The sequence below is a fragment of the Miniopterus schreibersii genome (assembly GCF_964146895.1).
Source record: "Miniopterus schreibersii genome assembly, chromosome: 2".
Classification (NCBI taxonomy): domain Eukaryota; kingdom Metazoa; phylum Chordata; class Mammalia; order Chiroptera; family Miniopteridae; genus Miniopterus; species Miniopterus schreibersii.
In genome coordinates, this window is record NC_138102.1 from 158513421 (window position 1) to 158657599 (window position 144179).

The 144179-nt window shown below is 37.1% G+C and overlaps 1 protein-coding gene and 1 pseudogene across 6 annotated transcripts; one reads left to right on the forward strand and one right to left on the reverse strand.

Moving 5' to 3' along the window:
* Positions 1 to 32841: 32841 nt before the first annotated feature.
* On the forward strand, positions 32842 to 121327 carry C2CD5 (C2 calcium dependent domain containing 5). 5 transcript variants are annotated; one of them, XM_081127519.1, is made up of 28 exons: positions 32842 to 32920; positions 33065 to 33183; positions 45017 to 45103; positions 48908 to 49079; positions 51357 to 51452; positions 54167 to 54322; positions 55791 to 55989; positions 60954 to 61105; positions 64392 to 64580; positions 66140 to 66225; positions 71927 to 72035; positions 83747 to 83861; positions 86406 to 86501; positions 89659 to 89850; positions 93545 to 93731; positions 95844 to 96008; positions 99357 to 99497; positions 101431 to 101494; positions 102120 to 102181; positions 102394 to 102492; positions 102991 to 103080; positions 103556 to 103643; positions 106996 to 107082; positions 115660 to 115710; positions 116638 to 116739; positions 118042 to 118232; positions 119180 to 119326; positions 120007 to 121327. In XM_081127519.1, exons 2-28 carry the CDS (start codon positions 33094 to 33096, stop codon positions 120136 to 120138), a joined length of 3345 nt encoding a protein of 1114 aa, XP_080983645.1. In that variant the 5' UTR covers positions 32842 to 32920; positions 33065 to 33093; the 3' UTR covers positions 120139 to 121327. The 5 variants fall into 5 exon arrangements, with proteins under 5 accessions (XP_080983645.1, XP_080983643.1, XP_080983644.1 ...); XM_081127517.1 differs by lacking the exons at positions 64392 to 64580; positions 115660 to 115710 and having other exon boundaries at positions 120007 to 121320; XM_081127518.1 differs by lacking the exons at positions 64392 to 64580; positions 115660 to 115710; positions 116638 to 116739 and having other exon boundaries at positions 120007 to 121320.
* Positions 121328 to 141669: 20342 nt separating this feature from the next.
* LOC308552301 (mitochondrial fission factor pseudogene) lies at positions 141670 to 142316 on the reverse strand (annotated as a pseudogene). The gene has a single exon. The product of its transcript is annotated as a mitochondrial fission factor pseudogene (transcript).
* Between the last annotated feature and the right edge of the window lie 1863 nt (positions 142317 to 144179).

Below are 144179 nucleotides of genomic sequence, written 5' to 3' on the forward strand. Positions count from 1 at the left end.
CTTTTGAGTTTGCTATTTAGCTTCCTGGGTTTTACAGATGCTAATTGGGTTAATTAACAAGATAAATTTTTTTAAAAGACAGCAGGGATTTCCCAACAATGTGGAAATTTTTAAAAGGTTATTGAGATAAAATATTATGAGAATTGGTATATTTGAACAGGTTTTAAAGGATTTAATAAACTGATCAGAAATTTAGCAAAATTGGAAGCTGATTGTTCTGTCTGAAAGGAACATTTTGAAAGTCTCCATGGGTCTTCCTGCTAGATAATCAAAAATGTAAACGAGGCTGAGGTAATTGAAGGAAAAAAACTGGCCCTTTTTAAAAAACACAATCAGCTAAAGTTGCACATGCTGATACCTCCCCTCCCACTTTTCCAGCCTCCTTAAAAATTGTAAAGGGTAGATGTGTCTTCCCTACAATTATTAGTAATTCTGTTTATGCGTATGAGCTGCTTGTGATATCTGTGTTTGTGTTTGTACATGGTGTGTTTTCTGCCTCCGGATGGCATAACTAGATTGTAATATTGTGTTGGCTTAAAGAAATTAAATACTTATATAAATTAAGAAATAGAAACTATCCCAAGTGTTTTTCAGAATCATCAGATCTGGGAAAATATTTGATATTGAACCTGGTTTGATTAATTAGACATATCTGTTAGAGTTACTAATATTAAATATGGTATTTTGTTTTACCTGGCTTTAAAAAATAAGTTCACATGTTCACATGGCTCAGCGGTTGAGCATCAACCTATGATCCAGGAGATGGAGGTTCAATTTTGGATCAGGGCACATGCCCAGGTTGTGGGCTCGATCCCCAGTGGGGGCCTGCGGGAGGCAGACAATCAATGGCTCTCTCATCATTGATGTTTTTCTCTCTCTCTCCGTCTCCCTTCCTCTCTCTGAAATCAATAAAGATAGATTAAAAAAAAAAAGTTCATGTTATCTCTGTTACATAATTTGTCAAGAAAATGGCTTAGATAATAATTGACTTTGAAACCTCATAGAGTTACTAAGAACTAATAAATAGTTATAACTAAAATGGAGGGTTTTGATAAAACTTTTCAGTAATCATTATATTATGTGTCATATATATGTTTTCTAAAGTCTTTTGGTAACTTGAAATTTTAGAGTTTTGCTAAGTTAAATGATAAAAATTATTGAATATCTAGGTATTTTGAAATAACATGAAATACTGAAACATTGATTGCTAGATAAGCCTTAAGTTTACCTACTTTTGACTTCTTATTATAGAGAAACTAAAAGATAAATTTGGATCTGTTAATGAAAATGTCCTGTACTTTATTAAACAATTGTAAATATATTTGCCTATAAAAGAGCCTGTTTATACAAGTTACAAATTGTTTTCATAAATTTGCCAACTTAAATAATGTTAATTGCTTACTTTTTAGTTGTCACTAAAAATTCAGGTTTCTAAGGGTTAAGAATTCTAATTAAGTTGGAAAGACACTGTATTTTTTGGTAATAGAAGGTATAAGGTATGGAGATACATTTGGTCAGTTATTTTTAAATAAGAAGAGGTAAACCAAAAGGGACTGGGAAAGTTGTAAAATGCTTGTGAATAGAACTGTGAGGCAAAGTTTATATGGTTAAGCTGAATAACACTGGAATAAATTTAATTAAGTAAGTAAATTTAAATATCAAAAGTAAGATAATAGAGAATTAAAATTTCGTTCTTTTTCACTGTTAAATGGGCAATGTTTTTCCTGTATTTATTGTTTTTATTGTTCTATTTCCAATAAGATATTAGGAAAAATGTTCTACCTAGAAAGCAAAGATTCTATGTTTTATTAAACTAGTTATATTGTGCTAATCAGGTACTTGATTACTTAAGAAAACCATCTTCTCAATACTAAGAACTAAAGTTGTGCTAGTCTGTATTTATCTGTGCTACCTTTGTCACTTTGGGTAAATGAATAATTTAATATTGTTTCATGATGATGTATTTGATATTAAATGTAGGCAAGGGAGGGGATAGGATGGTCCTTGGCTTCTGATGCTGGTGGGGTGACTGCTGGTGCAGTTCATCCTCACCCCGCCTCTCTGGATAGTGATTTTTTTCTCTTTTTTGGTCCCCCAAAAACTGTCATGGAGGATGACATTTAATAAACAACTATGTTTGACACCCCTTACCAGGGTTTAAATTTTAAAAAATACTTTTTCTTAACCTAGAAATGGCTTTGGGTTATTCCAATGGCCCTGGAATACCTCAATTTGTTCTCTCCTTATAAAAGAGAAATTTAAAACTAATTAGTCCTATTTGATATGCTTAAATTACATGGGAAGCTTTGTCAAATAAAATAATAACTATGTTCTATTTGTATACATGTATTTTTATTATTAAAGTGGATGTTCTAGACATTATATGAAAATCTCCAAGAGTTTACAAAGTTCTGATATAATTTCATTTGCAGTTCTAATTGTTATCTTAAAATGTTATAGAGGCCCAGCCAGGTGTGGCTCAGCAGTTGAGCATCGACCTAGGATCCAGGCGATTGGGATTCGATTCTTGGTCAGGGCACATGCCCGGGTTACGGGCTTGATCCCTAGTCGGGGGCTGGCAGGAGGCAGCTGATCAATGACTCTCTCATCATTGATGTTTCTATCTATCTATCTATCTATCTATCTATCTATCTATCTATCTATCTATCATCTATCTATCTATCATCTATCTATATCATCTATCTATCTATCTATCTATCTCTCTCTCTCTCTCTCTCTCTCTCTCTCTCTCTCTCTCTCTCTCTCCCTCCCTCCCTTCCTTTCTCTGAAATCAATAAAGATATATTAAAAAAAAAAGTTACAGAAAAGCAAGTTTCTTTATCAAGTGCATTATAATCAGATCTATAACCATGTCATTTTAAGTTTGTCATTTATACACAGTCATTGTTTTACTCTGATGTTTTTGCAAATATGTTTCATCTTAGAGATCCATGGAAAGGACCCTTAAGTTATTATAAATGACAGATTTCTGAGAATATATTTTCAGATCATACTTCTAAAAATGGGTGAAGATTTATAGAACTCTGAGGAATAACTGAATTCATGGAAATACTGGCAAATAATCAGGAAAAACAAGAATTGTTTAAGTGACTGAATAAGTTAAGGATAATTATTATCTTTATGACTTTGTTCAAAATACTGCTGATTCTTAAAATTTTTTTATTTTCCAGATTAGGAAAAGTTGATTTTTCTTAGAGCAGTTTGGTAGATTATACCTTTATAAGCAATATTGAAACATTTACATTTTTCTCCTTACCTAATCCCTCCAAGTTTAAAAACTCTTAATGAGTATTATTATTTTCATGGTACTATGTTTGTTTACACAAAGTTAATACAAATGTTATTTTTATAACTGGACACACCTAGAAACTGGTTTTATTAACTAAGGCTTTGAAATGTCATGTTTGAAAGAGACGCATGTAGACTTTGATGTCATCAGGAAGCTTTAAGGAATTAAGATTGACTTTGGAGGTCAATAAAAGTCCCTTGGGAAAACATCCTGGTACCTTTGAAGCAGTAGAGTTGGAACAGGCAACAAAGCCTCAAGCTCTATCCCTCCCCTTTTCCATCATGGTTGGGACATTGCTGACAACCTGTTCCCTCGCTCCCCCCCCCCCAATTTCCTGTTGTTAAGACAAACAACCAGGCTCAACCAGATTTTGCTGCCATATTGACCTACAAGGGACCAACAGTGAAATTATAACATCATTATAATAAATTTACATGGCAGTTTTGGAACCACTCCAACCCCAGAATCTCCGTGATAGCTCTGGAAGGACCAAAAAAAGAAAAAAAAAATCACTATCCAGAGAGGAAGGACCAGGGCCAGCTGCATCAGCAGTCACCCCACCAGCATCAGAAGCCAAGGACCATCCTATCCCCTCCCTTGCCTACATTTACTATAAACCTTCTACCCAGCACTGCTTTCTTGAGCGCTTACTTTCACTTTAATAAATTCACTGAATCTTTCTGTCTCCACCTTGAATTCTTGTGCAGTGACAGGACCTGGAAGCCACTATTGGGTTGAGGCCTCCCTTGGCCTCCCTGGGTGCCCTCTGGCATCACCTTACTTACGTGGTTCACAGTAGTCTTTCCAGATAAGGAACAAAGGTTGCTTTCTTGGAGGATGGCAAAGAAAGCAGCTCAAGACATTTTAAGGGACCTCAAACCTGAGGAATTCACCCAAATCTATGGGTATTGCAAGGAAAAGTTAGATGGCTTCTTAGCCTGAGAGGCTAATTAAAGTTAAGTTTAGGGATTCGTTATGAAATTCTAGCAAAGCAGATTTAAAGGGGCCTATAAGATAATTACAATTTTTGTTCTATTTATGCAAATAATTTGGTCAAATTTATTGAAACTAGACTTATGCAGTAAATTGTCTTAATTTGACTATCTTTGAGAAAAATGGAGATGATTTCAGGGAGAGAAATTGCGTTTCATTAGAATTTATAACACACAGTTGTGGATATTAGATTCTAGCTCAGTTAATTGTCTTCAAAGTTATTTTTCACCTATAAACTGGACTGTATTCTGAATATTTCTAATTTTCTTACGTATTTGGCTATATGCCTTTGAACAAACGTTTCGTTTTTCTCTCTTGAAAAAATGTTTCATTTTTATTGAGAACTAAAACTTTTTTTGAGCCTTACAATTGCAAATTGCAGGTAAAGGATATGACATAAACTTGAGAAATTGTTACAACAGCTTAAACAATTTCAGTGACTAATGCTGTGTAAACCATGAAGAATTTATCTGAGCACCTGATGACATCACCAAAGACATTCAAGGTGCAGAAGAGGACAATCTATCAGATAGACACTGCCTGCTTTCATTCCAGCAAAGTAAACTTTGAGCCTTACATCTAGAAGTCTTCCTGACAGACAGCCTTATAGACTCAGAAACTGGCTCATAATTTGCTCTCATCATTAACTTTTGCTTCTTAAAAATGCCTTCTATTTTTATAGACATACCCCATGTTAAATACCTGATTGCTTACTTACACAATATAGGACTCACTCTGAGAGCCCATCAGCATCACTACCTCTTGAAATAAAACTCAACAATTTAACTGAAATGACTTATTCTCAGGACTGAATGATTGAATCAATGAAATATGAAGCAATTTACCAACTTAGCCTCAAAGGTGGAACTGAATGGACCAAAATTCTGTCACCCTGAAGCTCCTTTTTGGGATTTTGATTTTTAGCTGTTTATTAAGAAACAAAAGACTCAGAAAGAACCTTTGACCCTCCCCCTACTCCTGCCCAAGTGATTAAGACAGAGAAATCCACTTCACAAATACCTGAGGATTCTGCCTTAGCCTAACTTGAATTAAATATGGTAAACAAGAGGGCTTCAGACAGGGGCCTGTTAGATACTGTGTCCCATTGTTTCTGAGTTGCCTAGTAGGGATTTGCCTGCCGTGTTAGTTATCTGGACTGGTAGCTCTAACTTGAGTGAACAAATAATGCAGAAGTAGAGACATAAATATATTTATACTTTTAAACAAAGTATTAACTGGTACCTATATCCTTCTTCTGAACAAGACAAAACTTTTACTTCATGTTGTGTCTTCCCCTCCTTTACCTTCCACTGCATCGAAATGATCTGGAAATTTAGCTCTAAGTTAATTTGTTACACCATAACCATACCTCTACTTTCTTTGGAAAATTACGTACGTATAAAATACTGTTGCTTGTATTTTAAAATTAAAGGAAAATAATATAGAGCCAGCTGTTGTCGACTAAGCAAGAGGTGTTCAGATCCATCTTATCAGCTGCATGGCTATAGGTGTCCTCACCCTAAGCTTTAGCTCCCACCTTGCTTCCTTATCTGAACAGTCTTCATCCTTGATTTCCAACCTCAGGCCCCATTTTCACCTTGAATTCTTGCCAAGCATCTTACTTCACAGAAATGCTTTTCTGCTTTTGAATTCCTATCATAGTTACCATTCATTTTCACGCTCTTCTCTTGTTACATTTTAAGTGTATAAACTAAAATAGAACATATTTGAGAACAGTGACTGCCTTCTACTTATCTCTGGACTCTTCAGAGGCTTAATGTGGTGTTTTATATGTCAGTGAACATGAAAGTAAAACTCTCATTTGATCAGAACACATGAGTTCTTCCCCCACAACTCTTTGGTTCTTTTTAGCTTAGTAACCGTCAGGGACAACTGAATGTGAATCTTAGGGCTGTTATTGGTCTACCTAGCAACCAGGAGGGTTCCCAAGGACACACACTCTGAAGACATACCCTTTTGATATGATAATGAATGAAACTAAGGAGGTAGTCCTAAAAGAGTAAATTTCCATATAAACTAAAGTCATATGTCAATATTAGAACTACTGTAAAATAAACTGTGGCTTTACGTCTCAGGAGGAGCTATTGTTACACTCTCTATAATCAAACATTTTATTTTAGTCACATCAATCTCTAACTTTTAAAGAATGAAATAATGAGGACATACAGAGGAGTACCAAGGACACTATTACAACCAACCATGTACATGTAAGTATATTTAATATTTTTCCTAAGAAATAAAACATTATAGAGGTAGAAGTTAAGAGAATGGAAATTAAAGACTATTTAAAAGCTATTTTATAAAAGTTATTAACAGAAGATAATAAATAACTGGATTAGGTTTAAAAGAGAGGGATAAATCCAAGATTTTCTGTACAAGAGCCTATTTGACTTCTTGAATAGTACAATCAACAAAGGCAAGTAAGTTGTGAGGGGTGTGAGAAATAATTTCTGTGATATTGTGATTTATAATAAGAAATATATGTTTGGTCTTCATCCCATTCCTGGCACAGAGCTCCTATAACCCTTATAAGTTCCTCAGTGATAAAAGCACTAAGAGCATCTTTTGTTCTAATGTGGTGGCTCTGGGCTCCTGGATAGGGGTTAGTCACCAGAATGACCAAACTTGGGAATTTTGATTAGAAGCTTGGGAATTTTCAGCCCCACACTCCATACCTCAGAGGAGAGGGACTAGAAAGGGAGTTAATAACTGATCATGCCCATCTGAAAAAGCTTCCATAAAATCTCAATACTATGGGGTTCAAAGAGCTTCCAGGTTGGTGAGTATACCCATGTTCCAGGAGGGTGACCTACTACTCCACAGAGATAGAAGGTCCTGCATTCTGGACCCTTCTAGACTTTGCCCTATGCATATCTTTATCTAATTGTTCATCTATATCCTTCATACTCTTTTTTTTTTTTTTTTTTAATATATCTTTATTGATTTCAGAGAAAAGAAGGGAAAACAAGAGAGAGAAACATCAATGATGAAAAAGTCATTGATTGGGCTGCCTCCTGCACACTCCCTACTGGGGACCAAGCTTACAATCCAGGCATGTGCCCTAACTAGGAATCGAACTGCAATCTCCTGGGTCACAGGTCGATCAATCCTCAGCCGCCAACCATGCCAGCCGCGCCTTTAGATCCTTTTAATAAACTGGTAAATGTAAGTGTATTCCTGGGTTCTATGAGCCCCTCTAGCAAATTAATTAATTAAACCTGAGGGGAAGGTAATGGGAACCCCAGATTTATAGCTGATTGGTAAGAAGCACAGGTGACAAACTGGACTTGAGACTGACATCTGAAGTGAAGTGGGAACAATCCTGTGCAACTGAGCCCTTACGCTGTGGGATCTGATGCTCTATCCAGGTAGACAGTGTTAGAATTGAATTTGAGTTAAATTGTAGGACATCCAGCTAGTGTCAGAGACTTGTTTGATTTAGGGAAAAAACTCCCATACATTGGAATTGGGTGTACAATCTTAATCTCCAAAAATTACTGCCAGCAATTCCTTTTCATCCTGTACGACATATGCTGCCCCTCTTATCCAGATTGCCTTGTGACTTGTTTTGTCCAATGAAATATAGCAAAAACTAAATTATGCAGTCATATCGTGCAGTTATGAGTCTTTCCTTTAAGAAGTCATCTTGAATACTTTGGCCCTCGTTGAACTCCCAGCAGAATGCAGCTATATGAGTAACTAGTCAAACCATGTTGGCAGTCACCGTTCAACCGAGCCTAGCCAATTCAAAGAATCATGAGAAATTATAAACAGTTGTTTTATGTCATTAAAACAAACTATTGGGATAGTTTGGTACTCAGTAATAGATAACTCAGAAAGATATTGGTATTGGGCATGAAGTTCAGTCACAACAAAACCTTAAAATACACAGCACTGGCTTTAAAGAATTTTTTTTTTTTTTTTTTTTTTAAATTTCAGAGAGAGGAAGGGAGAGGGAGGGAAAGATAGAAGCATGAATGATGAGAGAGAGTCATTGATCAGCTGCCCTGAGTGGAATCGAACCATGATCTCCTGGTTCATAGTCATGACGCTGAGTCATGACGCCTGGGCCACAGCATTGGTTTTTGGACTGAGTGGTGGGCAGAGAGTGGAAGGATACAAGGAGACTGTTGAGGAAGGTGGAGAAGCAGCAAAATAACATTTAGTGGAAGACTGGAAATGCAATGAGGAAATTATTTTTGGAGACCAGGAAAGGGGAACCCAAGTATGTAGTGGCAAAACAATCAGCAAGCCTGCCATCTGGAGTAACTTGGAAGAGAAAAAGTACTCAGTGAACCTATAGATTTGTTTATGGAGATTTTCAGACAGAACATTTAAAATGTCAATTGGTTTCTTTTAGCAACAGCATATGATAAGGTACTGCAAGAGGAACGTGAGGTAAATAAAGGGATTGCTCAGTTTTCAAGTGGAATTAAGAGGACACACGGAGAGCCTAGGACGGTCTTTCCAGGAAGCAAAAAATTCTCAAATCAAGGAATGTCTTCAGGGCAAAGTTAAAATCGAGAGTTCTGCCAGAAGAACACAATCAAGATTTAGTCAAGGGTGCAGCTGTCAGGCCCTTTGTTAAAATCTCAGTACCATTTATGGAAGTGTCTTGTGGGTCCTAATAGAAGGGCTTCTAAGAATCATAAAAGCATTGTCCCACTGCAGTCTAATATGCTTCAAATAGAAAGAGGACTGTCTTGGAAATATTATCAATATGGCTTTTAGGGCATAGATTGAAGCCCAAAAAGATTTAGAAAAAACTTTCAAAGTTGTCAAGAGAATTGCTCTGGCAAAGCAACATACGTGTGGGGAGGGCACCTGTCATGGAGCTAGACTTCCTGCTTTTAGTAGGACAGAGGAGAGACAGAGCTGTTCTTCCTGCCCTTGCAGCTTCTCGGGTGATTTTAGTTCCAAATAATCAATATGCTATCTGGGCCCTGAAAAGATAACAAACCAAACCAAAATCATAGTATTAATCTTTTTATGGCAGGTTGGGGAATTAGCTATTTATCTTTGGTATATTTTAAAGTTTGTTTTAGTGCTTTAAGGAGTATGGCATATTTAATATTTTACAGATTGTCCTTATGATTCCAATATAAAAAGTTTCATTGATTTAAGTTTGCAACTTTAAAGCATAAGACATATTTAAAGGCATATGATGATGTTTTTATTTATTTTATTTTTTAAATATATCTACTGATTTCAGAGAGAGGAAGGGAGAGGGAGAGAGAGAATTGAAACATCATTGATGAGAGAGTCATCATTGATGGGCTGCCTCCTGCATGTCCCCACCTGGGGATCAAGTCCACAACCCGGGCACGTGCCCTGACTGGGAATCGAACTGCCATCTCTTGGATCCTAGGCCAACGCTCAACCGCTAAGCCATGTTTGGCTGGGCTATGATGATGTTTTTAGGTTTATAAATAGTATTATAACTCTTAAAATAACTTGAGATTCAATATAAATATATATACATGTTTAATTTTTTTAGATTTATGAGTTATTTAATACTTGGGAAGTTTTGCAAATCAGACAACTGAAATATTGAACTAAAAGTGCAAGTGGCACCAAATATTAATCAAAGGCCTCTTAAAAGTAATTGTTAAAGTTTTTCAGATTTATAAATTAGTAATATGATTTATAAGTAAAGTTAAAAGCTTAAAAAGAAATAGTTTTTACATTTTTAACTTTAATAAGTCAAACATTAACTTTAATAACCTCAACTAATCTTTTCTTGAGTCATTGTCAAGGACACAGAAATAGTCTCATTGATATAATATGGATTGAGAGTTAATGTCAGGTACTATAGCTCTCATTGAAAAAAAAGAAAATGCTACACTGCATGTGTTTGTATGTTCTTTTGTTTGTTTAATTTAATGGCTAAAAGTTACATTTCTAAAACTTAATTTCAATGTCTAAATATTTTATAAATAAAAAAATTGATTTTAGAGAGAGAGGAAGGGAGAGGGGGAGAGAGAGAGAAACATCAACTTGTTGTTCCACTTATCTATTCATTCAGTGATTGGTTCTTGTATGTGTCCTTACTGAGGATCAAACCCGCAACCTTGGCATATGTAGACAGTGCTCTAACCAAATGAGCTGCCTGGCCAGGACTATGAATGTTTACATTTTTAATAAAGTGCTAAAAGAGAGATATTTTCTTTTTGAGTACTGTTCTGTAAGGAGTAGAATTGTCCAAAAGTGGCCCAGAGAACTCATTGTAGGTTTCCCAGACAATAGGCAGCTCAGTCTCCCAGTGAACAGGGACTGCAATTGAACTTAACTTCCCACTAGCTGGTGCCTTCTACCTAGCCAGAGTGTTACAATTTCTCATGGGTCCTAAGATCTCTAGAGAGAAATGGATCTAGGTTTCATGGGCCTGAAGTTTATCCAGCTCCTTTTGTTGACCCTTTAATTTTATTTCCCAAATAAATCTTATTCCTTAACCATATCATGTGATACTGGAATTAACTTTTTCCCTCTTCATTTTAAGTTCTACTATTTGTGTGCTGACTCACTGCTATTAATTTGCATCCCTTTCACATATAGCTATGGAGGAAATTAATTTGAAATTTTATCCCAGAAATGCAAGATATAAACCTGCAGTGATGATTATGTGTAAATGGAATATAAGAAGCTTAGAAAGATAATTGAAATAATTAAAGTAGAAATTGTCATTCCTATCAGCAAATTATGACAGATCTGAAAAACGTTAGGAATAAAAATGGGTATTGCTGCAAATTGTGTTTTTGCACTACATAACCCTTTTGCAATTAAGTTGCCTTTATTAAAACACAAGGTTTTCAAGAGCAAACCTATCTTAAGATGGGAAAAAAACCCATCTAAGTTTGTGGACTTCAATTTCTACAAATGCCCCAAAGTAACAAGTAGTTTTAAAAAGAAGACTAAAGAGCAAGTGCTGGTCCTGGCTGTGCCTTTTACCTGCTATGAGACTTCCTCTAGCTCATCTGTAAAGTGGAGCTAATAATGCTTAGTCTGCCAACCTGACAAAGTTATTTGGTACTTTAGCTAACAAGTGGATGTGAATGTGAGTTATTAATAGGAAGGGAACAAAGGGGAAAGCCAGACATTATTAGGTATGTCATTTGGGCAACTTCACCAAGAAGCTGCAACTTTGCACTCCTCAGGGAATCACTGACCCATTCCCTGCAGAAACACTGGGGGAAGGGATCCAAGAAAGAAGAGATAAGACACATGCCCAGTAAAGTTGGGGTGACATAGGGAAGGTACTTGTTTGTCAGTACTGGGAACAGAACTCATTGGCCAGAATGGGTGTGGCCACTGCAGGCACAAAAACCTTTGGGAATATGTAGTCTCCTAAACAAAGGAGTTCTCTCTCTTGGCTCTTGGCTTGTGGGGCTCTCTTGTACCTGCTTCCTTGCATTTGCCTGTATGGCTTATGGCCACGTGGACCCCACATGCAATGGACTAATGGATTGCAATTGGGAACACAAACTAAGCTAGCCTGATGCTGGAATGGAGTGTGCAAATATGGAACGGAAATTCTGGACACTGGCTCTGATTTTAGCCCTGCTAAAGGCAAAATAAGACTTCTTCCTTGATGGGACTGAGGGAAATGAAACCTCGGAAACTCAGGGGTTTGATTCCACAGAAATAAACCTTTCTACACTATCTCATCCTCCCACGTGAACCTCAGAAAATTCTTTTTCTCGGGATATCGCAAGAATTCTACTCCCACTAGCAGCCGGCAGGGATGAGGACCTCTCCCCTCCTGTAACAAAAGGCTCTCTATTGTATTCATCACTTAGTCACTGTTTCATAATACTAAACTCACACACAACATCCCTGTGCCTGGAATACACTTCTCTCTCCTCTTTGCCTGTTGAAATTGCCCTTACCCTCCAAGCCCATGTTCTAACACTATCACCTAGAGCTTTCATTGAACATCCCATCTGAAGTCTTCTTTATTCTGAAAACATACATTTATTTACTTACTTACTTACTTACTTATTTATTTATTTATTAAAAAATATGTCTTTACTGATTTCAGAAAGAGGGAGGGAGAGGAAGAGAGAAAGATAGAAACATCAGTGATGAGAGTCATTAATCAGCTGTCTCCTGTACGCCCCTCACTGGGGATCAAACCTGCAACCTGGGCATGTGTCCTTACTGGGAATTGAACTGCAATCTCCCGGATCATAGGTTGATGCTCAACCACTGAGCCACACTGGATGGGCTGAAAGCATTTATTGATCATATAATTACTTAGCTCATACTTTTTGCTACCTGGTATATTATTCATATTTTATAATGGATCAGTTGTATTTTTTCATATAGTACAATGTCACATATTGAAGGTAGTAGTCAACTTCATGTGCTGAGCAGACACCTGTCTATCTTTTGGTAGGCAATGTAGAGATTCTAAGGTGAGCACTCTTCCTATTTCAAAAGTATCATAATGTAGTAGTAGAGATGAGGCATTTTGTTTATTGAGTATTCATAGTTATTATCATTAAACACTATAAAATCATTAGCATCTTGCCCTGGCCAGGTAGCTTGTTGGAGCATCAACCCCATGCACCAGGGTTGCAGGTTCCATCCCCAGTTAAGGGCACATACAGGGAGCAACCGATGAATGCACAAATATGTGGAATAAGAAATCGATGCTTCTCTCTCTCTCCCTTCTTCTCTCTCTCTAAAATCAATTTTTAAAAAATCATTAGCATCTAGGTGGTATCTGAAGCCCAGACAATGAAGGAGCTTGATCTGGAAAGACTAGAGAGATGAGGGCTTAGGGTCAGAGCCTCAGAAATTCAATATGGAAGGGACAGAAAGAGGATGCTGAGAGTCCAGGGAAGGCTGTGAGCCTAAAATTGCTCTAAAAAAAGGTCTATTTAAAAAAAATGAGCACTGAAAAAATGCTCAATGCCATAAGTCATCAGGGAAATGCAAATTGCAACAACAATAAGGTACCACTGCCCATCCATTAGAGTACTTAAAATTTAAAAGACTGACAAATCTCAGAGGGAAGGGGGTGCAGCAGGAAGAGATTAACCAAAGAACGTATGTGCATAACGCATGGACACAGACAATAGTGCAGTGAAGGCCTGGGGAGCGGTGGGAGGGATCAATGGAGGAAAAAAGGCGAACATCTGTAATACTTTCAACAATAAAGGCAAATTAAAAATAAAAGACTGAAGACATGAAGTATTGGGGAGAATGTAAATCAACTGGAACTCAAAGATTGCTGAAAAGAATGCAAATGTATGGCCATTTTGGAAAATAGTTTGGCAGTTTGTTATAAGGTTAAACATACTAGTAGTACAACCCAACAATTTCACTACTCTGTATTGATTCAAAGAAAATGAAAACGTGTATCTACGTGAAGACTTGGTCCTGGATAGTTATAGCAACTTTACTCCTGATAGCTCTAATGTCCATCATTAGGTGAATGAATAAGCAAGTATGTCCCCATTTGTTGCTAAGTAGTATTCCTAGTATGGATATACCATAATTTTTTTTCTATTCACAGATAGATACTTGATTTGTCTCCAGTCTGGGGCAATTATAAATAAAGCTACTATAAATATCCAAACTTTTGTATGGACATAAATTTTCATTCTCTTAGGTAAACAGCTAGGGGTGGGATTGCTGGGTTAGATGTTAAGGGTAAGTTTAACTTTCTAAGAAACTGCGCAACTAGTTTCTAATATGGCTGTACAATTTGCATTCCCACCAGCAATGTGTGAGGATCCCAGTTGCTCTGTATCCTAGCCAGCATTTAGTACTGTCATTTTCAAAAAAAACTTTTAACCTTTCTAATAGGTATTATTATAAACTGAATTGTGTACCTTCCCCTCCCAGTTTATATTTTGAAGGCCTAACCCCTAAAGTGGCTATTGAGAGCAGGGGTAGGGAACCCTTTTTTGCCAAGGGCCATTTGGATATTTATAACATCATTCGAGAGCCATACAAAATTATCAACTTAAAAACTGGCTATGAAAAAAGCTCCTAGATTTATTGAATTTTGATTCCCATCTGTGGTTGCCTTGGCAGGGCCAGACCAAATGATGTTCCCCACCCCTGATTTAGAGAGAGAGCCTTTAAGAAGGTAATTAAGGCTAATGAGGTTGTAAGGGTGGGGGCCTAATCCAATAGCACTGGTGTCCTCTTCAAAAGGAGGAAGAGACACCAGGAGTACTTATGCACAGAAGAAAAGTCAAGTGACACAGTGGTATGCAGCCATCCATCTGTAAGCCAGGAAGAGAGGTCTCACCAGAAATCAACCCTGGCAGCATTCAGAACTGTGAGAAAATAAATTTCTTTTGTTTAAGCCACCCATCTGTGGTATTCTGTCATAGAAGCTGGAACAGACTAATACAGGTGCATATTGGTATTTCATTATGGTTTTAACTTGCATTTGCTTAGTGATTAATGATATTGAAACTCTTTTCCTGTATTTATTTGACATCTCTAGCTCTTCTCGTTAAGTATTTGTATACATAAAAATGAGTATTAGCATACCAAAACCAATTTTTGCTCCAAAGATTTCTTAATTGGTTAAGATCACTGTTTTTACAATGATGCTCTGATTCACCAGCATTTGTATTTGAATAATCTTTGCAAAAATTCAATCCTGAGATTTTTAAACAGAATTTATAATAGTTTTCACAATGTTAGATATTTAGATATTTTACCTTCATTTTGATTACATGAATTGGATTTAAAAAACTATTGTTGAAATTAACTGATTTTCTATTTGAAGCATAAAACTGACATAAAAATAGGCATCATTTTACTGTTTGCAGAGTTCTTGTTCTGCTACGGGAGCCAACATACCAACAGCTATTGTTTCATAAGTGCGCAAGAAAACATTCAATACAAAAATAAAAGAAATTAGTTAAAACAGTCATTTGCTCTAACGGATCACAGAGAGATATATACAGGGGCTTTCCTCACCTGCACATGTTGAATTTTTATCTTTGGGCATAGTCTTTTTCTTTCTTTTTTTTTTAAATAAGGGCATAGTCTTTTTAAAATAAGTATTTATCCTCCAGTAAGGATTCAAATAAAATAATAAAATAAAATAAGTATTCGCTTTTGAAGTAGACACCAATGCTTCATCAACTGCCTTGTGTGTTCTGGATTTTCAGTAGTCAGTGCTGTCACTGTGGTCCCCTTGGAGGACCACAGTGGCAAACATGTTATGCAAATTACACTTCTATCATCAATGTTATTAAGAAATGGAAACAGTAGTTTTCAATAAGCATGTCATTAATTTATGGGTGGAATTGAGTTGCATTTCCCTCCAAAATTCATATATGTTTAAGTGCTGGCCCCCAATACTTCAGGATGTGACATTGTTTGGGAATAGGGTTGCTGAAGATGCACGTGGTCACACTGGAGTAGGGTGGGTCTCTAGTCCAGTATGGCTGGTGTCCTTATAAAAAGGGTACATTTGGATGCAGGCATGCACACTGGGGGAACACCACGCGAAGGTGAAAGTGGAGATTGAGGTGATCCTTCTTCAAGTCATAGAATGCCAAAGACTGCCAGCAAAGCACCAGAAAATAGGCAAAAGGCATGGAGAGTTAAAGTATATCAGATGATATAAGGAGGAAGTAGGGGAATTTAGGCTATTGGTGCAGAAGTGGCTGAAGTAATGCACTACCGCAGTGTAACCTGGATAGGAATGGAAGTGGAGGTGGAAAGGGGCTGACAGCCACCCAGTCCAGGAGGTCAAGGCCATTGAGTCTCGGTGAGCTCAAGGAACTGATAATAGGAGTGACAGAGGGAAGAGTTGGCAGGAAGGTTAAAGTCCTCGAGTGGTATGTTTGCACTTAAGGTTTTAGAGTAAAGGAGTTCCAGGTAATAACTGGATGTGTGTGGCTACTCCAGGGGTTAAAGTCTTTGATGAGAAAGAGGAAATGACCAAGTTGTCAATAGTGACAGTATCAGTAAAGGTTACAGGTTGATGCAGCTCATGGCATGAAGGGTAAAGGAAGAGTGCGAGTGAAGATATAATGACCTGAAAATGATCCGGACAAAGGGGAGGTCCATCGGTTGCTCTAACACGTGCCTGACACTCCCTGGTCCTCTCTTCCAAACTCCCAACTTTTTACTCCTATATCCCAAGAAGTTAGGCACTTCAAGATCCTCTTGTTTCCTCCTAAAAAACTGGTCTAACAGGGAGACAATAGGGAAAAAACTTAGAGGCTAACAGGCAAGGGAGCAGAAAAACTGGGGTAACAATTTTTACTGCATTATATTCATAAATTTCAATTGCCTACGGGAATCTCCCTCTGAATGTTTCACAGGATTCTTAGTGCAATATGTCCAAAACAGAACTGAATTTCCTCCTTGACGCATCCTACAATCTCCCCTATCTAAACTTTTGCCTTCCCTTGAGGGTACTCTCTTAGAAAAAGATACCACCAACCCTTTCACACAACTGCATTCATAGTTTTCCTTAATCCATTCAAATTGTCTTTATATCCAGTGCTACGCCTTTGCTTCAGGCTCTCATCATCTCTCACCTAGGTGATTATAACACCCTTTCAACGATCTCCCTAATAACACTGCCTTTATTTAAAAATTTCATAGTTGCTCATGAATTTTTTGCATTAATTTTGATTTTTTAAAAATATCATAGTGAAGTATAATCTATCTTATTTGCTGAGTCTTTTGGTGCCTCCTTAAATTGTGCATGCAGCCCTGGCTGGTTAGAGTGTCGACTGGGGACTGAAGGGTCCCGGATTCGATCCAGCCAAGGGCACGTACCTCGGTTGCAGGCTTGATCCCCAGCCCCCACCCGGCCTTGGCTGGGGCGAGTGTGGGAGGCAACCAATCGATGTGTCTCACATCAATGTTTCTCTCTCTCTCTCCCCCTTCTGCTGCCTGAAAAGCAACGGAAAAAATATCCTTGAGTGAGCATTAAAAAAAAAAAATTAAATTGTGCGTACAAGCCAAGTGCTTCATTCACTTCAACCTTGTCCCAGCCCTACTTGCTACCTCTAGTTTTATCTCCCACAATTTGTTTTCAATCAGCAAGATCAGTCAACTAAAATACACATATAATCATGCCACATTTCTGCTTAATTCTTCCACGGATTCCTCTCAGGTTAATTCACCTAGATCCAAAGAGGCTTATTATTTTAGCCTCTCTCCTGAATTTCCCCCTCCTTTACTCATCAGCACCATGGCTAACATTATATATAAGTACAGAATGAACACACTGTTCTTAGGACTTTACATGTATTACCTCATATTATTTAATGAGATGGAGTAAATACTATTATATTATGTTATTTATATATTATTTTATAGCCATGACACTGAGCTATCAAGTTTCACAACTCCCTTCCTCTAGGTCTCTTAGGCTTTTCCATGTTTGCACTGCCTGAAAGTCTCCAATCTCCTTCTGAGGTGACGTTTTCTGGTAGGCTGAATAATAACCTCTCCAAAACATCTACATTATAATCCCTGGAACTTGTTACTTTACCTAGTAAAAGATATTTTGCAGATGTGATTAGGTTTAGAATTTTGAGATGACTTATTCTGGATGAATTTGTCCTGGATGAATGAAATGGATGAATTTATCCTGAATTATATGGGTGGGTTAGGGTAGGGTTAGAGTGAGAGAGAAGATGTGACATGGAAGTAGAGGTCAAAGTGATGCCATTGCTGGAAGGGGGCCATGAGCCAAGGAATGTAAATGGCCCATAGAAGTAGGAAAGGGCAAGGAACAGATTCTCTCCTAGAGCATCCAAAAGAGTTATAGCCCTGCTGACACCTTAATTTTGGACCTCCAGTATCCAGAACTGCAAGATAATAAATTTGTGTTATTGTTTTTAACTGAGATATAATTGACATATAACATTATATTAGTTTCAGGTGTACAACATAATGATTTGATATTTGTATATATTGTGAAAGGATCGCCACGATAAGTCTAGTTAACATCCATCACCACACATAGTTACAATTCTTTTTCTGGTGATGAGAATGTTTAAGATCTACTCTCTTAACAACTTTCAAGTATACAATACAGTATCATTAATTATAGTCACCGTGCTGTACAAATGTGTGTTGTTTCAAGCCGCTAAGTTTGTGGCAATTTGTTGCAGCAGCAATAGGAAACACTTCCTCAGGGAAGCCTTTTTTTGGTCCCGCCCAAACTGAGTTAGCCGTTCCTCCCCCAATTCTCTCAATCCCCTGTCCTTGCCTCGCTCATAGAACTTGCCTTGCTGCATTGCTTTTCCTGGTTAGAAGCCCATCTCTGCTTCTAGACTGTAAGCTCCTCTGACAGGGATTGTGCTGTTTCTTTGTATCCCCAGAGCCTAACTTAAAGATGCACAGCTGCGGCTCAGATGATACTTGTTGAGTGAACAAATGAATGTGACATCTCAGTCACACAGGACTGAGATTATGTGTTTATATTAAAATCACATGCAGTGGCTATTAAGTTTAAAATGCAACTGAATTTGTCTCCTGGCAAAAATAAAAAGGTATAGAGTGGGCTCTTTCCTAAATGACCCAGGAACACAGATAACAGGGGATGGTTACCTTGACAACAGTGAGAAACCTGCTTTCCTCAGAGAAACAAATGAAGCAGCTGATCAAGACACGGTGAAACAGAGAAAGTTTGAGATTTAACAGGGGCTTCCAAGTTTTTTACATATAAGATACATACTTAGACATGATATATATGCTGGCTACCAGAAGTTCTTATTCATGACAATGGTGAATTGATTTGGCTGTGCTGGGCTTGCTACCATTAAATATGACTCCAAGGTGAGTCAGGGCAACATGACACTTTATTTATTCCTATTTCCCTGTTGTTGTAAATCTTTGTTAGGCTCTAATTTCATAATGAAATTTTAGTAGGTAGATTTTCAAAGGGAGAAGTCATGTCAGAATTGTGAGAGGTCATTACAGAGTCACTGGAGTTTCTCTCCCATCCTCTGCTTCGCCAGTTGTTCAAAAGTCTGGTAAGATGAAGCTGGGTTCTCTGTTTACAGTGCCAAAAGGCCGAGATCAAAGTGTCAGCTGGACTAAGTTTTTGTATGTAGGCTCTGGGAAAAAAATTAACTTCCAAGCTCATGGGTGTAGTTGGTAGAATTCAGCTCCTTGCAGTTGAAGGACTAAAGTCTTGTGTACGTTCTGGTCGTCAGCCAGGAGCTGCTCTCAGCAACTAATCACACTTTCATTCAGTGTGATTAATATGACTGATCCAATTTTTCCAGCATGACTCTTAACTTCTGTTGGTTACACAATTAGCCTGTGCAGGCTACCCCTGCAGGCCCATGATTTCAGGTGACTTAGCTAATCCATAAACAGCAGCAAAGCATTTTTCTGGAGAGCTAACAATGAATATCAGTTGTGTTATTCTGTCAGAACTCTGTAAGATGCTACCACTGGGGGAAACTGAGTAAAGGGTGTACAGGATTTCTCTCTATATTAGTTCTTACAGCTGCATGTGAATCTATAAATTTCATCTCAAAATTTAATGTTTAATAAAAAAATATCCATTTTTTTGGTGATGTGATAGATCCTGGTGCCACCTATCAGATATCTGGAATATAGGTATTGGTTTTGCCCTTTCCAGGAAAAAAAGGATGGATGATGGTAGGATAGAATTGGGAGTGGGAAGAGAATTTGGAATACCCTAAGTGAGGAATCTGATAAGAGCTCAATGAAAGATGAGGAAAAGTTCTAGACAAGCTCTTCCTCAGCTGACGGGGCAGGTTCTAGATTTTACAGAGTGGGTAAATTGGCCATTCATGTTTTGGAATTTGTGCATTATTTAGAAGATTAGAAATACAAAGTTTTTCCTAAGTTTCCATTTTCTTATGCAGAGAACCAGATATTTTAAGCAAAAACATTGTGACTTTTGTAACCACTTAATAGAGAATGATAAAAAATTTTATAGCCCCTAAGAAGTGAGGCACCTATTTTCTACTGGACACTGTTTCTGTAATTCCAGTCACCATCACCGCGTGACAATGAAGGCCATCCATGTGTTCTTCTCTGTGGATACATTACACTCTGGCAAGATAAGAAGAGAGGTGAAATGGCCTTTGATTCAGTCAATTACGATTTCTACAAGAAATATTTAAAAATAACTATTAAATGTTACCTTGTCACATAATAAGACATCTAAATAAAAGTACAGTGGAACCTCCGTTCTTGAACTTAATTTGTTCTGAAAGGCTGTTCAAGAAGCTATGTGTTTGAAAATGGAATTTTTTTTTATTAGAAATAATGTAAATTGAATTAATTTGTTCTGTTGTGGGCGGCGAGAATGGCACCAGATGTTAGGCTAGTGGGGTCAGATCGGACCTGGTACTTGAGTTTGGGCTAGAAAGCAGACCCAAACTATAAGAGAATGTTTATAAAATCACAGAAGTAGCAGTAACTTGTAGAAGAAGTGGGCTCAGGAAACTAGTTATAGGGGCAAAGGAAGGGCCCTTGGAGCTTGGGAGTGAGGAAGGTAAAGGTGACACGCCCGGGGGGAAAGAGACGGGAGGAGGAAGGGGGAGGGGAGAGGCACAGGCATGCTCCCAAGAGGAAGAGCATGCTGGGTCCTCCATCCTACGGGTTTTAAGAGTGGAGATTTTAGGGGAGGTCCTAGGGGAAGATCTCAATAGAATATTCAGCAGCTTTCCAGGTGTGTCCTTTCAGGGTGTGGTCTCCACTGATTGATTGGTGAGCACCGGGGGGAGGGGGTCATTATTCAAGGCAGCTGGTCCTGAGGTCAGCCTTGGTGTTGCTTGTCTGGTTTGGCTGCTTTTCTCAGCCTGGAGCTGAAAAAACAGCTGAGGCCTAGATGTCCTCTCTAGGGAGGAAAGGTCAGGGGGTCCAAACTGCACGACCAACCCACATGCTAGGGGGAGGAAAGGTGACCCTGGGGACAAGGTCCAACCCTATAATTATCCTTTGCTAGGCACGCTGGGCTTTCCACCCTGGTGACCTTCTGTACCTAGCCCATCATTCTTGCTCTGCTCACGTCTAACTGCCTACTACAATTTCAGATCCCCAAATGATTCCCTGTTTTAACCTTTCTTATATACTGTACATGTCTAATGTACTGTTTAATCTATAAACAGGAACACTTGTTTTCTTAAATTTATCCAACCACCCCCACTAGCCTTAAACTAATCACTTTCAGCACTCGTTACAGGGGTGTCTTTCAGGAAGTCAGAATGCGGCATCTTCCCTTTTTCACATATCACTGCCTCTGAAATGCTGTCACTGGTTAAACTGCTTTATGTTTATCGAAATCAACAACAGCTTTTCTACCTCTTCAATTCCCTGTGATCATTGTTTCTTTCACACCCTTAGCAACATTAGCACTCTTGATGGCCTCTTTATGTTTTAAAATTGTGCTAGTAGTCTATTTCACCAGCAACAAAAGCAAAAAACCCCAAAAAACAAAAACACACACACACAAATAGTCACAGCACAATTTCCTGGGATGTTAACAATAGAGGTTTAGTGTAAACTGATTCACATTCTCTCCTTTATTTTGTGGCCTGAAAGACGCTTTTTGTCATGCATGAAAGGATTGTCAGGTCCAGAACCGAAAATCTGTTCAACAACTGAGACATTTTTTCCATGAAAAACTTGGTCAAGAACTGAATTGTTTGAGATGGGAGATGTTCGAGAACCGAGGTTTGTACTGTATCCTATAATTGGCTTCAATGTCTAATCTATTTATTCTATTTGACCTCAAACAAAATTTTCCAAGAAAGTCCCAGATGCCATCCATCAGCTGTTTTTTCCATATATCTTATTTATTAAATCCTCACATGTTGTTACTCTAAGCCTATACTAATTGAGGTCATTGATTAAAGTGTAATCACTCTGCTAATCCTTGCTTATTTTTCACAAGTCTTCATTTTTGTATGTATGCAACACTTGAAAGGAACCCCACCTTTCAAGGTCCTAAATATATATAAACATTTAAATTCGATGTCATTTTAGGCATTAAGGTCACTTTGCAAGAAAAGAAATAATGAGGTCATGACAATGGGTCCTGATCGTAGATGTACTTTTAAAACTTTGAAAACAAGGCAAAACAATTTCCTAGCAGATAGCTTTTGCCCTGTTGGAATGTTGCCTGAGACTACCACATTAGAGCCAATTTATCATACCATAGGATGGCAGGCCATGCAGAAGAGACCTGTGTCCCCTCACTGACAGCCAGCATTCCAGCCTAGCCAATAACATGCAGCTATGTAAGTGGGCCCAGCAAAACTGGCAAGAGGAGCCATCCAAGCAGCCCACAGAACTGTGAGGATAATAAATTCTTGTTACATCACCTTGTTTTAGGTGGTCAAAACGGATTGGAATAATTGAGAGACTTCATGGAACTCAACATGTACAAAACTCAACTCATTTTTCTTGACTTTCAGATTTCACTCTTTGTAGTAATAGTGCCACCATTTCTCTTTTACTCTCTTTTGAAAGAGGCATATTTTTTTCTTCATTTTATTTCCCTCTCCCTGATATACAGTGTCTCTGAATCCTCATGTAATTGTCAATGTAGTAAAACATAGTTCTAATTATACTCCTTTCCACCAAAAAAAAAAAAAAAAAATCCTTACATGGCTTCCTTTGCCTACACAATAATGCCTCATCTTACTTAAAGAATTACCCTCTCCCCAAATCTGGTTGAAATGACTATTTTCACGTATAACCTATCTTTTTTCCAAGTGATCACTTTTCTTCAAAAACCTCAGCTCCCACCAAATTAGCCTAGTCACTGTTTCTAGACCATGCCGTAAGCATGCCTACTTAATACTTTGCTCTTTTCCCCCCTCTAATTCCCCCTATCTAGATCTTGCTCATTCAAAAATGCCCAATTCAAATTCTTCCTTCTATGTGAGGCTTCTTCCATAATTATTCCTAGATTTTTAAAAACTCTTTATTTTTTTGTCCAAACCATTCAGTTAACACCCACTATTTAGTCATTTACTATAGTTACATTTTTTATCTATAAATGTTTTATCCACACACCTAACTTGCAATGTTCTGGAGATCAAGGTCCATAGCTGTATAGAGCAAGAGCAGAGCGGAGATTTTGGACGCCTTTGACAATCCAATATGAAGTCACTGTCATTCATGACAGTTTTGTCAAGTGCTATGCTAATATTGAGGTAATGGGGTGAACAGGACCCCTTATGAGGGCCCTGGAATGCTTCAAACCACAAGTCTGAACACTTGGATAAAGACTGCATCAGGACACCAATGTGAGTGGGACCTCCACCCTTGTGGGCTCTGGAAACCCAGTGCTCGAGGGCCCCTCTCGGAGCCCTGCCGGACTTCCACTCCTCTGGCCCTGTGCCACACTGCAGCTGCCTGGCTTGAGACTGAGGCCCGCCTCTTCACCTGGGGGCACGGTCAGTGACCGGGACTTCTGCTGGAGGCTAGCTTCAGTCACGTAAGTTCCCCCTCTCTTGGTGTAACCTGCGTGTGACTCTATTGGCTGCCTGGGGGCGGTCTCCCCTAATAAACCTGGCATTGTGGAAGGACACTCCTTTCCAGGATGCTGCCTTGCTCAGCACAGTATCTTATGCCTTGTGTAAACAAACTGTTTGTTGTCAGTAAATATTGATTTACTTGATGCTGAAGAAGGCAGTAAGATCTGGGTAGACGGGGTGAGAAGGGGCATTCTAGAGGAACAAGAGCAACAACTGAGAAAATGTATGATTTGTTTTGCCTCAGGACTTTTACACTTGTGGAAAATATGATCACTGAAATAGAATTTTAATATTACTTTGTTGTTTGCAAGAACAGTGTGGCAGGAAGGAAACGGGGAGTGTTCACTAACTGTAGGCAAGTTACTACCATACCCTAGTTCCTTAACATATAAAATTACAGTATCTATTTTATACCTAAGTTCCCCCTCCTCCCCCTCCCCAGTTGCCTGTGGTTAGCAGGGAAGGAAATGCTTCATAGCACTGAGCAAGGTGGGGGAAGGGAGAGCCCTATAGTCAAAAATTTCTAAGAGTTCTTTGAAAGGGGTATTGTTTGCATATATGTGAAAAGGTCACACAGTTGGTCAAGTGAAACTACTGAGAAACTACCATTTATGGGAGACCTTAACTTTCTCTGATAAGTGTAATGCACACTCCATTGCAGTCAGCCCATTCTCCCAGTCATCACCATCTGGTTTCTTGATGTCCTCTCCAGTCTAAAATAAAGGCCTCCTCTCCAAGCTACAATAAAACTATGTACCCAGAGGGAAAGAGTCAAATCAGGAATTATGTAGTTGGACTGGTAGATAGACCTATGTCACCTAGAACTGAAAACAATTGTTATCTTATAAATCTTTGTGAAACCAGAAATGCAGCTCTAGAAATAGTTCAAAGCCCACCTACATTTACCATCCTCAGTTTCTAAAACTGAAGGAAAAAAGGGGATGGGGGTTAAGTTGGTTGATTCATTGGTTCTGCAGCTTCATCAGTTTTTTAGCAGGTTCCCTCTCCTCATGAGATCGGTGAAGAAAATATTTGGCCAAGTTCCTCCAAGGCACATCATCTCAGTCAAAATAGTAAGACATGGACAGGTAGACGGAAGTGTAGAGCTCCAGGTTGATGTGGCGGTTGATGGTGGCCTCTGAGTCCTGGTGGTAGTTCTGGCATACCTTCGAGGTGGACCTGGTTGTGGTCATGGTGGTGGCTAAGGTTAGGCGGCTGCAGCACTTGAGCGGTGGCGGGGGCCTTGGGCTGTTGGAGGGCGCTGTGAGGTGGCAAAAGGTTGGATCTGGGTGGCTGGTGGGGATGGGTGGATGGCTTGAGCACCGGGTTCCATCCAAGCACTGTTGAAGCAGAAAACCACTGCGACTCTCCTTGAAGACTGTGATATTGTGATTTACAAGAAGAAATATATAATTGGTCCTCATCCCTGTTACTGGCACAGGGCTCTTAAAACTCTTGGAATTTCCCAAGTGATAAGAACACTAAAAATATCTTTTTTTATAATATTTGGACTTTGACCCTGGTTCCTGAAACTGAGCTCCTGAAACCTTTGTAATTTCCTGGGTGGTAGGAGTGTCTTCTGTTCTAATGAAGCAACTCTGGATGGACTTCTGACTGGTTCCTGGGTGAGGGCTGCTCAGTGGAACAGCCAAGCCATGATTAAAAGATTGGAATTTTCAGTCCCGCAACCCATTCTCTTGAGAGGGAGAAGGGGAAAAATGGAGTTAATGAGGGAACATGCCTACAAGATGAAGACTCCATAAAACCCCCAATAGTACAGAGAGCTTCCAGGTCTGTGAACACGTCCACGTACCTGGAGGGTGATACACCCCAACTCCATGGGGACAGAAGTTCCTGTACTTGGCACCCTCCTAGACCTCTCCCTATGTATCTCTTCACCTGGCTGTTCACCTTGTATCCTTTATCACAGTCTTTAAATGCTTGGTAAGCAGAAGTGTTTTCCTGAGAATGTAAAAGAGCAGTTGGATCCAAACTGTTTCTGGCAGATGGTATAAATTAAGGTTACCTGCTTAGATAGCTAATGCTTTTTCTTATTAATATTTATGGAGAAAGTCTTACGGAAGCTATAGCTAGATTTTGGGCAAGGGTGCTTCTATAGCCATTTGTACTTAAACCAATAACAACAACTTAACCCCCACCCCCTTTTTCCCTTCAGTCTTAAGAAACTGAGGCTGGTAAAGACATCTGGGCTTTGAACTATTTCTAGAGCTGCATTTCTGGTTTCACAAAGATTTACAAGATAAGAACAATTGTTTTCAGTTCTAGGTGACATAGGTCTATCTACCAGTCCAACTACATAATTCCTGATTTGACTCTTTCCCTCTGGGTACATAGTTTTATTGTAGCTTGGAGAGGAGGCCTTAAAAAAAAAAATTCCTATCAGGTTCTGATCATCAGCTTCCAATTGGCAAAATTTCTGATAAAAAGGTAATTAAATTCTTTCAATTGTCTTGTCAGGTTTCAGCTTGGACAAACAGTAAACATTTCTGGAAGTATTAAATGATCCCATGGACTCAAGACGGTGCAGTTTACCACCTTCCAGAGTCATTCTCTCTAATGACAGCCAAAGAGCTGGACCATTTACAAAAACTTTTGAGAATCCTCCCTGGTTTTAAGAATTCCTCTAATCATGGCCCTTAGACTGGCCTTATTAGACCAAGGAGAAAAGAATATCTGAGGATAATCACCTTTAAGAAATAACATCAGGCCTGGCCAGGCGTGGCTCAGCGGTTGAGCATCGACCTAGGATCCAGGAGATCACAGTTCCAGTCCCAGTCAGGGCACATGTCCGGGTTGTGGGCTTGATTGGCAGTCAGGGGTGTGCAGGAGGCAGCCAATCAATGATGGCTCTCTCATCATTGATGTTTCTGTCTCTCTCTCTCCCTCTCCCTTCCTCTCTGAAATCAATAAAGATATATTAAAAAAAAAAAAGAAATAACATCAGTTTTCTAGTCTTTGGTTTTAGATACCTTTTATCTCTTTAACATTTCAAGCCTTTTACAACAAATTTTTCAATAAAGCTATAATTTTTTTTCTGTTTAGCATATCTGATTAATATTGCCTGAAGGGTGGATGTATATGCCTTCTGTTTTATAATGTAGGTTGTCCCCCCAAAAATGTATACACACTTTAACAGCTGAGAGCTCAATTTTGAAAATGAAATGTATTTTAATAAACATTGCCTTTATAATTATTTGAAATGTGTGTATACATTTTGGGGGACACCCTGTATTAGGCACGGGAATGTTCCCCCAGTAAGATACAATATTTGTTTCCACAATACAATCAAGTAAAAGAGACACTTCATAGAAAGCCCGTTCAAAATTTACTAATTCACCTATAAACTTTGACCTTAATTTCATCAACTCTTACATTCTTAACTGTAGCCTCCATTAGGGCTTTATCAATAAGTTTGAGTTTTACAGTACTGCGTAGGAGATGTGTTTCCAGCCAGCTATGATAACCATTCCCATAAAACATTCAGGTAAAGCTGACATAACTTCTTTACATAAGACTGGTTAAAAATTCCAATTTTTGTAATTTTATCAATCCTTACATTTCCATTTTCTTTTTACCTAATCATAGCCTGAGTCAATTCTTGACTGGTGGAAAATAAGAATGAGAAGCCCTGTTTTTACCATCTCTGGGAGGAAATGGATAGACACAGATAAATGCCATGAGAGCTTGGCATAGCCAGGCAGAGAGCTAAGTGCACCCTGGCAAGTACACCCTTCTGGATGGAGGAGGCCAGAGAAGAAATATTTCACTGGTCAGAAAGGCCATGTTCTAAGGACATATGACAAGATGAAAGAAGAGAAACCATATAGAGAAGCACAGAATTAACAAAACCCATGAGTACTCATACCAAATAATCAAGAGTTGCTAAGCTGAAGAAACTACAGTTTCACAAATATTTTCTCATGTTAATCAAAATTTAGAAAAGGAAAAAAGACTCTCACCACTCTGCTTCCACCAAACTCTGCAGGTAGACTAATCTCTTATTATGGGCAACACCTTTAACTTAAATTCTTCTAGGTAATTAAGGGGGGGTGGGGCAAAGTTTCTCTTGAGACTGCAAAGCCTCAGTTGCCTTTAGCTCAGAATAATCCATGTACTGAAGCACATCCTGGGGTGACTTGTTCTGAACCCCTACAACTTCATCTAATTGCAGCTGCTGCCTGCATGTATGGTACCTATAATGTGTGAAACTACTCCCTCCTGTGGTTAGCAGCACAACCAATAACAGGTTTAGAAATGCCTTATGCAGCTGTCTGGAATGGACTGAATAGGTATCATATCACAGTAAGTTGTACAGGGGTACTAGCCATAGACTCTGCTCACTTTTGTTCTTCCCACTTGTCAGCATCCCTCCTTTGAATAATGCTCACCCATAATTAGGTTAACTTATATCTAGCTTTGCTTTCCAAAGTACTCTGTATAATTATTGGACTACTCCTCTAACAATAGGAAAAGATTGAAAATTAACAAAGGTGTTGGGGAAGGATATATCAATCTAATTAATCCAATTAATGTTATAGTCAGTGTCTCTGTAAAGATAATAGGATCATAAATCTCTATTAGTGCCACCTAACTGGCAAAGAAAAAATGGTGTGCATAAGAGGAAATACAATATAACTTGGATCCCATGAACTGAGGTGAATTGGGACCTATTTGGGTTTGTCAGTACTGAAATGGAACAATTCATTTGAACAACAATCAGTTGAAATGAAACAATCTAGCACCAGGTGATAGTGTAACACAAGGTGGAGAAGTCATTGTTTGACTTTAATCTCAACAAAGCAAAAATAAAATGATAAAACCCACTTCCTACCCATGTCTCTCTCTTGAATTTCTGAACATTTTTACTTTCTTATAAAGAAAACGGTCTGATAGTAAAGGAGTATCCCCTTATCTTTGGCAAAAAGTTCCCCAAAACGGAGTGACACAAACATATTTGCTATTTAAAAAGATCACTTGGGCTACTTTATGGTGAATAGATTAGGGGAAAGCAAGAGTGGAAGTGGGGAATACCAGTCTTCCAGGTGAGAATGCTGGAAATTAGGAGTTATAAACAATAGTACTTAGCGATTAATTGGGCGTCAAGGGCAAGGAACAGGAAGAGTGAAAGATAATTGTCAAATGCGGCTAGAATTTTCCACAAGGCCTTAAGTAGACATAAGTGGAAAACCTCCAGGATTTGCAGTACAGGCACCCAAAGGAAAGTTTGTTTTGCTGTTGGCACAATAGAAAGTCAAGGCCTACAACCTGCCCATTACACCTGTGTGGCATGGCTCACTGAGTGCATTAATGGGTACTGATACAAACGCTGTGTTCCACCTCAATTATATTCTAATCTGGAGAACATTTTACTCAATCTGGCCATTATGCTCACTCTACATCAGACACACCTTTATGAGGTATAAGGGAACCAATAAGAAAATGCTCCCCAGCTGTCTATTTAGCTGTTTATCTTTACTCAACCGTTTTGCTGCTTTAGAAGTAAACTGAGGCAAAAGTAGCTGATGAAGTTTAAGTCATTTGCGTACACTCTCAAACTTAAACCAGTGAGTTTCTGGCTTGAGCACTTAATTACGTAGCCGGTGTTGCTACTGTCTGAGGTGGGGGAGACAGTAGAGGAGGACCAGGCTTTTTATGTTATTGTTCTTGTTGTAATTGCTATTATTGCAGTTGTGGGAGAGGTAAAGTTCAGTTTTGGGTATGTTGACTTTAAGGTCGCTTTCATACTCCAAGTGGAAATAGGAACTAGACAGTTGCACATACGGATCCAGATCCCAGAAGAAAGTTGTGAGCTAAAATTAAAAATGCTGGAAACCTTAGCCAAACAGATAGAAATTGAACTTATGGGCACAAATGAGATAACCTAGGGACAGAGTATAGTCAGAAGAGAAGGCGGCCAAGAACTGAACACTGAGAAAAACACATATTTGTTAAGGACAGTGAGCAGGCTTAGAAGAAAGATGTATATAGCAGAGTAAAGGGAAGCATGGTGTCTGAATACCAAGAGGAGGATTATTTCAAGGACAGCATGACCAGCAGTGTCAGATGCTACTGAGAAGCATGTAAAATGAAAACCAGTGGTAAAATAAAACCACTGGATTAGAGATCAAAGGTTATCGATGGCCTTAGTGAAAGTAGTTTTGGTAGAGTAGTTTGAGCTCAGTCCGTGGTTTGACGGGTCCTGGGTTCAAGTTTGGCCAAGGGCATGTACCTCTGTTGCAGGCTTGATCCCAGGCCCTGGTTAGGGCTTGCGTGGGAGGCAACCAATCGATGTCTCTCATATCAATGTTTCTCTCTCTCTCTGTGTCTTTCTCCCTTCCACTCTCTCTGAAAAGCAAAAAATATCCTCAGGTGAGGATTAAAAAAAAAAAAATAGTTTTAGGGAGTGCCTTTGAGGGCAGGAGAGGGCAACAAATATAGATAGCCTTGAGAAGTTTAACCCGAAAGGGGTTAAAAGGTATTAAAAGGAACATTTTTAGGAAATCAGGAAAGAGAAAGCAAAGTAGTAAATGTGTAAGTGTTAATTGTTACTCGTATTTAATCCCATAAGCATTTATTGATCACATGAAGGTCACATGGCAAGGAACTGAGAATTGAGAAATGCGTAGGGAACAGTCCCTCCCCTCAAGGTGCTCAAAGTTTAAAAGGGAGAGAGAGACAGATCAACAATTATGTATAAGGACAGTGCAATAATAGAAAGGTTAGATTTAGTGATAGCATAGTGGCGTAGTGGAGAGTATGTTTTACTAGGAAGGAGATCAGGAAGATTTTAAAGTAACATTTAAACTGAGTTATGAATTCTTAAGTGTTTGCTAGGATGACTATGAGAAAGATATCTCAGATGGAGAGAAAAGCATAGTTTATTGGAAAACCACACATAGCCTTTAAAGATTGTGAGTTCTTGGAATCACAATGCTTAGATATAAATCCTGCCTCCAACATTACCAGCTTCATGACTGGGTTGTCATCATACTCTTGTAAAGCCTAGAATTCCTCACCTATAAAATGAAGGCTGATAATTCCTATTGCATAGGATTTTAGGGAGGCTTAAAACTGTGAAGCACTGAATTCAGTAGCTGGTACAAAGCAAATAATCAATACACATTAACTTATTATTGTAGAATCAAAAATGCAAAAAGAGTGGCGAGGTCTAAAGCTGAAGAAAATTGGGATGATCTGTCATGAGAGATTTGTTGCAAAAGGCAGCATTGTTCTCAGCATTAATTAAAACAAACTAGTACAATTATTAGAAGACAAACTGAAATCAGGCTTAATTCAACTAAAAAAAAAAGTGTTCAGGAAGCATCTTAATTATAAATCTCCTGTTGATGATGCCTAAGGCAACAGGTATGTATTAGCAAGTATCTTACAGGCTACTAATTAGGAAGCTGAGATTGCTAACCTCTAATTGTTCAATTTGCAAAATTTTTTTGTACAACATGTTGGAATACAATGTATTATTTCCCATTAAGATTGTTGCTAAATTTCAGTTTTCTAGTATTTTTCGGTATTTTTAAAAAATGAACTGGTAGTATGGTAATTTTTTGCTTTCAGTAAAAAGCCGATTTCAACTCTACCACCAACACACACCAGTTAACCTATCACTTAGTGCAGCTGACCTTGAGAGGGATTTTAAGGGTATAGTTAGACTCCACAAAAAGCTGCAGGTGTATCCAAGGAAGTTTGCACGAGGCTTCTATCCTTTTGTTTGAATGGATAAAGGTTTCTCTAGTGTCCCAAATCAGCGACTTATCTTTTAGATCTTTATTTCAGGAAGCCTTACTCTTTTCTTTTTGGAAGAGTTCAACGTCTCACTTAAGTGAACAATATTTCCTCTGCAGGAGGATTTTTTTTAGCCTTAAAAGATAATTCTGGGTCACCGCTGCCTGGAGTACTTAACCTGTTGAGTGGTTTTGAAGTTAAGGTATCAGCCTGATACCTTCATTTAGAAATTTTCCATTCCTGATGAATCCAAGGTATAATCTTTACACTGGAATTGTTAACGATGATTTTGTATAGGATACGGCATGCATTGTTAAGGCTGTTTTTGTATCTGGTATGGACTGATTGGTGTCCCATCCTGCGCGTGTTCCTCAGTTTCCCTGCCCTTTTTCTGATGGCCCGGGCGTGTAGATGCATCTTGGCATAAATACCTACGGAGGTCCTGAGCTCTGCCTGCTACGTAGGTCTGACCTTTAGGCCGGCAGGCACGAAGCTCGCAGAGCCGATCTGTGAGGGCGGGGTAAACTCCTTCAAGCAGTGGCTTTGGATTTTTCAAAGTTGTCGCGTTTTGTTGTTGTTGTGGGTCCGTCTGGTTTTTTTTTTGTTTTTTTTTTTGCCCAAACAACAAACATCCGTCACATCCGTAACCCAATACACGGTACAGGTGTATGTAACTGAATAAAAAAGGTTAGCTATCCGACATTCCCCGACATTTCTTCCTCGATTCATAATAAAAACGTCACCCCTTCCAGGCAGAAACCAGCCACGTCGCAGTCACGAACCACCAACGGGTGGGTCAGGGCAGAATGACACCGCTGCTCCGGCAGTTGTCCGTCCCGGCCCTGGGGAATCGCGGCGCCCGCGGCGGGAAGGCAGCGGCCCGCGATCGGTCCCGGCCGGGCCCAGCCCCGCCCCGGCCGGAGCCGGTTTTCCGCCGGGAGCCGCGCCGCTCTAACCCGCAGCCCGGACTCGGTGGATGAGGCCGGGCTCCCCCCCCCCCCCCCCCCCGGCCGCCCAGCTTCCTCCCCCTTTACCCGCCCCGCCCCCTTTAGCTCCGCTCCGCGAATTTAATTTCTCCCGGCGAAGGGGGCCGAGCGCCGAGCGATCGATGCCTCCCCACACCCCGGAGGCCGCCATTTTGAGGGGAGGAGAAACGCTAGGAGTGGCGGCCGAGGCGCGGCGCGATGCGGACGGGCTTTCGCTGCGCTCGCCAGCCGTGTGGGACCGGGACGGACGACCCCACCGCGGCCACTCCGCCCGCAGCCTCTCCGGAATGAGGCCGCGGCCCTCGCGGGGACGGCCCCCACCCTCCGAGAGCGAGTGACGGCCCGCGGCGCGGCACGCCCCCCGCGCGCCCTCGGCCGTCAGTTACCCCGCGCGCCCCCGCCCGCGCGCCGCCTCCCGCGCGCCCCTGCAGCTCCCGGCGCGCTCCCCCCCCGCCCGCGCGCTCCCGCCCCTGCCCGCCAGGCTTGGCGCCCGGCGCAGACTCGCTTGTTTGTTTCTGCAGGAACCTAAGGAGAGGCCCAAGCCGACACCATGCCTGGGAAGCTGAAGGTGAAAATCGTGGCCGGGCGCCATTTGCCAGTGATGGACCGAGCTAGCGACCTGACTGATGCCTTCGTGGAGGTTGGTGCAAGGTCCTGGTGCTCAAAACGCAGGGAGCGCCAAGCCCTGAGACGGACCCGACCCGCCTCGGCCGCAGCCCCTCGGCCCATTCCCCTTCCGACAGTCCCGTGCGCCCTGCTCGCCCCGCTCTCCCTGCGGGGCTGTCGGCCGAGGCTGCAGCCCGTGGGATGGGCGCGCGGCTGGCGGGCGGCCGCGGCACACTGCGCGGCGCGGGGGGCTGTCACCACTCTGCATGCTGGGGTGACCCCGATGCCAGGGCTCGTAACAGGCCACCTGCCAGTCAGGAGATCCCAGGCGCGGCCGCGGGGCCCCCGACACGCGCGCACACACACGCACACACGCACACACACGCGCGCACACACACACGCACGTCCTTTGGGGAGCGGTGGCTCTTCGCGCTAGAGTGATGGAGACGAGGTTTCAGAACGTAGAGAGCCCGTGTGAGCGCTTTGGAGACCTGCCGGGCACGGAGATCCACTCTTTACCGTAGTATTTTCGGAAGCGTCATTTGTTAAGTTCTAAAACACAATTGTGACACTTCCTGCACTTGTCTGGACTGGTAGGTCTGAAAAGCTTTTTTAGGGTAGTTTAGTGCCTTGGGGTAGGAAGTCAGATAAGTGCCATGGATATTTAAATTGCAAAATTGCCTTTTAAATTTAATGATTAGTTTATAACTCATGCAAATTATCACAGGCCTAGGGCCCGGAAAGTAATAACCCAGTGTATGAAAGAAGCCAAGTAAAAATTGTAATAAAAATTGACATGATGAGCCAGAGGATTAGGACAATAATCATTTGGCCTATTAATGCTTAGAGTTGATAGATACATGATAATATACAGCTTGATTTTATCTCAATATAAAATATTCTTGATTTTCCGTAAAGGTTCTCTAACCTAATAACTGCAGTTTTGCCCTCAGACATGGCTGTGGTCATTTTAAACCTCAATTTCATTTGGGAAATAGTTACTGAATGTGTTTTTGGCCAGATGTTAGGTAATGGGGATACACAGATTTCCAAAACATAGCCTTTCTTTCAGGTAGCTCAGAGATTGGCCTACAGTTTAGGTTAATAACTAATAACTAGCATGTATTGTAGTCTTTTTATGGCCAGGTCTGTGCTAAGTACTTTTTAATTAGTTCTCAAAACAGTCCTGCCCTGGCCGAGTGGCTCAGTTGATTGGAGCATTGTCCCCATATACCAAAAGGTTTCAGGGTTTGATTCCTGGTTAGGACACATACCTAGATGGCGTGTTCGATTCCCAGTTGGGGTGCATATTGGAGGCAACCAATGACATTTCTCTCTTTCCTTTCCTCTCTAAAATCATTAAACATACCCTCCAGTGAAGATTAAAAAAACAAAAACAGCCCTAGCTGGTTTGGTTCAGTGGTTAGAGCATCTGCCTGAGGACTGTGGGGTCCCGGGTTCGATTCCTGCCAAGTGTCCACACCTCAGTTGCAGGGTTGGTTCCTGGCCTGTCAGGGATAGTTTGGGAGGCAGCCAATCGATGTCTCTCTCACATCAATGTGTGTCTCTCTCCCTCCCTCCCTTCCTCTCTCTCTCTCCCCCCTCCCCTTCTCCCTCTCTCCCCTCCCCCTCTCCCTACCACTTTCTGAAAAGCAATGGAAAAAATACTCTCAGGTGAGGATAAAAACAAAACAAAAAACAGTTCTGCTATTGTATTCTTTTTATCCTCAATTACAATTGGGGTAATTGAGGCCTAGGAACAGTAAATAATTGGCCTAAGGTTACTTAACTTTGTAAATCCCTGTGGCCTCGTTGCCTGTTATCTTAATGACTGCAAATACTGCTTCTTCAAGCTAGATGATGAGTGTGGAAACTTAAATCTGTCTCTGAGGGTTTAGGGAGGCTTCCTAAGACAGTGACATTTGAGCTGAGTCTTGAGGGACACTCAGGATTTTTACCAGACAGAGGGAACATGGGAGGCATAGAATGGGACACACGGTATGCTTAGGAAGTTTGAGATGTGTCTGGAGTAAAAGAGGATATGTGGGTAGTGGAGGTCATGGGTGATAGGCTGGAAAGGTAGGTTGGAGCCAAGCCTCATTTTCTATTCTAAAGAAAATTTCCTTTATTCAGTAGCAGAGGGTTAGCCAAGGGAGCTTTTTAAGCAGAAATGAAATAAGATCATGTCCTTTAGGTTATTTCTTTCTAGGATGACTTGAATGATGGACTGGACAGTTGAGAGATGAGACAAGGATAGCAGTTAAGATGGTGGTAATGTTGTAGGCGGTGGGAATGGCACTGGGTGTTAGTCGGTTGGGGTCAGACCAGACTTGGGTTCAGCAACCTCAGTACTTGGGTTCTGGCTAGGAAAGAATTCAGAGCCAAGACCCAAACTGTAAGAGAACATTTATTTGGTAAATCACAGAGGTAGAAGAAGTAATTTGTAAAAGAAGTGGGCTTAGGAAACAAGTTATGAGGCAAAGGAGGTCCTCCATCTTTAGGGTTTTAAGGGTGTAGATTTTAGGGGATGTCCCAGAGGAAGATCTCATTATAATATTCAGCAGCTTTCCAGGTGTGTTCTTTCAGGGTTGTGGTCTCCACTGGTTGATTGGTTGGCACCAGGTGGGTCATTATCCAGTGCAGGTGGTCCCGAGGTCAGCTGTGGCTGGTTTTGTTGCTTCTCTGGGCCTGAAGCTGAAATACAGTTGAGGCCTAGATGGAATACAATTGAGGCCCTTTGGGGAGGAAAGGTCAGAGGGTCCAAACCATGTGACCAGTGATAGCTAGGGGAGGAAAGGCCGCCCTGGCCTCTGGGGTTGTCCTTTACAAGACACCTGGGGTTTTCCACCCGGTGACCTGTACCTGGCCCATAGTCCTTGCTCTACTCACATCTGTCTAACTGCCCAGCACAGTAACATTATCTAGGCAATATGTGTGTATATAATGGCAATGGGAATGGATTAAGAGAGAAAGATTTGAGGGGCATTTTTTAGGTAAAATTGTCAGGCTTTGGTAACAAAGGGTTTTTGTTGGTGAGGGAGTGGTTGGATTCAAGGGTGACTCATTAATTCCTTCTTTCATCATGTAGTTATTGAGTGCCCCCTATTTGCCAGCCCCATGCTAGTCACTGGCCTAGACGGTGCATATACAATGATGAACAAAATTGACTAGGTTCCTGTTTTTATGAACCTTGTATTTTGGTGAGACAGACATTAAAAAATAAAGAAATGGCCCTGGCCCGTGTGGCTCAGTTGTTTGGAGCATTGACCCATACACTGAGGGGTGGCGGGTTCGATTTCTGGTCAGGGCACATACCCAGGTTGTGGATTCAGTCCCTGGTGCAGGCCAGTGCGGGGGGCAGCCTTATTGATGTTTCTCTCTTCCCCTCTGTAAAATCAATAAAAAATTATTAAAAACAGCTTTTAAAAAAATAATAAAGAAATAAGAAAATATATAATTACAAGTTGTGATGAGTGCCATGAAAGAAAACAATAGGAAGAGAGTAACAGGGAGCATCTGCTTTAGGTTGAATAATCCGGGGAAGTGTGAATTAGGCAAAGACCTGCTGGATGAGAAGGAGGGGCTAGCTGCTCAGGGTGTGTGTGTGTTTAGGGGAGTTTGGAGCAAGAGAGGCTAGAGGAGGAGAGAGAGTCTCAGCAGAGGGAAGATCCTGAGGAGATTTGCTTTGTTTTAGGAAGTGAAGGAAGATGTGTGTGGTCGGCATGTGATTGCGGAGGAGACTGTGTAAGATAAAGTTGGAGAGTTAGGGAGCCAGCCTTGCAGGATCTTAGAGGTTATGGTTAGGAGATTGGATTTTATTCTAAATTCAATGGGAAGCAGTTAAGATGAGCACTTTTGTTGTCTGGAGAATGGATTGAAGAGAGGAAAGAGCTGAAGCAGGCAACTAGTTAGGAGATTCTATAACAAAAAAGAAGTGGTAATAAAGAGAAGTGGTTGGATTCCAGTTGTGCTTTGAGGTAGACTCTAGAGGATCTGTTGGTAGATTAGAGTAGGGGATCAGGGAAAGGGAGACTAAAAGATGGCACCTAGCTTTCTGGAGTCCTGGGGTAATTTTCTGACACTCCATGGGGTTGATAAAGATTGACTGAGTGGGTGGAGAGTCACTCTACATTTGGGCGTTTAGACTTGAGATGTCTTTGGTCCTTCAGTTGGAGTTGTCAAGGTGAAACTTGTATTTGTGAGTATAGTGTTCAGAAGAGAAGCGAGTGCTTATCAACTTTGTGAGACCCAGTATCCCCTTTATATAGCAGATATTTTGAAATCCACCCTTTACTATCTTGGCATGATAGTAATAGCTAATATAACCTACCTGTGCTCACAATTTAAAAAAATCAATATAATGCTCTAACTTTAATAAGACAGAAATAAAATTATTTAATATGTGTTTCAATATGGAAGTACTTGTTCATGACCACAGTAGAAGGCATGAAGTAATCAGATTGAGTCCATGAATATTTTCTGAACTTTTGTATATATCAGATAGTATACGGGATATCGTACAGCATACTGGGGATATAGCAGTGAATAAAGCACAATTTTTTTAGTTATGGAATTTACATTTGAGTGGGAGTAGGGAGTTCATAAAGAAGATAATTAAGTAAAAGATAAAGTATGCTAGATGGTGAGACATGCCCCATGTGGAGAAAAAACACAGCAGGGATGCAGAGTAAGAGAATGCCTGACCTATGTGTAAAATCACATGAATATGACTGCTCCTTGGACAGTGAGACGGTTGTGTAGTTTCTGCATCTCAGGCCTTCATCGCCATTGGCTTTATGATTTTCCAAAATAGTCAACTCACGGGAAAACAGAGTTGTCTCTTAATGTACACGATGGCTGTACTTCTTGATAATTATGTATATTCTAACCCCATCATACTACATTTATCTGTAAAACTGAGTTAGTTAGGTTGTAGATAGGTTTTTCAGCCATGTGACTATCTGGTAGGACGTGGCAGGAGACAAGTCTTCACTGTTGGGTACTATCTTGCATTGGAGAACAGTACCTCTGGCCTTCCTTATTAAATAGTTCTACTATTTGTCCCCGAAACACCCCTAGAAATTTCTAAAGTTTCCTTAGAAGTTAGTTCTATCCATTTTGCAAATTTCCAGCTTGGGAGATAGGGAGAGGACAGAGGGATGGATCCTTGAAAAACTTGACATTAAGTACTTTTTAGAGGTGGAGGGCTAGGCGAAGGAAGCTGAGGTTGTCATCTAGTGGGTAGGTGATAAATCAGGAAAGGAATGTCTCAGAAGGCAAGAGAGGAAATTTCTGGAAAGAGAAATCTCTCAATTGTTCAATGCACTTGAGAGGTCAAGTAAGAGGACAAAGAAATCACTGGGTCGGACTCCATGGAAGTTGTTAAAGACCCTGGTGAGGAGAAGCTCATGCTCTAGTGGAAACGAGGGCTAAGGTACATGGAAGATGGGGAGGTGGGCGTGGTGTGGATAGACCATGGTGTCCGGAAGTCCGGCTCTGAGGGAGAGGAGAAAGTGCAGGGTTTGTGGGAGTACAGAGCTTTGTTGCTAAAGAAAATGAGTTAGAAGGTAATAGAACAGTTTGTGTGCTAATAGGAATAATCCAGCAGAAAGGGGAAGATTAATGCAGAAAAAAGGGGATAATGAAGGATTATAACTTAATAAAGGGATAAATTGTATGGTGTAGACTGTAAGTGCTTTATAAGCTCGTAGGAGAGGGACATAATGAAGCCTGGGCTGGTGACCACAAATTTTTGTGCTGGGCTTGAAGAATGGTAAATTTCCACAGGCAGAAAGGATTTTTATTATTTTATTTTATTATTTTATTTTGTTTTGTTTTACTTTTATTTTATTTTATTGCTTTTAGCAAACTAAATCTAGAAGTTTAAGAACAGAATAATACACCTTGAGCAAGGACAGTTTACTCTGCCAGTACACGAGTACGTAAATATTACATCAAGTGATGAAAGAAGAATAAGCAAATGATCATATCATTAGATGTGGCACCAGTTATGTGTCACTGTGTAACTACCCCAGAACTTCATGGCATAAAACCACCCTTTCATTATACTCATGAATTCTGAGGGTCAGAAATCAGAACAGAGCACAGCAGACACCATCTGTCTCTGCACCACGATGTCCAGAGCCTTGCTAGGCGGTCTCAAGGCCGAGACGACTTGATGACTGAGGGATGGAGTCATCTGGCAGCGTCACCACTCACTTGTTTGGCACTTGATGTTGGGTGTTGGCTGGGACCCCAGCGGGGCTGTCAGGTGGGAAATGTAGACATAGCCTATGCAAGTGCTTTCTCTGTGGGTTAATCTGAGCTTTCTCATGGCACGGTTGATGGATCCCAAGAGTGAGTATCCCAAGAGAAGGAGGTAGACGTGTATGGTATTTTTATGATCCAGAAAGGGGGCATTTTTTAGATGAATAGGACAACCTTGGTAAAAGCAAAGGTAGGATAGAGCAGAGTATATGTAATCGAAGGCAGGGTTCTTGTTAAATAGAAACGGGAAATAAAATTTGGCTAGGTAGGTGGGGATACAGACCACCAAGTGGCCTGAAAGCTGGGGCAGTAGTCTGTGCAGTAGAAGTTCTCTTAACCAACTTCCATTAACTGATTCGCTACAGTCCCCAGTGCCCTGAATCCCTTCCTTAATCACATTCCTCAATACTCCACACAGGTAGATTATTCTCCAATGTACCCGTGTGCCTGCTTCTCCCATCGGTTGGCTGGTGTACTTTACCAAGAGGCAGTTGTTTATGCCAACTCTATTGTTGTAATTTATTTAAACCTTCTATAAGTTAGTGAAATAAGTGTGAAATAAGCTGATAATGCTACGTAAAGACTTATGGATACAGTCAATAAAAATTAATCTTGAACTAGATGAAGATTGTAAAAAATCTAGGATTCTATGTTTATGGTTTTAAAAAAGCAATTTTAAGTTCTACCACCACATTTTAAAGAAATCCAAACTGGCAATTATAGATGATACATTATGGGTGTAGTTCATGCAAAAAAGATGAGTACAACTCTAAAGAATGGACCCGTACTCAGTTTTACACATTCAAAGATAGGGGAATGAATATTTATGTTTATTACCTTAGTGTTTACTGTTTGTATAATTTTTAATGATTCTCCAATTTAACGAAGTTATTTCATTAATCAATTGGTTGAGGGAATTTCTACAATATATGATGTGAGGTGTATAGGAAGCCAGTGAAAACCAAGTCGTATTTAAAGATGATTATTCTTCAGGAATCTCAAGGATGTATGGGATGTGTTTCTGTACAAGGGAAGCATTAATGGAAATATGTCCCAGTGTTAATGTGTATGCTACAAACTGTTCTGCTAATTATCTGCACATTATCATTTTGTGTTTTTCCAGGAGCCTTGAGGGAACAGAGAGAGGAAAAGAAATTAAAATTAAATAAGTATTTTCTTTGTATCAGACATTTTACTAGGTCGATTTCCATGCCTTAGCTCATATAATGCTCATAGCAACCCCCTTTTTCAGAGGAGGAAGCAGCCTCAAATAACAGGTTAAATAACTTTCTCAAGGTAATTTAGCTAATGAGTGGGGAAAGAATGCTTGTACTTTACTAGGTAATCTCATTAAAATCCCTGATGTTCTTTAATAAAATTGTGAGGCATTCACATTAAGGCTGAGTAATAAAATCTTCTTTGAATTAAATAAGACCGAATGGACTGTGATTCTTCTTTAGTAGAAGGGGAGTCAACACAGTGTTTGGAAAATACACACTTTAGGCTTTTTCTTTTTCTAAAATCTTTGTTTTTGTTTGTTTAAAGGAGTGTGGGGACTATCCTATCTTTACTATAGTATAGCTAGAATGGACAGTTGACTAAAAAAAGTGCAAAATAGTACTATAATATAGTGGGATAAAACTGAAGGGGCTTTTAAATTATAACTTAAAAAATGATATGCTGTTTTTGGCAGTTGAGCCCAAACCCTTAAGTACTCTTGGCTTTTGAATGGTTTTATAAATCCTAACTACATTTTACTTCAAAAAAGCAGTTTTTAGATAAATTAGACATCGAAGTATTTCTTTGACATTTTGAATATTGAAATATAATGAAAATTAAATTAGAAAATGAGCAATTACCTCTATTCTTCCTAGGTTTCTTTTCCTGCATCATGTCTTTTTTTAAAATTGAATTTATTGGGGTGACATTGGCTTACAAAACCATACACATTTCAAGTGTATAACTCAACATCATCTGCACAGTGCATTATAGGTCAATGGCCCAAAACAAAGTCTCTTTCCCTCCCCATTTATCCCCCTTTGCCCATTTCCACCTACCTACCCCCACCCTCTCTTTTCCTCTGGCTATCCCCACACTGTTGCCTGTGTCTATGTGATGTATATATATGTGTGTGTATATACATATGTATATGTATATATATGTATATGTGTATATATATTCTTTGGCTTAATCCCTTCACCTTCTTTCATCCAGCCCCCTACCCCACCTCCCCTCTGATAGTTGTCAGTCTCTTCCATGTATCCATGCCTTTGTTTCTGTTTTGTTTGTCAGTTTATTTTGTTCATTAGATTCCACATGTAAGTTAGATCATATGATATTTCTCTTTCTCTAACTGGCTTATTTTACTTAGCATGATAATTTCCAGGTTCATCCATGCTGTCACAAAAGGTACGATTTTCTTCTTTTTTATGGCCAAGTAGTATTCCATTGTGTAAATATACCACAACTTTTTTATCCACTTATCTACTGGTGGTCACTTGGGTTGTTTCCAGATGTTTGCTATTGTAAATAGCACTGCTATAAATGTAGGGGTGCATATATCCTTTCAAATTGGTATTTTAGGATTCTTTCAATATATTCCCAGAAGTGGGATCTCTGGGTCAAAAGGCATTTCCATTTTTTAACTTTTTGAAGAAGCTCCATAGTGCTTTCCACAGTGGTTGCACCAGTCTGCATTCCTACCAACAGTGCATGAGGGTTCCCTTTTCTCCCCATCATCACCAGCACTTGTTGTTTGTTAATTTATTGATGGTAGCCATTCTGACAAGCATGAGGTGATCTTATTGTGGTTTTAATTTGCATCTGCCTGATGATTAGTGACATTGAGCATTTTTTCCAATGTCTCTTTGCCATCTGAATGTCCTCTTTGGAGAAGTGTCTATTCTGGTCCTTTGCCCATTTCTTAATTGGGTTGTTTTTCCCCCATTAAGTTTCTTATCTTCAACATTTGTGATTTAAATTTTTAAAAAATGACACAAGAAATATTCAAACAGCTCCCATTACAAAAGATTTGAACACTCAGAATTAAAACTTGAAAACTTACTTCTTTGTTACTCTACTGTACTATATTGCCTACACCCTGTCAGTCCCTTCTTCAGAGATAATTGCTGTCAGCTGCATATTCTACTATGTGTCCTGTTCAGTTATTACGTCATTGACATTTTCCCATGACAGAATGAATAATCATCTCTGTCCTTTAGTAGGATTCTTTAGTTATTTATTTAGTCACTTTGCTGTTGAATGACTATTTAGTTTTTTGTATATTTTTAGGGGAGGAGGCCTTATGTAAAAGTGCTTCTTTAGGATAAAATCCTGTAAGTGAATCCAGAATTCTATAATTCAAATAAAAATAAATGTTTTGTCATTTAGATTTAATTCTAATTTAATTTTTAATTTTAAAATAATGCATTTTAAAAATAGGTAATATATATGTATGGTTCAAAATCCAAAATGTATAAAATGAGTCAGCCTCTCATCGCCTTTCCTTTAACTAAGTGGTCTGTTCTGTTCTTTGCAGTGGCCACTATTAACATTTCTTGTATATTCTTCTAGAAATAATCTGTGCATATGAAGGCAAATGTCATATGTCTTGTAACATTTTGTCATATTTCTCTATGCAAATTATGCCACATACACTGTTCTGCAATAGAAAGTTATATCTTGGACATTGTTCCATACCAGTGCTTGGAGAACTGCTTCATTCTTCTCTTTAGGACTGCCTTGTGTGACTTTACCATATTTAATTTAACCAGTTCCAAACTGATGGACATCTAGGTTGTTTCCAATCTTTTGCTACTATAATGCTGCTTATATGCATTGTAAGTCCATTGTACATCTGAACTTAAAGGATATAAGTATTATGAATTTTTTTTTTTTTTTAATCCTTGCCCGAGGATATTTTTTCCATTGATTTTCAGAGAGAATGGAAGGGGAGGGAGGGAAGGAGGGAGAGAGAGATAGAGAGAGGGAAACAGAAACATTGATGTGAGAGAGACACATTGACTGGTTGCCTCCCACACATGCCCCAACCGGGGCCGGGATTGAGCCTGCAACTGAGGTACATGCCCTTGGCTGGAATCAAACCCAGGACCCTTCAGTCCTCGGGCCAGCGCTCTAACCACTGAGCCAAACTGGCTAGGGCAGCATTTTGATATATGTGGTCAAACTGTATTCCATAGAGATTGTTTTAATTTGCACTCATTGATCATCTCTTGACATATTTATAACATCTATTTTTCCATTTCTCTGAATTATCTGTTCATGTCCCTTTTCCATTTTTCTGTTGGTTTGTTGATCTTTTTCTTATTGGTTTGTAAGAACTCATTAAAAATTGAGTTAATTAGCTTTTTGTGATGTATTTGGTAAATACTTTTACTCAGTTTCTTATTTATCCTTGATTCTATCAAATACCTTTCATGCAAGGTGTTATTATTTTTATGTACTGTTTTAAACCTTTTTTACCCTCTAACGAAGCTACCTAGGTATCACGTGGTTGCTGTCATTCGTGATAATTCCAATAGAATGATATAAATAACTGGAAAAATATACAGAAGATAAAAATAGTTTTGGATATTTTGCTTTTAGAAAATTTCCTGGACTGATTAAACATTAATATCTATAAGTATTAAATACCAAAAGTAGGATTGTAGGTAAAAAAGGAAAGGAGATTTTATAGATTATCTGATTGAACCAGCATTTCCTAAGTACCCTCAGTGTGCAAAGCTCTGTGCTGGTTATTGTGATAAAAGGGATGATCTTTAGTGAATTCTGAGGTTTATGGTGATAACTGATAGACTTAGGGAAGAGTTGAAGAGATTAATTCAGGAAAGGAGAGGCAATCTAGGAAGTAGGTTCCTAGCTGTTTTGCTCCTAAGCTTCCTCACTGTTTTCTATGTCATCTGAGTTTCACAATCTCCATTCTTAGCTGGAAGCAAGTCACAAGGATTTAGCCTGCTTTCTACCACCTTTTGTTTCCTTATTTACTTATTTTTGGACCTTTGTGATTTAGTGTTTGCCAAGAGTGCTATGAAATAGGGTAGTCTTTCCATCCAACCCCTTCCATTGTCCCTAAAGATAAGAACATAAAACCCTTAATGATCATAGTTTATTGTCTATCCCTTTGTGTGCACACATAAGACTTTTAAAAGCATGTATGGGGAAGTTAGAAAATACAACAAGGATATGTAACTGAGTTCTTGTAATATGGGCTGTAGTTCTGGAAGGTGGAAGCTGGCCTTTTGCCTTCTGACTTTATTTTGGCTTATCCACCCTTAAAACTTTCTTTTGTCTGAGCCCCTGTGTAGTGAAGGGCATATGGATTCCTTTCTCCATACTAACATAATGGTCTGTGTTTTAATTTTCTTGTAGAGTTAGTCAAGCAGAACAGTGGGTAATCCCTTGTACCTGGTGTAGCCTATAATGTTACTGGGAACCATCCATACTTTCTTCTTTTTGGCTCAGGGGATATTTGTCTGTTTTCCTCTCTAACGTTAATCGTCTCACTTGTTGGCTCACATTAAATTTTATTTGTATTCACATATTTGACATCTGTATTTGATTATTTTTTTATTTGTTTTTAGGTAAAATTTGGTAATACCACCTTTAAAACAGATGTGTATCTCAAGTCCCTCAACCCTCAGTGGAACTCGGAATGGTTTAAATTTGAGGTAAGTTTTTAAATGTCAGCATTTTTAGTGTTTTTTTTGAGATGACACTTTTCCTAGGAATGATAAGAATACCTTTTATTTCAGGCATAGTTTTCCTATACCATAAAAATACTTCTTAGGAATATTGATTTTTTTAAAAATTATGTTACAATTAAGAAAATATAAATATATGACTAGGAGAACCCAGATTAAATAGATATTATATAGTAATTTTCTCTGAATTTTAGCATATATCATAAATCACTTAAGAACAATGTACAGATTTTTAAAAATTTGTTAAATTACAGTAAAAATATATATCATAAATACTGCCATTTTAATCATTTTTAAGTCTACAATTCAGTAGCATTAACTACATTCACAGTGTTGTACAACCATCACCACTGTTTCCAAAATTTTTCATTATTGCACAGAAAAACTACTCACTTAGCAATAACTCTCCATCCGATCCTCTCCCTAGCCCCTGGTAACTTCTAATCTACTTTCTGTCTCTTTGAATTTGCTTATGTTAGACATTTCATGTAAGTGGAATCATAAGTATTTGCCCTTTGTGTCTGGCTAATTTCACTTAGCATATATTTTCAGTTTCATCCATGTTGTAGCACCTATTAGAATTTTATTCATTTCTGTGTCCAAATAATATTTCTTTTATTTTTTTGTATGTATATACCACATTTTGTTAATCCCATTTATCTGTTCATGGACTGGACACTTGGGTCATTTCTGCCTTTTGGCTATTATGAATAATGCTGCAGTGAGCATTGGTGTACAGGTATCTCTTTGAGTCCCTATTTTAAGTTCTTTTGAATATACACCTAGGAATGGAATGGCTGGGTCATATGGCAAATTCCATGTTTAGCTTTTTGAGGAATTGCCAAACTGTTTTTCACATTGGCTGTCCACTTTACATTCCCACCAGCATGTATGAGAGAGTTCCAATTTTTCCATATCCTTGTAAACACTTGTTATTTTCTGTTTTTTCTTGTTTTTTTTTGGTTTGTTTTGTTTTAACATAAGCCATCTTAGTATGTCTAAAGTGATATTTGCGGTATAATTTCAACCAGCCTCCCACTCTTGAGTGGGGTCCAAAAGTCACCTCATTCACATAGCACTTTTATCACTCTCAACACTTAGGAAATTGCAAGGGTTTTGGCAGCCATGAGCCAGGAATTGTGGATGAAGACCAAATATTTTATAAAGTACACTATCGTGAACCCACCCTATCTAGCTCCATATGATGACTTAGGCATATATCTCATTAGTTGCAAAGGAGGCTAGATAGGTAGTCTTTTGGCTGGGTATTTTTCTGTGCAGCTAAAATTTTTAAACACTTAAAACATTTCTGAGAAACTTTTTAAAAAAAAATATATATCTTTATTGATTTCAGAGAGAGGAAAGGAGAGGGAGAGAGAGAGAGATAGAAACATCAATGATGAGAGAGTCATTGATCGACTCCTCCTGCATGCCCCCGACTGAGGATCGAGCCCACAACCAGGGCATGTGCCCTGACCGGGAATCGAACCCCGATCTTCTGGATCCTAGGTCGACGCTCAACCGCTGAGCCACGCCTGGCTGGGCGAGAAACTCTTAATTAATGAAAACTAATTCCTGAACTTCTCTATTCAGATTTTTTACATTATTAGCTATCTATGTATATGTCACAAATTATTTCTAGTCAGTTAGTATAGAGTCCTGTAATGTCTGGAAAGGGATACCTCAGTGTCCTATAAGATAAGATAATAGTACTCATAGGTGAGTGAGCCTACACACAAAAAATGGTATTAATGTAGTTAGAAATTGGGGGAACGTCTTTGGAGGAATCGTTAATGGCTTAGTTTATGATTCTTTCCTGTTGTTAAATGTATAGATAATGCAGTAGTGGTAGAGAAAATTCCATTGATGACAGATGATTCAGTATGGATTAGAATGCAAAATGACCACTTTATTTTAACATTTCATTAATGGAAATTTTCAAATATGCACAGAAGTAGACAGATTAGTATATTGAGCTACGTATCCGTCACCTACCTTTACCTTTACTTACCAAAGTTATCTATATTCTGCTATTCTTGTTTTACCTGTTATTAAACACCCCATTTTGGGGGTGAGGGGTTGCAGGAGTATTTTAAGGCAAATTCAAAATATTATGCGATTTATCCACAAAATTTTAATTATGTCTGTCTTAGAGAGAAACACCTCCCCCCCCTTTTTTTAAAAATATATCTTTGTTGATTTCAGAGAGAGAAAGGGAGAGGGAAAGAGAGAGATAGAAACATCAGTGATGAAAGAGTCATTGATCGGCTGCCTCCTGCATGCCCCCGACTGGGGATGGAGCCCGCAACCTAGGCACATGCCCTGACCGGGACTCGAACCCCGATCTCCTGGATCCTAGATCGACGCTCAACCGTTGAGCCAAGCCCGGCCAGGCAAAACAGTCCTTTTTAAAAACAAATCATCAAGCCATGTACTTTAATTCTTATAATAATCTTCAGAAGCTAGATTGTTAGTATAAAATCAACGAGAAGTTAAACGGGGGATGAGAAAAGGCATAATGTTTCATAATTAAGTTTAAAAAATTTGACCAAAGGACTAGGATTGCAGAGATACCACTTGACCGAAGCATATATAAGGAGGTACAGAGGTTTTAGTTCACCGCAAACTTGGTCTTCACTGACAGTGTGGTACATCTGATGTAACAACCACCATTCAGAGACTGCAGTTTAAAAGTAGTGTTTTAGTTACACGAAATAACCCTTTTGTATTCTGTCCTAGCCTTATTACTGTCTATAATATTGTGTTGCATCTAGCCACGATATTTGATGAGGATTACTGGCAAATTAGAGGATGGCCCCCAAAATTGGGAATGTGGCTTTCATGAGGGAGAATTTTTTTTTCTCCTATGTTCTCTGTCTTAGTTTGGGGTGCTGTAACAGAATGTCGCAGCTGGGGTGGCTTAAACAATAGCATTTTACTTCTTACAGTTCTGGATGCTGGGAAGTCTGAGATCAGTGTATCATCATGGTTGGGTTCTGGTGAGGACCCTGTTTCTGGCTTGCAGATGTCCATTTTCTCATGTCCTTACATGGTGAGGCAAGAGATCATCTCTCCCTGTCATTACTAATGAGGATCCTAATCTCATTCATCAGGGCCTTATCCCCATGACCTAATTACCTCCCAAAGGTCTCCATTTCCCAATACCATACATTAGTTATCAGGGCGCGTCAACATTGTATTTTGGGGGACACAAGCATTCAGTCCATTGCACTCTCCATTGTAGTCCCTCTCTGGCACAGTGCTTGGCACACGATAAGTACTTGACAATGACTAAGCAAAAGAAGGAGAAAGGGTAGACATTTATTTCATGAACTTAAATTGTTTTCCTTACAAATAAAGTTAGTTTTGCTTACAGTTTTCTCTGAAATTGTCCTTAGAAATTGTGGTGTCATTGTACTTATTAGCGTCTTTACTCTGTAGATAATATATGGACACTGTTAGGACATTCCTAAAGCATTTTTGCTGTATACCATTGGTGGAGTAGTAGAACACAGGATAATATGTAGAAAAGGAATTACAACTTTTTGTGTGTGTTAATTATTCTAACTTTGTGCTTGAGGTAAACTGTAATTTCCCCCTCCCCGAAACTTGGCATCTTGTGTAGAAAATGGAGTTACAACTTTTTGTTTGTATATTAATTGGATTCCCCCCCCCCCCCAGAAATAAGTAATCTTACATTTGCTATATGTATATAGTTACAGTAATGAAGATTTTTAAATTGTAAGATTTAATTTTAAGGTATACTTTTAGGTGGATGATGAAGATTTACAAGATGAACCTCTACAGATCACAGTTCTTGACCACGATACTTATAGTGCAAATGATGCCATCGGTAAAGTGTACATTGATATTGATCCTTTACTCTACAGTGAAGCTGCAACAGTCATCTCAGGATGGTTTCCAATTTATGATACTATACATGGTAAGGAGTATACTTTAAGAAAATAAATCTTTTAAATTTATCTTTAAAGACTATTATCTGCACTTGGTGGTTTTAAAAAATATATATATCTTTAAATGGTGTCTTATTAGACTCAGTAGTAAAGTATTTTTGGTAGAATTGTTTCTTTTCTGAAAATAATTTGAAATAATTTTCTGAGTTAAATTTGTACAATAGTAAGTAGGTGCATTATTTAAAATCATCTTATATTTGTACTCTGTTCCCAAAACATACTTTCAAACTGTATTCCATTAAACTGGACATTTTAGAGATTTGCAAAAATGTAACACAGTACCACTCTCATTTCCTCCCAAATATAGTTATTTTAATAAAAAACATTGTTTATATTAACATAGATTCATTATACTTGAAATGAAGTAATCAAATATTTTAACAATTTTCAATTTTAATTTATAATATGGTAAATATTGATAGATATGAATCACATATACAAAAACTCTTTGAGGTCCTCAATAATTTTTAAGATTGAAAGGGGTCTTGAGATCAAAAAGTTTGAGAACTGCTAGCCTAAATGAATCCAAAAGGAACTGGCAGATGTTTCTCTCTATAGTCTTGCATCTTTTTGCCTATTTTACATTTTTGACCCAGCAATTCCATTGATAGTCATTTATTATAAGAAAATGTTTGCTGAGATTTATGTATATAGGGTGTTCCCCCAAAATGTATACACACTTCAAATAATTATTAATTCCAATGTGTTAAATCTGAAAAGAAAGAAACATCAATTGAACTATCAGCTGTTAAGTGTGGCTACATTTTGGGGGGGGACAACCTATATTTATTTTGATGTTACTTATATTCTGTTATCATTTCCTGATGTATAAATTGGTAAAAAATAAGTTGGAAAACAGGATTTACTTAAATAATTTAGAGCATATATAGACCATAAGTTACATAGCCAGAACTAAAAGCATGTTTTCATAATACAGTGGCATGATGTATTATGAATTGCAAAATCCAGATTATAAAACATTATAGGATGATCCCAAATTTGTTTAGAAACAAGAGAATTGCATGTATGTAATGCTTTTGGCTAAAGTGTCAGAATACATGATAAAATGTTTACCCTTGGATAGTTTTATTTCTGGACTATAATCCTGTTTTTCCTCTTTGTCTTCTTTTGCTTTTTCCCATACTTTTTACAATGTATGCAGGGTGGGGCAAAAGTAGGTTTACAGTAGTGAGTATGTGAAACACTTGAGTTCATTCTTGTATTATTATTTATTAATTATAGTATTATTTTCCATACGAACAACTGTACATCTCCTTTTGCCCCACCTTGTGTGTATAACTTTCGTACTCAGAAAAGAAAATCCAGTCTTATATAATATTACCAATAAAAAAAGCCACTGGAGAATTAACCTGGGCTTGCATTAAATGCAGTAACTATATGAATGAATGAATGAATTTTCTAAACATTATATTAAAGATTGCTTATAGTTGATTTAAAATGTTACATGAACCCTTTGTTAGGAATATAACCTTTTATTTCAGTGGGTAAATGAACAAGCCACTCTTCTTAGAAGGGCTCCTCCATAAGTATGAATTTGACAGGAAGTCAGGACAGTCAAATAAAAATATTTAATAAATGTTTATAGAGATAGGGGCTGGGTCATTTTTATTTGTTAGGGCATCTTCTAAAAACCCTTTAGCTTGGAATTTCTTAGTTAGCTTATTGTAACTTATTACTGTATATTCATTGAAAAGAATAAGAGTTCTTTTGTGTTAAATCAGAGTTTTGCATTAGTTGTTAAGAGCATTTACTCTGGAATTTTAATCCTGGCTTCACCACTTACTAACTATTGACATTATACAAATTATTGAACTTTTATTAAACTGTAGTTTTTTCCTCTGTAAAGTGGGAATAACTAATACTACAGAAATTACCTTACTAGTTTGGTGTAAGCACTATGAGATACTGCTTGTAAAGCATTTAGAACATTATCAGTGCTCAGTAAATGTTATCATCGTCAATTTAAATGGTACTCCTTTCCAGTTAGATTGGTTCAAATAAGTGGAGGCTTGTGGTAAAAATGAATATTATTCATTCTTTAATGTATACATGTTCTTCAGAAAATGTAATAAAGAAACTACTTAAAATGAAAATTAGGAAACAAAGTTAGCATTGGTGTTATGATTGATACATTATTTTAAAATCATTAATTGGTGTTGCTTGATTATTTAATTATTCTTTATTTTTTTTAAAGTAGAAATTTGATTTTTCTTTTGAAATTATAGGTATTCGTGGGGAAATCAATGTAGTTGTCAAAGTAGACCTCTTCAATGATTTAAATCGATTTAGGCAGTCATCATGTGGAGTCAAATTCTTTTGCAGTAAGTAAATACATTTTATTACTCCTTTAACAGGAAGTTTAATAATTGATAAATATGGGAAATCAAATTAATATTGTAGAAGGCTAATGGAAAATCTATTATACTTTGGCTTTAATGCCAAAGAGAAAATTGTCAATTTTTCAGAAACAATTACTGTAGCTTTGGGGACTACTTATCTGATTTTAAAGTAAATGATATCTACTTTTTTACAAGTTCATGAAAATTTTTATTAGAAAAATTCAGTTGTGTACATGTGTGCACGTGGTCGTAATGACAATGCCCGTTGCCCAAAGGGAGGCTATACCCAGCCTGCCCCACCTCTAGCCCTTTCTCCAGCTGCTACTTCAGTCTTTACCCCGGCCTGTGAGCATGATTAGAAGGAATAACATTAAACATTGCTGGTGCCCTAGCTGGGTTTGCTCAGTGGTTAGAGTGTTGGCCCGCAGACTGAAGGGTCCCAGGTTTGATTTCAGCCAAGGGCATGTACCTTCGTTGCAGGCTCAATGCTGGGCCTCGGTCAGTGCACAAGTGGGAGGCAGCCAATGGATGTGTCTCTCACATCAATGTTTCTATCTTTCTCTCTCTTCCCCCCTTCCACTCTCTCTGAAAACAATGGAAAAAACAACAACAAAAAACCTTGCCGGTAACAGCCACTTAATGCCAATAGAAAGCGTACTAGGTGAAGGTCTTTGGATTTTTCCCAGAATTTTAAAGAATCAACATATTAATGAAACATTTTAACCTCATTTACTTTAAAAAAATATATATATTTTTTTATTTTTAGAGAGATAAGGGAAAGAGGGAGAGAGAGAGAAACATCGATTGGCTGCTTCCTGTAGCCCCTTCCTGGGGATCAGATCCACAGCCCAGGAATGTGCCCTGACCAGGAATCAAATCAGCAACCTTTTGGTGCACAGGATGATGCCCAACCAACTGAGCAACACTGGCCAGGGCAACCTCATTTACTTTTAAACCTTATGTTTCACGGTATTGAGCCCGAAGGTAGAGAATTGATTGTTAAAGCACTGTGTAAAAATAAAATTATCGGATACCTAAGAATGACTGGAAACAAGGTTGAAAACAAAGGTAGAATGTGTTTTTGCTGCAATGCTACAAATTAATTTATCCTTAGAGAAATTAGATCTGGGTGCCTTCATTTGAGAAGGTAAAGTGTGATCACATTTGCTACAGCCCTAACTCAGAACCAAACAATGAAGGGAATAAACCTAAACTGACCTGTGGTGAACAGGTTTAAGACTCTACCAAAAAAAAAATCCCTGCCTTATTGAATTACATATGTGTAAGAATATAAAAAATTGGCTTATAAGACAGGTGAGCCACTGTATCTGAAGAGTAGCCTATGCTACTTTGATGTCCCCTGGTTGTCATTAGTCAGCAACAACATAGAGGGAGAAGGACTTGGTGCACTTTCTTAGTCAAAGAGAACAAATCCCACACTCTCTAATATCTACATTTGCGGAAACAAATTTGATGAGGCTACATGTGTGGCATGTTCAGACTTCATTCAAATGGGCCAACTAAAACTAAACAATACAGATGTGGAGCCTTTTGTGGTAGATGGATGTATGTATCTTGCAGAGGTCTCCAGTGGCCTTAAAAGCCATAATTATTAGACACCAACTTATGGAGAAGCTTGTGGCCACTCACCTAATGCAGGTTTTACTCTTGTACCAGTAAGTCAACATCTATGAAAAACAAGGTTAAAAATGTCACATATTTGTTTTATTACTTTCACAGAGGTTAGTATTTTGTTGGCATTAAAATTTTTTCACAAGTTAGAACAAGTGACTTTTGTCAAATGTGTAAAAGATATGACTTATTAAACTTTGTATAACTGTCAAAAAGAAAAAAAATCCAGTGGTATTTTATGCTGGAAGAGGACACTGAAAGATAGGAGTAGAGCACTGTGGTGCTATCCAAAATTACATAGGCTTCTACAGGTATGGAGCCATGCATGAATGCCATGCAGTATGGCTCAGAATAGGCCAGATCTGGGCAATTCATAGCCATTTTGGATTAATAGGGATGAAAAATCCTAAGTAGTTGAGTTAGCTTCAAGGCACGAATGTCTGTTTTAAGAAACTAGTTTGGTTTAGATGTTCTCAGGTTCTTTTTTTGAATCTGATCAGATCTTAGTTAAATCCAATGACATTTGGTGTTTTACATCTTAAATGAGTCTGTTAAGCAGAGTGACTATTGAACCATTGGCCATATGGCCATGCATTAGAAACTGCAGAGCTGTATCACTCCTCATTATGTCAGAAAGGTTTGATTTTTGAGGCTGGCGTACAGAACTTTTTCATAGGGCTTTGAATAAATAGAGCTTTTTGTATGCATTATCTACTTGTCACCTATTTAGATAATAATCAGCTAGTGAACTTTGATTTTTTGCGGTTTGTATTGAATGTTATTTAAGAAGTCTTAGCTGTTTTCTAAATTATAAAAGTACAGTGTATATTCATTATGCTTACATGGGAAAGATGAGATGTCTCATGAAAGAAAATGATTATTTGTAAGAATAATTTGTAAGACTGTTTGCTTGGAAGTATTATTATAATTACATGTAGATTGTCACAGTAAAAGATCTTCTTGTACTATACATCCAAAAGGTAAGAACTTAGTTGTACATTTTTTTAAAAAATTGATTTAACCTTGTGATAAATAGAAGCATAATAGACAGTTTCTTTTAACAGCAACATCTATTCCAAAGTGCTATAGAGCTGTAATAATTCATGGATTTGTAGAAGAACTTGTGGTCAATGAAGACCCAGAATATCAATGGATTGATCGAATTCGCACACCACGAGCATCAAATGAGGCCAGACAGAGACTCATTTCTTTAATGTCAGGTATTTTTTTTTAAAAACTTCATTACTGATTGACTTAATATTCCCAAATTTTTTACTTTCTTTTGATATGCTACCTCAAATTTTACAATGAAGACTGTGAATTATAAACAACTGATTCCTTACCCCTGGCCCTATCCTCCTGAACACATGAATTTCCATCTTACAATAAGGAGAAATCTAATCAGAAGCTTATAATTCCTTCTTAACTAGGCAGTAAAAGGAAACTGTGCTCATGAAGTAGTATAGTGGAAAGTGTCTGCGCAAGGAGATAGGAAACTGGGTTTTAGTTTTTTCTCTCAGCATTTATTTATAATCAGATTTAGGTAACCTGTCTCATGCTTTCTTTTCAAATGCTGCCTTTTCATAGCCCTTCTCTGACAACTTATATCTCCTTCTATCTCTCCCTGCCACTTTTACCCAATTACTTTTCTTATTTTTCTTTGAAGAACTTATTTATCATCTAAAATTTATGTTTATATGTGTATATATGTGAGTGTCTATATGCACAGACACATTCATACATATTTACTAGACAAATAAGTATAAATATTTATATTTAATAAATTTATGTATTTTAAATATATACTTATACCTATATTACTATTTAATTATATTAAACTTATATTATTTATAAGTATATTTACGTTTATATACTTTTAAATTATACTTAAAATATATTTATGCCCTGCTGGGCGTGGTTTAGCGGTTGAACATCGACCTAGGATCCAGGAGATCGTGGTTCGATTCCCAGTCAGAGCACATGCCCAGGTTGTGGCCTTGATCCCCAGTGGGGGGCATGTGAGAGGCAGCTGATCAATGACTCTCTCATCATTGATATTTCTCGCTCTCTCCCTCTCCCTTCCTCTCTCTGAAATTGATAAAAGTATATTAAAAAAAGTACTTATAAATATATTTATACTTATATTGCTATTAAATTAATTATATTTAATTAATATTTATAAATAATAATGAATACGTTATATTCATATTTAATGTTTAACACATTAAATAATACATTTAATTAAGTTATATTTGTATATTCTCCATATTTGTATTTTACGATATATAATAATATATAATGCCTAAATTATAATTATATTTGATTACATTATATGCTATGTATTCTATATATTATATTTAATGTTTATATTTGTTTTTTGTCTGTTTCTCTCACATTATATAAACTTCACTAGATTTGAGGCTTTACCTTTCTAGCTTATATATCTAGCACTTAGAAGAAAGGAGGAATGCCAGGCACATAGCACACAACCAAAAATTATTTGGTAAATGAATGCTACCTGCCACATCTGTAAAATGTAGTTAATAATATCTTGCCACCCTGAAAGTTGGTTCACTTTAAGTTATAAAAATCCATGATTTTTTAGACTCTTTTATTACTACCATATCCAGTTTTATTTCATAGAATGTGGAGATATAAAGCAGAATGAGTTTCCTTCCTTTTTTGTAGGTGAACTGCAGAGGAAGATTGGCTTGAAAGTGCTTGAAATGAGAGGGAATGCGGTTGTTGGGTACTTGCAGTGTTTTGACCTGGAAGGCGAATCTGGTTTAGTGGTACGAGCCATAGGAACAGCGTGTACACTGGATAAATTAAGTAGCCCAGCAGCATTCCTTCCTGCATGCAATTCCCCATCCAAAGAAATGAAGGAGTAAGTATGAATCAATGAATTGTTCTTAAGGAACTTTTTATTTTACCCATACATGTTCATTTGACTTGAAACATTTTAGTAGTGTTCAACGTACATTTTTTCCTAAGATAATTTTTCTTATCAGAGATGACTGTCAAATTTGAAACTTAAAACTATTTAGATATTCCTAACATTTTATTTATAGTCTTAATATGAAATTCAAATAAAGTAATATAAGCTTATCCAGATCTTTAAAAACTGTACATCTAAAGCATAAAATGAATATTCATGCATTGCGTGGAATTTTACTTATTCTCTGGAGCATGCTTAAAACCCTATACCTGATCATTCAATTATGCTTATTATCAGCAACATATAGAAAGCAGGGAAGATTGACTTGTACAGGGGTCTCAAACTTGAATGTCTATAGAGGCCAAACAGTTTATATAAATAATTGGGCATAATAAATAGGTAATACCGTGTACCATATAAAGCAGATGTTGGCAAACTTTTTTTATAAAAGGCCAGATACTAAATATTTCAGGCACTAGCTATATAGTTTCTGTCTTCATTTACTGAAAAAAGGAGTTTGTTGATCCTGATCTAAAGGAGTTTAGGCTCGCACATTTTTTAAAAACTATGTGTGATCCAAGAAAATACTTTTGTTGGGTGGTGTCATTGTTCAACATAGTGGTGCTGGTGCTGTCAAAAGGAAATGTTTGAAACAAACTTTCTATTATAATGATGGGATGAGGGAGACCAATCCTGCTGGAGACTAGAAATGCTGACTCTCCTTCACAGCAAGGGACAGCTCTGTACTGTGAAAACTTTTTCCGTCCTAAATGCCAGTGGTACTTCCAGTGAGAATCACTGGTCTAGAGATTCTTCTAGATCAAGGCTCAACAAACTTTTTTTGTAAATAACCAGAACATACAGGTAAATAATTTATTCTTTGCCAACAGTAGCTTCTCAACTCTGCTGCTGTCCTGTGAAAGCAGCCATCAGCAGTATGCAAATTAACGAGTGTGGTTGTGTTCCAATAAAAGTTACTTCCTCACAAAACAGATGGCAGGATGGATTTGGCCTGTAGTTTGCTGACCCCTTTCCTTTATCATCAGTGAGTCAGAATTCTACACTCAGAAAACCTGAAATGTTTTCTAGTTCAGCAGTAGTCAAGAGAGGTTGACTAGAAAACAATTACAATCTTTTTTTAAAAACAATCTTTTTAAAAAAGATTTTCCTCTTTAAGTTTATTCTTTTTGTTTAATTATTTCCTTTCTGCTGGCCTTAAATTATTTGGATTAAATTTTAGTCACAAGAGGGAACACGTATATTGCTTAATTTTACTTGGAAATACTTTCCAAGTGAAATAACTGTTTTCAGTAAATTGGAAGAGTGAATTTGCTTTATATTCCACTTACAATGTGTCTTAAAAATATATCAACCGCCTGCTGCTACAAGTAAAGTCAGATTGCAAGGGTAGATTTTGGGGGGAATTCAGATTTTTTTCCTCTCTTTCCATAGCAAATTTAAGTAAGGACCTGGGTCCCTCCTCCTCCTACCACCCTTCATCTTTATTGACACTGCCTCAGGGGTCTGGCTTTTGCAGCTATGATGTCTGAAGTTTTCCTCTTGTCACTAAATTACTTAACGGAAAGAGAAAGCCATATTACCTGTTGGTGTCTTAGAATGATACATGGGGTAGTAGGGGAATACGTTTTGTCTGCATTCCGGAAGTGTTTCAGTGATGCAAATCTGCTAGGATTGTGTACATTTTCTCCTTTTCTAACTTTGTTGTAACCATTTGCCTTAAATTGTCAAATATTCACACTATGAAGAATTTTAAGTTGCTTCATTAAGATTTTTCTGAAAGACATCTTGCTACCTGAGTCATGTTATTTAAAAACAACAACACACACAAAACCTTAATACTCAGGCTGCTTTATTTCAACTAGCTTCTCTGTATTTTTTATAATGAATCAGTTTGAGTGCTAGCTTAAAGTTGTTTTATGAGTCAGTTGATTATAATTATTCTGGTATTTAATTATAACATTATTGATTCTAGACAGGAATTTGATAAAAGGTAGTTTGGATTATGTTCCTGCCTGAATGGATTTGATATTTGAAGTGCCAGTAGGGTGTTGTTGTAAGGCAGCCTTTCATGCAAGGAGACTGATAAGAATTAGAACTCCAAGAATACATTATGAAGCTCCAGTATATTTGGATTTTAATGTGATGTCATAATTTGAACATTTTGCAATGTTCATTTTATTTTATTTTATTCATTTTATTTTACTTTTATTAATGGTGTGTTCTACTCCATCAGTTTTTTTTTTTTTTTTTCCTTTTAGATGTTTGATGTAAAGCACAATATAAATCTTTTTGGTGTTTCCTAGCTGAATTATCTTGATGGTAGAAAGTGCATTTAAATATGATTTATTGCTTCTCTACTTTAGGGGGAAAAAGTGCTAAGAGATTTTAGCCATAGTTCCTTCTCTGTATGGCACTGATTCTTAGAGTTTTAAACTTCATTAGCCTCTTCAACAGAGAGAGAAAAAACAAAAATAAAACCTCACTCAGTTTGTATACAAATAAATCACCAATGAGATGTTTGATTTTTATTAGTTATATTTAACACATTTTAAATTTAAAAGAGCAACAGAAACATTTGTCCTGTTGTAAAATCAGTGATATTTTCAGAAAGTAGTCTGTAGACTATTATTGCCGATGTTTGAACCTTGACAAATTGTAATTGTTGGGAATGTCCACTGGGCAATGGAAAAGAAAAAAAGAAGCCAGGAAAAGTTGGGCTCTTGGCCTGCTTTTGATTTGAATTCTATAAAAATGGGGATATGATAGTTTTTCAGAGTGTATACAAGGATTCTTTTCACCTCATTTTGCATAAGCAAAAGCATTGCATAGTGAAATAATTGCTAATATAAAGTTGAAGATTCTTAGTTCTACAATATATCTTTTCCCCCCATCCAATGTAATTATGACCTTTTAGCCAAATTTCTTGATGAAAATTTGAAATGTTGTATATGAATATATGCCTGTGTGTATCTGATCTAAATATACCTATACATTCGCATGATGTGGCCTATTGCAGGATATAAGTTAATATCTTATAGAATTTCAATTCACAATGTAGTTTAATCTGTTTAAGTTTAAATAATATTCTGTTTGAGAGAGAGACAAAAATAATTTACATTGCTTTATTAATGTGTTTTTAAAAGCAGTGTTTCTTTGCTTCATTTTGTTCCCAGTATAACTTGGGTTTAAGCTATATATTTGGTGTGCGAAAATATGCAGTGTTTATATCTGCTTATATCCATTCAGTTCAGTCATTTCTTTATGCGTAATTTTTCTTATTCTTAAGCACTCTTGTCTCGAGATTCTAGACAGAAACAATTTTCTTAGTTGAACTTTCTTTATGGAAAATATAATTAATTATATTAGCAGTTATTCATATCTCCATTTCAAAGATAATATAAGAACTTTATAGACTTTTCACTTTATGGGTGTTTTCTCCCTAAAATTCTAAGGTGATCAAAATAATAACAAACATATTAAAGCAACTTAAATCCAAATCTTAGTCTTTGTTTAAAATTGAATTCCACTGATAATTCTGCCTGCTATTTTTCATATGCACAGTCCTAATTTATTAATCTGATCCTTTAAAACTATAACTATATCCTAATGAATGAATGAATATTTAGCTAATTTTTAAAATTTCCATTTGTTTTTTGCATGCTAGGGATTAAAAAAATAATTCCTCTCCCCTAACTAAAGCTCCTTTGAAATTATTTTAACATAACTTTGCTATCTGTTGTATGTATTGTTTTGTTTTCTTCCACTTTGACCACAAATTCCCTCAGGTCTCCGCTGGTTCATCCTCCAAGCCATGGATGCCGCTCGACTCACAACAGCCCAATTCACACTGCTACTGGCTCACGACTTACTCAGAACTTCTCTGTGTCTGTTCCCACTCTCATCTATACTGGTACGAGACTGCTCAGACTCCAGAGCTGGGGAAGGCAGGCCACAGGCAGAGCGGCTGCAGAGGGCAGGCAGGCAGGTAGTGTAGGCAGGTACCGCAAGTCTTGGCTTCCTCCTTTTCTCACTCACAGTCCAGCTGCAGTGAAGAAATCCTGTATTTGGCCTCCACAGGGGCTCTAACTACATGGAAGCGAAAGTGTCCTTCCAGTTTCCAAAGTCTCTTCCATAGACCCTCTCAGAACCCTGTCTTGTGTATGTGTACTGTGAGTTCTTAGGAGAATCCTCCAGTATGTATTTTTGCCATTACAACCACATTCGGTTATAATAAAAATTGATGATTGGATTCTAAAGGAAATAGCTACCAAAGCTTCGGATTTCCTTATTTTCTTTATATACAAAGCTTGTTATAGTAGGGTCTGTTTTATTCTGTGAAAGAGAGCTTTTGGAAAACAGGTAAGCAACTATTCTGCACACAATGCAGTGTTTCTGTGTAGCTACATTCATTTTCCTCTCTGCTGTGTTTTTAGCTGTGGCACTCGATGCTAGAGGATAAGGAAACATTTTTCTTTTGATGATATCTGTGTGTGTGCAAATATAAAAACAATTGTGAATATTTACACACACCATTTGCAGTCATTGTTTCTTTGGTAACTTAAAAAAGCTTTGTTTATTTGAAAGTATTTTCAGTCATGTATTTATTCGTTTTATTTCTCCTTTTAATATTTTTTACCCTCCTTAGTCTGTCATTTCATGCTTTTTTGCTTTTTTACTTGGCTTATTAACTGTTTCAGTGCAGATAATTATTTATCTGAAGAATGATGAATGGTTAAACAGCAGTTGGTTGACTTTGGCCTCATACCCAGCTCCACACTTAAGAAATGACTGCTGGCCCTGCCCCAACACTTTCTTGGTGTTTGGATCATGCTGCCTTCTGTCAAGTCCTTTGGCACATGATTACTTAATATTTTTCCACCTTCTTCTGGCAGGATTCCCTTCAATGAAGATCCCAACCCCAATACTCACTCATCAGGACCCTCCACCCCTCTGAAAAACCAAACTTATTCCTTTTCACCTTCCAAGTCCTACAGTCGACAGTCCTCTTCTTCTGACACAGATTTGAGTTTGACACCCAAAACTGGTAAGGCGCTTCCACCCACCTTTTATTTTATTTATTTTATTTTTTTCAAATTTATTTCTGTTTCTTGTTAGCTTTCCATCCAAGCCTTTTCTCCTGTTTTTTGGCATTTAAGTTAAAAGATAATGTGAATAGTGATCACTTTCAGTTACTACAATTAAAATATGAAAATTTTGTGTAGTTCAGAAATTACCATGCTCAGAGATCTGCATTTTATTGATTTAATAATAGTGTAGCTATGAAGTGCAGGATTTATTTTTGCAGTAGGTATTTTTCATTTCATGCTTAAATTAAGAGGAATAACATCATAAAGCATTTGAATAAAAAGTAACACTAATAGCTTGCAGTTGAATTCCTCATGCAGTATAAGCATTTTGAATTCATTGTTTCTGTCTGTTTCTGAATTTATTTGTAAGATTTTATTATGAAAAAAATCTTAACTAAAATGGTTATTTTGGAATACATACATCTATTAACTTTTTGTTATTTAAAATGTTTGGTTTTTCTTATTCTGTAGATTAGGAAATAGCAGTTTTGCTTTACTTATTGCATATGTCTTAATGTATGAAATTTATAATTTTTCTGTCTCCTATGTGTGTTTTGTTAATCTGAGTTTTTCTGAATATGTTTTCTGACAAAAATTGATTAAAAATTAAATTAGTTCCTTCATAAAATAGAATTAACTTATTTAATCATTAAATTATTATTCTCAAGAAAAATAAAAAATAAAACACTTAAAAGTTAATAGTTTGCAATTTTTGTAAATATTATTTTTTTTCTGGCAGTTATCATGCCAGACTAATAAAAACATTTTGCATAGTTCTTATTTGTGTTATTTTATTTTTTTAAATATATCTTTATTGATTTCAGAGAGAGGAAAGGAGGGGGAGGGAGAGAGAGAGAGAGAGAGGTAGAAACATCAATGATTAGAGAGCCATTGATCAGCTGCCTCTTGCACGCCCCGACTGGGAATCGAGCCCGCAACCCGGGCATGTGCCCTGACCAGGAATCGAACCCCGATCGCCTGGATGCTAGGTTGACACTCAACTGCTGAGCTACGCCTGGCTGGGCTCTTTGTGTTATTTTAAATTTATCTTTAATAACCTTATTTTTGTTAGAGAAGAAATTTATAAAATGGCCCCAAAATTTATGAAAACAATATAAAGAAATCTAATTCTAGAACCAGTGCTACTTTCAAAGTAAAGAAAGGGTATTAAAAAAACAAACCTGTAGATTTAATACCTACTTTTTTATAAATGTAGCCATTTATATGAGCACCTAATTCTTGGAAAGGAATAATGTGTTGACATGTGGCATCTTAACCATGTTCATGACATAAAATGGAACTGTTCAAATAGGGGTTTTCTTTGTTTTTGTTTTGTACTAAAGAATGATATTCTGGCCTTGGTTTTATGACAATCAAAACAAGAAAGACTTAGGATAGTATCTGAAGAATAAATTCTCTTAAAAGTATTTTTAAAACTTTGTCCACTGGCTTTTATTTGTGTATTCCAGGCCACTTTTCAATATTCTTTAAATTTTTAAAATTATTTCCTTGATCTTTCTGTTTCTTTTTCTTTATTTTACCATAAAATCCAAGACTAAAGAAGATTGTCAAGTAATAAATTAACTGAACCAGCCTACTCTTCTCAGCTTTCTAGTTTGCAATCAGTTGTATTATTCAATGAAAACTTTTTTGCATTTTATTTTCTAGCTCTAACTTTTTAGTTTTAAAAAACTTATTTATAATAGAGGTATTTTCATATATTTCTATATTTATTTATAAGCTACCTCTAAATAAATTATTTTGGTTTTGGCCATAGCATATTTATAGAATATTAGCCAGTTTTAGTCCTTTGACTTTATCTTGAGTCCCTGAATTATCTTTGAATACTCCTGAGGGGCATTCTCATTTCTTTTTTTCTTTGTATTAAAATTCATTTTAGAGAGACGAAGGGGGTGGGGGAGAGAGAGTGAGAGAGGGAAAGAAAGAAATCGATGTGAGAAACATCGATTGGCTGCCTCCTGAACATGCTCCAACCAGGGATTGAACCCACAACCCGGGTATGTGCCCTAACTGGGAATCGAAACTGCCAGCTTTTGGTGCACAGGATGATGTTCCATGCTCCAACCAACTGAGCCTCACCAGCCAGGGTAGCATTCCCAATTCCTGTGGAGATTTAAAATAGCAAAATATGATTGTTCTAAAATTTCTAAAACTGTAATTCATTATGTATTTCATAATTATCTGGCTTTTAACTTATGTATATCTAAAATCAGTCTTTTGAGAAATAGTGAGAATAGATAAAGCTGATTATTATTGATTTATTATATGTAAACCGGGGAGCCAAAAATGAATGAAGTTAATAAATCTTAGACTGAGAAAGTTGTTTTTTCCCCCATTTTTAGTTAAAGCTGTCACTTTTTAAAAAAATTAATATTGATTTGTTTCTGTTCTAATTTTTTACATTTTATAAGATTTTCATATTTTTTCCCAAGTACTCAACTAGTCACAATGGAATTTTAGAATGCTAGTGTTAGGATATTGATTTGACATCTGACTCAAGCTCATTTTTACTTTTTTTAGTCAGGCTTTAAATCATATATAGAGAGGGTATTTGGCCCTTAGGTGCTCAAATCTTTGTAAATGCAAATAGTACTATGGTCAGATTTGAGTATTTAAAATTTTAGAGGAAAAAGAAAAGTATTAACATACATCTTGAAGCTGGACAAAAAGAACTTAATATTTTATTTAAAATTAATAGTGGCAATTGCTTAATGTGGTACTGTTTGATTTTTTATGGGGTATTCAGTTTAAATACTCATAAGGGATTTTTTTTTTTTTTTTTTAGTAACCTTTGAAGAGCTGTACTTTACCACTTTAAATAAATGTTTCTATTTGAGGCAACACATTTCTGGCTTTAAAAAATTGTAAAATGCGGTACATTTTAATCTTACACATTCTTAAGCAAAAGAAGGCAGGTAATTTAACTGTTTTAAAGAATCAACTAAAAGTTATTAGAATGGCATAAAATCTTATGTTAGTGATTTAAAAATTTTAATGAATGCCAAGTTTGTAAAGGTTTTGCTAAGTTTTAGACTATGACTCCTATTTATATTATGTTGGGTAGATGTCTTGCTAATGACTTCATAAGCTTAGTGTAATTTGTGTATGCATTTTAAAATTCATTTTTACTGTTATGTTTTGGTTCATCATTGCTTTCCTTATCCTGCATTTTCTGATCATCTTCTGAATCTACATCTTTTTCTCTGCTACTTTCCTCCACAGCACCTTACCCACAGGGTCCTAGGATTTTCCTGTATCCCAGCTCCCCCTCTCTCTCTTGTGGTTCCCTTCATCTTAAAAAGTCCCGTCTCCTCTCGGATTCTAGCCTTCCCCCTCATCATTATAGCCTTGTCAGCCCAGTTCTGAGGAAAAGTGTTTCTTTCAGTGAAGAGCTGTTCCTGGCTGCTTCTGGTAGGATCACATTACGTCAGCTTTTTAATCCCTTTATTGTGAATCATTTTTGATACTACAAAGAAATAGTGGGTATTTTATGCAGGATGTACTTCTTATTTTTCTTATTGGCAGACAGATTTAAGTGATCAGAATTATCATGAGCACATGATTGACAGTTACTTGATAATTATGAATATTCTACTCCAGTTGTTTTATATATTAAAAAGTAATATGTCTAAGGACATAGATATGCATTATTATTAGGTTCTCATTACTAGAATTTCTGTTTTAGATGTTTTACTTTCTTTCCCTTCATACCAACTCTATTCACATTGGACCTGTACCATCATGTTGCTAAACCATATGGTTACATTAGTAAATTATTCTGTTTGAATCAGTTTAAGTCTCATTTTGGTAATATTCTTTCATAATCCAATTTTTTTCTGTCCATTGCTTTTTTTGATGTTTTAGTTATCTCTACAAAATTACATTTTGTTTTATGGTTTTCAGTATGCTTCATGTAAAGATCTTAGTTTAATTTCTATGTTTAGTATTGTATAGTCTCTAAAAATCACGTATAGGTTACTACAAGAAAATAAATTTCCTTTTTTTTTTTTTAAAAAAAAAAAGAGAACAGAATGAGACTATACATATGCTAACCTGTGTTTCCTTATCCAAGAACAGCTAAAAATGTAAAAGTCAGTATAGTGAATATGACTGTATGTTTCTTAAGTTTGAAAGGATGGTATTGAACAAGTGACTAGTTTATAGAGAACTGGCTTCTCGCCTGTCCCCTGCTTTCTAGAATTCCTTGACCATAGTTGGTCATTTGGTATTATCAAAAGAATAAAAAAAGGTAGGGAAAGAAATTTAAAATTAAGCCTTTAAAAATACATCTAAGAACTTGGGAAATAAAATTCTTTCATTCATAACTATACATTTGTGATGTGTCTATTATATGTTCATGATTTTTAGTTTTTTAAAAAATTTTATGTTTTTTTGCAAGTGAGTAGAAAACTATGGATATTAATACTGTTTTGACGTGAATGTTTAGGAATGGGAATTTATCTGAAAATAGATTTGACTATATTTCAAAATTGCCTAAAAATTCATGTTCTTTAGAGAATTTTGGAATATTTTAAGTAAACACAATTAGTGCTTTTCCCTTCTACACTTGATTTTAGACAGATGTTTAATGTTTCTCATTTCTTTTAGTATTCTTAAATTGTTAGCATAAGTAATTGGTATTGTCATGATTATTTTTTATTAGAAGACTCAATTTTAAAAATTGAATATTGTACAAAAATTCAATACCTTAATTTAATTAAAAAATAATTTTTTTTAGAACAAATTAAGTCTAAAACTAGCTGTGATCTGTAGAACTTTGACATATTGCTTCTTAAATGAACTTTGAGAGTAAAAGAGAGTGAAATATGTGCTTAGTTGCCATCTCAAATACTTTAAATGTTTGGATTGTTTTAACAGATTTTGACTCATGATATTTATGAAGATGAATGCAGTTAATCTTTCTGCTCCTATAGTTGTTTTTTGGTTATTTATGTACTGATGTTCTATAGGAATGGGAAGTGGTAGTGCTGGAAAAGAAGGGGGGCCATTTAAAGCTCTTTTAAGACAACAGACTCAGTCTGCATTGGAACAGAGGGTAAGAGTCACTCAACATTCTTTATTCTTACACTGTTAATTATTATCAATCTTCCATGTACTTATAACTTATTTCCATACTGATTTTGGTCATGTATCTGTAATATTGTAATTTCAAAGTCCAAAATGTATTTAAGGTATCAAACTAATTTGTTTATGAATACTTTTAATTTAGAATAATTCAATAACTTTCTGTTTTGTTCTCCAGTCTTTTATTAGAAATAGTCTATTTACAAATATCCATAGAATGGTGAAAGTATTTCTAATTTTACATTGAAATTATAATATATGAAAGAAAATAATAGATATTTTTCCAGAAAACAAATATTTTAGTTATATAAAAGTATTTCTTTAGTATATTAATATTTTTATTTGCTGAGATTATTTTGATCACTGACCAATCTCCTAGGAGTAAGAAATGCACAGATTCAATATTTCTACTATATTAATATGAATAATGTGGTGGTTTGATATTTCAGTACATCTCTTTTAAATATTATAAGTTTAACGTTTTATTGAATATGTTAAATGGAAAAATGAGTAGTTAAAGTTTTTGGATGATTTTTTCTCTTTTCATTTTTATTTTTTTATAAACTTCAATGCTAAGGGAGGATCGCCTCATAGGTTCTGTAGAAGGCGGGTATGTTCCTAAACATGTGTGAGAGCTATTTCTTGCATTGGTAGCTTTTCTAGTTTTATTCTTGATCATTAAGTTTTATTTATGCTTTTAACACATGTTGCCAGCTTTTTTTCTTTTCATAATGCAAAGTTTGTTTTTTTAATTTAATAGCACCATGAGGCTATTGTTTTTGTTGTTTTTTCCTACTTAACTAATACAGTGCATGATTTTATGTCCTGTCAGTTATTTTAAAGCACAGTTCCATAGCTCTCATTATGTCTGATTTGGAAGTTGTAAGCATTTACAGAATTTCTTTTACAAGTTCTATTTTACACTAGCATTAAAAAAAATATGCAATATAGCAAATACCTATAAAAGGATGCACTTTATTAAACAAAGGTATTTTTCCCCTAGATGTTGGCTTTTTGAGAATACTAGTGTTTTTCACACTCTATTATTACAAACAATACAACAATTTATTTTTTTTTAGACTTTCTTTCCTTTGTGCTGAGAGTATCTGTGTATGCACCTTTTGCCTTTTAGACAAGGCTGGAGAGAGCAGAGCTGAACTCAGCAGAGTGATGAGACTTTAGCTGTACCCAGTTCCTGGCTTTATACCCTATCAAGCAGCAATTGCCTTTCAGTTACTCTCACAGCTTGCAGACACAAAAAGCCCACCTAAACATTCAAACCATCCATTGAAACCAAACCTAGGGAATGACTAAAAAGATGGAGGAGAGGGCCAGAGTGAAGGTGTGTGTGTCCACTTACTTTTTAGTCTGGAATGCTCTTAGCTTCCACCCCTCCCAGTTTCGCATTGTCTATAGAGTCCCTTTCACTAGATATGTCCTGTAATCTAATTATCATTCTCAAATTCACAGGAACATAAAAACTTGGGTTGCCTTGATGTTTGATATAATGAGATTTTGCCTGTATGTTGTGCCTGTGACTTGACTCTCTGTACTAAGAACTTTTAAAAGCATCTAGCTTTAAAAGGAAAAGAATTCTAATCAATGAAAATTGTTTTGGATTTGGTTTTGGTAAAACTTATGTTTTCAAATATGCTTTTAAACATCCTTAAAATTTTGGACACATTAACACATGGGGCATACATTACTAGATAATCTTCATGGAACTAACAGCAAAGGTGTGGAGAACTTTAGTTTTCATTTACAACTTTGTAAAACCTGAGTTAGCAACATATTTACATAACCTAACCTTGCAATATTACTTACTTGAGTTTATGAGACCCTGTGTGCAAAATAAATAGAAAAAGCATCATCATCTTTGACTTTCCCATTCATCTATGGCTGCCAGTAGTGTGGCTTTGTTCTGGGAAATATTTGTACAGAAGTAAGAAGAATTCTCCCCACATGTGTTCAGATGGCCTTAACTCTGCCAAGTTGAATACCAAATCAAGCTGAACCTAGGCTGCTTGTATAATTTTTTTATATTCGCTTTTAAAGTATTTATTTCTACCCCTTGCCACCACCCTTAATAAATTGTATGGATTTTTTTTTCTTGAGGAAAAGAGAACCTTTGTCAAACATCCTTTATTTAATAGGTTATTCAAGTAGAGTTCTCAAAAATAAAGGTGTTATGTTTTCCCCCCATCACAAAAGTATTAAAAAATAAGTTGACAAGATCTTGGTAACAGGTGTCAGATTACTGGGAGATGAGAAGTAGAATTAAAAGTTTTATTTAGATTTAGGTTTTGCCTATGAACTATTTGATGTAAGGCAACTAGATATGTTTTTCAATATGACTCTTCTTTCACCTGTAAGAAAAATGAAATAATTTTGTTGATTCTGGGATATATATTTTCTTCAGTTAAGAAATCTAGTTAACTTAGTTTTACCTAGTGCTTTTTAAATGTATTTTACCGTGGAATTTTTCATTTAAATACGTTTTAGTGAGGAACATACTTGGGGGAAACATTGATTAAAAAGCAAACTCATTTGATAATGATTTTTTCAGAAGTAAGGGTAAAATTAAATAATAAATCATAGGAATCTGGCATGGAGTTTTATGTCTAGAAAATGTACTCTGGTCTCTTAGGATAATTAAAAAATATATGATTAAAAAATAAACTATTTAAACATCTAAGAAAAATCCTATTTAAATCTTAAAAGAGATACTACTCTCTTGTGTTCTCAGATTTTTCAACTAGCCTGTGTTGAGTACATGCTATTAGTAGATTTATGCTTCATGCACTTGGCTTGTGTCAAAGATTCAACATATGAAGTCTTATCTAGGTACCACAAGGCAAGATACTTTAAATATAAAGACTTTACAGAGAAAATGTCTTCTGCAGTCCCTGAAAGTCTCATCTGGGCATTGAAAGCAGGGTGTGCTTGGGCTGATCTTAAGGAAGCTGTCCTTATAGAATAGAGAACCTTTAAATTCATCAGGTATAATAATAGACTAGAGATTAAAATCAACTCTTTAACTTAATGGTTTAACCAGAAATTTCAAGAAGCCAGATGATAAGGTTTGTTGCTCAGTAAGAGTCTAGGCCTTCTTGAACTCAGTTTTTCACCTAAAATGTGGAGATAATAGTACCTCCCTCTTAGAATATGGGAAAGATTACAAAGCACAGTTTTAGGATACTTTGCACAGGGCTGGCACATTGTGAGTATCCCATAGCAGTTGCTGGGGATGGTGGTGGAGATAATAGGTATAGAACCTCCAATCTACAGGTAGGCTGCAGATATGAGCAGTATACTGCTCTTCTGAGAAGGTTGTCTGAAGATGTAATTTTGGTTGAATAACAATGCCATTTTATTTACTCTGAAGTATGTGTGTTAAAGTGAGTGGATGTGCTGATTGGATGAACTGGGGACATGCAGGACAGAGGTGAAGTTGGCATAGTGGGCCTCTGCCTCTTTGGGCAGCTATTCCCCTACTTTTTCTGCTGTGACCCTCTAGATGCTTTTCCTCTCGCCCATTTATCTCATCTTCTAAAATTTGGGGGTAAGGGTCAAAGAATACCAAATAGAGAAAGCATTTAGGTTCATTTTTTCATACCTCAAATCTTATATGTAGATGTTTTTAATATGTGAATTTACCCAATTTATTTGTTTTAGAAGAAAGTGTTACTTTCCATTTGCTGACAAAAACTTATTTCCAGTATCTCTTGTCCAGAATATTTAAAATACAGGGTATCTCCCAAAAATGTATACACACTTTGAATAATTGGTAATTTCAGCAGGTTAAATCTGAAAAGAAACATCAATTGAGCTATCAAAAAAATGTATGTTTATACATTTTTGGGGACACCTTATATTTAAGTGTAAAGAGTAAATTTAAAGGGCTTTTTTATATTGTGCCTCAGTATTTTAAGGACATTTAAAACTTGTGTTCTTAGAATTGAAATTTTTTTTTTAAGTTATTAGGTAAAATACTCAAGTTTCTAATAACATAAGCTTACCTGGACATTTCTCACTTAAAACATATATTTAAAAAGTTCAGGTGGCAAGAAGGAGGCATTTTGACTAAATATTTTATAATACATTGAAGTGAAATCCTCCCCTCTCCCCCTTGGTCTTCCTTTTCCTCTGCCTATCATCTCGGCCAAACCTGCCCACTCCCATAGACTTGTCTTTTACTGTTTACACAGCTTAGGTCTTCTTGCCCTTATTAATTTAAAGATTACTTTTACATTCTAACTGAGTTAATTTCTAATTATGTATACACACACATATATATACACATACATATATATACATATATGTATGTTTTTATACTGTATCTTCGTGGGTTACTGAGGTGTATCAGATTGTTTGCCTTTGTGCTGAATGACTCCAAGTTGCTATGCTTGTGAATTATGCTTTGGTGAGTTCGTATTTTCCATGCTTTAAGTTCGTATTCTCCAGTCAGTAATCGTGCTACTTTTAATGTATCTGCTTCTAGTAGTATTCTGTATCTTTTTATCTTCCAGCTTTTATTTGCTGCACTTAATCTGCTGTGGTCTAGAAAAAAGATACCGAAATATTTTAGAATATGTCCCTAAAGTTATATATTTATATAACTATATGCCATACTATAAATATGATCTGTGGAATAAATACATAAACTTTAGTACCTGGAACTGTAACGGTTCCTTTTACTGTTGAGAGCCCTGTTCTGCTTATTTTGCAGTTCTCAGTTAGGTTCTGAATAGCTGAGGCTCCTGGTAAGTGACTTCTGGTTAAGTGAGCTACATTCACCTTGGAGCCAGACAAATCAGATACTCAGTTTCCCTGACCCACATGCAGTTTGTATAATGTGAGAGAACTCTATATTTGGGCAGCTACAGGAGCTCTCCTTTCTTTCTGGGTACTATTTCAGTGAATTTCCTTTCCCGACCATTTTTCTCTTGCATGCTTCTCTTTGCCTCTAAACTGACGAGATTGGTGTCCTTGAGAGAGATGGAAGGGTGAAGCTTCAAAGAACATGTGGAATTGTATTGCTTCCCTTGCTGTCATCTAGTTACCTCTCTCCTTAATATACGTTTATGAACTTACATTTTCTCCTGCTGCCCTGGTGTTGGTAGAGTAAATAACCTCACGTAGTGATTCTCTGCAAACCTCAACTTGATGTTTGCCCTATCTTCACCTTTCTATGTATTTCTTCACCCACAGGGCTCATCCTCTCCCTCAATCCCACATTCTTTTAGATCTCTAGCTCTGGCCTTCGGAGTCTATACCAGTAGCCTGGAAATGGGTTTGTCTGTGAGGGGGACCCTATCCCAGTAAGAACTAGGTATGGGGTAGAGGGGAATCCTCTCACTGAATTTGGAAATTAGTTAGAGTAGGAGATTGAGAGGAAGCAACAGTATAACTCTTACTCAGATTGGAACTCTGAGAACATTTTTCTCTCTGAGAATTGATAAAAAGTGCTTGGATTCTGTATAACATGATGTATATGGGAAAATGGATTCAAAACTCTCAACATCCAAGGAAACCTAATTACAAAGCATGTTTAATGTATAATTGGTAACCTTATGTTAAGGGATGGAATTTATTTCCTTATGACAAGCTTTTTAACAAGTTTTTGTACTTTACACACAGTCAATTATATTTCCCCTCATCCTTTCTATTAGGAATTTCCATTTTTTACCTTGACTGCGTTTCCTCCTGGATTTCTTGTGCACGTTGGGGGCGTTGTTAGTGCACGCTCTGTGAAGCTTTTGGATCGGATCCACAATCCTGGTATGTTCTTAAAAAGTTTGTTTTCAATGTTTCATTTATTTAGATTATGATTATTAAAACAGATTTTCATGTTTTTTAAGCCAAATTTATCTGAACAAGAAATAAGAAATAAAATAATCAAACTAAGAAGTATAATTTAGTTACTTTTTTATACAAAATAAAAATACAAATCTTGATTCACTTTTGGCCAAGGACTCACTTTGAAGGAATCACTGCGTGACTTTTGAGTCAGCTATTTTCTCTGAGCAAGGCAGATACAATTTGACTATTGTGACCATAACTTAAGGTGTTAATTCTTTTCACTGGCAACAACTCTTTATAGATTATTTGAGTCATTTCCTTATTCCGAAAAGAAGTATTCTTTTAGAATAATTGTAAACGTTGTGTAGAGCACCTAAGAATTAAATAAACTGTCTGGCTCCTGGGATTCTTTTGTGTAGCTATTTGTTCTCTATAACTGAACAACTAAGAATAGTAGCTCACTTCTTTGAAACATGGGGCCATGATTATAAAAGAAGAAAAGCATTAAAGTCCCAGTAATTTCAGGCCCTTGGGTTAGAAATGGTTTGATGATTTTTCTAAATCTAAAATAAACATGATAAATATGGTAGGAACTTTTTGTATGGAATGTGTGCTTGCATCTCTGACAAAATGGCCAACCCACTTTCCCAGGTTGTTTATTATTTTAATGACATACCTTAAACCTGAAGTTATATTACTATACATATATATTTTTGAAAATTATAAATTGTCACTTCCAGTGACCTCTTCCTGGGGCTTGTACTGACAGCTGTAAAAAGAGTGAACTGCTTTGAAATTATTATTATATGCCAAACATTGCAGATAATGATTTTGAGGATACATAGCATTGCTATTCCTTTAAATTAAAAAAAAAATAATCTCTGCCCTATGGTTTGATGTCATTTGTTTTGAGTTGATAATTACAGAGAAACTGACATTTTTAAGACTCTGAACAAGATTTCAGAGAAGCAGTACTAGCTAGGATTATGTATAAAAACTCTAAAGTTGAGCGAATACATCTTTTAAGCATCAGTCTTCTTTTTCTTCTATGATTTATTATTTTTCCCCTTCTTATTTTTCTGGTCAAGTCAAGGTCTTTTTTTTTTTCATGTAGTATTTGTATATTCTGCAGTAATTAAAGGCAAATTTAGACTGATGCCAGTTTAATGTATTGATACCTTGAAGACTATGCAAGGTTTGTATTTTTGTGTTTAGAAACTTGAATTATTTGGAAAGTGGAAGGAAATACTGCATCAAGATACCTGACGTTAACCATGTGACCCAGGGCTAGTTGCCTGTGCTTCTGTGAACCACTGACTCAAATATTTTGATAGATGGCACACACTGATACATTAACTTCAAAAAATGGTTTTAGGAATATATTCAATTATTGGTGCTATCTTTTATTTACTGAAAACATTTTTATTATTGCTTCCATGTACTCTGAGTAAGCTATAGAGTCTGGGAGAACAAATTAAGGTTACTTAAATGAGTTTAAGTAGAGGGTTGTATTTAAAATTGTATTATTTTGTACAAAAAACTGCTTTGTGGGGTGTATCGTACTTGCCAGTTTATTCTATCTCTGTAAGAAGTGTAAGAATCCAGGCCTAGAGAAGAAAATAGGAACCCTTGTTAAGAATACATTTTGTATATTATAATTACCTGCTCATCCATTCTCTGCCTTTCCTTCTCTTACTTAATGTTTTTTCAATTCACATATAGAAATTCTTAGTTAATAATGGACTATTTCCCGAACGATTATGGGCATAAACATGTAAATGCTTTTAATGGTATATAAGTTATATTTTAATTTTGTTTTGCTTTCTGTTAAATACAGATCAATTGTATATTCATATAGTTCCAATATTTGTTTGATATAACTATCACATTCTTTAGATTGCTTAATGTATCTTTTATGCTTTAAAAGAGAATATTTTCTTAAGAGCATTTTATTAATCTTTAGGCCCTTTAAATAACTATTTATGAAAATATTTCAATTTGTTGAAAAAAGCTGAATGATAAAACAAACTCTAGATTGGCATCTACCATAATGATGTTGCGTTAATCTTATGACACTGAGCTAGTCCGCTGAGAGAAACTTAGGATGAATTGAGATACATGTGCTAATGTTAAAAGTGCTGTATGTGCACAATCAAATGAATTCTGCAGCTTTTTTTTTTTTGCTAGTGAGTATGGGAAATTTGCATTTCACACTGAGTGTAGAAGGAAAAATAATCTTATTTTAAAACCACTCCCACCTGCTAATTCTATGGATTATTATTTTGGAGTTATTTCTTTTAGAACTTTCTTCTTTGTTAAGTATTTAGCAAACAGGATCATATAACAAAGGAAAGAATGGGGTGGTTTTAAAAATCAAGGTAATTATCTTAAATAATTAAACTTTAGTTAATGTTAGATTATGTAGCATGCTCCTCCTTCTCTTCCTATTTCAACTTCTTATTAACTTTGCTGTCTGTGTCTTTCCAGTTCCTGTCGAGTGGTGTTGTCAATTGTGTTCTTATTTGTAGTTTGTTTTGTTTTTTCCCTACTATTCTGCACCTAAAACTGATCTTCTAATTTGCTGTTTTGAACTCAGCCTTTGTCGGAATTATGGGTAACACAAGATCTTACAAACTGCTAGACTGGAATAGTTTCAATTCAGGTATTTTAATGGTCATTCAGTACTACATATGCTGACAAAAATTATGGCAGCTCAGTGAAGTTTTTAGAATGTTCTAGATTAAATAGGTTAATGTCAATTCAGTTATATAGATACATTCTTCAATACATATGTTCTAACTCATAATTTCTGTGGAAATGCAAATATAAAAATGTGTTAACTAAAATGAATTAATCAAACTGTAGAAATACCATAAATTATGAATGACTTTTGTTAGATGACTGACCTTCAGAATGATAATTTTAAATTATATTATGTTTTGGACAGTTTTTTCCTATCAGGTAAATGACACAAGCATTAGCTTTGTGATTAAGGAAATATTGTTAAATATATTATAAGTATTAAATGACTAGACTGATAATCTTAAAGTATATTTAAACTTATATCTAGATTTGAATATAGTGTATTTAGTGTTCTATACCAGAAAAATGTAACTGTTAGCATTTATATTTATAATTCTAAAAGTGTTCCAAAATTTGGTAAGAACAGACTTTGGGGAAATTAACAGCGTTTGTAAGCTATTCTCATTCCCCTTCTACACGAGAATATAAATTTTCCTTTTAAGTATTTTTACATACAGATTGTTTGTAGCTTTTAAAGAAACTAAATTAAGATAACTTTACAGCTGATGATGTGGTTTAGAGTCAAAGCCGGTTAATTTTTCTTTTCTTTTTTTTAAGTTAAGTTTATTGGGGTGACATTGGTTAATAGGATCATATAGATTTCAAGTATACATTTATATGATACAAGATCTGTATATTGCACTGTGTGCCCACCACCCAAAGTCAAACCATCTTCCATCACCATATATTAGGCCCCCCTTCCCTTCCCTCTGGCAACCACCACACTGTTGTCTGTGTCCACGAGTTTCAGTTTTATATCTCACATATGAGTGAAATCATATGGTTCTTAGCTTTTTCTGACTGACTTATTTTACTTAGCATGATATTCTCAATTTTTCTTTTTGATAAAAGCATATTAATAAAACAGATATCTTAATTTTGATGTCATTTATATGTTACAATTAAACAGTAGAATCATCTTGATTTAGTATCAGAAGCTGTTATTTTACCTAAAGAATCTTTTCTATTCTTTGTGTCAGAAAATATATATATTTACAGAAAAACAAAAACAAACGTCCAGAGGCTCAGCATTTTAGGTAATAGCCTATAATCTTTTCAATATTTTAAACTTTTTTTGTTCTTAGGAGTCCAGGATGTAAGTTCTGATGTAAGTAATGCATGTTTGACTATGAAGTAACTCATGTTCATCACGCAGATTTACCTAAATTCAGTCTAGTAAACAATCTGATTGGGCCCAACCTTTGCAGATTTAGACTGACTTCACTTGGTAAATCTTTAGGGGAATTACCTCTATTGGCTATCCAAGTTTTTGCCAGCGTGTTTTCACATTGATTAGAATTAAAATAATCATTTTTAATGTGATGCTGTATACTTAGTTTTTAGTAAGGAATTAAAAATAATTAAAGGAATTATTCCTTTAATAAATAAGAATATATGTTTAAAACATTAGGCAGATTAGTATAGTGGGAAGAAGAAAGGCTTATATAAGAAAAGGACATTGAGAGCAGATCAATAATTAATAATTTAAAGAGCTGAACCCTTGTCAGGGCACAGATGTTTAGGGTGAGATGTGTATGTTAGATAGTGGAAGAGTCCTGGAAAGTGGAAAAGGCAAAAGATAAATCCTATAGACATAATAAAGAATTTGTCTCATGTAAGCAGAATTTTAGAATTTGGCAAGGAGAGACATGGTTGAGGAAGCAGTATATCTTGCCATCATTTAAAATAAAGTCTAGTCATAAGTGTTTGGGAAAAAGAAGATGGATTTAAGTTATAGAATATTAAAAGAACATAAAAGACGACTGTCAGTTTAATGTTCTTATAGTTGTATGCTTTTGATTGAGGTATTAGAATTGTTACGATAACAGGCTGACTTTGACATTAGTTTAGGGAAAAAACTTGATAAATTTGAAAAAAATGTGATATATTTGGTAAACATATTAAAATTACTTATGTATTCTTCTCTGTAATTAGGGAATACTGCTGTCCCGTATTACCATAGAGAATCAAGAATTGACCTTGTCAGTGAGAAAACTGTTTAATTTCTATTAATGCTAAAATTTGCTTATGCTGTGTATTTTCTGGATTCTCTGATACCATGTATTATATACCAAGAAAAAAGAGAAACACTACCATCTTAAATATACTCATTAATTATTAGACATTCTTATTTCACAAACATTAAAATATGGAAAGGTATAGGAAAACATTTTATATTATACAATAATATTTCACAAAATGTGATATGTCATACAAGCGTTTACTAGAATTAATTTTGTGCCATGCAGTCTGTTAGATAATAGATGTGCAAAGATGCCAGGGCCCGAAAAATATGTAAGCTGTTTACTGTGTGGTCTGGTATGATACCAGGTACAGTGTTAAAGAGAAAGGCATGATTAACTTGATGTGGTAACTTGATGTGGAAGCTTATAGAGGTGGTAATTCTTGAGCTCAATTTTTGAAGGCTCTAGGAGATTCATGTATATTTATATTTTAGACAGTGTATTTGGAGCCATGTTAATGTACACCCTTTGAATATAGTTCTGAAACTTCCAGCCACAACTCATTTGATTATGTTACTTACTTCATACTTAAGTTTTTTTGCCATTGAGTACAAAATGTTTTTGTTAGTTTTGCTTTTTCCCCCTGTTCTCTTTTCTCCTGCTTTGCTATCTTAGTTTGTGTTAACTACAGTGATAGAAAAAATATATATATTTTAAATATATCTTTATTGATTTCAGAGAGAGGAAAGGAGAGGGAGAGAGAGTGATAGAAGCGTCAATGATGAGAGAGTCATTGATCTGCTGCCTCTTGCACGCCCCCACCTGGGGATCGAGCCCGCAACCCAGGCATGTGCCCTGACCGGGAATCGAACCCTGATTGCCTGTATCCTAGGTTGACGTTCAACCACTGAGCCATGCCCGGCTGGGCGAAAATATTTTTATAGAGCAAGAAGAAGGAAATTCAATATCTGAGAATTTATTTTATAAATAATTACCTTTTTATCATCTTGCTTTTTATGTTTCTGGCCTGGTACCAGATTTTGAGAAAGACAAGATGAATCTTGCTGCTAGGAAGGAAGATGCAGCTTTTTCAAATCTTGTGGGTGACATGCCAGGTACAGGGTTTCCATGGGAGTAAGACAAGAGCCAGTGGTCACATTATGAGATGGAGAAGGGATTTAAAGGCCACAAGACTAGAGACAGGGAAACCAGTTAGCAGACTGTAGTAGTTCTGGCCAGATAAGTGACCCAGGACTTGGTGGTGGTGGGAGAGCTAAAGTTTACAGAGCACTTACTGTGTGCCAGGTACTGTTCCTTGTTGAATTCCCATAACACAACCTTGAGCTAGGCACTAGTCCCATTTTGTACATGAGCAAAACGAAATGTAGCAATTTTTCCAAGGGAAAATACAAGGAGGCTGAGCCAAAATTGAACCTCCCTTCTCTGGTTTCAGGGCTTACGCTCTTCACTATAAATTTCCAAGATATTTAGGTTGTAAAATCAGCAGGACTGGGTAATTAATAGGATGTGGTGGGTGAAACAGGCCTCTGGCAAATGTTAGCTGAGAGTGAGAGAAAGAGAGACCACAATTATCCTACACTCAAGTCTATTTGAAAGTTGAGTTGGAAAAATACTTCGAGTAAGTTTTAATAGTCCTAGTTTGTTGTTTCTCAAATGGCTGTGGTCTTTTTTCTTTCTTCTGAGATTACCACTGAAAGTATTTCTGAATAGCTCATGCAAATAACTTGAATTAGTGATAGTCATAGTTTAGTTGAGGAAAGTTTGTTATTCTTTCTTTGTGTAGGATGAATGTCAGCTTAGATATTTTTTTCAGGAAGGGAGAGAGGAAATACAGAGTAGTGTGTAAAACGCGATGTTTGAAACGCAATGAATCAAATGATGTTTAAGGAAATATTTATAGAATATACATATCAGTCTGATTATCCAAAACTTTTTTCTTTTTTTTTACAATTTTAAATAAAAGCCTTTTATTTAATGAATATTTATGGAGTGCCTGCCATGTCTTAAGCACAGTGTTGAAGATTGGCAACACCACTCTTCAGCCAGGCAGAGATTCTGTTTACACACCTCATCTTGGCTACTTTTTACACTGTTTTGCTCTGTTTGTGTGTGTGTGTATGTATTAATTAAATGGAAATAGGCTCTCTTGGAACTTGAATTCTACTGATGATCTCAGTAGTTAATCTTTTTACTATATCTGAGAGATACACATGAACAGATGTGCAAACTAAGCCTAAAGTAGTTAAGCAGCTTTTAATTTTTAGTATTTTAATGAGGTTTTTAGGAAGTAGATATATATAGGGTGGGGCAAAAGTAGGTTTACAGTTGTGAGTATGCAAAACACAGAATTCTTGTATTATTATTTATTAATTATTGTATTCTTTTCCATATGAACAACTGTAAACCTACTTTTGCCTCACCCTGTAGAATTCAAGAAAGCATAAATAGCATGTATGCTATGCGAACTTTTCTTCATATATAAAGTAACATATAAATGTATATATACTTTTCTCTATATCTAATGTAACTCGATATTCATTACTATCCATAAAAAATTAGATATATAATCTCCTTAATTGTGAAATTCACTCTTTATATGTATAATCATGCAACTTTATATTCATTACATTATAATGTAACATGTAAATGTAACACATAATGTTCTCTTTCTGTATGTACTCTAACTGGTCTTTATATATGAAGAGTTTAATTTCAAAATTAAGGAGAAGATTATATCTGATTTTCTTTTTATAAATAGTAAAGAACTCCAGTTTGGTCCAACGTGGATTATATCCCAGCTACCTCCTAACATTCCAAATGACTACATCTTGATGTTTGTTCTGAGCTTGCACACTACTCCTTTATAATATGACTGTCCTTCCTGGCTTGGGACTGAATCCCCACCCCATTTGAAATACATGCCCTTGAACCTGAACTTTCTACTTTCTATTTCATTAGGAAAAATTTACCTTCTTCAAAGATTATTCCGAGTTAGAATATTTCTTTCAGATATTTGAGAATATAGCATTTTATGCTTCCATGAACAAGATAGAATATAATTGTATTACAAACTTTTATTTGTTCCTACCTAACAGTTTATCTCCTCTTGTTCATTTAAAAATTAGATTGAATAATGTCCATTTCCTTTATTCTTTCAACCAGATGAAAAGATCCTTATGGGCAGAGTTATTCTCTTCCAGAGCTGTGTAAGCATAGAACTAATTAACACTTCAGGTAGCCAGTCATTCTTAGTTGCAGGTGTGTGATTGCCTGAAACCTCTAAGGGATTGAGTTTTACGAAGGCCTGTTTTGTTGTTTACTTTCTGAGATATAAACTATTACTGTTATTTCAGGAACCTTTACCAGTTTCACTTGAACTTCAGCAACAAGAAAAATGCTAAAAAGATGGCAAGATATCAAGCTATGGCTATGCTCTAGAAAAGTAACAGCAGCAAAATGAATTAATTAATGATGTCAACCCAGGTGTGCAGACATTACTTTTAAATGAGGTATCACTGAAATACTAATCTAGAGCTCAGTTCGAGCCTACAATTAAAAGGATACATTGAAAGATTTATGATATTATCTGTGTTTTGACTCATAGAAGAAAAACATGAAAGTAGTATGAAATATAATTTGTATAATAAATAAACTTTATTATGCCCTAAAATGATATCTTTATAATTATCAATAATTCTATAGATTATTGGGAGGAGCGTGGTATTTCAAGTGAAGGTATGTTTTTCTTAACGTCTTTGACACGTTATCAGTTGTGACCCTCACATCTCAGCTGTATGTCCTCCAAACGACTAAATCGTATTCAGTTCACTGTATGGCGTGTATAGTTGCCGTCAATTTTTAAGCCAGACTCTTTGTTCTGCTGTTTATATGAGTATGGTAGGTCCTCAATTTTTGATGTACGTAGGATGAATAAACCAATTCAAACTCACTCGTGGTTCCTGTAAGAATGTAGCGGTTAAATACTATGATATTTCTGCATTTTCAGTTGTAATAAGTTAGGCTGAATCATAATTACTTCAATATTCTCTGGCTCATCTCTGGCATAAGTATGATATAGGTGTTGAAGATAAATTTAATTTTTCTTTAATATTAAATAAATTGATTAACCTTAATTTTATTTTAATTAAACAACCCTTAAATTTAATAGCCAAAAAATTAATCCTTTGGCTTTTTGCTTACAGTTGTAGATAACTATTGTTAATCCAATTACTAGTTTGTGATTAAGTGCTCCCTACTGTATGCTTGCCTTGCTTTCACCTAGAATCTAGGGCCATTACTTTCTGTAACCATTTCAGTGAGCTGCCATAGTTTTCGGTCTGTACTGTCACCTGATCCAAGCATGCGCCAAAATATCCACTGTTTCTGGCTCCTGTCTGCTGAATCTGCTTTGCAAAACCCTTCGTTCTTTGAGCTTTTGCTTTAGCCAAAAACCAAATCTGAGAAATTCTTTGGAGTGTGGACATATGCCATTTGCTTCCTTAGCTCCCATGTTATGTAACTCGTTAGCTTTTATTAAACTTGTAAATAATTACAACAGTGGCATCCCCATGTGCAACTGTGTGGCTCGTGTGTCAAAATAAAGGCTGCCTGTGAACTTGTCAGAGGAATATGAATGCTCCACACGTGCTGCATTCAGCTTTTTTTTTTTTTTTTTTTTAATCAGCCACCTATTCTTTCATAGTGTTTGGTTTAATTATCTGATTATTTTATGTATTATACCAAGGTAAGTTTGATGTAAATAAACTTTGTATTCTATGTGATTACATGTATCTCATAGTATTTATTATTACATACTTTTTCGTTTAGACATGCCAGTCATTTCTAAATAAATACACCTTGAACTTAAACTAAGTGGCTCCTTCTGTTTTTCATTAATTTAAAATGGATTACTTCTTGTAAAGTTCATTTTTAAAACAGAAAAGCTACTGTGTATTACTTGTGGCACAGATGTAGGCACCCCTAATATGAGAAGATATATATTATAAAAACATAGTATATAATTATTAGTTTTAGCAAGTAATAGTTTAAACTTGCAGAAAGATATAAGAAGGAAATAGCAGGCCCTACTAGTGCATTTGCATTTAAGAAAAGTTAGGTTTTTTATTTTATACAGTTTTTCACAAAAATAATTATTTTTAAATAGAAATATTTGTTATTATTTATGATATCTATTTTCAAAGAGTAAGTAATTTGATAGATTAAGCAACTACTTCAGCTTTTAAGTTTGTCTTGTGATATAAAAGTTCCCTGTTAGGAAAGGATGATGTTAAATAGATGTCCAAGTTGGTCTGGAAACATATGTGTCTTAAAAGAAAAAGAGAGAATGGACTTGAAAGTGTATTTGTGCTGTTAATGTCTGCATTTCAGTTAGAAATATCAAGAAACCCTTTAAGATAATAGTGTGTGTGCAAAATAGGGCCACCAGTTTTCTCACACATTTCTTAATTAATAATGCTAATTGCTAACACCCTATTGTAGTCTTTTCTATTTCTCTTCCTTCTTTATTTTTCTCCTACTTTGATCTTTTTCTCAGTTTCCTGGAGTCTGCATTTTTTTCTTTTCTTCTGAAAGAAAGTTTTAGGGTAGCTCTGTCTTGGATCCAAAACTTTAATTCAAGAAGTGGCTGGCATCAATTGTAGTTCTGGCCTTTATCTCCTCATTTCTCCCTTTTGCTGATCCCCTTCCTCCCTGTGGAGGAAACAAAATTACATCGTAGGAATGTGAGCCATAGTAAGCCTTTAACCTTTCTTTACTTTGCTGTCTTCAATATTTCACTAGTGAGTATATTTCTACTTATTCTTCTTATTTTGCAAAACATATTTTGAAAGTGGATATATACTGAAATCCAAAAAGGAAAGTTTGGGGATTGTTTTTATTTTCAGTTGTAATAGTGCCTTATATGTGGAAAATTTACAATAAGAGCTCAGCATCCTATTGAGAGTTGGTTAAGTTTTTTTTTCTATCTCAGTGGAATTGGCCACACAAAAAAACAAATTAGGATATGCTGATTATAGACTGTTTCTGCTTTTAACATCTTTGTACATAAAAAGTTACTGTAATTTGCAGCTGCTGTTCACCAGTAGTTTGCAGCTAAATGCAAGTGATTAGGAAGTATGTGCGACAGATGCCCCATTTATAATGCTCCATTACAAAGCAGTATGGGATTCCTCTATGGTAATAAAATACAATTCTGTGATTCTAGGGCATTTTCTTAATCACAGAGCCATATGTGGAATTATAGTGTTCTATTTGAAATTTGTCCCTATATACATTGACCAAATTATTTATATTAATCTTTTAACTGTATTTTTTTAAATTTTGAATTGGCTAGTCCCTTTATATTTTGTCAGTTTGCTTTAGGACCCACATCTCTTTAGAATGGTAGCTACAGATGGCTTTCTCTTTTTTTAACATCAACTAATCTTTGCCTTGAAAAGAATCCAAAATATAGTGGGTTATAAAAAATAGGCACCAGGAAATGCAATCTGAATTTATGGATATGACTCATAATGTGTTCTCTCAATGAGGTGATATATAGGATATCCTCTCCGTTTAAAATTAGAATCTGGAAAGTCTGGGTCTACATTTTAAGTTGTACCTGATAAAATACATCCCTATAGGTGTCCCTTAAAAGTAATAAAACAAATAGAACTGGGTAGTTTATTTTCTAGCAATCAAGTTTAAAATGTTAAACTTTTTGAGAAGTAGCATTACATTAAAGTATTAAGCTTTTGAGAAGAAGTATTTTAAAGATAGGATGTTTTAAAATCTGTTGTAGAACAGTACTTTTTTGCCTTACAGAGTATGTTTATTTTAAACATTTCTTGTTCATATAGACAGTGTACTATTGAGTAGTAAACTGATTTAAAATTTATTTTTCAGATGAACCAGAAACTCGAGATGCATGGTGGGCAGAAATCAGACAAGAAATAAAATCACATGCTAAAGCATTAGGCTGTCATGCCGTAGTGGGCTACAGTGAATCAACTAGCATCTGGTAAATGATCATAACAACTTGCTTTTCTAGATGCTGTAACTTACAGATTGTCATCTGAAAAGGGAAAAGCTTTATGCAAATATAGAGAGAATAGCGGGGTGATCCAGAGCATGGGCTTTAGGGTACCTCAGACTGAGGTTCATGTGCCATTTTTGCCATCGAATTGCTGTGAAACTTTGAGAAAGTTACTCCACTCCTCTGAGCCTCAACTTTCACATTGAATGAGAATATAATACTGACTCATAGCACATGTTAACTCTAGGCTGATTTTATTCCCGTTTGTGACTCGGCTGACTTCTTCCTCGGTGATCTTTGGAACCCTTGATCTATTGTAAATGAACCGCCTTGTGTCTTTAAAGCCCATCTCCAAACTCTTCCTGCTGTCTTTTACTAACTGTTACTTATCTTTCTCCTGCTAACAAATCATCCTAATGCTGCCAAGTAATGAAGGGACTTCCATATTCTTAGTTCTCAAAACCCTTTTTGCCTGTCTTACGTTTTGAACAGCCTCTTTAAAGCCCATGCCACTCCACAGTTCAGGACTTCCTCCCTCTCGATCATTCTGCCCGTCTTCATTCCTTCTCTGCTGTCTCCTCCAGTTAAATGTGATTGTCTCCCTTCTGTCACCCTCGCATTGCACTTTCTAACGTCCTCTATCCCCATTTGACTCTAAACCATACATGGACCTCATTACCTCTCAAAACTGTTGCCTCTTAAAAATGTGAAACTGTAAGAGTTCATTCTTGGATCACAGTATTTTTCCACCCACACCCTTTGCTCATGTACACCTCGTTTGTTTGGGTCTTTATCGTAACCAAGAGTTTTCCTAGTTCCTTACTCAGGTTTCGACTTTACTTGCTGTCTGCCATTCTTGAACCCTCTTACCAGCTCCTTCAGAAGTTTGTGATCTCATCTAGAAACTGGTTGACCCTCTGCTATCTTATTTTCCATCTGCCATTCTTAGGTAATTCTTACTGGAGTTGTGACACGGATAATTCTCTTGAACTTATGGCGGTCATTCTTGTTAGAGAAAAAAGTTTAGGCTGTAGTAAGTGTGGACGTTACAGAGCCACACCCGTCGCATCTTTTCCTTTGCAGCATGTGTTATCATGCGCTTAAACTGTCCTGTTCCCATAGTAGTAGTTCTATTCTTGTTAAGCTAACTTTTTTATGCTTCTCCTGCCTTACTCCCCGGTATATAGTCCTGCCTCACTTATGGACTTAGTGTCACACTCTCAAGGCCTAGGGATGTGGTTTGAAAAGCCATAGTTCTCGTTTTGAGGTTCACATTCTGCAGGAGAATTATGAGGAGTGTATGTTTTACGATAGAGAAATCCCAGGATGCTTTGGGATCCCAGAGGGTTGGAGGTTAGAGGTAAGATTGGACGAAAGTGTTAATGAAGTAACTGAAGCTTACACTGGATCTCAGGGAATGCATATTAATTATATAAATGAAGAGAAGAGGCATAGGGACAGGGTTCAAGGCTGAAAGCATAGCATGTGGAGGTGTAGGTTCACTGTGGCTGGACACGGATCACAGATGCAAGATCTACAGACGTGAGTCCAATTAACTTATTTAGAAGTTTGAATTCATCTGACACAAACTCCTTTTTTTCTCTAGATCTCAGAAAGTCTTTGTATTAAATTCCATCTTTACTAATGTGTTCTAACCCATCCAACTTACTATTACTGGGTTAAACTCCCTGCAATGCACTCTACTCTTGTAGCATCTTGATTCAGTGCCTTCTAGTGACCCCATGTTGTTCCTTCTGACATCCTCAGTACCCGCTTAAACATTTTAAGCCTGGCTTCTCTCTACTCAAGTGACCATTTCTTTCCTATCTTCTTAGGCTTCTGGTCCATTTACACTTTGTTTCCAGCCTTTCATCGCTAGGCTGCTAATTTTCTGATTTGTTTTGTGATCTCTTTCAATAATTGTGTTGGTGGTTTACTTTTTTGGCTTTCAAATTGGGTAATATGTAGTAAAGACTTTCAAAGAATTCTTTTGAATATCAATTTTTAACATATATATAAAACAATGTAATTTAAGTTCCATTTAGTATATTTTGGATATTATTTGCTTCAGATACTGTTTTATTATTAAGTTTATATTAAGATATAGCAATATAGATATTTATATAGTTTGTTTTTAGAATAATTTAAATAAAATTTAATGTGCATTTTAGGAGGATTTTAATGAGTTATCGCCTGATTCAACAATATAGTTTGTTACTGCTTTTATTTTAAAATGTTTCAATCTTTATCAGCTTTACCATATTTTAAAGGACTCTATTGTCTTTAATATTGTGCTTTACCTTTTATAATTTTTAAGTAACAAAGAATTCTTGCCCTCTCCATTTTAATAACATTACATTACTTCTGTTTTCTCTCCTAGGTTTAGGAGGTAATCCTGTGATATTAATATTTAGTAGAGTCTAACCTGAATTTAAATTGTCATCCTTGTAATCACTCTGATATTTAACATTTTCCAAACTTAGATTGCCTGAAAGTGTTAACTTGTTTTTTGTGTTTTTCCTTTTGTAGTGAAGAGGTCTGTATTTTATCTGCGTCTGGCACGGCAGCTGTACTGAATCCTAGATTTCTGCAGGATGGCACCGTGGAGAGCTGTTTGGAACAGAGGTTGTCCTGGCAGCCTGGCTTATTTCCCATAAGGGCAGAGAAGGGAGAAGTTGACTGTTTTTCCGTCAGAGCCGGGATAAGTCTCCTCTATGAGGGTGGTTTACAGTGGGACAGAGTAGAAATCAGGACCAGGCACTTGACTGCTTTTTACCTAATACACAGCGACAGAGAAGTCTTGGGATCTGCACTGTGTGACACATTATAATGTCTGGTATCTTGATAAGTGACTTGTATGGCTACCAGTTGCAGAATTTCAAGGAGACATTGTTTTTGTTTGTTACATTATAGATATAATTTCTTTGATTTGATTCTCCCCCCCTTTCTTTTGTCTTACCTCTAAAACAGAAAAAGGTCATGAAACAATTTTCATAAATAAACTTCTTCATTCCCAAAACCATCAAAACACTATATTATACCAAAATTATATATAAAAACTTCATGGAAAGTGAAGTATAACTTTAATATATGTAAAAGTGAAAGTGAAAGTATTAGGTAAAATGAGATTACTTTCTGGTTTATTTGATTATTGGTCCCTTTAATCTGTTAGGTTCCATAAATGTCAAAAATGCTATTCATAAACAGGTGAAATTATCAAATATATATGCAAGAAAACTGTTAGTGTGGTACCAGAGGCTACTTGGATAATATAACTTAATCAGTCCTTACCCCACAGTATGCATATTTGCTTTTCAATATTTTTTTTCAGTATTAATATACAGGATGGGGCAAAAGTAAGTTTACAGTTGTGAGTATGTGAAAAAGAGTTTATTCTTTTATTATCATTTATTAATTATTGTATTTTCCATGTGAACAACTGTAAACCTATTTTTGCCCCACCCTGTATTAGTATATATTAAGGAAGAAAGCAAAAAAAATCCTGTATGTGATCAGATTTAGTACAAATTTTCCAAGTATCTATATAACAAAGAATATTCTAAATCTGGTAGGCACACAGAATACTTTGATCAGTGTCTTTTTTTGTCAGTATTAAAATGGGCTTAGCATTAATAACCCACGGACACAGACATCAGTAAAGTGTGGGCCTGGGCTGGGGTAGGAGCTGGGTGGAGGGAGGTAAAGGTGGGAGGAATGGGAAACGTCTCTGATACTGTCAACAACAAAAAGTCGTCATAAGTAGGAAAGTGAAGGTGGGACATTTGAAGTATATTAAACAATTGCAATGTTTTATTGAGAAAACAGATTTTCCTGTGAGTTCTCCCAGTGCTGCAATATAGTTGTTACACATGTCAGTAGATTTCATTGAGTAGAGAGAAGCCTAATTTAACAAATGACCTTCCCCATGCTGGTAGGTTTTTTCAGTATTGTGGCTTGGATTGATACAGTGGATTCTCTTGTATGGTAGTCTAATGCAACAGATATTTTTATTTGTAAAAGAGATAAAAAATATTACTGCTTACTAGAGAAAATTTGAAAAATATAGGAGAGTAGAAGGAAGAATTTCCTATGATCTCAGTATTTAGAGTCTCTTTTGTACATTTTATATTTCAGATGCTTTCATAATTTTTTAAATTTTATTGTTGGAAGTATTACATATGGCCCCCATTCCCTCCCCTCCTCACTTTCCCCCCCCTCCTCACTTTCCCCCCTCCACCCAGTCCCCTCCCCACCCCAGGCCTTCCCCACACTATTGCCTGTGTTCTTGGACTATGTATATATGTTCTTTGGTTAACTCTTCCCATCTCCTCCACCCCTTTCCCCTTTGAGACCTGTCATTCTGTTCCATGCTTCCATGCCTCTGGACCTGTTTTGTTAAATTTTAATACTTTATTTTTTTGTGGCTTTATAATGTTGCACAATTTATGTCCATATTTTTATGAGGTGTTTAATCAAAAATTGCCCTAGTTTATACCCCCCAGTTAGTTTGGAATCAAACTAATTGGCATTAAAATTTAGGTCTGCTACTTAGTACCTAGTGTGACCTAGCAAGTTACTTAGTATCTCAGTTTGGTTTCAGGCCAAGTAGAACTAGTTTCTGTTGTCTGGTGGGCATTATTTTAGGGGGTAGGGCAGCCTGTGTGTTTGCCTATTGTGTTCTTACTTAGTCTTTGAAAACATAAAAAGAACCTTTCTAGGCAGATATTGTTATTCCCATTTTATAGAGGAGGCTCTAAGAGGTTAAATAACTTGTTCAGGGTGACACAGCTTTACTCAGGTGTGTCTGAATTCCCTGTTACTTCTGATATACCAGAATGCTGCATCCATAATGCTATATCAGTAATAAATGAATATATACCAGAATGCTATATCAGTAATAAAAGAATAATATCTGGGAGTAATTTAATTTGATTTAGAAATTCAGTGAATTATTGAAAATTCAGTGAAATAATGTATACAAAGGCTCTGCAGAAAGCCTGACTCCTTGTAGATATAGTATTAGTTTCCTTTCCTTTTAAAAATGTGTCTACTTGCCAAATTTCAGCTTCTAAAAGGTTGCTTTAGAATATGGAGAATTGAGAACTCACACCTTCCAGAGCCCTAGAAGATAGGGCTTGGCAAAAGCCTGAGGTTCTCCATGGAGCCTTCTCTGTTTCCATTTCCATTTTTCTGATTTCCTTAGACTTAATGAGTAAAAAAGTACTTAATCATTCTAAAACGAACTCATAAACAGCATATTACAACAAACATTTTACAGTGAATGGGAAGGTTATGGGTAGTTCATTTGCAGTTTATGCATGATATATATGTTGTTTCTTAAATAGGCATTTTGGTTTTTAACCATGATTTTTTCATATAGTTAGGTTTTCTGGTTAAAAAAAATTTTTTATTAGAAATTCTTAAGTTATATTTGCATTATATCTGTCATACAGTAAGAAAATGTCACTCTCATTGTCTGTTTGATTTTATGTTGTATCCCAAAGAAAAAACTTTGAAATAATAATGGTTTTTGTTAGGTGGTAAGTCATCACACATATGATTGATAAAAAATGATTTCCTACTTGTATAAGCCTTTTCTCTCATCTTGTTCTCATTTCATGGTCATTTGTAATTATCAATCATAGCGGTACTCTTAAAACCTACTGTGGTAGAAATCATGGTGTAGTTTGTACACAAGTACTATGTATACAATATATGTTTTTGAAAAGGAGCACAGAATTTTCAAGAACGTCTTATTTTTCTTCTTAATATATTCATATAGGCTAGAAGAAAATTTGCCTGCAGGCTGTGGATTTTGCCATATACCATATGACGAACTGAATATGCCATTTCCAGCTCATCTCACATATTGCTATAACTGCAGGAAACAAAAAGTTCCTGATGTTCTCTTTACAACTATAGACCTCCCAACAGATGCAACAGTTATTGGAAAAGGTTGTCTTATTCAAGCAAGGTATGTTTGTGAAAACAATATTTGGGGTCCCTGAAAGAGTAGGGGATATGGAGCCAAACAGACCTAATTTCAAGTTTCTACTCTGTTTCCTACCTGGAGTCCTGGATAGGCTGGGCAGTTCTATCTGAACCTTGTATTTTATCATTTGGAAAATTGGGACTAAAAATACTCTCATTATAAAACTTAAGTAAGTTTATACAGGGTGTCCCAAAATATCACAAAAAATGTATACACACTTTAACAGCTCAATTTTTAAAATAAAATGTATTTTAATAAACACTACCTTTGTAGTTATTCAGAGTGTGTAGAAACATTTTTGGGGGACACCCTATATTAGTTTAAAACATTTAAATTCTGTATTTATTTTTATTATGCGGATTATTCTTTAACCTCTTGAAAGCTAGGGATGTGACTACGCGTTAATGACATTAAAATGTCACACATTCTGGAAACGGACATTTTTCTTTTAAAGAGCAGTGCTATGTAGTGTTTCTCTTATGACTTCACTTAGCTGTTAAGAGCTCCTTTTAAACTGTATAGGAGTAGGACATGCCATGGCATCCCTGTGGTAGGAACACAGGAAACAGCTCTGACTGTCACTAGCACCTGCCAGGTTACCAAGTCCACTGAGCATATCTGACCTCACTGTACTTGATGACTCAGCAGTCACACAGTTGGTCATTTTCTCCTTTTTGAAACTTCTTTGACTTCAGGATGCCACACCTTCTGCCTTTTCCCACCTGTATGAACAGCTTCTAGTCTCCTTGTTGATTCCTCTTCGTTTCTTGATCCTTGAAAGCCAAGGGTCTGGACCCTCTTCTCAGAACTCTCCATAGGTGAACTCATATGCTGTCTGTGTCTGACTCCCAGGTCTGGAACTTCAGTTCAGAGCTTCCTTCTGAGCTTCAGACCCGTATGCTTACCTGCGACTTCACATCCCATTTTGATGTGTCGTAGATGTCTCACGCTTATTCCAAACTGAACTGCTGATTTTCTCCACTTCTTTCACGTTAGCCTCCTCTACTTTAATAAATTATGCCTTGCTGTATCCAGTTCTTCATGCCAAATATGGTATTCTTGCACAGTGCCCTTTTTCTTAACCTCCCCACATGTTATTACAAAGTCATACTGCGTTTTCTCCTAATTATATTTTTATTCCATTTACTTTTGTTTTATTCTCTCCTGCATTTTAGGCCTTTCATTTTGGGTTTTTCTTTGGCCTGAGGCATATCCTTTAGTATTTCTTGGGTGGGTCTGCTGGTGGTGAATTATCTTATTTTTGCTTGTCTGAATGTGTTTATTTTATCTTTAAAAGGTATTTTTGGGTGGCAGTTATTTTATTTCAGCACACTAAAGATACCCTTCCACTGCCTTTTCACTTTCATTGCTACTGTTGAGAAATAATCTATTAGACTAATTGTTTCTTTGAAGGAATTGTATGTTTTTTCATCAGTCTGTGCTTGAGCTATGGTATTTGTTTTTGGTTTTCTGCAGTTTCCCTGAGAAGTGTTAGGTATGGAGTTATCTTTCTTTCAATTGTTATACATTGGGCTTCTTGAATATGTAGAATAGTGTCTTTCATGTGTTTTAGAAAGTTTTTAGATATTAATTCTCCTGTGTTTCCATCTCTTCTCTCTTCTTGATACTCCAGTTAAAATATATTAGACTTTCTATTGCCTCCTCTATGTCTGTTACTTTCTCTTCTGTATTTTCTGTCTTTTTGTTTTTCTCTGCTATATTTTAGATACTTTCTGTTCTGTCTTTCAACTATTTCTCTCTTTAGCTATCTCTAATATGCTAATAAGCCTCATAATTTGAGTTTAAGTTTTTGGCAATTTATTTTTTATTCCTAGAAGTCTCAGTTCATTCTTTTTCAAATCTGATAGCACATGTTATAGTCTGACTGATTCTATAATTAACAATTTTAATATCTGAAATCTTTTTGTTTTGTATTGTTTCTGCTAGTTATTGTTCATCATGTTTTGTTTCCTTTGATTGTGATAGGCTCACAGGAAGTTACAAAATGGAACAAAAAGTGCTATGTACGCTTCAGTCACCTTTCCTCATTGGTGACATCTTATACAGCTATTGTAGAGTATCAGCTAGGAAATTGACATTGGTATAATCCTGTTAACTATATTGCAGACCTTATTTAGTTTTTACAGCCATCACCATAGTCAAGACAGAACTGTTCCAGCCCACAAAGTAACTTTTTTGTGCTGCTTCATTATGTTTATGCCCCACTTAGCCCCTTGCCATGGTCCTATGATGCTTTTCAGAAGAATATATATATATTCTTAGCCCCTTGCCATGGTCCTATGATGCTTTTCAGAAGAATATATATACACACACACACACACACACACACACACACACACACACACACACAAACATTTTTTTTGTTTTAGGTAGGAGGAGGTTGGTCTCCATCAGTGGGTCTCAGAGTGTGGTCCCAGACCAATAAATAGCATCACCATCCTAGGGGGAACTTACAGAAATATAAATTCTCAGACCCCACTCCAGATTTATTGAATCAGAAACTCTGGGAATGGGGCCCAGTAATAGTTTCTTAACTAGCCCTTTAGGTGGTTCTGATGTAAAGTTTGAGAACTACTAGAATAAATAGACTGGCTTACCAGTTTTGGAGCTCTTTCCTTTATCTTCACTGCTACCTTTTTAGTTCAAACTCTTATTGTCTCTCACTTAAATGGTTTCTTATCTACTATCCCTACACCAATTCTGTCATCTTACTTCATTCTCTGTGTAGCAATATAAATAATGTCCTGATATAGAAATGGGTTCATGTTAATACTTAAAATCTATTTGGGGTGTCCCATTGCTGGCAGAATAAAATCAAACTCTTTACCATGACCCCTAAGCCCCTAATATGATCATGTCCCTTCTTACCTGTGGCCTCATCTGTACTACTCTCACCCTTGCTCACTTCACTTTAGCTACAGCAGTCACCTTTTGGATCTTTTAATATTCCAGCTCCATTCTATAATTGTCTTTCTCCAACTCTCAGTTTTTATCGTGTCTTTAAGATCCCAACTCAGGGGGTCACCTCTCCTGTGAGGCCTTCTCTCTAGTTATTCCCACTCATTTCACCTGGTTTATTTTCTTGAGATACCTGATTCTTAAACATAATCTGAGGTTGCTTTGCTTTTGTCATCTCCCCCCCAGCCCCAATGGTCTATAATCATGAGAACAGGGGCTTTGTTAATACAACCATGAGAAACAGGACTTTGTATTTTTTTCATTGGTTAGTGCTCACTACCTAGAAGTGCCTGGCACATGGTAGATATTCAAGTTTTGTATTTTTATAAAATATGTTTTTATAAGTTTATATTCTTTTAATGAGTAAATTAACATTTTCCTCTGCTGTCCAGTCATCATACAGTCACATGGAGTTATGAAACCTAATTTTAAATTATATTTTCTAGTGATTTTGATCAGTATTTATTTCACTTCTAGAGATTTTGAGGTTTTTTTTCCTTTTTGTTTATTGACACAGATTTTCAGCAAAAACATATACAGTGAAAAAAATGGCAGAAAGATTATTGATATAACTTAATTAAGCTACTTGAAATGAGTAAATGTTTTTTCAAGCACTCTCTTAGAAAGTATTAAAAATTGGACATTTCTTAACATGCTACCAAGAATACTGTCCACTGACTAAATTATTTTTTAACAGGTTATGTCGCTTAAAAAAGAAAGCACAAGCAGAAGCAAATGCCACAGCGATCAGTAACCTGTTGCCATTTATGGAATATGAAGTGCATACTCAGCTAATGAATAAACTAAAACTCAAAGGAATGAATGCTTTATTTGGACTGAGAATTCAGATCACAGTGGGCGAAAATATGTTGATGGGCTTAGCAGTAAGTTCGTGTGTTTTGTTTTTCTTTTCGTGATGCCTGTAGTGGCAGTAGGTTCTGTTTTATGTGATTCAAAGGTTTTTAAAAAAAAGACTTATCTAAAGAAACTGGCATCAAAACTTTTAAGGGTTGAAGACATACGAAGTAATAAATCTGGTGATAGGCTTTCAAATATTTTATTTTTATATTTAATTATAAAATTATTATTTTAAAAATATAAAATATTGATTAATTTTTATGTTATCATTATATTTTTATATTCTGACCATAACCTCAATAGTCAGATTTCTAAAAATGATCATGTGCAGCCACCATTGTACTAGACTTGATTGTTTTTTACATTGCTAAAACAGGGTTTTTCCTTCTTGGAACTATTGAGATTTGGGGCTGGATAATGCTTTGTCGTAGTGGGTTGTCTCATTTATTGTTGGTTGTTTAGCAGCATCCCTGGCCTCTGCCCACTAGATGCTAATAACTTCCCTCCAGTGTTACAACAAAAAATGTGTCCAGATATTACCAGATGTCTTCAGGGGGCAAAATTACTCCTGGGGGTAAGAGGAACTAAACTAATTTTTACTTTTAATGAAGAAAGTAAAGCAATACCTGTGAGACACTACCTACTATTAAATTTCATTATAATTTTACATCTGTGGTCAGAGACAGTAGAATATACAATATGTGTTTCTTAAGTGCCCTTAAATTGTGAGGCAGTGTAAGGCTCTTTATCTCAGCTTCATGTTTACCTTTGCTTGTTAGGAAAAAAATTCTGACTGGAAGGTTGTCAATGAGCATGAGCTGCCTTTATAAATAGCCTGAGACCCAGAGAACTAGATGTGCCTGCAAAATGTATATCCATCAGATGGAATCTGAACAACAATACTTACGGAAATCCTCTCATATTCTAGATACTTTGCTAGCCAGCATTTTTATGTTACTGGTACTTTTTAATTGGGAATCCTCTGCCATCTTTCTGAGTCCTGCATAGAAATTTAACCTAAGAAATTGATGGAACTTGGATTCTTTTTTTCAGTATGCATTTATACATAAAATGCTAAGTTGTTTCTTGCTTCATCCATGTTTTTCTATTAAGAGCAAATATGGAAATTTCTGTATGTAGGGAATAATTGTATGATGATTAATTATGTAATCACAGTTTTTTAACAAAAGGAATTTGTAATGATTAATAAAAGTAATCTGATTTATATTCAAATATTTGATATTTAGATTAACTTGGGGAATAAAGTATTCATTATAATTCATTTGTCTAAAACCTCACATACTTACTGAGGACTTAACATAAATGTATAAATTGGGCTAAATATAAAACTAGTTACTGGTGGGTCTCTATAGGAACTAAGAGCTTGATTCATACTCAGAGGTTTAAGAAGCATTGTGCCAACTGTATCAACTTCTGATCGTTGAGCCCCAGGAAACTATTGTGTAGTCCTGGTATAATCCTTCAATATCTACCTCAAACACTGCCTTTTCTGATTCTTACTAATCTTTTCTTTCTTCATCATTAGTGACACTAATTATAGCTGTTTGAGATTTTGATCTTTGTGCGTGTCTCTAGCTTGTGCACTCAAGGTCCTAAGAGGAGTTTCCATGATAGTTAATGTCTGATGAGTGCTGCTGGGTGTCTGTTACTGTGTTATGCCAGAAGAAATGTAATATTATTTTTACTTTACAAGAGGAGAAAATGTATGTTATGATAGGTTGAAACTTGTCCAAAGTGATACGGTTACATGTACTGAACCTGGGTTTCAAACCCAGGACTGCCTAGTTCTAGGGTCTGTGTTCTTAACTATTCTGGGCTGTTGCCTCATTAGCCATTGCAGTTAGAAAGTGTGAGAGGTGGTACACTAAGGCTTCACTTGGCACATAGGGTATTTTGAGGTTGAGCTTCAGAAACTAGGTCATGGGTGCAGTCATGGACACTAACGAACAAACCAGGAGAAAGAGCTCCTGAGAATCAATGCCATCTACTGCCCAGACTTCATCATAGAGTATCATACTCTTTTGAGGATGGACTTTTATAAAATTGACAATTGATTAATTTAAAAATGATAACTCAGTATTATCATTTGTTAATTATTTCCCCATTATTTTTACAAGTCGGCCACGGGTGTATATTTAGCAGCATTACCAATGCCTGGTGGAATTCAGATTGCTGGGAAGACTCCTAATGATGGCTCCTATGAACAGCATATATCTCATATGCAAAAGAAGATAAATGACACAATTGCTAAGAATAAAGAGTTATATGAAATCAGTCCTCCAGTAAGTAAACTAAATCTTCATTGTGAATACATAAGTTATTGTTTAGGTGTTAGTATAGTTTTGGGTTATCATACTTTGGACATGAAAGATTTTTTTCCACCATTTAGATATGCTCCCCTCATTACTCAGTCTTCTGCCTCCCTTTGTGTCTATGCTCAAATACCTTCTTTTTAGGGAGACTTTCTCTGACCTCCCTACTTAAGAATTGTAACTCTCTCATTCATTTTTGGTACTTCTATCCCCCTTTTTGTCTGTTGTTTATTAATGCCCAGTAGAATGAAGCTCCATGAGACTGTATCCCTAATGCCTATAATAGTTGCTTCTCGTATTTTTGATAAATACTTATTGAATGACTAAATAAATGACTTAAAATGTTCTTTTTTAATAAAAAACATTGCTTATCTTGGTAAAAATGTGAAAGAATAGAGTTTTTTTCAATTTGGGCATTTTTCTTACAATTTTCCTACCAGTCATTTCCATAGTCAGTCTTCTCACCAGCTTTGCAGTCAGTATCACAATGCCTCCTACTCTACAGATGTCTTCTAGCTTTACGTTGAATTGAAAGAAAGATATGTTGGAGGTAGAGTGAAACTATTTGTTTTTATGAGTCTCTGATAATGAAATACTTCTGTAAAAAGTATTTGGATAACATTGTTGTTTTTTTATTATTTCATTTATGCTATTGAATTTTGGTTAGTCTTCTGGTGTAGTGCACCAGCTTTAAACTTATAGCTTTCTAGCAAAGGTATTAAGCTGGGAAGAATTTTAAAGATATGACTAGAGCATTACCTATGATGCTTGCTTTATATTTCTATTGAGCAGTGTTAAATTCATTGAAAATGTGAATGTGTTAATATATTTACTCATATAGCCTTTGTAAAAGCTTTCAACGCTTGATTGACTGCTTGTTCACTCTAATTATTTTTCTTTTATAATTATATTTTGATTTAAAAAAAATATATTTTTATTGATTTCAGAGAGAGGAAAGGAGAGGGGGAGAGAGAGAGAGATAGAAACATCAATGATGAGAGAGTCATTGATCGGCTGCCTCCTACACGCCCGCAGCTAGGGATCGAGCCTGCAACCCAGGCATGTGCCCTGACCGGGAATTGAACCCCGATCGCCTGGATCCTAGGTCGACGCTCAACTGCTGAGCCATGCCCGGCCGGGCTATTTTGATATTTAAACATCTACTAATAGTGCTTATTCCTGTTGGGGAGAATGATTTGCAAAGCTATATGTTAGGATTCCATATATCAGTTCTAATGATATGAGCTGACTTTTGTATAACAGTGCTTATTAACTCCATACTTCTGTCCTGACCTGCCTCTTCCATTGTGTTTCTATTGTACCTGTATTTGCTTCTGTCATAGTGCCTGTTACATATTAGTGTACTTATAGTGTAGTGTAGTTTTTACGTCGTTTTTTACCATAAGTCCCTTGAAGACGGAGACATATTTAGAAAGTGTGAATTAAGTTACTTCATCTATTCAATAAATATTTATTGAGCTATTGTTTTAGTATCTTAGAAGAGGGAATAAATCTTTTGTGAATATAAAAATTTCAGCATGTATGGATTTCATATGTTGAATATGACTGTATTTCTACAAAAGGACTAATCGACTTTTGAGTATTCTACTACGGCTTTCCTTATTTCAGATACTGACTACATTATGGTTTTTTAGCATAACATCTCAATTTGTTTGGAAAAGTCAGTGTGCCAGGCCACTACTCATATTAAATTTTTGTGTTTTCAATTTTCTAAAACAGTGTATGCCCACCAAAAAAATGTGGATTAGTGTTCCTTATTTTAGGAAGATAGCCCAAGCTGAAGTGAATGCTGTTGTTTGATTTTCTTCTCAATACATTGAAAAATGTTTCTAGTGCAGAGGTGTAGTACCACTTAACTGGAGATAATTCAGTCAACCAAAGTTATCAACATGAGGTGCAAAACTTTTATTTGGAATAACAGCCCCTATGGTGAAACCTCATTATGAATCTTAGATATATTAAATTTCAGATAGTTATGTTTATTAGGTCCATGATACAATGAAGAGAGGCATAACTGAATTTTAAACTACTATAAAATTGTAAAAAGAGGGATGGTTTCTATTGGGAACAACATTGCACTCAGAGTCAAAAGAACTGGTGTAAACAAGCTCTTCACTTACTGGTTTGCAAACCCAGGCAAACTATTTTACTTTAAACTGTTGCTCTTTCTCATTTTGTATTCATTATAATAGGTGCCCTGTCAAACTTATATAGGGCAGGTTAATTTGGAGTGCGAACAAGATGAATGGATGTGAAAGTACGCTATAGATAGCTGTGTTATGAAACTGGTGGTGATAGTCTTATGTAAGGTTATGCGCTAGTGATGAACATTTAAAACTACATTTTTGAAAAGCTTTTTCTTATACCTTCTTTGTTTTTTCAAAAGGTCCGTTACACTAACTATAAGCTATGCCTTTTGCATTTGTACTTACATATCCAAATTCTTCCGATAATCCTTGTTGCCAACAGATATTTAGAACCTCTAGTTAGCTCTGATCTTTGGCTATGTAATAGGAAAAGATTGATGAACCCATATAGGATTATACCATACACTGACTTGAAAAAGAGCATTATTTTAACTACCAAAGTTTATTTAGCTTAATAAGTTGCAGAGCAAATACATGTGCAATATATATATTATCTATACATGCACACATACATTTATTGTATTCCTCATTTTACTATGGTGAGCTTTGAAAAATTACCACTGGATAAGAAAAGATATAGAAGAGTCGGATCATATTTGGGGACATAAATCTTTAACTCTTTGTGGACTATTAGGACTTTTAAATGCTGAGCAGTAAATACCTTCTGAGCTAGGACTGCCATTTCCCTAGTTGTTGTAGTTTCCTCTCTGTACAGTAGATGTCAGTAATTCCTCACTAGGTCTGTCACAGTTTACATATATGTGTGTGTATATACACACACACACACACACATATATGTTTTTAAACATATATATATATGTTTTTGAATTAGCATGTCAAGACTGCTATTATCAATAAAAGGACGTATCCATATATGCACGCTATAAAAGGTTAATTAGTCATAAAGGTTATAATTAAATATAGACTTTAAATATTTTTTATAGACTTTCCCCCATGGGTAGTTGTTTATTATAAAAATTTAAAACCAAACTGAAGTATGCAAATATCAAATCATTATATTGTGCAACTGAAACTAATATAACATATATGTCAATTATACCTCAATTAAAAAAAACACCTGCAGTTTACAAAAAAAAACACATTGAAAAGTATGGTCTTACATAATATAAAGCAATTATATTTCTTTTAGGAGATATCTGAAGAAATTATAGGATCACCCATCCCAGAACCTCGACAGCGCTCAAGACTTCTAAGATCTCAATCAGAAAGCTCTGATGAAGTTACAGAATTGGACCTTTCACATGGGAAAAAAGACGCGTTTGTTTTGGAGGTACTATTGCATTGGAGTAATTTCTTAAAGTTTTTAGAAGATGTGCATTTTTATAATCAAATCCTAAATTGATGTGATTCTTTTGTATCATTACAACTGTTATAAATATAAAAAATATATTATTATAAAAATTACAATAAACTTGAGAATATCAGAACTTAGTAATACATTTTTTGTTTGACACCAAAAGACTGATAACAGTGCAAGTGGTTCTAGAAAAATTAATGTATGGGTTGAAATAAAATTAAAATAATATTAAACTCTTGGAGCTATTTTTTGTAAACTTGAATGAATTTAAATCAGAAGTTAAAGTGCTATTCTTTCACTTACTATAATTCCCTGCTTTATATGTTATAGCATTTTACTATAATTATAACATTTTTAGATGTATTAATATAGGCACTGTGAATTCTGAATGTAGTGTTTTCTTACTGAATTCAAAGGATGTCATTGAACTTTCATTATAAAAGTACATTCAGAACTAGCTTTTCTGGAGAATAAATGTGGTACAAAAGGTTCAGGGAGCCTCCTCCCTCACAGATCTGCTCCCCTTGCCCTCCTCTCTGGAACTGTTAGCTTTGAAAGAGATAGATTCCTTTAATATTGAAGGAAAGGAAAATAAATGAGGATGCTCAGAAATGTTCTGTAAGGTGCCAGTTGAGAGAAAAAGTCAGATGCCTTGATCTCAGTGAAGCAGGAAACTGATGGTAGACTTGTATTGGAATGGGATTGGAGTTCGGAAGAGTCTAGAACAGTGCCTATGAATGGGAGCAGGATGTCAGCCGTGGGAGATGCACAAGGCTTAACTGAGGTAAGAGTGTTAATTTGTAGAAAACTCAAACTGTATGGATTTGTGCTTTTTCTCATATTTTTTTACAGCCTGAGAATGGAAAAATAATGGGAGTTGGTAAAGAATATGTCAGGTTAAGGAGGTAAAAGGATTCATGGTACTGTTTAGAGCAGTGCTGCTCTAAGTGAGCTGTGACTACCTGTAGCATCAGCCCTTTCTGGGAGCTTGTAAGACACAAATTCTGGGGCCCTTGCTTCAGACCTAGTAAATGAAATTTTAATGGTGGGGCTCAGGAATCTGTTTAACAAACTTGCCAGGTGATTCTTAGTATTACCTGACGTTTGATCACAAGCATCATTGATATTTCTGATCCTGGGATCCTGGTTAAGTAGTGAACAGAAGTGTTTCAAACGTGGGCAAAAGACGGGGGGTGAGGGGCAAGGTGCAGATTCAGGAAGAAAAAGGACAAGAAGACATTGTAATTGGAGAATGCTTGAGACCTGGGTGTGGAGTGGTTGCGGAGTAGGGACAAGGTGTGGCCATGGCTGTGGGCAGCTAAGGTAGAGCGGAAGCAAAGGGAGTCCCGGAGTCGCAGGGGTGATGTGAGTGAAAGCTTGGAGTGTGTGAATCTACCTAGACCCCTGATGAACAGATGAACGTCAGCATGGGTCCAATTGGATCGTTTCATTCTTTCTTATTCACAGTGGAATATTGTGATATCAGAAAAGTCAGATTTGGACTTATTTTTTTTAGACATGCCTTTAAATTTATCCCGACATAATTTTATTTTAAAGCAGTTGTGCATTTAGTCAAAAGATATTTTTTAATTACACTATATTTATTTAAACAAATAGAGATAATGATTGCTGAAGGTATGTTTTGAAACATGCCCTCATAAAGGATTGAGAAAAGGCTTGTTTTTTAAAAACTAAATATAAAATATTTCACTTAGAAGAATTTATAATTATTACTGTGGAGAAACATACAGATATTTGAAAATTTTTTTTTCAAGTTTTATATTTTAACTTAGAGAAAAATAGATCTATTTTTTGGCTTGTTTTCTATTTTTTAAAGAAAATTTTTTAATTAAAAATGATTATATATTTACTATTTATGTAATAGTTTTAATCTTTCTATTTTCAGATTGATGACACAGATGCTATGGAAGATGTACATTCCCTCCTTACTGATGTTCCTCCTCCTTCAGGTAAAAAGAAAAAAGTTACCTTTGAGATGAGACTTTTTTTTTTTTGCACAGCAGTATTTTAGTTCGTAATTATTATGGTACTAACTTTATTTTAAGGATTTTATCAATGTTACACCCTGTTATGTGCTTTGCTGCTTCAAGGGGGAAAAGAGTTTTAAAATATTTATGTTAGAACTTAAATGAACTGATTTTTAATCCTTTTATGATTATACATTTTTAAAAAACAGATAACTTATTAAGATGGTCTAAAGTTTTCTGAAGGTATGAAGTTTTAGAAAAAGAATGAATGGTTCTGTTTTTGTTTTGTTTTTTAAATATATCTTTGTTGATTTCAGAGAAAGGAAAGGAGATGGAGAGAGAAATAGAAATGTTGATGAGAGAGTCATTGATCGGCTGCCTCCTGCACTCCCCCGACTGGGGATCGAGCCCGTAACCTGGGCATGTGCCCTGACCGGGAATCGAACTGCGATCTCCTGGATCCTAGGTCAATCTTCAATTGCTGAGCCACACCCAGCTGGGCATAAATGGTTCTTATAGTTAGAACTTCATGTAATAATTGAAAAATGTTCTTTTTAACACAAAAATAACTATTACCATATGTTTTAACTGTAATTTATTTTGACAGGCTTTTATAGTTGCAATACAGAAATTATGCCTGGGATAAATAATTGGACATCTGAAATACAGGTGAACCTTTCATTTTTAATTTTAAGCAAATAAAACATAAGTGATTTTAGCAAGTTCCTTCTTAATATATGTTTTCTTTTTCACCTCCTTATTGCAATTAAAATGGTACCCTTTTTCATACCACATTCGTTGTTATTGTCCATGATATGGCAGTTTTATTAACTGTTACAGTTATTAATAAAATGACATGCTATCATATCTCCCATATATAGATGTTCACATCAGTAAGAGTAATCCGATTAAGCAGCCTTAACCTGACTAATCAAGCCCTCAATAAGAACTTTAATGATCTCTGTGAAAATTTGCTCAAGGTAGGAACCTTCTAACTAACTGTACTTTAGTTAAAACTCCTAAGAATCATGAAATTAAAAATGAAAAGGCATATATATTGTCTGGAAAACCTTACACAGTTGTGGGCTGAATTATTTTTTATCTACATATCAATCTTAATTCTGTCATCAGGTATAATGCTAAAGTTGTCCTCTCTATCTTAATATACCATACTAGAAAAGAAATATATTTTAAGTTATGTCATAGCTTTAAACTTCATAGAAATCTGTTGTACATGTGTAAATTCAAAATACCTTTTTCTTATTTTTTATTACATTGATAAATATGATTAAACCTTATTGTCTGCTGTAATATTAAAAAATGTATTCTTAATGTAAGGATAGACAAAACAAGTGGACTAGCTTTGTTTTAATCCTTTAAACTTTCCATTTGCTATAATATAATGTGCATTAAAATGTCAGTTTTTGTAAATTTTTAAATTAAAAGAAATGATATGACTAATATTTTCTATTGTATAGAGCCTGTATTTTAAACTACGGTCTATGATCCCCTGCTGCCTTTGCCATGTAAATTTTACAGTATCTCTGCCTGAGGATGAATTAATTCAGGTAATTAAGATTCAGTCTGCTATCAAAGAAGATTTCTAGCTTTTATCTGTTACAATATAAATATGCCATAATTAAATAAGTATAAGCTGTTTTACTTCAAAATATTTTGAAACATATTAGTATGAAGCAGACTGTGTATATTTCATTTTTGTGAACTCTAGTTATCTGAAGGTGGAATCACATTTGTGCTCCAGTATACACACAGTAGGATTTGTACTTATGTGTGATTTCTCCAGTCCCCATCCTTTAGACAAGGCTCTTGAGCTCTTTCTGGAATATCTATGGTTAAGTATACATGTTGGGCTTAGTCGCAGTCTGAATATCTGAGTTGATGTATAGTTCTAACTGAGAATGTTAACCAGGAAAGGCAGATTAGCCAATTCGTATAAGTTGTTCCATGGTACTGAATACTATGTGTCAGAAACTTATTTTGGCAATGATTATTTTGCTAATCTTACTGTTTCTGTGATTCTAGGTTACAGTCACAGCAGTTGCAATAACTTTTGACAAAAATCAGGCTTTACAGACCACAAAAACACATGCTGAAAAGTCATTGCAAAGAGGTAAATCTATGATGAATGGGACCATAGTTCATGTTTCTCTACATTATAGTTCAGTGATAAAATATAGAGGAGAGGTAGATTAAATATACGAATTGTTTCCCGAAGAGAATCTGCCACTTTTTGTTTATCTTTAATCAAGGTAATGGCGTGGGTAAGCATATGGCTGACTTGATACTTTTTACAAATGAATAGGTGGTTGACTGGTATGCACAGAGACACTGTTGTTTTATAGACTTAAATTTTATCATATTAATTCTGCAGCAATTTAAGTTTCCTATCCTAGTACCTCTAAGGAGGTCCTCAAAGCATTTGAAAAACTACTGTTGTAATAAGCATCACGTGTTTTTCTCAGGAAAGATCCCATAATATTCAACAGATTCTTGGAGTTGTTTACTCAGTAAAATTTAGAAAGTATCATTTTTTTTAGGTGTAAAGAGTGGGATTTTGATTTATTTTATTTATTTTACTTTTGACAGTATTATAGCTGTCTCCCATTTTCTCCCTTTTTGCCCCCCTCTACCCCCCCCCCACATCAGGCCTTCCCCATCTATTGTCTGTGTCCATGGGTTATATATATATGTATGTATGTTCTTCAGTTAATTTCTTCCTGTCCCCCCGCACCCCCCTGAGATCTGTTATTCTGTTCCATGCATCCATACCTCCAGATCTGTTTTGTTCGTCAGTTTATTTTACTCATTAGATTCCCCATATAAGTGAGATCATGTGATATTTGTCTTTCTCTGACTAGCTTATTTAGCTTAGCATAATAGTTCCCAGGTCCATCCATGCTGTCTCAAAGGGTAAGAGCTCCTGCTTTTTCATAGCTGCATAGTATTCCATTGTGTAAATGTACCACAGCTTTTTTATTCACTCATCTAATGACGGGTACTTGGGCTATTTCAGATCTTAGCTATTGTAAATAACACTGCTATGAATGTAGAGGTGCATGTATTCTTTCTAATTGGTGTTTCAGGATTCTTAGGATATAGTCCTAGAAGTGGGATCACTGGGTCAAAAGGCAGTTCCAATTTTAATTTTTTGAGGAAACTCCATACTGTTTCCACAGTGGTGCATCAGTCTGCATTCACACCATCAGTGTACTAAGGTTCCCTTTTCTCCACACCCTCACTAGCACTTGTTTATTCATTTATTGATGGTAGCCATTCTGGCAGGTGTGCGGTGATACCTTATTGTAGTTTTAATTTGCAGCTCTCTGATGATTAGTGATGTTGAGCATTTTTCATGTATCTATTGGCCACATGTATGTCCTCTTTGGAGAAGTGTCTCTTCATGTCCTTTGCCCATTTTTTAATTGGATTGTTTGCCCTCCTGGTGTTGAGTTGTATGAGTTCTTTGTATATTTTGGAAATTAACCGCATATCAGATGTATCATTGGTGAATATGTTTTCCCATAAAGTAGGTTCCCTTTTCATTTTCTTGATTTTTTTTTGCTGTGCAGAAGCTTTTTAGTTTGATGTAGCCCTATTTATTAATTTTTCCTTTGTTTTCCTTGCCCCAGGCAATTTATCAGTGAAAATACTGCTACATGAGATGTCTGAGACTTTTACTGCCTATGTTTTCTTCTAGGACTTTTATGCTTTCACGTCTTACATTTAAGTCTTTTATCCATTTTGAGTTTATTCTTGTGTATAGTGTAAGTTGGTGGTCTAGTTTCATTTTTTTCCACGTACCTGTCCAATTTTCCCAACACCATTTATTGAAGAGACTATCTGTACTCCACTGTATGCTCTTACCTCCTTTGTCAAATATTATTTGACCATATTGGTGTGGGTTGATTTCTGGGTTTTCTGTTCTGTTCTGTTGGTCTATATGCCTTTTCTTGTCCCGGTACTAGGCTGTTTTGATTACGGTGGCTTTGTAGTATAGTTTGATATCCAGTATTGTGATACCTCCTACTTTGTTCTTCTTTCTCAAGATTGCTATGGCTATTCGGGGTCTTTTTTGGCTCCATATAAACTTTTGGAATATTTGTTCAGATCTGTGAAATGTGTCGTTGGTATTTTAATAGGGATTGCGTTGAATATGTAGATTTCTTTGGGTAGTATGGACATTTTAATGATGTTAACTCTTCCAGTCCATGAACACGGTATATGCCTCCACTTGTTTGTGTCTTCCTCTGTTTCCTTTTTCAATAGTTTTCCGAGTGCAGGTCTTTTACCTCCTTGGTTCAGTTTACTCCCAGGTATCTTATTTTTTTGATGCAATGGTAAATGGGTTTGTTTTTTTAGTTTTTCTTTCTGAGAGTTCATTACTGTTGTATAAAAATGCCATCGATTTCCAGGTGTTAATTTTGTATTCTGCTACTTTGCCAAATTTATTTATTAAATCTAGCAGTTTTTTGGTGGAGTCTTTAGGATTTTCTATGCGCAATATCATGTCATCTGTGTATAATGACAGTTTTACTTCCTCCTTTCTAATTTGGATGCCTTTTATTTCTTCTTCTTGTTTGATTGCTGTGGCTAGGACTTCTAGTGCTATGTTGAATAAAAGTGGTGAAAGCAGACACTGCTGTCTTGATCCTGTTTTTAGGGGAAATGGTTTTAATTTTTGCCCATCGAGTATGATGTTGGCTATAGGTTTGTCATATGTTGCCTTTAGTGTGTAGAGGTATGATCCCTCTATTCCCACTTTGCTGAGAGTTTTTATCATAAAAGGGTGCTGGATTTTGTCAAATAGTTTTTCTGTGTCTTTTGATATGATCATATGATTTTTATCTTTAATTTTGTTGATGTAGTTTATCTTGTTTATTGATTTGCAAATATTCAACCATCCTTGCATCCCCAGAATAAATCCCACTTAGTCATGGTGTATGATTTTTATAATGTATTGCTGGATCCTATTTGCTAGTATTTTGTTGAAGATTTTAGCATCTACATTCTTCAGGGATATTGTCCTGTAGTTTTCTTTCTTTGCAGTGACTTTATCTGGTTTTGGAATTAGGATAATTCTAGCCTCATAAAAAGAGTTTGGAAATCTTCCATCCTCTTGAATTTTTTGGAATAGTTTGAGGAGGATAGGTGTTAGTTCTTTGAATGTTTGGTAAAACTCACCTGTGAAGCCATCTGGTCCATGGCTTTTGTTTACTGGGAGTTTTTTGATTACTGTTTCAGTTTCTTTCCTTGTTATTGGCCTATTCAGGTTTTCTGATTCTTCCTGATTGAGTTTTGGCAGATTGTATGTTTCTAGGATTTGTCCACTTTGCCCAGTTTGTCCGGTTTGTTGGCCTATAGATGTTCAGAGTATTTTCTTATAATCTGTTATCTCAGATTCTTAATTTAAAAAGTTAATAATAGATTATTACTGAATAACTAGTGTTTTTCTTGCTTCTAAGCCTCTACAGATAATGAAGAACTCCTGCAGTTTCCACTGGAACTCTGTTCAGATTCGCTTCCTCCTCATCCTTTCCCACCAGCTAAAGGTTGGTTAAGTGAGGGAAATGCAAATGCAGATCCTAGTTCCTAGGTTTTTACGTGTTTTGATGTTGTAGATAATCTTACTTAATCTTGAGATGAAGATTTATTCTTCATTCCCTCATTGTATGTTCATGTTCATAAAGGGGAGAAAGTAATGTTCCTATTTTAATTTCTCAAGTAATCTCAACATATATTATTGAGGTATTTTTTCATACGAGGCTTCATTTTTATATATCAAATGTATTAAAGTTTTATTTTCAGAGATTTTGATTTCCCATAATAATTATTTATTTACCCATGATATATTTGAAATTTATATTATATTTGGTAATTTTTTTTTTTAGCAACATTTGAACCGTTACAAAAATTTTCATTTTGAAATGACAGCCAACTACTTATTTTCTTCAGAGGTATTTGGAGAGGTTTTGGGTGGTAATAGTAACATGAGAAAGGGATATGTTCTTTGTCTTTTAGGTGCCTTGGGTACAACTGAGGTACATTTTTAGATGCTGCCATTTTTTCAACTGTAAAATGATTGTCTCTTAAGTTAATAACAGTAAATCTACTTAGATCTAACACTCTTTGGAGAAAAGGGTAGTTCCTCCCCCCATTTTTCTTCTGATTTCACTGCAATTTTTATTATAAAATTACAGGATTATTGTACTTTATTTTATAGCATTACATATATAATAAATGTCATTTGCGGTTTTTCCTAAATGTTTTATTCTGAGAAATGATGCATTTGTTTTTTAAAACCATATTAGCTTTTCTAATTATATTTTATATAATACAAGTGAAATTACTTTATGATTTCTACTTATCAGTTATATTATCTGATACCAAATTAAGTGTAATAAAGAATAGTTTTATAATCACATTGCATGTATATCAGTAGAGTCTTTACTAAATCAGTGCAAAGCCTATCCATGTAAGTGAATATCCTGTCTCTAATTTGAAGATGAAAAAATTAGCTCCTTTAAAATTCTGAACTTTCTAACATGGTAACTGTGGTCCTTTTTCCTTTTTGTCTAAATTAAAATTCTAGTTTAGGACTCCATGGAGAATTTTTGCATACTTCAACTTCCTTGAAAGAACAGAGAGGAAAAATCAAATCCAAAGATAATCTGAGTTCAGCTTTATAAATTAAATATAGCTTCCAGAATAAAAAGTAGAACCGTTAAAAATCTCCCTTGAACTGACTAGACAGGATTTTTTAAAATACCTACTTTATACAGAAACTTGTATTTAACACAGGGGTGGTTCCAAACCACTTTTAGTTATTTTATTTATCCTTACCCTGAAATGTAGGGGGGGGAAAACAAAACAAAAACCAATCAACAAAAAAAGATTTGATCAATTGCTAACTTGTAGGACTATATATGTGTACTTAGAGTTCCTGTTAGCTATATTTTATTATGTCATTAATAGCTACTGAGTTCTGCAGATTAGATTTAAACTCTGTAAATTTGCCTTATCTGTATTGACAATTTACAGTCTCTGCAATAGCTTTCAAAATATTTTCAAAGGTAATTATAACTAGTATTTCTTGTCATTAGTATATTTTGTACAAATGATACTGTGTGAACTGAAGAACACGGAAAGAAGAATTTGAGTGGAATAAGTAATAACTGAACAGTACCTAAAATATTCACAGTTCATTTTAAGGATTGTAGAGAGGGTCATGGGGGGAGTAATAAAGCAACAGATCTGGGATCTCTTCTCAGTTCTGCTGCTGCTAAGTGTGAGACTTTAGGCCAATTTAAAGCTCAGTTCCTCATCTGTAAAATGTGAAAGGATTAAGGTTCCCTTTGGCCTTTAAAATGCTCTCATTCCCTGGATTTCTGTAGTTTGTGGTTCTTCAATTATTAACATATTCCCATTACTAAAAACAAATCAAAAGCTAAGTTATGCCTAAAGTCGCACTGAGCTTAAAATTTTCCAAATAGCTTCCAGTTAAACCAATAATGTTTTAAACCATAGTGTTTCTTCAGAGGTGCCTCACGACTTCCCGGAGGCAGGGTGGGAAGGGCGGGAGCTGAGGAGGGCAGGGGAGTGAGTGGATAGGTCTCTGGACCCCCTGCCCTACCTCTGAACTAGGGAGCTTTGATTCAGTGTGCTTGTACATATCTGTTTTCTACATGTGATTTTGTTTGGAGAAAGGTTTCAAAGTTGGAAAACAACTGAATCAGATCATTTCACCTTTATTATCATCATCATCATCACCATCACCATCTTCATAATGATCAGTATCATCACAACCAATACTAATGTATATAAAACTTTTTATACTAAGTGCTTAACTGAAAAACCTATGTGCTTTTCCTTGAATATTGCATTTCAAAATCATCAGTGAACACTAAAAAGTTTATCTGTACCTGTTGTGAATAGTTTTGTAAATTGTGGTTTATGTTGCATGCTTATTTATTGTCTTTGCTCCCTCAAAGTCTTTTCAGGAGGACATGGGCTGTACCAAATTGATTTGAAAGTTATCTTAAAGAAAGTATTCTTGATGCTTTGAGGATAGGACGAATTTTGAAAAGGTCAAAAGAATGTTATAATAGAGCCTTATAAGGTGAATAGCAACTGGGCATTGAAACATGAAGAAAGGCTTTGTATAGTCAGTAGAGATATCTGGGAAAAGTTGTGTCACAATTCAGAGGAAACAGGCAGGAGAGGGAAAGGTAAGAGTGCTAGGAATAAATGCTCAAAAATGTCTCTACTTCCTTATGTGCAACTGGACGAGGCTTAAAAGCCAACTACTAATACTGAGAAGTAAATAAATAATATAATTTTATAGGTTTTTTTAGTTCAGTTAGCTAAGTTGATAGAGCTTTTTCTTTTTTTAATTCTGAAAATTTTGGATTCTAATTTATTCTTATGTTCTTATCACAAATAGGATGATTTGTTAAAATTGTAATTTCTTTTTGTGTTGACAGAATAGTTTCAAGAGCTAAGTTAAGCACAGTACGTTTATTAATATTTCCATCTTTTCACTTGTAGATAAACCTTTTCTTGTCTTTTCGTGTTGTTGGAAATGAGTGACTATTATGTGAAGAAAAGATGCTTCAATTATGTGTATCCTAATTCTGTGTATAGAGTAAGCCTGGGCCTGAATTGTCCATCCATGTTCAATTTTCCCCTTCCATCTTTTGTTATATTTGGTTTTGTTTCTCAAGGTAACAAAATAGTTTGAGGTATGTCTCAAATTTATGGTGGACTTGGTGTTACCTTGCTAGTTATCTTGATTTTTCTGATTTGAAATATTAAAAGGTGCTGAGCTGAAGTAATTTCTTAAAGGACATTATTCTGTGAAGGTCATCAAAATATTTTGATGAATACTGTGAGTATCATAGATGATGTGGCATTGACATAAATTATTTACACACGAGGCGGTGTTATGAGAAAAAAGATGGCTCTAGCAAACTTTTATACCACTTTCATAGTGTTTTTCTTAACTATTAATATGTACACTTCAGTTTTTCTCTGAAAAAGTTTAAAGAGGCCTTAAAAATTTATATATATATATATATATATATATGTATATATATATATATACACACATAAAAATATAGTAAAAATGGGGAAATCTGAATGAATATAATCTGGGTGAAAAGTAAAAAATAAATCAGTAAAACTTTTCTCATAGATTATAGTAAATCTCCAGAATTTTATACGTGTAATTTTCATAAAAGGTTAGCACATTCCTTTAGATACATTTCTAAAGATATAAATCTTGAGATATTAGGTACCATATTGTAGGATTTAAGAACTTACATTAATGACAAAAGTGTATGAATTATATGCTATTACAAATAAATCTCATATACTTTATAAATCTATAATAGGATAGCCATTTTCATTAAAATTCTGAGAGTTTTAAGACTTTAAAGCGTTAATTAAGTCAATATTAGTTTTTATATACTGTCGGATAATACTGCATAGAAGAAAGTTTTTTATACCCACCTTGTTCCTACTTTCATTTTGCTTTATGCTGGCATGATTTCCTCATGCTCAGTGGCATAAGCTATACACTGGCAAGATTACTCTTTTCATTAAGCAGGGGCTGACTAATGTGGCAAGCATAGGCCAAAATCTGGATTTCAATATAAAAGACAACAAGCTGGCTTATTCCCTTAATGTGTTGTACTCCATAATTAGGTATCCACATGATAAGTTTTTTATCTTTATTATTGTAGGCTTATAAGAGTTAGGTTTTTTGTTCTTTGTTTTTGTTAAATTTGATTTTAAATGAGCTTAACTTTTAAAATTTAGTGACTTGCCTCACATTATTTTAAACCAGCAATTAGAAATATAAACCTATAAAAATGTTAAAGTTAGCTTTCATTTTTTTCCTGCCAACTAATATATAAATCTTTATGCTGACTAAAATATCTTTATATATTAACAATTCATTGCATGCCTGCTTTCTCTTTCTCTTTTTAAAATATATTTTGTCACAATGACCAAATGGTATGAATAATAAAAAGTTCTCCATGGTACTGATGGCCACAACAACCCATGGGAGGCTCTGAAAGGGAAGAGCTGCTGAGGAGAAGGAGAATGAAAGGAAAATAGAAACTAAAGAGAGGAAAATGTGTGGAAAACTTACTCATGAAATGGGAAGGAAGAAAAGAGAATAGATGGAGAAATAGAGTCAAGGACTCTTAGCTTTTTTTTTCTTAAATATATCTTTATTGATTTCAGAGAGAGGAAGGGAGAGGGGGAGAGAGAGAGAGAAACATCAATGACGAGAGAGTCATTGATCGGCTGCCTCCTGCACGCCCCCGACTGGGGATCGAGCCCGCAACCCGGGCATGTGCCCTGACCGGGAATCGAACCACGATCTCCTGGATCCTAGGTCGATGCTCAGCCACTGAGCCACCCCTGGCAGCCGGAATCTTAGCTTTTTTGAGGCAGCTTGAGGACAGTGAAATCCAGAATGAGGAAGAGGGAGTAAAAAGCAAAGAAAAATGTAATTGAGTTACAGGAAACAGGGATTATTTGGAAGAGAATATAAAGGATGTTAGTGAGAGGAGGAGTGGATACCTCGTAATGGAGGCAGGAAAACAGAGGGGGACTGAAGAAGAAAGACAAGTGGCTTAGGATGTGGTACACCTTTAGTTGGAAGCTTTGACGACCTAGATAAACTGATTAATTGTCTTTGTCCCCTAAAGTATGTATTTCCTTTGTGGTTGAGTGTTTCCCTTTATGGACGATCCAGATTGAAGCTATCTATACCTTTCTTTATGCCTTAATAATTTTTAACTAAAATATGGCAATTTTGTTATCAATCCACCAATATTCGAATATCATAATGGACAACTTTATACTGAATGTTCATATACATCCTTTATGTAACTTGGTCATAAGCCAGATTTTATATTTATAAGACCTAGCTCAATGCATTATAGATTGATGGAAGTGCTTAAAGGAACATAAACCCAAATTTTGATCATAACTTAAAACTAAGAATGTTTAAATAGGAAAATACAGCATGAATTTTTAAAGACTCCAGATCCGCATATATTTTAATCTGCCAGATAATCTTTTCATAATTTTCAGGATTTTTCTTTAGTTTTGGTAATTTTCTTAGGATAACCAGATAAGATTGTCTCAAATATTTTTTAATTAGTAAGAGCAAAGATCTATAAATTCTAATGACATAAAGTGAATAAGTGGTCACAAGAGTTAGTGGTCAGTGTAGAACTTGATCATAGCTAATCAATACCTTTGTCATTGGTGTGACAAACTATTTAGGAGAAAAGGAAGTCTTAAAGTTTAGAAGCATCGGAACACATTGAGGGAGGAAGAATCCTTGCTACATTTTTTTTGTTTTTGTCATCAGTTTTCTCATTTTCACTAAACTGCTTTTAACCAGGTGAGCTGCCTCCCCACACCATTAGGGCTTGTTAAATATCGATAGCTGTACCAGGCAGATAAGAAGACCACACGCGCTGTGGCCATGCCAACTTTCCAGGGTCATTTATTTGGGGATAACAGGGTTATCACTTACTCGTACTTCTTAAAAAAAAAGCAAAATAATAATTTTATTGTATTCAGTGGGAAAGGAAATCCTAAGAAAAGTAGGCTGCCATGTGGCTTGATTGAGACTTTGCAGCTAGGATGGGGACCTAACATAAGACGTATTTGTCTCAGGCTCTTCCACATAGACATACAGATGGCCCACAGCTAAGCGTTAGCCCTCAACAAAGCCCAAAAGACTTAATATTTCTTTCCTTATACATGAAGTGGTGTCTTTTTTTAGTATTGGCTTAGAGATTACATAAGTATTTTTTAAATTTTTATTTTTTAATCAGCATTACTAGTTTGTCAGTGAGCCAGACAGCTTACACCTGTAGTACCTTCTCTTCTGAAAAGCCTGCTACCTGGGAAGGCAAACTGCAGCCAGGAGCAGTGCGCCAAGAGCCCGAGGCCAGGAGATGTTGGAGGCAGTCGAGCCGCTCCAAGGTGCTGCCGGGCCGCTCACCCTGGGCCTTTCTCAGAGAAAATTAAGGTCCTAGCAAGTATATAAACAGGTGAACCTACTTTTATAAAGTGAGATAAATCTCTGTCGCCCTTTCCCTTAGGAATGTCTCCAGTTTTAAAATTTTAGTTCTTTATTTTATTTTAATCCAAACGCATTCATGTTTGAGAGCCAGGAATTAGTATTTTCCCTTGATTTTATTTCCCTCTTCCTCGTACTTTGTAAAATTCTGTGGGACAAGTCATAAATGCACATGGTGAAAAGTTCAATTCCTGCCAAAACATGATCTAGTCCAGTAAGGTGTTCTCCTCCCTTCATTTCCTTTCCCAAGAGGCAGCTGCTCTTAATAGCTTATTATCTGTCTTTGCAAAGATACTTTATATTTTCCTTTTTTAAAACACAGATATTTTACACATCATTGTGTTCCTTTGTTTTTTTCTACTTGGTATATTTAGAGATGGGAACAGACACTTTCTACCTTTAAGCTCTTTTCGTGGGCATTTGCCATTAACTTACGTATGGTTGCTACTGGGGACTCCCATATTACCCAGATAATATTGAGGTACAGAAGATAATTTCATTTTAGTGATTTTCACACTTTTTTAGCTTCCTCTCCTGCCCCTATGTTTAAAAAACTTTCACAGAATTCCTAATGCTGACTATATTTTCTGTAATTCTACGCTCACCACAGGCATATAGAACCCTGGGGCCCTCCTGGGATAGGTAAGCGTCTGGCTGTCCCAGCGCTGGGTCTGTTTCTGTGTTGAGTTGTCCCTAGAGATCTGGTCAGCCTCAGGATGTCAGCTCTGTCTGGCCTTCTTTCTGTAGGTTCCATCTCCTCCTGGGCTTTCAGTGCCCAGAGGACCCTAAGTCCAGAGGACTCTCCCTGTCTGGACCTGCATTCTGAGGCCGTGCTCATCAGGGCATGTCCACAGCATAGTACCCTCACAGGGATTCCGTGGACCCCACCTCGTGCTCCTGTCTGTTCGTCGGTTCTGTATTGTGATAGGAATGTCAACCACTCTACTCTCAGTATTAGCTAGTGGTTACTTGACCTATAAAAATGGGGGGGGGGTGATGTGGGAGATACTTCCATTGCACCCAATTATCAGAAACATTCTGTACAAATCTCACTTTTGAAAACTATAACTTTTATTAATTTAAGAATATTACCAAAAGATCAACCCATTAGGCAGAAACAAAAATATGTATTTTATTAGTTTATAATTTTTAAAAAAAAATCTGGCTGACCTAAATAATCCTCAATGTTTCTTATGAGTCATTTCTAGCTTGATAACACTATTCCTTCAATTATAAAATTTTTTGAAACAAAAATTCAAATATGCTGAAGTGGATAGAGCCTGAACATTAGAAATAGATGATTTTTTATGGTACTGTTTAAATTTGTACAATACCTTACATATCTGTAATAAAAAAAATATAAAATATCAGAGAAAATTCTGGATGATACTTTTATGAGGTACTGGAAAGGAAGTGATTGGGATTCCTGGTTATTTCTATGGAGAACAGTCACTTTTTTGTTCTGCAGAGTGTTGATACCACTGAAGGAAGATGTTGATAGTGAAATCCTTGAAAGAAGGGGTTGGTGGTGAGGGAAGGGTTTTATAGCTAGTAAGGAGCTTGTGTTCGTCTGTGAGACATCGGTCATTGCCTTGTCTGTAATTTTTTATCTCACTGGCTCTTCCCCCTGCAAATGTTCCCCTTCCATGTTTCATTTGAGATTTTCTTCCCATTTCATTGACCCTTTTTTCTGCTCAGTTACCTATCCTGCTTTCGTACTACTAACATTTGTTACTGTGTTTATTTTTCTCATGTCTATAAAGTTTCTGAAACTCTTTTTGTGTTATACTAACAAATAGTCTTCCTTGGCATGGTATTTATTAACTGAGCTAGTTTTCATATGTCAGTAGAAATTGCGTTTTAAACCTAAATACTTCTATTTGGTTTGCTTTTACAATGAAGCCATAAAGATTTCTTCCTGTTCATCTGGCTTGTAGAGAGTATTTACAAACAGTAAAGAAGAGAAACTGGCTTGTACTTAGCATCCAAGCTAATGTTGTTCATATTGTCTTATTAGAACACCTGGAGAGTGCAAGTTCTAACTCAGGTATACCAGCTGCACAGAGAGGTGAGTTCGTCTAATTGAGCAAATAGTCACCAAAGGTGTGGCATTCTGGCGTGGTGCATCAACATGCAGGCGCGGAGAAATGCACTGGGCAGTGGAATGGACGCCAAATGCGGCTTTACTGTAGTTAGAATGTGTCTCAAAAATATTAATAAAACTAATATTTAATTTTTTTAGCATTTCACAGTTTCCCAGTTTCTGAAAATAAAATATATCTTTTTCATAATTTTATTATTATTATTTTTTTAGTTCAGTAGTAGTAAATGTTCTTTTCTTAAAAGGAGAACTTGTTAGGCTCACACCTGCTGCCCTCCCATGTGTTATCAGAAGCTTTGTTGCCAAAATCATACATGGAAAGAAAATATGGACAGAAGCCACCCTTTGGCTTTCCTGTGTGCTCATGGTAGAAAGAAGGTATTTTAGTAAAAGATAAGTCCACTAGTGATTTTTTTCATCTGTTCTTCACCATTTGACACTCATTTTTAGTTTTGATTTTAGAGTAGAAATAGGGAAGGCAATTATTCACAAAATTTGGATTGCAAGTTAAAGTCCTAAAATATAAACAGCTGAAACATTGTAAAGTAAAAAGAATGGGGGGGAAAGTTAGTTAAAACATAGTATATGGTCCTTTCACTGATATTTCTGTGAAACCCCGCTTCTGTTTTCCCTTAGAGACCACACAACTCGCTTCTGTTTTCCCTTAGAGACCACACAACTATGACATCACCAAAAACGCTCAGCCAGCTAACTGATAAATTGGTTTTGGACAAATCAGTGTCTAAAGCTTGACTCTTTACTGTCTCTCTTACCTGACTTGAAAGGGGCCATTCTTTTTCTGTATTACAGTTAAATTACGTCATCGGAAGGAGTGTTATGACGAGTAAAAGACGTCATACATATTTTTTCTTTGTTTTCTGTCTGTGTTTCCAGCAACGTCAGTTGATTACAGTTCCTTTGCAGACAGATGCAGCAGCTGGATAGAGCTCATTAAACTGAAAGCTCAGACCATAAGGCGCGGATCAATTAAGACAAGTAGGCGGATGTTTCTACCACATTATGATCTGAGAAGCATATCCCTGATTTCCCAGTGGTGAAGGCTAGACTTTTCCACGCAGTAATAACATTGCCAATCAATCATGTGTTGGAGTGTGAAAGCTGCAGACTAATAATGGTCAGTTAGCAGACGTTATTGAAGGGACTTTAGATTTATTTAAACTGTAGAATTGTGTTTTTAAAATTTTACTTTTTGTAAAGGTATTTTTAAAAGTATATAAATAGATATTATATTCTTCTAGTGGAAGGAAATTGTCAGCTCTCTTATTGAAAAGACCCTCTCCCAGGACCCAAGGTACTATCTAGCATATGACATGTGTCAGTTAACTAAGGGTGATATCAGAGGGCTAAAAGAAAGGTATTTCTGGAGAGAAAGTAGTTAACTCTTATCTCACTGTTAGAATCAAGATCATTATATGTTCTTTATCTATACTCCATGTGTTTTGGTAGATTTTGAGGCAAATGTATTCGAGTGTCAGAGTTTACAGTACATTAAAAGGGAAGGCTTTGTTCTAGAGGAAAGATCACAGGATATGGAACCAGTCAGATCTGGTTCTGAGTCCTGGAAGTGCCATTCTAATAGCTGTGTGACCTTGGGCAAGTTATTTAACTTCTCTGAGCCTCAGTTTCCTCATGTTGAAAATGAGGATAATAATACCTAGAGTGCTAGGTTGTTGTAAGGATTAGATATATATATGTGTGTCTGGCTTATGGTAATTATTTGATTAGTGGTAGGTATTATTTATGTTATTTTATAAACAACTTTTAGACAGCCAAGGTCATTTTTAAGTTTTTAAAATTGTTGAGTTTGATCAAAATGGTTTGGAAAAGGAACCTATCACAACTAGTTAACATAAGGTTTATCTACAAGTTGACAATGATGAAGTCGTCTGAAAAAAGATGGAAAAAACTGGGAAATATAACAACTTTCACACTCTCTTTGTAATAATTTGTTCCCACAGCAGATAATTTTTAATTGCTCTGCCGCTTTTTCTTTTTCTTCACTTTATACCGATCATTGTATGTGTAGCCACACCGCATCAACATTTTCTTTTGCAGGAATGCCATTTTTCTTCCAAAAGAATTCCATTCCAGCATCTCCTCTGTGTTTCTCTCTCTCTTTTAATTGCATGCAGTGCATGATAATTTTCTGTCTTTCATGACATGGCTTAGCCTCACAGACAGCTGAATGTTGTCACCACTTACTTGGAGGAAACCTGGGGGCGTAATTGGGCTACTGGCATCTAATCCTGGTGCTTTCTCTTCTCTCTCCAATTTTAGCTGTGACAGTTGAAAAAGCAAGTCCAATGAGTGAAGGAAATTTCCGGAATCGCTCTGCTCCACCTTGTGCAAATTCTACAGTTGGGGTTGTTAAGATGACACCTCTTTCTTTCATTCCTGGAGCAAAAATAACTAAGTATCTTGGGATAATTAACATGTTTTTTATTCGGGAAACCACTTCTCTACGTGAGGTAATTTTATGGATGTTATTTCATTATTTTTGTGAATTGAAGATATTAGTGACAAAGCTGAACAAGTTTCAGTTTTTCCCCCCAAAAGTAGCACACACATTTTCCCCCCCCATAACCTGTCTGAATTGATTCTAGATTAGACTTACCAAATTTCATATAATAGCTAGTATTATCATAAGACTTATGAACAAAACAGATGGAGCGCCTGACCTGATGGAATTTACAGTATAGTGGAACTGGAGTGTCGTGGACATTAAATAATTATGTAGCTACTAGTGATAATAAATAATATAAAGAGATACAACAGAGGCCATGAGAAAATATAACGTGGGAACTGGCTTTAGATTTGACAGTCAGGGAAGGTGTCTCTGAGGAAGGTCCATGCCATCCAGGACCTAAAGAATTAGATAAGAGTTATCCTGGTAGAAAATTGGGTGACGACCCTTGGAACTTTCAGGAACAGCATGTGCAAAGACCCTGAGGCAGGAAAAGTGCTTGACACTTTCGAGAAACTGATAAAGGGCAAGTCTGACTAGAACATGGTTCAGAAAGGAAGATATGGATAGCAGGGAGGTTTTATTGTTTATATGTATCATCAATTTATTCAAATGAGGATGGGAACAATTTGATAGAGATGTGGAAGATGGAGGAACGATTTGAATTCTTGGTCTGCCATTTACTTACTAGTCATGTGATCGTAGCTAATCATGAGCATATTACAAAGCCTTTGAGCTTCAGTTTCATCGTCTGTAAAATAAGGATAGTAATCCCTGTCATAGGCATGTGTTCAGTAAAGGTTTGTTTGTTCATTCATGCGACAGATCCTCACAAAGGGCATTAAAATTATCCATCATATTAAGATCATTTAGGATGATTTCATATATTCTCTGACATTTTGTGTATGTTTTTGCGTAAAGCATAGTTTGATTTTCCTGTGCATTACGTAGGAAGGAGGCGTCAGTGGTTTTCTGCACGCTTTCATCGCTGAGGTGTTCGCCATGGTGAGAGCTCATGTTGCTGCCTTGGGGGGGAACGCCGTTGTCTCCTACATAATGAAGCAGTGCGTCTTCATGGAGAATCCAAACAAGAACCAGGTAAGAGGCAGTTAAAGACCCCTGACCAGAACGGGCCAACTTCCCCCGTGGCCTTCCCACCTGCCACCCTCCCCTGCAAAAGAGATTTTCTCTGTAGAGCCCTTTGATTCTCGATGCTTAGAACACGTTCTAAAGAATATGTGCATAACCAGGGTCATACATGGGTCAGATGCTGTTTTCACGTCCCAGGTGACCAGTTATTCCAGGGTACTTTGGGAGTTTGGCTCTTCATTTACCACTCTTCATCACCTTCTTAGTGGCCTTTGGAATACAGTGCTAGCTGACTGAGGAGAGTTAAAAATGCCATCGTTTGGTTCTAACTGCCATACTGGTGAAGAGTGCGTCATGATGGGGGCACACTGTTTTGTTTTTAAATAAGTAATGTAATTCTGTTAATGGGGGCTAAATTGTATTGTTTAGCTTAAATTTTGGAATAAATTTCTTTTATTATTTTTGTTACGATAACTCATTTAAAATCGTTAAAGATTCCCTTAAAAATTAAATGACCATCATGATGTTTTTTTTTTGTTTACTTTCTTGTGAATTGCCTTCTTGTCCTTTGCTCATTTTTCTGTTGGGTTGTCTATTTTTTCTCTAATGACAGTGGTTCCCCTAGCGTAACAGAAGAGTCTGAGCATATTGTTGACTCTGTGACCGAACATGCCCTGTTGTTCTTACAGGCACAGTGTCTTATAAATGTCAGTGGTGATGCAGTGGTTTTTGTCCGTGAATCTGAATTAGAAGTGGTATCAACTCAGCAACCACCTGCCAACTGCCAGTCGTCGTGTCCAGGAGGAGAAGTCACAACCTGAAGCGAATTAGAAAGAAAGCTCCACTAAATAAGATGTATCGTTCTCCATCGTTTTGTCATTATCTTCCTAGGCTTTTTAAAAATTGAACTTAATCTGAGATAATTAAAAAAGAATTGGTGCATTATGTGTAGATTTGATTTGTCTAGAATCTCTTGGAGTCATGAGAATTTCCTAATCTTGACATTTTGTTTGCCAAGCCTAGAGAGACAGGCCCCATGGAATCCTGACCCTTTAGTAAGTTAAGTTTCTCAGAGAACTGTAGCAAAGGTGGAAGATATTTGTAATTTATGTTGATTTTAGTAAAATCATAATTTACAAAATGAAATGGGGAGATCATCAGGATAGTTACCCTAGTGTAACTGAGAAAAGCTAAGCAGCAAATTTACAAGTTTAATGAAGAAATAGTCTGATTTGAGGGATGTGTGGGAAAAGGGAGAAAAGTTCTCAGAAAACTATGTGGTTTCTTAATATGTTTTATTTTAATGAGGAATTTGGTCACAACTGAAAGGGAGCAGTGCTTGAGCTGTCTTTTAAAAAGAAGTTAAAATTCTGCAGCTTGTATCCATAATATGTCTTAGCTACTGTAAAAGAAGACAGATTTATCAGTGCCGGTGTCCTTTTATTGAAAATTTAATTATATCTCTGAGCAAGGAGGGAAAAAAATTACTATATAACTTCATAAGTGTCCAATTTCAGTTGGTGCTTAATTTGTCTAGAAGAGGCTTGGCTTCAACAGGGAAGAAAAGTCCATGAACTTTGTTGAAATAATTAAAATATAATTGATCTAATAGGAACGTAAAATTATTTTCTAATAAAGTTGTAATGCACTTCTACCAAATAGGATTTTAGTAATGTCTTAGGGACTTTTGATGAAGAGTTAGACTGTATTTGGCATAGAACTTGGAAATGTAACTTGAATGTAAATATGCTGCAAAGTGTTGAATGTATACATAGGAATACTTTTTCTGTCAATGCCAAATACCTGTTACAGATGAACCTTAAAAAGTACGTTCTTCCTTTGCACAGTGAACTTTCATTATAAAACTCATGATTTTGCTCTTCCAGGATGACAAACTGCCCTAAGGATGAGGAGTCATTTTCTTGTTATCACAGGTGTCAATATTTTTCTGTATTTTGTTTATAATTTTATTTTTTAAATAAAAATTTATAAGGATAAACTGGAATATTCCTCAATCTCTTTTTTTGCCTCCTTGGTACAGTACCGTCAGTAGTCAGGAATCACTTTGCATGTGATCGTCTCCATTCATTCTTCAGTTCTTAGTTTTGGGAGAAAACATATGTAATTGTGGAACTCTGTGTCTTTGGTAGGTAGGTATTTATTCAACAACTATTTATCAAAGGCCTATAGAACCCAGGGTGTAGTTTTAGACAGTAAAACACACCTAAGTTCCTGCTCTCATGGAGCTTATTTTCATGAGCTACACAAGAAAATAATTTATAAAATGTGACATATAGCCCTATAATGGTTGCTAAGGTTTATTGGATACTTACTATGTACCAGGCAATCTAATAAATACATTTTTGTATTAACCCTCTATAGAAACCCCATGAGGTAGGTACTGTTGTTAAGCTGAGAGTTTATGTGATTCACCCAAAGACACAATAAGTAGTGGAGTCAAGATTCAAGCACCGGCAATCTGGCTCTGGTAGCTACACTGTTAAGTGAGAAAATGTTTGTAGCTTGGAATGAGGGTAGCTTGGAAGCTTCCCAAAGGAATAATAATAGTTAAAACTCAGTCTGGAAAAATAGGCAGGTCACTGAAATTGACTCTTTGTTCATAGTTTTATTCATTCATCCATCCAGCTGCCATTTTATGATTCCCTCGTATATTTAAGATTCCTTCCTACCCAGGGGAGTAATTAGAGAACTGTCGCTAATTGAGTACCTGTTTAGTGTCATATCCTATGCATATACATTATTATTAATTCTTAAAATATAAAACTACATGAGTGGTGGCCGGCTGGGCATAGCTCAGCGGTTGAGCGTTGGCCTAGGATCCAGGGGGTTGTGGTTTGATTCCCAGTTGGGGCACATACCTGGGTTGCGGGCTCGATCCCCAGTTGAGGGCGTGCGGGAGGCAGCCGATCAATCACTCTCATCGTTGACATTTTTCTCTCTCTCTCCCTCTCCCTTCCTCTCTCTGAAATCAATAAAGATATATTTGGAAAATAACAACAAAAACTAGATGAGTGGCATTCTCTCCACTTTGGTATGAACAAATGTATACTCAGCAGAGGCCCAGGCTGATTTCTAGGAAAGCTGGAGTTTCCTTAGCCACTCAAGGTTTGCTGTCTGACTGTTCACATGAACCCGTTAGCGCCTGTGGGCTGCCTTAGTACAGTCAGCTCACACGAAGATTGGCTCCTTCCAGGAAAGCTACTGTTACCTTGTGTCTCAAGAGCTGCTGCTGTTTCCCTCTGTGTGGACTCTCTTAGAGACAGGATCATTTTAAACAGACTCTCTTGGAAATACAGAGGCAACTTACAATAATTGCAGCATGTCTCATCTCATTCATTCTTCATTGCTGCTCCAAAGGTAAACCATACAATTTAACCAATATTTTTTTAGGTTTGCTACACTCACTGTCCCACTTCCTCCACTTCCTACTCTTTCATAATCCATTACCCTCTGGCTTCCATCTCCCGATCTGCCCCTGAATGTGAACATGCCACGGATACGAGTATTGGATTGCAGTATTGGATAGTTGGCAAGCTTATTTTTCCCCCATTGATTCTTAGAGAAGAAAGGGAGGAGGGAAGGTGGAGGAGGGGACGAAGAAGAAAACAGAACACAGTTATAAAGAATAAAATGGCATTAAATACCTACCTATCAATAATCACTTAAAATGTAAGTGGCTTAAATGCTCCAATTGAAAGACATAGAGCAGCTGAATGGATAAGAAAATAAGACCCATATATATGCTGTCTATGAGAGACCCAACTCAGAACGAAAGATCACACAGACTAAAAGTCAAAGGGTGGCCCTGGCCGTGGGGCTCTGTTGGTTGGAGCATCATCCGTACACCAAAAGGTGGCAGGTTCGATTCCTGGTCAGGCACATACCTAGGTTGCAGGTTTGTCCCTGGTCGGGGTGAGTACAGGAGGCAACCCATCAATGTTTCTCTCTCACATCAGTGTTTCTCCCTCCCTTCCTCTCTCTCTCAAACCAATAAACATATCCTTGGGTGAGAATAAAAAGAAAAGTAAAGGGATAGAAAAGGTACTTCATGCAAATGGACTGGAAAAAACCTCGGGCAGCAATACCTGTATCTGACAAAACAGACTTTAAAACAAAAGCTATAATAAGAGACAAAGAAGGACACTACATAAAATTGTTATAAATTTAAACTCTAGAGATATATAGTTACCATATAGTTACTCTACTTATGGTGATAGCGAATGTGAAACGCTTCCAAAAACTCAGAGTAAAAATAGTCTTACCTCTTTTACTTTTTCAATTAATTTTTGAAATGCCCACCCAACTAATTAGCAGAAATCCAGAATCTCTCGCCTTTGAGGTCATCGCCACTTAAAATTGTCCAAAAACTAGGTGCTCAGTGCAGTTCCCAGAAGTTAAGTTCAGCTCCCACACCCAAGCTGTGACAACACAGGAACCTCTTTGGTACACTGTTGCATTTGCTTCTCACTGCCACAGGGTGTCGCTGTTGGAATGGGTTCTGCACAGTAGGACCCTAGATGTTGGTCTTCAGCAGTGATGCCCAAAGCTGGCCAAGACTCCTACACAGGTTTCCAGGATTCTTTAGCAGGTAGTCTTATTTTCTCTGAGCCTACTCCATCCAAAGAAATCTGAAAGTTTTGGGTCTTAGTGTTCAACTTAATTGTCAGCTGAGTTGTGACAAAATAATTCTAGTTTTCTCATGTTTTTCTCTAGTTTTCTCATTTTAGAATAGTTTGTTAATTTTTATATGAAAAACTGCTGGTATTTTTAAAAAATTGACGTTGTGTTGAAATGTAGATAAATTTAGGGAGCATTCACAGCTTAATATTGAGTCTTCCAATCCATGAATATGCTTCTCTATGTCTTGCTTGATTTATTTCATCAATATTTTGTAGTTTTCAGTACACAAATCTTTTTGGGGGGAGGGGGGATTTATACCTAAGTACTTCATGTTTTTTGGTCCTATTATAAATGGGTACTGTTTTAATTTTAATTTTCAGTAGTTATTAATTTTTACTGTATACAAATACAATTATTTTTTACCTTGATCTTGTGTCCTGCAGGCACATATTGATTCCAGGAGGGTTTCTTTGGTGATTTGGAAGAAGTTTGTTTTTGTTTTTGTTTTTTTAATTTATCTTTATTGTTGAAAGTATTACAGGTGTCCCATTTCCCCCCCCAATTGACCCCCTCCACCTCGCTCCCCCCCCTCCCCAGACCTTCACCCCCTCTGTGTCCATGGGTTATGCATATATGCATATAACTTCTTTGATTAATCTCTTCCCACCTTCCACCCCCCTTCCCTCTTCCCTCTGAAATATGATCGTCTGTTACATGTGTCAATGTCTCTGGATCTATTTAGTTCATCAGATTCTTTTGTTCATTAGCTTCTTCTTAAAGAAGACCCTTCAACATTTCCTGTAGTGCTGGTCTGGTGGTGATGAACTCCTTTAGCTTTTCCTTGTCTGAGAAGCTCTTTATCTGACCTTCAGTTCTAAATGATAGCTTTGCTGGGTAGAGTAATCTTGGTTGTAGTTCCATGTTTTTCATCACTTTGAATATTTCTTGCCACTCCCTTCTGGCCTGCAAAGTTTCTGTTGAGAAATCAGCTGACAGCCGTATGGGTGCCCCCTTGTAGGTAACTAATTGCTTTTCTCTTTCTGCTTTTAAGATTCTCTCTTTGTCTTTAACCTTTGGCATTTTAATTATGATGTGTCTTTCTGTGGGCCTCTTTGGGTTCCTCTTGTTTGGGACCCTCTGTGCTTCCTGAACTTGTAAGTCTATTTCTTTCCCCAGGTAGGGGAAGTATTCTGTAATTAATTTTTCAAATAGGTTTTCAATTTCTTGCTCTCTTTCCTCTCCTCTGGCATCATAATAATATGAATGTTTGGCCTCTTGAAGTTGTCCCGGAGGCTCCTTATGCTATCTTCATATTTCTGGATTCTTTTTTCTTTTTGCTCTTCTGGTTGAGTGTTTTTTGTTTCTTCATGTTCCAAATTGCTCATTTGATTCTCAGCGTCCTCTGCTCTACTATTGATTTCCCTGTAAATTATTCTTCATTTCAGTTCGTGTAGCCTTCATTTCAAATTGGTACTTTATTATATCGTCGATTTTCTCAATTTTCGTTATACTCTTACTAATATCCTTGAGCATCCTTATAACCATTATTCTGAACTCTGTATCTGTTAGCTTGCTTGGATCTATTTCATTTAGTTCCTTTTCTAGAGATTTCTTCTGTTCTTTCCTTTGTGACATGTTTCTTTGCCTCTGCATTTTGGCTGCTTCCAGGTGTTTGTTTCTATGTATTAGGTAGAGCTGCTATGTCTCCTGGAATTTGTAGAGTGGCTTTGTGTAGGTGTCCTGTAGGGTCCAGTGGCTCAGCCTCCCCAGTCACCTGAGCTGGGCCTTCTAGGTGCTCCCCTGTGTGGGCTGTGTGCACTGTCCTGTAGTAGTTGAGCCTTGGTTGCTGTTGGCATCACTGGGAGGAATTGTCCCCCAGGCCAATCAGCTGTGCGGACTATCTGTAACTGCAGCCAAAGAGCTGCTGTGCTGGAGGCACCCCTGTGGAGCAGGATTTACTTCAGTGGAGCTTTGGTGCTCACCAAGTGTGCCCCTTGAGTGTGTCCCTCGTGGCTGTGGTAGGGTTGTAATCCAGCGTGGTCGAGTCTGACCACCAGGTGCACTGTCTCTGGGGCCTCCCAGGAGGTGCAAAGTCAGCCTGTGTCAGTGCCTTGCCCAGGGCCACCCAGCATGAGCTCCACAGCAAACCGTAGTTGGCTGCTGCTTGTGCTGGGCTTGGAGGTGCCCAGGAGAGGCCAAGCTATGAGCCAATGCAGCTGCCGCTAGTGCCAGGCCTGGGGCACTTATCAAGCCGTATGGGGCAGCTGCTGCTTGTTTGAGAGATTTTAGGAAAGTCCTGGGCATGAGGCTCAAGAGGCCACTTGCACAGAAAAGCCCCTGGAAATGGCCTGGATGAGCTGCAGGTGGGGAGGGGCGGGGCCTCCGGGAATCCCGGGGCGGGGCCAAAGGTGTGAGTCAGGTGCTGGCGATTCAAACATGGCGCCTGCCTGCCGGCTGTGTCCCGGGAGGACTCGCCACAGGAGCCATGGCCTCCGCCAGCCCTTCTGCCTGGGAGGAAGCCGCCCCTCCAGCTCTCGCCCGGATCTCAGGCAGGTTAGTTCCTCCCCGAGTGTCCCGGGTCCTTTCAGGCTGCTGCCCGGCGCTGGGCTCAGAGGGAGCGTCCGAGTGAGTCCGTGCCGGGCCCTTTAGAGGAGCTGCTGGGGCTCCCGCAGCCTCCGCGACCCTCAGGGACAGTCCCCGCTGGTTTCACAGCCCGGAGTTGTGGGGACGTCTCTTCCGGCCCTGGAGCCCTGGGCTGGGGGCCTGCTGTGGGGCTGGGACCCCTCCCTCCTCCAGGAAACCCCCACCAGGGAGATTCCCTCCCGGGTTTACCCTCCGGCACTGGGTGTGGGCCCGAGGCCGCGTCTCCACGATTCAACCCCGATCCGCCCGCGTCTCCGCCCCTCCTCCCAGTCTCGATGCTCCTTCAGCTCCCTGGTTGTGGGGCTTCTGTGCAGCCGGATCTCTGGAGGCTCTGAGTGACGGTGGTTCTGATTTTAGTTGTGATGTTGATGTGGTTGCGGGAGGCGGCGGGTGCAGCTGTGACCTACACACCATCCTGTTTTCTCCTCTGGGAGAAGTTTTATGTAAACAATCATTGTAATAATTGTGCATAGGGACAGTTTTATTTCTTCCTTTACAATCTGGATGACTTTTATTTTTCTTTTTCTTTACTAAATTGGCCTTATTAATAAAAACCTTATTAAATATTATGTACAACATAGAGTAGTAGGAGTGGACATCCCAGCTCTGTTCCAGATCTCAAGGGGAGGGCTTTCAGTCTTTCACCATTAAGTAGTATGTTATCTGTGGTTTTTCAAAGACACTCTTGGTGATTTTTTAATTCTCAGTTCACCACAAAAAATATGTATCTGGAAAATCCCTAAATATTTGAAAGTACGCCATTAACCAAAGAGGAAGGTAAAAAGAAAATGATAAAATATTTTGAATTTAATGAAAATAACATGTTAGAAATTGGGCATCCTATTAAAGGACCCTGTTAGTGCATAGAGGGAATTGCAACACCTTAAATGCTTACATTAGAAACGAAGAAAGGCCTCAAGTCAATGACCTAAGCTTCCACTCTGGGGAAAAATTATTTCTGTTTTTGCCTGGCCACTCTCAGTTTTATTCAGTGGGCCTCCTCAGAATTTAAATTGATCAGTCCTCTAATTCTCTACTTTGAGATAAAGTACTCAGCCATTATTGGTTCCCAGTGTGTGTGTGTGTGTGTATAAAATATTTATTGGTCTGTAAGGTTTTCCTCCACACATTGGCACAAACACTTCATTTGCAAAAATGGTTCTACTGGTGGAAATGAAAGCTGAAGCATCAGTTCGTAATGTGTGGGAGGAGGTGGGAAGCAGCTGGGCTCAGCTGGCTGGTTGCTGTTGGTCCTCTTGGGCATTTTCCAGAAAGGCCTTTCGCATTTACTCTCCTCATGTTCCAGAGCCACGAACCTAAGTAAGGGGTTGCCACTTAATGGTCCCAACTAGAGACCAATTTCCTCTGATACTCAATGGGATGGAATAGGTATCACCTTACCCTCAAATTTTAGGTATTAAACTATTAATAACCGGTTTACATCGCTTTTATATTGCTTCAGCTGATCTGGGCATGTTAAGAAGTGTTCCACCACCACCAGCACACTGATTGTCCGTAATAAGGGAACAGGAAATATTTATTACATGTAAAATGAATAAAAGCTTTTATTTCTTCCTTTAAAACATCAAAATGCTATTATTGGTTAGGGTCCAAGATAAGATTTTAAGCATAAAGCTGTTTAAGCTAAACCAGTTAATTCTCTCAGCGTTTACGTAGCCCTAATAGCTTGTTATCATTTTAGCATCAGAAGCTTTAACGTATCCTGGGAGTTACCTTGCAAGTCTTTTAAATTAACACTATATTGTTCTTTGATCCCAACATTTTAGGATGTTTTTAAACTTCATTACTTCTTTTGTAGGCTTGTTTTTGGAATCACAGCCTCATACCTTAAAACTGAGGTTACTGGCCAGGAACCTTTTAGATGATGCTTTTATAAACATCCTGGTTTTAAATACCTGCTCTCTAAACAACAGTCAATCAGGAAAAGAATAAAACGCCAGTCGGGTCAATTATCCCTTTACTGAAACTCAAAATTGATGCCTTCAGGTCTGATGCGGGTTTTGTCTGATCATTTAAACCTTTGGGACAGTTTTGATGAGTAAGAAAGTTGACACTAAACCTTCCTTCCTTCTTTCCCTTCCCTCCTCCTCCTCCTCATCTTCCTCCTCCTCCTCTTCGTCTTCCTCTTCCTCATCTTCCTCCTCCTCCTCCTCTTCGTCCTCCTCCTCATCTTCCTCCTCCTCCTCTTCTTCGTCCTCCTCGTCCTCATCTTCCTCCTCGTCCTCATTTTCCTCCTCGTCCTCATCTTCCTCCTCCTCCTCATCTTCCTCCTCCTCCTCCTCCTTCTTGCATTTCACAGGGATTTTCAAGATTCTTCCTCCCAGTGTCACTTATCGCATCAAAAGTTGGATGTGTTTTGCTGCATCAAGTACCACCCATCTAAGGTAGTTACGTTTCCACTCAAAGTGCCCAGATACAGGGTAGTTTGCTCTGTCGTCACATTCACTTTGAAACAAAAACTGTGCCACCAGAGTGAAGTGAGGAACTGTAGATAGGCTCTGCCATGATAATGGCATTGCCAGGCTGCTGAGGTGTGTTGGGCAGAGCTGTATCCAGGAGATTCTCCTCGTCTGGCTCTTGTCCTGTCCTGTATTATTACTTCTTCAGCCTAAAGTCACCTCCACGAGGTGAGAAACTCAATTATCTAAAGAAGCCCCTCAGCCCCTCACTGTCATATCACCTAGTTCTAATTCCCTACACAGCCCTTATCACTCACTGCTTGATATTTTGTTTGTTTCCTTTGATTACCCTCCTAGAATTGGAGCTTCAGAGACTTTATCCACTTTTGTTCATTGCTGAATATCCAGCATTTAGAAGAGAATGGGACATATCCCATCGAATCTAAGATCGCCTCAATTGTAGGCTAAACCATCATTTTATGTATGTATAATTTTGTTTAATGCCACCATTTAAGCTATGGGACAATGCCTTCTTGTCATTTTAGACTCTTAATTTATGGAAAAGCTCTTTTAGATTCCTTTAGCAAGAACATAGATTTATCGTATATCTTACTGTGCACTCTAAAAATAAAAATATAAGCAAAATGAATTGGTTAAGCAATTCCCAAAACAATTTTTCACTCAGAGTCCAACTCTTCAGTATCAATTTTCAATGAAAAGTTGCCAATAAACACTATTTTCCATACAATGTCATTGTCCCACCAAGAGCATTGGTGAAGCAATATTTCTTAAAAGATTGCTCCATTATTGTCTTTTAGGTTTCCCCCAGATGGTGATATTCTCTCTGCAGGTTTTGATGTGCATGGGCAGTCAGTGCCCAGTGGGCAGCAACTCTAGTACTCACTCTGATTTCAGAGATGTCAAAATATGAAATATTATACATCTGAAAGGCACAAAACTAGGGTTGTAGGTACTCAATAAATAAATCATTTTTGAATTCTTGAATAAATGGCGTCACCTCTGTGTCCTCCAGCAAGCCATTTTATTCCTTGAGCTTTTTCTCATCTAGAAAATCAAGAGGTTAAACTAGAAGCCTGTAAAATCCTTTCTTGCTAAAAGAAAAAAAAAATCATAGGTGTTTTGTAAGTGGCTGAAGTTTTATAAATGCAAGGCAATGCCATTTTAGTGAACTCTTAAAAAAATACTCTGTCCAATCTACTCTTCAAGGGCCCAAGTCAAACAGTAAAAATCCCACCCAGCTATTCTTTCAGATAATTGATGAGCAGTGCCAGAGCTCTGATCAGAAAATGTAAGTTATGTAAAGTGTGGGGATTTTTGCCACACTTAGCTGGCCCCTTTCTCTTCCTGGTTGTTGCTGATTAGTATACATCCCACACAGCACTGCCTTTAGAGAGGGAAAAACTAATAAATGAGAGCATTTACAAGCAGGAAGGAATGTATGCTTAGCCTTTACATGACTCAGTTCTAAGGATGTAGGGACTCTGTCCAAGTTAGAATTTGGAGGCACCAAGCAGAGACCAGGCCCCTGTTTGCAGCCATGGTGGACTCTCTAGCCAACATGGGAACATTTGGCCTGGCTACAGGTGAACCTATGGGCAAATGTTAAAAATTCTTGGTTGTTGCTCAGCCAGCATGGCTCAGTGGTTGAACATCGACCTATGATCCAGGAGATCATAGTTCGATTCCTCATCAGGGCACATGCCTGGGTTTCAGGCTTGATCGCCAGCAGGGAGCGTGCAGGAGGCAGCCGATCAATGACCCTCTTTCATTGATGTTTATCTCTCTCTCCCTCTCCCTTCCTCTCTCTGAAATCAATTCATTAAAAAAAAAATTCTTGGTTGTCAAGTACACAGCCCTCAGGGTCCTGCATGTCCAGATGTGGCTGAATTGCCACTTTGTAAATACAGAACTGCTCCTTTATAAGCCTGAAATCAATGCCTGTGAGTTTGAGGAACACGTCCATGATCCACCAGACAACCTGTATATATGCACATCATCCAGCTGAAAATGGCTCAAGAGCCCGCCCAAGGTGGCTACCTACACAGTGAATCTCTATGGCCTGAAACTTGTTATACATCTCACTGTGTTTCCAGAGGTTGTGTCTTGGATACAATGACCTCCTGCACATCAGTGACAAATTGGGATTGGTTTCTACTTTGATTCTTCTATTACTGAAAGTATCTGATTCTTTTGTAATTAATTGCTTCCTGCCTGTTTCTTCGATTATGAGACGTTCCCCCAGAGAACTGAGGAAGAGCAATGGAGCGAATTATTTACTAAATCCCATCCTAGATCAAGTAAGTTATCATAGTTCGATGCCTCAGGAAACATCCTGTTTGGCTACATGACACAGAGAGAAGCTGTCCTAAACTTCCCTCGCAGACTGCTTCATATACTTGGCACGATGCTAACGTTTCACACTGGTGTGGGAATCTTCTCCCTCCCGGCATAACTTGAGTTTTTACTTCTAGGTCAGGATCAAAGAAGAATCAGAAAGCAATCCATTTTATTTATTTACTTATTTTTATTGTTGAGAGTATTACAGATATCTCCCATTCCCCATCCCCCTTTGCCCTCCTCCACCCAGCTAGTCCGTTTCAAAATTTAAAGACCACCATATCCTGCCATTATGAATGCATTACATTTACTAAAAGTTGCTAAATAACCTGCCAATTTTTTTGATATGATAATCAAAGGTACTTTGTTATTGGTATTTTTGCAGCCACTGAAAATGTCATGCAATTATATTAAGAATATATTTTCTCCTCTGGAACAGCAAAGCCCAGAGGTTCAGACTAATGGTCATGCTCTTCCAGATATATTATTCATTGTAAAGTAGACTCCCACATTATGGAAAACTAATTACCTGTCACATTTCCAAAATCCTACATTGTGGAAAACTAATTATCTGTCACATTTTGAACCACACGTATGCTGTTTTATAGTAGGAACATTTGGAACAATCTTTCACTCCTGGTCAATTGTGTGTGTGTGTGTGTTTTAATAGTAAAGGCACTGAACATTTTTTGGTAAATGTTAAAATATAAGAAAAATAACAAATTGGAGAAATTTGACTAACAAAGAATTTGACAAAATTCATTCTTAGAGACATGATAAGTAAAATGGAAGATGGGTACGAGATTTATGTGCTGGATAAACTGTTAACATCTAAGTCTTTATTGCTATGATTCTGTGTAGATGTTACTCCTGAAATGGAGGCGAAGGGAGATGTGTCTCCTGACTGAGACATGGAAGACACCACTTACCGGTTGCAGGTGACATTTTGAGAGGATTAGATGGGATGCTTTTGCCAGGTGCCCTGCTTCCCAAGCATGGAAGTTTCCCAAAGGATAACTGATGGAAGGATATGCCTGGAGGAGGCTTTTGGGTCACTCAGACCAGTCTTCTATCCATTAAGTTTATTCTTTGCTACAGATTTTAGGGAAAGATGGCCAAAACTAGTCTTGAATATAAGTGTTCAAACACCCTGGGAAGTTCTAAAATGTTATCATATATGGAACAAAAGTAGAAAAAAGTTAAACAACAACAGAAAATGTGAGTACAACTATGACAGTGACATCTAGAACATAGAACTACCCTAGTCAAGCTCTTTCCATTAACCCCAGCATTCTGCATTGATGTCTCATTATATTTAGAATGCAGTTAAAATCCTGCAATAGCTCTGGCTAGTGTGGCTCAGTTGGTTGAGTGTTGTCCCATGCACCAAGGGGTCGCCGGGGTTGCAGGCTCGATTGCCAGTAGGGGCCGTGCAGGAGGCAGCTGATCGATTCATCCATGTTTCCCTCCCTCCCTCCCTCCCTCCCTCCCTCCCTCCCTCCCTCCCTCCCTCCCTCCCTCCCTCCCTCCCTCCCTCCCTCCCTCCCTCCCTCCCTCCCTCTCTCTCTCTTTCTTTCTTTCTTTCTTTCTTTCTTTCTTTCTTTCTTTCTTTCTTTCTTTCTTTCTTTCTTTCCTCTCTTTCTTTCTCTCTCTCTTTCTTCTTTCTTTCTCCCGCTCCCTTCCTCTCTCTCTAAAATCAATAAAAACATATTCTAAAAAATCCTGCAATATTCTATTAAGAATTGTCCCCTGACACCCTCTCTAACATCAGCTCCTACCACTCAACCCAGTATTCCCGGCTCCCTCTGCTTCCACGACCACACATCCCTCACAAAATAAGTATTTGATAAATATTTATACAACTTTATAAAAAATGGAAAAGTTTTATATATGTATATATAAAATATGTTTGTATGCACATATATTTACATTATTTAAATAGCGATGCTTTATAGTATTCAAAGTACCTTTACTTTTTTCCTTTGATTTCTATCTTTTTTCAGAAACTTCCCACCAGTTTCTATTAGTTTTCTAAAAAACTCCTATATTCTTGATATTAGATTATTAGGAGATTAGCGGGTGGTAGAAGTAATTGATAAAATATGAGTCAATCCCTGTGGCTTGATGGGGACATTGAAAAAAGAAATTAGTACAAAAATAGATGGGAGGGTGTGTTTATTGTTGTCAGGAAAGATTTAAAAGTAAAGTCCGTGGCTGCAGTCAGACTGAAAGCGGGAGTTTTAGCACAGTCCTTCTGAGAGCAAGGTGACGAGAGTACACAGATTCAGGATGGAGTCACTCAGCCAGCCAAGATTCAATTTGTGTAAGGTAAAGAAGCTATTTTTAGGAAAAACTAGGTGAATCATCGATAACATCCTCAAACCAGAACAAACAGTTCAGCATCCTTTGATTGGAAAGTCTGTGCTGTCTCTGAGCCTCACGGTGTGAAGCTGGTGACAGTAGGTCCCGTCACAGCACTGAATGAGACGGGACCCTAGGCGCTGTGCGGTCACCAGGAAGAACAGTTAACCCTGTGTTCAGATTTTGTTTCTGCTTCTCCCATGAATGAAAGTTATTTTCTAGGTCAGATGGCAAAAGCCTTAGCTGCTCTACCCCAGCTTCAGCTCCGGCCTGCTGTGTGAGCTGGGTACTGACCACATTGGCTGTGCTCTCTCGCTCAGCACTGAGCTTTTCCCTTCACAGGTGATAGGAGAAAACACCAACAGAAAGTACTTCTGTGTACTTTACATTTCTCTGAAGTTGAGGTGTGAAAGTAAATGGTTTGGTTTAAAAGGCAGGTCGCTGTTTGAAGAACATTCAATGAAGGGACAATAGGCAACCGGGTGGGTGATATGTCCTTCTCACCCTCCCACCAAGTTTTAAAAAAGGTATTTGCCTGGCTCATAATGGGACTAACCTGCCATGAGTTATTGTGTGGCAGCTTGTATTTTCCAAAATTGACACTATAATATTTCCAGTTCCACATGCTCTTCAGAACCTTACCTTTCCCCACCAAGAAGTGGAGTCTTTCTTTTCCACTTGAAATTAGAAATAGAATCAAAGGAATAAAGAACGTAGAGGAGATACTGCCCAAATTCTAAAAATACATCATGAAAAGGGGATATAGTCAGTTTCCACCCCTCACCCTATCCCCGCTCTTTCTTTCAATTCTCAGCCTTGGAATCAAGCCATCATGTTTTGAAGATGCTCAAATGGCTCGTGTGAAGAGACCACAAAAAGACAGCATCAACTCGGGACAGCCAGCATAACTCCCAGACATGTGAGTTGATTCCAGACCTCAGTTTTTTATGCAGTAATTGATAACAAATACACATTTCGTGCTCTTTGTTCATTAACTTTCATTTTGGAAGCTTCCCGTAGCCAAATTCTGCATCATTTGGTTTGGGTTTCTGAGTGAGTCATACACGCCACTTGAACTGCTCTCTTCTTCTAAGCAAATACAGGGTCTTCATTTTTATTCCCTAATGTAGTTCAAAATCTCTCCCATAGGGACCAGTGCTATTCCCTTTACTCTGCGTATCCCTATGCACAATGAACTCCTTTATACTGTATTTATTTCCATTCATGTGTGCTTTGTTTGCCTTTCTCTTTGCTTTTTCCCACAGGGCCAAGTCCTGAATATTCAATTTGACTGAACTTTACTTATGAGAGGGGCAGTGTGGGATGGTGGGTTAAGAGCATTGGTTTAAGAGACCATCCAGGTCAGGATAGAAGCTCTACCACTTCCCGGCTGTGTATCCTTGAGTAAGCTACTTAATGTCTGTATGGGTCAGAGTCCTACCAGAGAAACAAAAGCACTAGGATATGTCTATGTCTGTTTATGTCTATGTCTATGTCTATGTCTATGTCTATGTCTATGTCTATGTCTATGTCTATGTCTATGTCTATGTCTATGTCTATGTCTATGTCTGTCTGTGTCTGTGTCTGTGTCTATGTCTATGTCTATGTCTATGTCTATGTCTATGTCTATGTCTATGTCTGTGTCTGTGTCTGTCTGTGTCTGTGTCTGTGTCTATGTCTGTCTATGTCTATGTGGTCTGGCTGGGCAATTCTAAAATCTGTTTCTTTGCCATACCAGCTGACAAGATCCCAACCCTGAACCATGCCGGTTATCTACACTTTTCTTGAAAACTGGAGCTGGAGCAATTGAAGCTGGACAGTGAGCAATTCCTAGGAGACCTCCCCTTCCTCCCAGTAGCCATTTCAAACCTTACCTGCCCTCCTCTTTTTTCATGCTAGTTCCTGTTTTAACCCTGAGTTTTAAGTCACATCCATGCAGTTTCCTCCTAAAACTCCTCCAAATTCTAGTCTCTTTCTTTTATATTCAAGCCTTTCTGTCTACTTCTTTATACTCTCAACATAACAACATGCCCCCACTCTTCCTTACGTCAGTCTTGATCTACAGGGTCTTCCTTTGTCAAACAAGCTTCTTCAGAAAATAGTACATTTTGCTCTCTTTATTTCCTCACTTGCTATTCACTCATTCATTGAAATCTGACTTTTATCTCAACCTTCCCACTGAAACTGCTCACAAGGTTGATGACCTAAACCATAGAGCCAAGAGATGGCTAAAAAGTATCTTTAGTGATCTTGTTAGAAAATCAGTAGCGATCTTGTTAGAAAATCAGTAGCTCTGGACACTGTTGACCACTATGCTCTCTTGACCCCCTCTCTTCTCTTGGCTTCCATGACACTGTCTTCTCATAACACATATCTCTTTTAACATTCATGCCATTTGCTCAAATTAGCAGGACTTCATGCATTTCTCTCCTGTCCTCCAATCAAATGTGTAAGAACTAAGGATTACTTAGTCCAATAAGGCCAGTCCTGCGTCCAAATGCCAGGTGAGGAAGGAACTGAGGACCCAGATCAATTCATTGGGAGACTTGTTTTCCAGCTGCTGTTACTTCTTTTGCAGCCACTCAGCACATTGCTGTGGAAAACCTGTGAGATGTGGAGCCTTGAACAATAGCAACAAAATGCCAACCAAGTGGAAAAAGTGGATTCACCTAGAGAGAAAAGAAGTTGGAAATTGTAAATGACCAGTCTTTAAAAACCCTGCCTAACTGGTCAGCATCATATTTTGCATAGATATTACTTTTTAATTACATGAAAAGATAAATATTTCTCAAAATATAGTCCCTTCATGTAGATTGGACATATAAAATATATATTATTTTAGGTTGGGGGGGTGTAGTCAAGCTAAATCTATTAGCATGAACTCCTTGGTTATTACTTATTGACTCTGTGATTTGGTCAGTTTCTGGTTTATGCAGTGTTATTAGTGTTAAATTTGTGGGCTGTAACCTTAGGGTATAAATTTTATAATCCACCACCTGCTATGAAAAATATATGAGATGAGTTTTAGGGATGTGAAATTATCCAGTGTAGAGTAGAAAAAGCTGTGGGGCTGTCTAACAATCACCTCAGCTGGCTGATGGGCAGCTGTAAAGAAAACAGTCAATGAAAAGGGGAATATGAACACCTCTAGGGAAACAGAGGGAGTCAGTAGCTTTTCTGAAGATCAAATGAGAAGAAATACACTGAAGTCATAATAGAAGCTAGGACACCAGCTTCACCTTTCTTGTCCTTTATTTCTACCTGGACAAACCACAGCAAAAATAGCTGACATTTATATCATGCTTATGACATACAGAAACTACTCTGAATTCTTCACATCTATGAACTTTCTAATCCTCACAACAGTCCTATGGGAGGAATTTTCCTCTCCTCATTTTTTATTTCATATGCTCCATGAAACACAGAGAAGTAAATTATTTTCCCCAAAGTCCCACAGCTAGTAATGGCAAAACTATCATTTCGATGTAAACTCTCTGAGTTCATCATTGCAATAAAGACTGGGCAAAGCTCTATGGCTCCATTTCACCCATGTGAGTGACCACAGCTACCTCTGTTTTTATTTTAATATTCTTTTCTATTGCTTTCTCTTTTGCCACAAGAAAAGAACAAAAAAGGGCCAAGTGATACAGTAGAACAAGCAGATGCTTCTCCCCCAGGACAGTGGCTCTGCACCCAGGAAGTTACTGATGCTACTCCAGGGGCAAGGAGGGGGTGACGGAGGGAGGAGGTGGCTGGCCTGGGGGGACTGCTGTAGGGGGACAGACATGCTGAAGGGCTGGAGGGTTTCCAGGGCATCTGCAGTTCTGAATCAGTGGCATTTCATAGATCTATAATTCTTTCAAAACAAAGAAGCACATTGGCTTCTATTCTACCCTAGATCATTGGGAGCTAAAACAAATTGCTGCGAATGTTCAGCAGATGTTGGGGGAAAAGTCTGACTGCCTTTTACTGGCTACATATGAAATAATGTCTTGCTGACATTCTTTTTGGGAGCCAAGGTGCTTTGATGTTTGTGTTGTTGGTTTATAAAAATAAAGAAGTGGGAAAGTGTTATGAGGGCATCAACAAGGGCACTTCCTAATTACCGAATATGTTTTCATTCTTAAGAGCAAAACTTTTTTTGAATGACATGGTTTTTCTTTTTTACATCCAAAGAGCTTATTTTGTCTTTTTGCTCTTTTGGACTGAGATCCTGGAGCAGGACTATGGGTCTTGTAAAATGTAAATTAACAAGGAATCTATTTTCATATTTCAATAATAAGTCTCTGAATACTTCCTGTGACAAGAAACTTGCTATTCAGAGGCAGCTTATTCTATTTTTAAAAATACAACTCAGAGTATCAGGACATTGATATTGGGTAACTGTCAGGAAATGTTTTCATCATATGTAAGTACAAAATTTTCCTCATGGTTCATGGCTAAGCAAAGGTCTCTCTGACAAAGGTGTAGTGAGCACGTTGTTTCTCATCTTTTTAAAAATTAAATATATCTTTATTGATTTCAGAGAGAGGAAAGGAAGAGGGGCAGAGAGAGAGAAACATCAATGATGAGAGGCTGTCTCCTGCAGGACCCCGACTGGGAATCGAGCCTGCAGCCCAGGCATGTGCCCTCACCAGGAATCGAACCCCGATCACCTGGATCCTAGGTTGATGCTCAACCTCTGAGCCATGCCCGGCCGGGCTGTTTCTCATCTTTAACGACCAGTTTAAAGGACTCCTCATCTCCTCCCTCTCTCCTCACACCCAGTGTTTGACCCCTTGGTTGCCCAAACACTTCTGCTCACCCAAGACTGGGACCTGAATTGAGGGACGTGCTTCTGTGCAGTCAGCGACACCACCCTGCGGAGTTCTTCATGTAGAAGGTTTAGAATAGCAAGGCTCTACAATTATGTTTCCTCATTTTCTTTCTTTCTTTCTTTTTTATTAAATGTATTGGAGCAACAGTGGTTAACATGAACTTACCGGTTTCAGGTGTGGGTTTCTATGTTACAAGATTTGCATATTGCACTGTGCACCCATCACCCAAAGTCATATCTTCTTCCGTCACCATATATTAGGAGCCCCTTCACCCCCCCTTCCCTCTGGCAACCACCATGCTGCTGTTTGTGTACGTGAGTTTCAGCTTTATATCTCACATATATATTTCTTCATTTTCTGATAGATTTTTTTTTATTAAAAAAACTTCTAATGTTGGTTAATAACATAATATATGTTTCAGGGGTGCAAAAACAAAGTCTTAGATGCAGACAACAGATTGGTGGTCACCAGAAGGGAAGTGGGGTGGGAGGAGGGCAAACTGGGTCCAGGGGTCAAATATCTGGAGGCAGCTTTTAGTTTTTCTGACCACTTTTAAGAGTCAGACTTCTAGCAAAATAAGCAGGCTCATCTCAGAAGTCCCTTTAAGAAACTGTACTGGTAAACAAGAAAATTGACCTTTTAATTGTAATAATGACACAAACAAGTTAAAATTCTAGTAAGACAAGGGATCTCTTTATGTGTATAATAGCCACATTGATGTCCCCAGTGTGGCTCCAAGACAATGGACACACTACTCTACTCAACACTGTTCTGGGAAAAAGGGCCAGAGAAGTAATTACTGTAAGTTGATTGTAATATTGGATTTGAAAGTCATCCAAGAGGTTAGCTCTGTCCTGGAAAGTTGTGATATCCCCAAACGCCACAGGTAAAATTTGTTACAAGTGGTACGGGAAGAATGTGTGTGGGAAGGAAACATTATCAATATTTTTAGCAGTTGCCCTTCAAGAGCGAAACAGATATGCGTTTGAAACAGTGAAGGGATTTATTTTCCTTCCCTTTAGGTCATAATGCCCTGGGGCTTTCTGCCTAAGGAATCAGCGGGTTTCAGTGCTGCTGAGGAAGGACAGCATGGCTCTTGATTGCCTGGACATATTGGACACATCGAGGGCTCTCGTAAAAGCAGGCTCTGGAGAGGCAAGGTGTGTTGAGAGACAGGGGATTTCTACATTTTCAAACTCCTTGAGATTGCAGGTCTGAAATTCATATTATACTGGGGTCACAGGAAGAGGGAAGATACAGGCTGTGGTGAGGAAGGCTGCTGTTTGTGCAGGGAAGGAGAGCTCTCCAGGGGCAAGGGCAGGACAGGAAAGAAAGGACGCTTAGGTCTATGACTTCTTCCTCCCGCTTCAGGTCGAGCCCTGGGGTGAGGGGCATTAAAAACAAGAAAGGGTTCTGGTACATATGAGAAGAGGGGCTTTCTCCTTGTTTCTCTGGGCACAGGCTGGGATTTCAAGTCCTCTCAGAGAAGGAGACCACCCAACAAGGTGCATCCTAGGTGACAGGTTAGAATGGTTGAGAGGGGAGCTCTCAACAGAAAAGAGGAAGCGTCAGCTCCTCTTCTATCCAACCAAGACCAAGTTCAGTCACCACGGAGGGGTCCGCCCAAGGAGCTGATCAGGAAAGAGAAAAGACTACCAGTTTCCCCGACTGTGGTTTTCAGCAGCAGGTACCAGAAAAGTGCCCAGTGTTCAGGCAGGATGAGAAATGGCCTCCCAGAGGCAAGGGAGGGCCAGGAGCACAGTGCAGGACCCCCGCCCAGGGCCCAGCCCCAGCACCCAGGATCCTTACCTCCTCACCTCCACACCCAGACACCTTCTGACAGGGGAGCCAACCTGAGTGACTGAGCAGTTATCAGAACGAAACAAAGTTAAACCTAAGCAGACTTTTAAAAGAGAAGAGAGCCTAAGTTACCTTGAATTGGCGGGTTTAGTTTCCATTTTTCTTCAAGCCTTTATAGGAGAAGGGCCTCAGATCGAGATTAGAAGGCCTTCTTTATTTTCAAGAAAAATAGATACTGCTCCATCTTCTTTTTTAGGACTTTCCCTGTCTGACAGTCTTGTAGAAATGCTTATTCCTCCACAAAAAAAAACCCTCAAAAAACTCTAGAAGTATTTGCTAATGTTACTTGGTCCAGCACTAACCCCCATTGAGTAAATTCTAGTTCCAAAAATGATTTCATATTTTACGTATCATACCTGCAGGACGGACATCACTGTACCCTCTCCAAGCCCTGTTTTCTTTGTCTCCTGGGCACACAGTTAAATTACATTTAAATTACATCTCCGCCTCACCAGTAGTAAGGTGGGGCCACATGACTATATTCTAGCTACTGGAATGTGGATGGAGGAATCGATGGCTACTTCCAGGCTTGGCCTCTAGAACCCCCTATACAGTCCATGTTGGTCCTTCCCTCATCTGTTCACTAGGGGCCTATGAAGTAATACATTTGTTTTTTCATCAGTTTCCTGATGCTATAGCTGAAGGGTGTCTGTAATCCTAATGAGAACCACAAGGGTCAGTCCAGTTGTAACATTGCTTTAGAAAAGGCAGACGTCTGTGGGAAGCTAAACTGGCCCAGCCGAGCGCCTCCAGGATGTCTACCTGATAGATAGCATTACTGTCCATGGGCTGAGCCCCGCCCCACATAGTAATGCCTTATGCCACGACTTTACGGCATAGCCATCACTAGGAGATGGGGATTTTTTAGCTCCGTTATCATCTCATGGGACCACTGTGGTATCTGCGGTCCTTTGTTGACTGAAATGTGATTGTACAGTGCAGACTGCATTATTATCATAATTAGCTTTAAGTTATTTCTTTTACTCACAATGAGAAAATCAAGCACTGAAAATATTGTAATGACAAGTGTTACGGAAAAGAACCAGCAGTATGGTGCTTTGTAATCTCCAGGGCAAGCCAGCAAGATCATTAGAACATGTTTCTTCTCTATGAGCTACTATGGTGAGTTCTTTTAATGTTTAATGCTGAACTAGAAAAATTCAAAAGAAGACAGTTTTCTTTTCTTTCTTTTTCTTTCTTTTTTTTTTTTGTTAGCCCTGGCTGGGTAGCTCAGTTGGAGCTGAGGTCACCTCTAGCGGCGAAACCAGAGCCAGCTATTAAGCAGCCAGAAGGCTACAGTAACTGAATACATGACCATGTTTCTTTTAGCACGCTCCTTGTTTTCCTCTTCTAGAAGCTGTAGACGTCGATTTAGTTTGATTATCTGTCGTCTTAATGAAGCTGCATCTACAGCAGTCATGTCATCTGAAGTCTCTTCAATTGTATCTATATTTGAAATGCCATACCTGACGTTCTCATGGTGGGGATTGAAAGTGGCGGCCACAGGCCCATCACATAGCACAGGTCTTTGACGATGTATTTCACTTAGTCTCTTTACAGTGTACCCTGGTGCAGAAATCAGTGCCTGGAACCTTGAAATCTTACTTCTTGGGGTAAAATCTGACCTGTGCCACATGGAGTCAGTTCTGACCAGCTGTCCATTTTGGCAGGCAGCATTTTCACTCCTAGAGCGCTCTCTTTTTAGCCTGCCAACTGCATGGATTTCTTCATTTTGAGGGGTTGGAGGTGGTCTTTCTAAATCCAGAATATCTAGTGGTCTTTCACTTAGGGCAAGTATAGGAGGTGGTGTTTTCAGTGCCAGAGGTCACAACCTGCTGGTCTTGCAAATGGAATGTCTTCATTATTTTGTGCTACGACAGTCCTCTCTGGAACCTGCATGATCACAGTAGCATTTGGAACTCCTTGGAATTCTTGTTCCAGGCCAGCATTAGGTGGTGCTAACTTTTGTATTAACAGACCTCATTGGCTGACTAATACCTTTGGTGTACTCCATTTCATACTGAATTCATCTAATTTCCACCACCTCAGCTGCAATGCTGCCCCACTCACTCTTCCTATTGGTGTGTCACTGGTTTTTCTTTTACTTATTTTTATTTTAATTTATTATTTTTTAAAAAGATATATCTTTATTGATTTCAGAGAGAGGAAAGAAGAGGGAGAGATAGAAACATCAATGATGAGAGAGTCATTGATCGAGCCCGCAACCCAGGCATGTGCCCTGACAGGGAATCGAACCCTGATCGCCTGGATCCTAGGTCGACGCTCAACTGCTGAGCCACACCCAGCTGGGCACTTTTACTCATTTTTAATATAGTAAATACACATCTATAATAGCTATTAAAATACCTCTACCCTGTAGTTCACTTAACACAGTTCCCCTACAGATCTGAACTTTTTGGGAGGTGTACATAACAACATGGAAATTGCTTTTCCAGAAATGTGTGTCACTGCTGCTTTTGTGCTTCATATGAAGTCCTTTCATTTGCTTCAGTGTACACATGCTGAGTTTAGAGCCACTTTTCACCCACTGGGCCGGCTGGAGGGTCCCTGGTGAGGGCTGCAGCCCACAGCCTGGGAGAGCTCCGGTGGGCGCCCTCGGAGGCCATTGGCCAATCGCAGGAGGTCCCTGGGCAAAGGAGCGGCCACCGGGGGCAGGGAGAGACTCCTGAATGGCAGGGGGTCAGGCCCCTTCCAGGACCCTAGAGGAGTCAGGTTCACGGTCACGGGACTCGAGGAGGGCAGGCCAAGGCAGTTTTCTATGGAAAATAGTGTGAGGTAAGCTGTTACTAGGTCCTACATGGTATAAAATTTCTTTATCTCATATCAAAAGTGAAACAATAGGTAAAATTTCTTGAAATAATATTTAACATTTCCTCCCACTGATAGGGTTACAAGTATCTTCTGTGTTCACAATGATTGGCTCTCTTTCCTGACCTGCCACCTGCAGAATAAGCCATTTGAGTAGCTTTCTGGCAATAGAGATAGATTCATTGTCCTATTTGAGGGCAAATTGTGCAATGTAGCCTGAAAACAAAACAAAACAAAACAAAAATTGGCTACCAAGGATTAAACCTACAACTTTTGACCTCATTACTGGTGCCTTAGTGCAGTACCATTTTCTACTCAAAAGAGTAACCCTGTCTCAGGTTTCCTTAACTGCCACTATAGTCAATTTTACTATGACTGCAGCACAGTGAATTATGGTTCTGTTCAAATGTAGAGGAAAAAAATCTATTTTTTTCCTCCTAGAATTGGTCATTCTGGGATTTTACATTTTATAAAAATATGAATTTCCTATCTGGATTTCTGGACAACTTAATTTATAGCTATTGTACCAACTTCAATGACTGATATCTACTGTGGCTAAACTAGTGACTATGTGATATATGGATGGATGCTGTTTCCTGAAGTGATTTGTTGATATTTGTTTCCCCAGCAGATTTATGTTGTCTATTAAGTCTTCCACCACCATCTGGTATAATTAATGACTTGTGATACTTGTCTCTCGTAGCACAAAATCCATCGCATGGCAGAAAATGCAGATGGGCATTCTATGAGGGGAGCCAAGATTTTTGAACACAAAGGCTTCCTCTGCCAGCTGAAAGCAAATATATGAAAAGCCCTCACCACCTGGAATTTGTCTCCCTCCTCATTTGTTGTCCCAGAACACAGGACAGCAGCTCGAACTTGACAATGACTGAAACTAAAGCTCCAGCTAGCAGCAGTCTGAGCTTAGCCCCA

Bases quoted from the DNA above. Each gene is read 5' to 3' on its own strand.
- C2CD5 (XM_081127519.1), top strand. From the start codon at position 33,094: ATGCCTGGGAAGCTGAAGGTGAAAATCGTGGCCGGGCGCCATTTGCCA. The intron at 99,498-101,430 runs GTACTATTGCAT...TTCTATTTTCAG, and splicing joins AAGACGCGTTTGTTTTGGAG to ATTGATGACACAGATGCTAT. The intron at 101,495-102,119 runs GTAAAAAGAAAA...TTATTTTGACAG, and splicing joins TGATGTTCCTCCTCCTTCAG to GCTTTTATAGTTGCAATACA.